This window comes from Haliotis rubra, unplaced genomic scaffold (assembly GCF_003918875.1).
Source record: "Haliotis rubra isolate DU_JTF1 unplaced genomic scaffold, ASM391887v1 Scf395, whole genome shotgun sequence".
Taxonomy (NCBI): Eukaryota; Metazoa; Mollusca; class Gastropoda; order Lepetellida; family Haliotidae; genus Haliotis; species Haliotis rubra.
In genome coordinates, this window is record NW_025767074.1 from 325,954 (window position 1) to 465,881 (window position 139,928).

Sequence of the window (139,928 nt, forward strand, 5' to 3'; positions counted from 1 at the left end):
CCGGAAATTCGTTTATCCGGACAATTTCAAGAAAACCACAAATGTCCGGATAAACGGGGCACGACTGTATATTCTCCTGGGCGAACGAGAGGATGGATACTATCCGAAATATGTTTCCCAAGAAATGCATTTATATTCAGCTGTAACAATCCTGTATAAAAGTTTGATTGATTGATTGTTGTTTAATGCCGCACTCAGCAATATTCCAGCGGTCTGTAAACAATCGAGTCTGGACCAGACAATCCAGTGATCAACAGCATGGGCTTCGTTCTACCCTTTTGAGATACGATGGCATGTGCCAACCATGTCAACGAACCTGATCACCCGATCCCGCTAGTCGCCCTTTACAAGTATGGGTTGTTGAAGACCAATTCTAACCCAGATATTCACAGGTGCTGCATAAAAGTACATGCTTAATGTCAGAAATGGAAACCTGATCATTCTGACATTAAGCCTGTATAAAAGTATATGCTTAATGTCAGAATGGTCATGTTTCCATTTTTCTTTTAACGTGATGACTATTTTAATACACCAGGTACGTTAATACATTGGAGTAGAATAATCAAATCAACCGTACTGTCTGCAATGAATTTTTATTAGAGAAAAATAATCACAACTGAAATTAAAGAATTTTTTTTTGCCGCTCTATGCATTTGTTTCTGATTAAAGGTTTGATATGTCTGTCGTCAAACAAGGAACAGAACTTCCTTGAGTGGCATTTTAGAAGCTGGGAAGTACAAACTTAATGGATTACAACTTGTTTATTTCGTGACTGCGGCGTTTCGATACATATTCTCGTACCGCTGTAAAGCAGGAATGACATCTTGATCCATAAGCTTTGAGAGCAAAGTGATGAGAAGTTTACTTGTGTGTCTTTCTGATAGCAAGTCAGATTCACGTTCTGTTTATGATGTATATTGATACGTGGGTTTGACACCCTTTGAGTATTTTTGTAGTTCGGCTGGTCAGCTGTGACGGCATGTGGACGGAAAGACCAAAGTGATGAAGTTTTCAGACGTATGTCACTTTGCTGAAACCTACGATCTCGTATGCAGGCAAACCGACAGACATAACCAGGGCCTACTAGATTCGAACCCATAATGACAGATTTCTGGCACTGGAACACTGTTCGACAATGTTGTGTTCTTGGCATGTTACCATGACGGGATCTATTGCGAAGTGTTTTTATGTTCGTTACGAAGGACAAGTCCAGTGTAAAATGTTTTATTTAGGTTCTTTTTACATGCTTTATGTACCAAACATTTTTTCTGTGTTTGTCCTCTTTGGTGTATAGTAAAACGTGAATCCGTTCTAAAGTGAACTTAACCGTTAAGATCCGGGGTAGAATTGATCTTCAGTAACCCATCCTAGTCGTAAGAGGCGACTAACGGGATCATGTGGCCAGGCTCGCTGACTTGGTTGACACGTGTCCTAGTATCACAATTATGTCGATCGATGCTCATGATGTTGATCACTGGAATGTATGGTCCAGACTCGATAACTCACACATCGCCGCCATATAACTGGACTCTTGCTGGGCGTTAAGCAACAAACAAAACACAGTATGTATACCCTACAACAAGATCGGAAAAGAAATTGACCATCAATCACCAGGTTAAAGATTGTGTATGCATTACTGTGGCAGCCCGTTTATAACACAGACTCATTCTTACATCGGAGACAATATCGCTGATGTAAATCCCACAAGCAATACCAGTATTTTCAATTTTATTCATTACACTATTACCAGTTTTGAAAATTTCTGCGCTATTAGGTGACCCTACCTGACTATTTAATAGTGTTAAACACTGATGCGTATCAGGTAACGCGTAAAAACTCGTGTTATAATGCTCACTCAGTCCTCTGTACTGCAGCATTTGTGTTGATTTGAAATTGCCGTTGTTTTCTCAAGTATTAAAGAATTTATTGTAACCTACAAATAAGACAGCGTGCCTAAGATTCCATTATAAGCTCGTTCCGGCTATGATAATGGTGCTATAAGATACCCCTTGAGGTTCCCGACGCTCCGATAGATATTCTCTGATACAGGGATTGACAAAAGTTGTTGAGTCAAACTGCGAAAGATGCATGGAACTTTCATAACAGCTTGCATGTATTAAGTTAAATACTTCCCATGATTACACTCAGCATTTGAAACCAAAACACCGTTAGGGGCATATTTCTGCGGGCTTCAAAGTGGAGAGTTTTTTCGTTGTTATTGGAAATGGACAGTCTTGGCTAGCACTGTTAATAAGTATATCCTACTGAAAGCTTACAACAATAGCCATCTAGTCAGACACGATGTCAACTTAGGAGATCGTGTTCCCTCTTTCACAACCGTTAAGAGGGGTCAGGTAAGTTCAAGAGGGGAAGAGAGAGAGCCTCGCAGATTACCCGAGAACAGAAAGACCTTCAACTGCTAAGTCCAAGGAAATGTTCTTCGAAGGGCTTTTAATTGTTACTCTTCAGATGAAGGAGTAAGACATAACTCCGAAGCGTTGTGTTTAATGAATAAAGAAGTTGATGTGAAAAAGACCTTTTACTATGGATATGTTGATAAAATGTATGATATGATTATGGATGACTGACTGACTGAGTTTAGTTTTAAGCCGCTTTTAGCAATATTCCAGCAATATCACGGCGGGGGACACCAGGAATGGGCTTCACACATTATGCCCATATGGGGAATCGAACCCGGGTCTTCGGCGTGACGAGCCAACGCTTTAACCACTAGGCTACCCCACCGCCCCGATTATGGATGAACCTCTCAGTCTGATGAATGAAATGGGAATGACCAAGGTTATCGTTTCATCACCCTGGGTGCAAAGACAGGACCCCTGAGCCACACCAAGCTCAGAATCTCCTGTAAGAAAATTTAACGCACACGTAGTAAAGGATTTGGAAGCAAGGGTGAATCCTGGGTGCACCGGGGTGGTGGAGTGGTCTACTGGTTAAAGCGATCTTTCGTCACGCTGAAGACCCGGGTTCTATTCCCCACATGTGTACATTGTGTGGAGCCCATTTCTGGTATCCCCTGCCGTGATATTGCTGGAATATTGCAAAAAGCGCGGTAAAACCCAACTCACTTACTCACTTGGGTTCACCATTGTCAGCCAGAGAAAAACAACCGTCAAAAACTATAAACATAAAAAATTTACCCGAAATGGAGGTTTTCACAACAGCTGACAAGGTTACGGCTTCGGTTTTCTGGTATCCCAGGGCAATTCTACATGTGGACGGACTATACTGCAAGAGGTCAGACTATTAATGACCAATATGATGCAAATCATGAAAATATCACGGCTATTCATAGTGGAAAACTCACTATGGGCGTGGTGTCCCACTGGGATAAGCCTGTTGTATCAATGCAGGATCATGAGTCATAAAACATCAGTATCTACAGCACAGACGGTTTTCCACCTCTTCTCAAACTTGAAGGAAGAACTGGAAGTCAAACATTATTCATAGGATAATGACATCGCTGTCTCTGTTGAGACTCTGATACCACCAGGAGCACAACACTGTCCACTGGTAGGAGCCAGGCACACTAGCTTTCTCACAGTCACTGAACCATACTATTTTCCCTTTCGTCCAACCCTTTCTAGACTTTCCCCAGGTTCAGGATGTCCTTACTCACTGGGGTTCTTTTAAATCTAAAACTAGTTACATGTCTTTGTTATACATATTTACAGAAAATTGTCAAACTTTGCTAGCGCTGTCAACAAGTATATTCCAGCAATATCATGGCGGGGGACAACAGAAATGGGCTTCACACATTGTACCCATTTGAGGAATCGAACCCGGTTCTTCGGCGTGACGAGCGGACACTTTAACCACTAGGCTACCCCACCGCCCCCTCTTCATATAAAACACACATTTATAACCACAGCGAAATGTTTCAACTTACATAACATATTTCATCACAAAAGATATACAAGTATATGTATTTATGTCAATTCCAAAACAAACATTTTGTGAATGGACAGTTGGTTCTGTGGTTGACAGACCATAATAAGTGACAGGAACAGGCAGGCTGCTTTGAACATCATTCCAGTTATACGAGCATTGCCCAATGTCAGCTTAATATGGGATTGATTGAGTGTTGTTTTACGCCGCACTCAGCAATATTCCAGCTATATGACGGCGGTCTAAATAATCGGGTCTGGACCAGACAATCCAGTGATCAACAGCATGGTTTTGGATATGTTTGGTTGAGCCAAGATGTTGGTGATGTAAAGATGTTTATAAGCTTATTTAAACAAAGATTATCAGATAATTTAAAACAGTCCTGGAACTCTTCCCTGAGTAATTCCCCAAATGCAACTATTACCAGCACTTTAAATCTGCATTAAATGTTGAACGTTATTTATCGTTTAACCTTTCTACACATTTAAGAGCGGTTTTAGCACAATTTAGGTGTAGTAATTTTAAAATAGCTGTAGAAACTGGGCGTTATAACAACACTGATTATAATCAAAGATTTTGTACATCATGTAAATCTAAAGGTCTTACCTATATTGAAGATGAATTTCACGTACTGTTCATTTGTGAATCCTATTGACAACTAAGAGAGAGGTTTATTACAAAATGTGTTAAAAAGCCTTACACTGTATATTCTTTAGCAAATCTTTTCAAGAATACTAATGTAGACACTGTAAAATCTGTTGCCTTGTATCTATTTTATGTTAAAAGGATTATTACAAACACACTTGAATGATCATTGTGCCCCTGACTACACTGGAATTTCCTTTTGAATGTATTTTGGGCCTACGGCCTTTTACTGGAAATAAACTCTGTCTGTCTGTCTGTCTGTCAACAGCATGAGCATCCTTCTACACAAATCTGATACAATGACATGTCTCATCCCGTTAGTCACCTCTTACGACACGCATGGGTTGCTGAAGACCAATTTTAACCCGGATCTTCACCTGACAAGGAAAAGGCCAGAAACGTTGTGTATGGAATTAACAAGTTGACATCCATAATAGTTTGTCCTATACTTGAATACCAACTTCTATATGCTTCTCAAGAACCTCAACAAACAATCAATCAGAATATTGAACATCGAGTCTCTTACATGCCTAAAGGCATATATCAAACAATCCCTCATTTCAATTTTCAGTCCATCCTCGTTACAGTCTCTTGTATATTTTGAGGGCCTAAGTGGTTCATTAATAGAATTGGTTCCTAAATCCTAGCACCTGACGTTATTTTTAGGAGCCTGTTGAAGACGTACAGTGTATCTTAAGGCACTGCACCAATACTGGTGAACACCATGCTAATGCTTATATATCTATTTTTAAATCTCAATGGCGTAGAAGTGTCGGCCTGACATAATGTCATTGTGGTCAATAGTTCTGCAATGTGTATTATGTGCATTTGTATGTCCTTCTGTAAAGAGGGGCGGTGTGGTAGCCTCGCGGTTAAAGCGTTTGCTTGTCACGCCGAAGGCCCGGGTTTGATTCATCATATGGGTTTCAATGTGTGAAGCCCATTTCTGGTGACCCCCGCTATGATATTGCTCGAATATTGCTAAAGGTTTTGTGGAACTAAACTCGCTCACTTCTATAATCATCTCTCTGTTATTGTTCCTGTTCTATAACACATTTATATATATCGTTGAAAAATTGATAATATTGTTGTACAGTATATGTTTATCGTTTTAAACTGAATTTAAATTCATGCAAATGAAAACCATTACACATATAACGCTATTTGTACCTTTTCATATTCTTTCCGTAACTTAAGGGCTGGTCGCAAACAGTAAGAACATGTTATTAACACTACGTCAAGTGATATGTTACTGTACTCAACGTATACATGCAGATTATTTAATGTACGGGAACATATGTATCTCATATTATTGTCCCTTAACCATCTCAGTCATTACACGTGTAATGGACCCGTGAAGATCCCGGTAAGAATATATCTTCAGTAACCCATGATTATCGTTAAAGGCGACTAACGGGATCTGGTTGTCAGGCTCGTTGACTCCCAATTGTGTAGATGGATGCTCATGTTGCTGATCACTGGATTGACTGGTCTAGGCTCGATTATTTACAAACCGCCGCCATATAGCTGGAATATTGCTGAGTGCGGCGTTAGACAACCAACCAATCACCTAACTAAAACGTGAAATGAGTCAAGATGAAGGGAAGTAAACCTAACCAAGACACAGACAGCGGCAAAATGAACATGGCTGTCGAGCCTGCATACATTATTCAACCACACAACGATGCAATGTCCAAGCATGTACACGTTACCATGGCAAGCTGACCGTGGTACCGCTTTTATATTTCTCTGTGGTGAAATCGAGAAAATATCTCTGCAGTTTTTCTGGACATTCGGTCTTGTGTTGTATCGTCAGTCACAGCTTCATTGCCCCTGGGCAGGTTCATCGCTGTGCTTCACTGTGAAAGACATATCAGGTACCGCCACAATCTGGTCACGATGAGCCCTCAGAGACTACGCATGTGAACGTTCAGCCCTTCAGTCCTGATGCAAAGCTTCCCACGTTTGTGGACACAAGGGATTTAATTGTACAGATTTACGACAGATCCAGACATGTCCCGCACTAGTTGGTTTTCCAATTAGTTAATATTTATGAGACTCCTAGTTGAAATTAAGACGTGTTAACGATTTTCCTGTTACGTTAGGTATTTACCATAGGGAACGGCCGACTGAGACTTTCGTGGGTTGGCAGTTGCCTTTTTCATTGGAGAATATAATCCCTTCTTTGTATTTCTTTTGTTAAACGTGAGAGTAATTTGTTTGAAGGTATATAGAATAGTGGCAGGCACTGGAGTTAAGCATGCTGATTAGAAGTGGAAAATTAATTTAAAAATTCGCACTCAACAAATGTTTGTAAGAGGCGAGTAACGGGATCGGTTGGTCAGACTCGCTGACTTGGTTGACACATGTCAATTGCCAATTGCGTAGATCGATGGTCATGCTGTTGATCACTGGGTTGTCTGGTCCAGGCTCGTTTATTTACATATCGCCGCCATATATCTGAAGTAAGGCCAGAAATGCTTGGAAAATGCTTTTGGCAATTATTTGATAATGGTTGATATTTCAGATTTGAAAAAACTCATATATAATCATTCATACCACCTCGACCTAATATGGCATATGAGTAATCACGATGTACCATTCCCTAATCATAATGATTACTCGTAAAATATCGAAAAACTTAGAAAAAATTCCATGGTAGAAACACTTCTAAGAAACAAACTATACTGTGACCCACCTGGCAGGCAGACAGAGTGACAGCGTTATGTTACGCACGGGCAGTGCATGTCAGGGAACGTTTTAAAATATCAAGTGTCAGTATCACTGCTGGTCGAGGACTCTAGCGGAATTACAACAGGTGCAACTCGGCTGACGTTAACGCCGTCCCGCAGACGGTATTCGTCCTCGATTTTGAGAACACGGTCTTCAGCCTTTTGCCACACTTCTGGGGTAATTCTCGCAAAAGAAGCATACACAAGCTCTTTAACGTCTGAAAGCGTGAATGTGGTATTATAGCGAGCAATAAAATTCTTACAGTTACCCCAGATCAGCATGATTGGATTGAGCTCACAGTGCTGTACTGGTGTACGCAGAACTATGTGGTCTTGTTTTGCAGCTAGTTCGTCAGTGATGTACTGGATTGGCTTTTTGTGCTGCCGGATTTTTTCCATGAGCTGGGGCTTTGTTTCTGATTGCCTGTAAGGCACGTTACAGGAAGTGAGAAAATCCTGCAACTGAGCCTTGAGATTGCTCATGGTGGGTGTGATGGTACCAGGGACACGCAGGTTATGGTAACTGGCGTTATCCAAAATGATAACGCTTGGTTCATCCAGCTGCGGTAAAAGCTGATGTTCGAACCAATCCAAAAATACCTGCCCATTCATTTCGCTATGGTAATCACCATCAGATTTCTTGGCCTCAAAAAACAAAGTCACAACCCCCAATCAGTCCCTTGCTACGGGTACCAGCATGCAAGATGATCAGGCGTCTACCTTTGCCTGATGGTAACACTGGTGCCTTAGAACAATCTGAAGGAAGCCACATCCGATCGGTTGAGTGATTTTTATTACACCAGGTTTCATCAAGGTATATAATTTGAAACCCCAAATTGCGGTATTCTTCAACTGTTCTGAGATAAGCTGATCGCATGGACAGGATTGAGTACTTTTCTCTAAACACACCTCTGTCATCTCCCCTTTTGGTGTACCTGAACCCCATTTCTACCAGAGCTACAATAAGTGTTGTTTTCGAGACATTTATTGTATCTTTGATCTCATCTTGTATTTTAGCACACGTCGGTGGGATTTTGCGTTCATACAGTTTATAAACTGCACGGCGTATGACACCCTTATCAAAGCTATCCAGTTTGTGTTTCCTACCTGGTTTTGATTTTGACACGACCCCTGAGGTAACTGATTTGTTTACAACTTTGTAAACCTGACTATATGTCAAATTAAGGGCTTTACACATTCTATAGTAAACCCTGTCATAGCTGACGAGAGGTTTCCCCCTTTGTTTCTCCAGTATGAAATACTGGTATAAATTTGAAATTAATTGTTCTGCAGAGATATCAAGTCGCATGTTGCCAGTTCAATGCTCATACACGAAGTGAAACTTCTATGGGTGAACAAGATTATCTATGCGATTTGAATTAAGACTTTGTTACGTAATTATTTTGAATATAACTACTACAAGAGTTCCATCTTTTTCACATATAGATGTTAAAAAAAAACTTTTTACAATCATTTATGTAATTTAATTAGTTGAGGCTATATGAATAATTATAGTCTGTATTTCAAAACTACAGTTTGTACTTAGAATATTTACGAATGTTGTTAAAACGTCAAAATTTCCTCCTGTGAAGTCACCCCTCAAGTGCATTTTTTCATCTGAGCTTTAATATCCAACTAGGTTAGAGTCGTACATGTATCATATATGTGCTTTTATCTTGTGTCAAATTCATCATATTGATATTGCCGTACCGGGGCAGCAGACGCGTCACGGGTGAGTTTCTACTTTAACATACTATTTATCAAGCTGTCAGTGCTTCTTCCGCATCACCAAATATGGAGGCAACACTCGTTTCAAGTTACCAGATACAACTATCTATTCGACAGTCAGACCTACAGCTCAAATTCCAAAAACTATATTGTATTCTCTCAATGCGCCCGTAGTTATAATTTACATTTGTGTTGATTTCTCCAAGAACATTATGAGAGGACAGCAAATTACTTACTGCTAGACTAGCCTTAACAGCTGTAATAAATTTAAACGAGGTAAGCACAGCAAATTTAATTTAAATTATTCAAAAACCAATTTGTCTGTCTGCTTACTGATCTTTATTTATTATTAATGTCAGTCCACGGCTAACTTTTCCCCTAGATACGCAAATAAAGGGAAGTCATTCCAATACCTGGACAATAAATGAGAACAGATAATATGGACCATTGTCCTGTTTAAAGGTTGCCAACGAACTGTAAACAAAGACTGGAAGACCGAAAGTAACACGTGATTTAAATATCTCACTGCTGAATTTCCTTTCAGCACCATCAGCACCAACCACTAGCTTTGGACATTCGGGACACCCACTGAAACTACAAATTGCATGATAGTCCTCATTTAGTGAATACGATCTACTTGTAATGTGCGCTCGAAGACTTTAAGTGTTCAAATGTTTGTTCTTAAATTTTCCTAAATATCTTCTTAAAATAAGATGCTGTTATTTGGATGCTACATACATACATACATACATACATACATACATACATACATACATACATACATACATACATACATACATACATACATACATACATACATACATACATACATACATACATACATACATACATACATACATACATACATACAAATACTTGTATAGCGCCAATATCCGTAAACCGCTCAAAGGCGCTTTGGCTGTAAGATGGTATTGATATCACATAGAGTTCAAATGCTTCAGCAAAGAGACAAGTTTTTAGATTTAAATTAAAAACAGCTAAATCTGGTTGTGTTCTGAGGTGAGATGGAAGATTGTTCCAGAGATGAGGGCCAGTCGTCTCGAGTGACCTTCACCATATGTTTTTGTCCTAGTCACAGGAATTGTCAAAAGACACTGGTCATTTGATCGGAGGGAACGTACAGGAGTATAACGGTGGAACAGATCACGTACGTACTGAGGAGCTAGACCATGTATACTTTTGAAAACAAGGAGTAGAGTTTTATATTTTATGCGGTTGTGGACGGGAAGCCAATGAAGTGAGTGAAGAACGGGAGTAATGTGGTCTGATTTCTTTGATTGAGAGACCACTCTGGCTGCAGTATTCTGCACCTTCTGAAGCTTGTGTATAAGATAATCTGGGAGACCAACAAAAGGGCATTACAGTAGTCAAGACGAGATGTTACATATGCCTGAATAAGAGATGCTGTAGTCTTGACGTCCAGGTATCGTCGAATCATGCCGACGTTGCGAATGTGGTAGTACGCCTTCTACGGATGTTATTGATGTGTGGCTCCATGGACAGTGAGGAATCAAAAATAACTCCCAAGTTACGCACCTCATGCTTTGGCTGAATCTCACACTGACCGATGCTGAATTTAGGAAGAGAGATACTGGTTGGAGACGCTAAAGGGTGGAAAACTATGAGTTCAGTTTTATCATAATTCAGGATGAGGTAGTGTGACGACATCCAGTTTTTGATGCAGCTGACACACTCTTTTATGGTGAGAAATGAAGACACAGCTGATGAGGAAAGTAAGGGTTTGATTGATATGTAAATCTGAGTGTCGTCAGCATATAAATGCTGTCCAAGGTTGAAGGATCTGACGATATCATCTAGAGGTGAAGTATAAATGGTGAAAAGTAGAGGTGCAAGAACCGATCCCTGGGGCACGCTGTAAGCAAGATTCTTAGGACTGGAGATGTGACCATCAATGATCACCGATTGATGCCTACCTGATATGTTGGACTCAAACCACTGAAGAGCAGTTCCTCTTATACCCATCCTGGTCTCAAGTGTATGCATCAGAATAGTATGGTCGATAGTATCGAAGGCACTACTCAGATCAAGTAGAACCAATACTGCAGCACCATCTTTGTCTACAGCTCTCAGGGAGTCACTATGCACTTTAACGAGTGCGGTTTCCGTGGAGTGGAAATTCCGGTATGATGATTGCATAACTTGGAAACACCCATTTAAGATCATGTGTTCCTTGAGTCTTGTTGTGACCACAATCAATTTTGAGGTGAATGGTAAATTTGTGACGGGCCGATAATTTTTTAAGAGTTCTTGATTTAAATTTTTCTTCTTCAGGAGTGGAGTTACAACTCCATTTTTCAATGTATCCGGCATCATACCTTCCTGAAGAGATTTATTAACAACAGAGGTCAATGTAGGGGCAAAGGTATCCAGAGAGTTCTTAAGAAGCCATGTAGGAATAGGGTAAAGAATACATGACATGTCGGTGACTTAGAAACAAGTTTCACAATCTCTGCTTCTGTTGCTGTCGGGAATGGGATAGGCATGGGAATGCAGCTGCTGGTTGGGGACCACTGTGTGGGAGGTCATCGTGTGATAGTGATTCTCTGATTGTGGAAATCTTCTGAGAAAAGAAGTCTGAGAACTTGTCAACTAATTGATCAAGGATGTATGGGATAGAAGAGACAGGGAATTATCCTTAAACAGAAGCCTGTTAGCTATCCTGATCTTGTCCTTCTGTCCGTCCATCCACATCCTGCAGTGCAGCTTTGTAATAGCTTGACTTGGTTGTCTCCATAAGAGAGGGAACATGATGTCTCTGGTTGTATGTCATGCATCGGCTTATGAATTGCTAACTTGGTGTGTCTAAACTGTTTCTCGAGTTTACGCATCAGGCGTTTAGCCGATGGAATTTCGTCATTATACCAGGGTGATTCTGGATGAAGAGTTACAGTACAGGACTTCAGTGGAGCACGATGGTCAGTAAGTTTCCTGAGCTGAGTGTCATACAGATTAACATATTCACTGGCGGAGAGATCTGAAGAGCAAGAAATAGCTTTAGTCATATCTAGCTGAACTTCTAGAAGATCAATGTCCTTCCACTTGCGAAATGAGATGTTGTTTCTGGTTCGTCTTTCAACTGAGATGTTGACACTGAACAAGACACTGTAGTGATCAGATCTTACAGAATGATCAAATCTGACGTTACTGACCTTCAGTTCATTCTCAAGCACAATCACCAGGTCTAGAATATGTCCCTGAGCGTGAGTTGGCTCATGTATAACTTGAGTTAGACAAAGAGCTTCCAGAATATTGAGCAGCTTCTGCGCATCTCTGTCAGTTGTCTTGTCAATGTGGTAATTAAAGTCCCCACATATTAAGAGCTTACCGGGTGTTGTCGTCCGAGAATCAAGAAGTGCACTGAAGTCATCAAAGAAAGTACCAGGTTTTGGCGGTTTGTACAATACTATGATGTTGAAACATTGGTTGTCACATGTGAATTGTAGTGGTATAAGTTCAAATGAAATATAGAGATTGGCAACTTTCAGTTTGCGACCAACAAGTTTTTCATTGTAGACGATGCCAACACCGCCTCCACGCTTGTGTTTCCTTGATACTTGAACCAACTTGTATCCCGGAGAGGTGAGTTTACCAACTGCGAGATTACCAGAATCATCATCAGAACAAAATTTAGAAGCGATATTCTGTGTAGTGACGATATAATACTTATTTGTTATTGACATGTTGTTCGAAATTTAAGAGATGTAATATCATTTTCTGTGTGAGATTTGTCTATGTAACGAGAGTCCCTTCTCACACTTAGCGCGGAGGCGCCTGAATGAGTTCTTAGTCCAATGCTTATTTTTCTTGACGTTAGAAAGGTTGATGTGGTTTTCTAGTAGATTATTCTGTGGACCTCATCACAAAAACGTCGACTGGTTCAATTTGAAATAGCACATGCGAGATCAAATACTATAACCCTTCACACAACCACAAAAAATCATCTGCCACAATTTCAAAACAAACAAATACACATACCCTTTGACAAATAACAAATAAATCACATGTTAGCAACTTTGGAAAGTGGAAACAACAATAAAACCACATGCCAACTACCATGAAACCTATACTGACAACACGGGCTAACTACCATGAAACCTATACTGACATGCTAACAACCATGAAACCTATACTGACATGCTAACTACCATGAAACCTATACTGACAACACATGCTAACTACCATGAAACCTATACTGACAACACGGGCTAACTACCATGAACCTATACTGACATGCTAACTACCATGAAACCTATACTGACAACACATGCTAACTACCATGAAACCTATACTGACAACACGGGCTAACTACCATGAAACCTATACTGACAACACATGCTAACTACCATGAAACCTTTTCTGACAACACGGGCTAACTACCATGAAACCTATACTGACAACACATGCTAACTACCATGAAACCTATACTGACAACACATGCTAACTACCATGAAACCTATACTGACAACACGGGCTAACTACCATGAAACCTATACTGACAACACATGCTAACTACCATGAAACCTATACTGACAACACATGCTAACTACCATGAAACCTATACTGACAAAACGGGCTAACTACCATGAAACCTATACTGACAACACACGCTAACAGTCATGATATCACATGTTGACAAGCAGACGTAGAAGGAAGACGTATACTGACAGCCGTAAAAACGAATACTTAGAACCATGAAAACACTTGGATACAACCAAGAACACACATACATGAAAAAGCATGAAAGCATACACGGACAACCAATACCTACAACTACGAAAACACATACCACTAAACATGAACACACATGCATACAACCAAGAACAGGCATACACGAAAACGCATGCAAGCATGAAACCATACACGGACAACTCAGACCTACTCGTACAACTATGAGAAAACACACGCCAACAAACATGAAAACACAGGCAGACAAACATGAAAACACAATGTGCAACAACAAAAGGCACAAACTGACAACAATATATGCATATGTTGACAACTATCCCATGTTAACATAAGCCTTTACATTAGCACTAAGAATATTTCCATTATATAATGTCACAGAGTGCTTTAGCCAATTTGAAGACCCGTGAATATCCGGGTTAGAATTGATCTTCAATAATCCACGCTAGTCGTAAGAGGCGACTAACAGGATCGGGTGGTCAGGCTCGCTGACTTGGTTGACACATTTCATTGTATCCCACTTGAGTAGATCGATGCTCATGCTGTTGATCACTGAATTATCTGGTCCAGACTCGATTATTTACATATAGCTGCCATATAGCTGCGATACTGCTGAGTGCGGCGTAAAACAACAACTAGTAAATCATATTACCAATTTGAAGAAAACAAATCGAGCTGTAGTCTTTCAGACGGAGATACATAATGTTGAATTCCAGTAGCTAGATTTTTTAAATATTTTGATTTCAACAGTTTCCACACCATTCATATTGTGTATAGTCACGATATGGCTGAAATACTGCCGATGTGACTTAAAATTTTAACTCACTCACTATTCTGTAAGTTCAACAATTCTAGTTTCACCAGTATATGTTATGTTCATAGATATGAAAAATCAGAATAGCATAACAACATTTAAAACACATTTCCTTAACATGTCATGTTTAATGAAATGAATTTAATTTCAGAGGTAATCCAGAAATCCTCATTTGGAGAATTTAATTCAATATTCATAGGTCTAATTTGCGTGCTGCAAACAGAAAATGAGAATGTTTTCCTACAAAACGAGGTAATGAACTTTTCAAACATCAGATTCCTGTCGAGTCCTAATGTGTCTACGCTCCTTGGCTGAAACTGGTGAGATCTTACAATGAAATAACTCACGTGAAATGTAATACATTTTCCTTATATAAACCACTGTAAATATGAATAACAGTCGATTACCTCCGAACACATAACACCAATCTATTTATAACGCCATAGAGATATTAAAGCGCATGGAACTCTCATAAATCTTAAACAAGAACACGATTACAAAGAAAAGAAGATCAATAGTATGGGTTTCACATTCAACCAGAAAGAACACCTGAGATTACAGCGAAAACAGTCGTTTGTAAGAACGTTTTTACTTTATCTTCTACAGCATGCTTCACTTTCCACGAAACTACAATGGAAACTATACGTACAGCGATATCACAATCGTGTTGCAAATTGAAGCGTAAAGTGTGGATCTTACATCTGTTGAACAGACTTAAATCAATAAACGTGTCCTCTTTATAACTGTGGTAATGTTTAAACGTATTTTGAATTTAGCATTGAGATTGTGGAGACTATCAGTTTGGAAAGTACATAAGAGACATGGACAATTCATATTCTCCTGATATTTTTTATTATCTGTGGACGTAATGAATCTTATTGTGTCAAAAGACTTTGTGTTAACTCGTAAATTTCTGATTTACAGTGAGACCCCACATACCCGGACCCTAAATATCCGGAAACCTCGCCTTCCGGTCAATTTTCATAAAAAAACAATCTCTTACGTTATAAAAGTGACTGTCTATAACGGATATGCGGTTTCCGTTCCCGGACGGTAAATTTTACAAACCGGTTAAATGAACTCAAAATTGACTCACTTATCCGCACGAAGCTTTGATCTTCCGCTGACCGTGTGAAGTGAAGCTCACAGATATCACTCACTCACTCACAGATCTCACTCACTCACTCACAAATATCACTCAGAGATCTCATAGATATCACTTGCTCACAAATCTCACAGTTCTCACTCACTCACTCACAGATATCACTCATCCACCTACAGATCTAACTCACAGATCTCACAGATCTCACCCACTCACAGATCTCACTCACTCACATCACAGATCTCACTCATTCACAGATCTCACTCACAGATCTCACTCACTCACTCACAGATATCACTCACTCAGTCACATATATCACTCATCCACCTACAGATCTCACTCACAGATCTCACAGTTCTTACTCATTCACTCACAGATATCACTCATCCACCTACAGATCTCACTCACTGACAGATCTCACATACCTCACTCACTGACAGATCTCACATACCTCACTCACTCGCAGATCTCACTCGCTCACAGATCTCACTCACAAATCTAAATCACTAACCTACAGATTTCACTCACTCACAGATCTCACACAGATCTTACTCACTCACCTACAGATTTCACTCACTCACAGATCTCACTCACTCGCTCACAGATTTCATTCACAGATCTCACTCATTCACAGATCTCACACAGATCTCACTCACTCACAGATATCACTCACAGATCTCACAGATATCACTCACTCACAAATCTCACAGTTCTCACTCACAGATATCACTCATCCACCAACAGATCTCACTTACAGATCTCACAGATCTCACTCACTCACAGATCTCACTCACTCACCTCACAGATCTCACAGATCTCACTCTTTCACAGATATCACTCACTCACAGATCTCACTCACTCACATATATCACTCACTGATCTCATAAATATCACTCACTCACAAATCTCAGTTCTCACTCACTCACTCACTCACAGATATCACTCATCCACCTACAGATCTCACTCACAGTTCTCACAGATCTCACTCACTCACTCACTCATTTACAGATCTCGCACAGATCTCACTCACTCACCTACAGATTTCACTCACTCACAGATCTCACTCACTCGCTCACATATTTCACTCACAGATCTCACCTAAAATATATACAGATACTATAAAGGATCGATACTATAAAGGATCTTAGTAAGGATGTCACAGGCAGCGACCAACATTAAACGCACTGACTATGAATCCACACGCAGTGAAAGTTTTGGTTTTACTCGTTTACAAATGAATGTTTTGACATTCTTATGGGACTCTTTAAAGTTCTATCTAAGACAGACCAGCCACTCACGGACCTCAGTGTGTTACACTGTCTAGGGAGAAGACTGAAAAAACTAATGGTAAAATTTCAGTTGTCACTTAAACCTTGCGTTGCTGTGATATGTCCAGTACCGATGTGTATTTGTATGTCAAAACATGCCCATGGGGTTTCTTCAGTTGGTCGCGTCGGGTGTTATATCAATGCCAACGACATCTTCGCGCTCTGAAGGAGTCGCTTTGTCTTTTGGTTTTATATCCACTTACACATTTATGATTTCGTTCAATGAACCACAAAAATGGGCTTCAAAATCATTGTCGCCATGTGATGAAAAAGCAATGTAATGCAATATTAAGTTGCAATAATTAATAATTACTGACATTGTTTCGAAATCGTGGTTCATTTGTCGCTTTGTTTTTAGTGAGGGAGTTTAGTTTTACGCCGCACTCAACAATATTCCAGCTATATGGCGGCGGTCTGTAAATAATCGACTCTGGGCCAAACAATCCAGTATTCAACAGCATGAGCATCGATCTACTCAAATGGGATACGATGACATGTGTCAACCAAGCTTGACCACCCGATCCCGTTAGTCGCCTTTTCCGACAAGCATGGGCTACTGAAGATCAAATTCTAACCCGGATCTTCACGGATCCGCTTTGTGATAATGTCATTGTGTACCGTTCATACTTCAAACTATAATATGTGCAGAGTTGCATCTCTTAGCCTTGCCAGGATCAGCTGGTTATTGTTTAAACACCCATGACTATTCGTCGTTAAGATCCCACATTCTGCGGGATCGGGTGATCGGGCACGGGTTATTGGATGTCATCGAACGTAGACATACCAAAGATTCCAGTAACGCCTTCACGTCGACATTGATGTTTGAATTAACATTCTTATTCCGCCAAGACATATTCCTGCTCCAACGACTAAACATTCCTATTCCGCCAACAGAATATTCCTTTCCTTACGATGAAACATTTCTATTCTTCTCGTTTTTTCCCGACAAACATACTCTATTCCTCCGACAAAACATTGCTATTCTCTTGGAGGAAATGCACCGATTTTAAAGTTTCCATTTGCTTTTCTCAGTATGCTATACTTGGGATCTTCAAAACGTTATGATCTATTAAGTCATTCTAATTCAACCACAAACTAATGGAATCAATAACTGTCACCAGATTTGGAATCTCGGGAAACAACGTGTGTTGTAAAGAGGACAAAGATAGCTCTGGGTTAACACGTCACCAGAGGAACAATTCCAATTCCAAGAAGCCATTTTTACAGTCATTATACGTTACGGTCCAGCAAATGGTGTTTAGAATTCAAACAGATTAAGGCTTTTCAAAGCAGGTGCTTTTTCTGTCACTTCAACAAACCTTGATTTTGAAAACTATTTGCTTGAGGGAATACTATCACAGGATTCTGTGAAAGGTTCAACATACTTAATGGTTATATGCCAGTTTAGATATGTCTGTCACTGATTTCAGACTTGTGAAAATAGTTGTTATGGGAAATGTGATGTCTTTTCACACAAGTTACTGACATCAAACATATGAAAAATGACACTTGATTATAGATTTCCGCTAGACCAAGAGCGATTGCCTTCTGACTTGAATGCTTTCCAGACTATTTCTACTACATAGTGGTACTTATACAATGCTACCAATACCACTATTAATACTAGTGTCAATGCTACTGTATCCATCCATTGACAACGCCAGCAGCACCTACTACCACTGGCGACACATACAACATCTACTACTACTGACAAAACCTCCAACACCGACTACCACTGACAAAGCAAACAACTTCAACTACCACTAAAAACCCAAAACAACAGCACCTACTGCCACTGACAACGTCAGCAGCACCGACTACCTATGATGGCAGAGATAACACGTACTACCACTGACAAACCTACAACACCTAGTATCAATGACAACGCCAACAACACCAACTACCACTGACAACACCAACAATCACAGAAAACCTACAACACCTAGTATCAATGACAACGCCAACAACACCAAATGCCACTGGCAACACCTTATGACATAAACAACACCAACTACCACTTGCAAACTTACAACACCAACAACCACTGACAACACCAACAACACCAACAACCACTGACAACATCAACAACCACTGACAACTACAACCACTGACAACACCAACAACCACTGACAACACCAACAACCACTGACAACAACAACCACTGCCAACACCAACAACCACTGACAACTACAACCACTGACAACAACAACAACACCAACAACCACTGACAACATCAACAACACCAACAACCACTGACAACAACAACCACTGACAACACCAACAACCACTGACAACACCAACAACCACTGACAACACCAACAACCACTGACAACACCAACAACCACGGACAACTACTACCACTGACAACATCAACAACACCAACAACCACTGACAACATCAACAACCACTGACAACTACAACCACTGACAACACCAACAACCACTGACAACATCAACCACCACCGACAACTACTACCACTGACAACACCAACAACACCAACAACCACTGACAACTACTACCACTGACAACACCAACAACCACTGACAACACCAACAACCACTGACAACTACTACCACTGACAAGCACCAACAGCACCAACAACCACTGACAACTGACAACTACTACCACTGACAACACCAACAACCACTGACAACACCAACAACCACTGACAACACCAACAACCACTGACAACTACTACCACTGAAAACACCAACAACACCAACAACCACTGACAACACCAACAACCACTGACAACATCAACAACACCAACTACCACTGACAACTACTACCACTGACAACATCAACAACACCAACAACCACTGACAACTACAACCACTGACAACATCAACAACACCAACTACCACTGACAACTACTACCACTGACAACATCAACAACACCAACAACCACTTACAACATCAACAACACCAACTACCACTGACAACTTCTACCACTGACAACATCATCAACACCAACAACGCCAACTACCACTGACAACTACTACCACTAACAACATCAACAACACCAACAACCACTGACAACATCAACAACACCAACAACCACTGACAACATCAACAACCACTGACAACATCAACAACCACTGACAACATCAACAACCACTGACAACATCAACAACACCAACTACCACTGATAACATCAACAACACCAACAACCACTGACAACACGAACAACACCAACAACCACTGACAACATCAACAACCACTGACAACATCAACAACCACTGATAACATCAACAAGCACCAGCAACCACTGATCAACAGCATCAAGCAACCACACCAACAACCACTGACAACATCAACAACACCAACAACCACTGACAACATCAACAACACCAACAACCACTGACAACATCAACAACACCAACAACCACTGACAACATCAACAACACCAACAACCACTGACAACATCAACAACACCAACAACCACTGACAACATCAACAACACCAACAACCACTGACAACATCAACAACACCAACAACCACTGACAACCAACTGACAGCACCAACAACCACTGACAGCATCAACAACACCAACAACCACTGACAACATCAACAACACCAACAACCACTGACAACATCAACAACACCAACTACCACTGACAACATCAACAACACCAACTACCACTGACAACATCAACAACACCAACTACCACTGATAACATCAACAACACCAACTACCACTGACAACATCAACAACACCAACAACCACTGACAACACCAACGCCAGTTCCATGTTCCCACAAAGATGGCAACGACACCAGTGCTCAGTATAACACAGTGTCACCTCAACCCCAATGAATTCAATCCAGAATAAAGCCATCATGAAGGCTGTAAGATGCGTAAATTATTACATTTTGGAGCTTTTCAGAATTAAACCAACTCCTTTGAAAACCCCACTCACCTAAGGTTATCTGGGTCTGCCTCATATGACCGAAAACATTGATCAAACTATGAGGAGATTCGGTAATGATATTAGTTAAACCTTCAGAAGAATCGTTGATAGCATTTATCGAACCATTGAAGAACCCCTATCAATGAAACATGGGGTCAGTGTGCATGGGGAGATGTCCATGAACCTGACTCCTTGCGTTAGTTAAGTATGAGCGCTTTCACAGCGTCTTCACTAAATATAAGGTGATTTCATGTTGCTAAATAAAATCGAAGAAGAGTGTCCAAAAAGCAATGGAATCCCTCAGGACCGTACCTTTCTGTATTTCAATTACAACTATGATGTGTAGGGCATATCCTTAACTCTGGACCAGAGAAACTACCCCAAAACAAGCAAAATGTTATTGGAACGTCCGGAATATACAAATCCGAATGAAAGCACCCTACGTTTTTGAAATTCCGATTTTAACACTGTCCGGGCTTCCGAAGTTTCGGTGTTTATTGATTTTTAGCAAATAGATGTGTTACATATAGAGGATTTATGATACTGGCAGGTATTAGGAATTATATGCATTATCTATAAAACAAAGAGCACGGATAGAACTAATGTGGATAGAACAAACACTCGGATTCACAGAACAAAATCCTCCATCGATCTCTGTATATTATCAAATAATTTGGATGTATATAAAACACCCACCGCACGGAATCAGCACATGCACTGAACACATGTTAATTCCCGACAAATCCGGCGCTGGTATATCTAAACCGAATTATATGACGGTTGGTCGTTTTGGAGATACAATTTGGTTTACTTATTGTTTAACGCCGCACTCAGCAATATTCCAGCTATATGGCGACTGTCTGTAAATAATCGAGTCTGGACCAGACAATCCAGTGATCAACAACATGAGCATCGATCTACGCAATTGGGATGCGATGACATGTGTCAATCAAGTCAGCGAGCCTGACCACCCGATCCCGTTAGTCGCCTCTTACGACAAGCATGGGTTACTGAATACCAAAAGCTTATTGGACGCATGTTACATTAAAGTAAATATGAATGGTACATGTGGATGATCCCGAATTGCACATTTTTACTGGAAATGTTTTTGACAGACCTGATTCAACGTGGACTTGTGTTTGTTGTCTGCATGCACGTGCATCGTATTTCGGTAATTACTAGGTTAAAAGGTTGTCACGCATATAACAATAATAATAATAATAAAAAAAAAGACATTTCACTTGTGTTACTTTATATCCCAAACATACCCATATAGAACAAAGTGTTACTTGTGGTGCGCTTGGTGTACCCAGATTAGCCATCTGTATTGGAGCTTGTTCAGTACCTCGTACTGTCCTCGGCATGTGATTCCCATGTGGTCGTATTTACCTGGACTGGACGTCAGGTTAGAACTGGCCATTACGGTATTTGACCATATTTGACTATTTTACTTCGCGTTGTCATTATAATTCATTTCCCCAAGTGTGACGTTTCTTACTTTTTTCAGTATATATCCTGAACCGGAAACTTTTTAATTCGAGCGCTACATTGATTAATATCTTAAAATGAGCAACTACTTTCGTTGACGTGCAAAATTGTGAATTGTGTAATTTCGAACATGCGTACGTGCGTGTGCGTATGAATAAGTCCATTTTTATATGTCTGTATATGTGCATGGGTATGCGTGTATGTGTGCATGTATGTGTGTATATGTGTTTGTCTGTATATGGGTGTGTATGTGTGTGTGCATGTATGAGAATGTGTGTGTATGTGTATAACCTTTGTGTATACATGTGTGTACTTGAATGTGCATCGTATGTTAGTGTGTGTGTATGTGTGTGTGCATTGTGTATATGTGAAGTGTAGGTACATGTGTATGTCTGTGTATTTATGTGTAATCTGCACTCATTCATTTTATTACAGATAAATATTTACTGCCATACAATATTACTGCAACATAACATTAATATTAATCTAGCTGTCTGCACCCAGAGGCTCCCTTGCGTGTGTCTTTTCATGTTAGTTATTCTACAATAGCACACCTCCTCTCATTCTTATATGCTCTCAGAATAGTACATCTGACTGAACACTTAGTGTTTATCCAGAAGGTAGACGTAATTATTGTCTAGGGAATGTTGAAAAGGTCTTTGAGATAGGAAGCCCAACAACTATAATCTGTTAGAATAGGAGAATAATAAGTGTTAAATGAGAAGAATATTGTTTTACAAAATATATAAACTGCCGATCAAAATTTAGTGATCTCTTGAAAACTGGACTTACACCAAACCTTATGAAACGTTAGTGAGCTAGGTACTAACCGGTGCACGCTGAGGTGTATCCATATGAGTGAGTGAGTGAGTGAGTGGGTGAGTGAGTGAGTGAGTGAGTGAGTGAGTGTGTGAGTGAGTGAGTGTGAGTGAGTGAGTGGGTGGGTGGGTGGGGTGGGTGGGTGGTGCTTGGGTGAGTGAGTGAGTGAGTGAGTGAGTGAGTGATTTTAGCAATATTCCAGCAATATAACGGAGGACACCAGAAATGGGCTTCGCACATTGTGCCCCTGTGGGTAATCGAACCCGGGTCCTCGGCGTGACAAGCGAACGCTTTAACCACTAGGCTACCCCACCGTCCCGTACCCGTATGAAATACATCACCGTGCAATAATCAGTTCTCGTTTGTTTCACTTTTAGCGACATTCAAACATCGATGTTTACACATTTTTGTTCAGCAGTGTATTTTATTTTCGCTCTGAAAATAACATTGTTAATATCTCTTTATGTTACAACTTAACACCGACTAGATACATCGGTATCACATATACATTTGTATCTTGAAGCACTATCCCCAAGTTGGAGACACATCGGGTACAAACAGCTTCCAGACAATTCTGAGTCATTAATTGTATCAGTTGGTAAACTGTCATTATCAAGTCCTTTAATAGATTACCAGTCATATCTATTGTGTATTAGATTCTTACACGTCAAAGCCCAGAAGCTATCTCACGTAAGTGAATACGCGTCTGTATCTAATGTGCAACTACAAAGCAACGATATTGTATCAGGACTGATTGGTGCCTATAGTTTTAAACGTGAAACTGTGAATGTAAGAACATCAGGCCAACTCTGGAAAAAGTTTCATAACGTTTGTCTCCAAAAAAGAAAAAGTTACTTAACAAACTATCATCATTTTGTTTTGATTTTCCGCGTGAAGTGTTACGTTGGTAAAGTAACAATAAACTGTTGCAGGGTGATAGTTTGTTAAGTAACTTTTTCATTTTGGAGACAAACGTTGTGAAACTTTTCTAGAGTTGGTCTGATGTTTTCGTAACAATCTAAGGTGAAATGAATCGTGAACCGATTTGGAGTTAGATTTTGGTTCATCGTTAGTATTATTACCCAGACAGACTATAATACATTTATCTGGCATTCACCGGGAACAAGTCAGCCGTTTCATGGGTAGTGTTGGGGCGGTGGGGTAGCCTAATGGTGAAAGCGTTCGCTCGTCACGCCGAAGACCCGAGTTCGATTCCCCACATGGGTACAATGTGTGAAGCCCATTTCTGGTGTGTCCCGCCGTGATGTTGCTGATAGTGCTAAAAGCGGCGTAAAACTAAACTCACTCACTCACTCATGGATCGTATTGATGATGGGATGGATTTGAGGGTGAGTTCTGAAGCAGATTTGTGATTTGGATATTAGGAATAGTGTACGATGTACAACAACAACCCAATATGTGAAAATGAGTGTGAATGAGTTCATCCGTTGATATGAACATCGCCATGAGACCCCGTCTCACCAATATTACTGTGAACATAGTCGTGTCTCACTCATTACTGTAAGCATTGTCATGTCTCACAGCAGGTGCCCCATCTCATCCGTTAGTATCACTATAGCCATGTCTCACAGCAGGTGCCCCGTTTCACCCATTACTATGACCATAGCCATGTCTCACTTCAGGTGCCCCGTCTCACCCATGACTATAGACTTAGACATGTCTCACTTCAGGTGCCCCGTCTCACCCATGACTATAGACTTAGACATGTCTCACTTCAGGTGTCCCTTGTCACCCATGAGTATAGACATAGACATGTCTTACATCAGGTGCTCCGTGTCACCCATGAATATAGACTGAGGCATGTCTCACTTCAGGTGGCCCGTCTCACCCATGACTATAGACTTAGACATGTCTCACTTCGGGTGCCCCGTATCACCCATGACTATAGACTGAGCCATGTCTCACTTCAGGTGCCCTGTTACATCCGTTACTATGACCATAGCCATGTATCACTTCAGGTGCCCTGTTACATCCGTTACTATGGCTGTAATCATGTCTCACTTCAGGTGCCCCGTTACATCCGTTACTATGGCCATAGTCATGTCTCACTTCAGGTACCCCGTTACATCCGTTACTATGGCCATAGTCATGTCTCACTTCAGGTAGCCCGTTACATCCGTTACTATGGCCATAGTCATGTCTCACTTCTTCAGGTTACCCCGTTACATCCGTTACTATGGCTGTAATCATGTCTCACTTCAGGTGCCCCGTTACATCTGTTACTATGGCTGTAATCATGTCTCACTTCAGGTGCCCCGTTACATCTGTTACTATGGTCATAGTCATGTCTCACACAGGTAGTTACATCTGTTACTATGACCATGGTCATGTTACATCAGGTACCCCGTTACATCCGTTACTATGGCTGTAATCATGTCTCACTTCAGGTGCCCCGTTACATCTGTTACTATGACCATAGTCATGTCTCCACATCAGGTACCCCGTTACATCTGTTACTATGACCATAGTCATGTCTCACACCAGGTACCCCGTTACATCTGTTACTATGACCATAGTCATGTCTCACTTCAGGTGCCCCGTTACATCCGTTACTATGGCCATAATCATGTCTCACTTCAGGTACCCCGTTACATCTGTTACTATGACTGTAGTCATGTCTCACTTCAGGTGCCCCGTTACATCTGTTACTATGACCATAGTCATGTCTCACTTCAGGTGCCCCGTTACATCCGTTACTATGGCTGTAATCATGTCTCACTTCAGGTGCCCCGTTACATCCGTTACTGTGGCTGTAATCATGTCTCACTTCAGGTGCCCCGTTACATCCGTTACTATGGTCATAGTCATGTCTCACACATCAGGTACCCCGTTACATCCGTTACTGTGGCTGTAGTCATGTCTTACTTCAGGTGCCCCGTTACATCCGTTACTATGGCCATAGTCATGTCTCACTTCAGGTACCCCGTTACATCCGTTACTATGGTCATAGTCATGTCTCACACATCAGGTACCCCGTTACATCCGTTACTGTGGCTGTAGTCATGTCTTACTTCAGGTGCCCCGTTACATCCGTTACTATGGCTGTAGTCATGTCTCACTTCAGGTACCCCGTTACATCCGTTACTATGGTCATAGTCATGTCTCACACATCAGGTACCCCGTTACATCCGTTACTATGGCAGTAATCATGTCTCACTTCAGGTACCCCGTTACATCCGTTACTATGGCCATAGTCATGTCTCACTTCAGGTGCCCCGTTACATCCGTTACTATGGCCATAGTCATGTCTCACTTCAGGTACCCTATTACATCCGTTACTATGACCATAGTCATGTCTCACTTCAGGTACCCTATTACATCCGTTACTATGGTCATAGTCATGTCTCGCTTCAGGTACCCCGTTACATCCGTTACTATGGTCATAGTCATGTCTCACTTCAGGTGCCCTATTACATCCGTTACTATGGCCATAGGCATGTCTCACTTCAGGTACCCTATTACATCCGTTACTATGGTCATAGTCATGTCTCACTTCAGGTACCCTATTACATCCGTTACTATGGTCATAGTCATGTCTCGCTTCAGGTACCCCGTTACATCCGTTACTATGGTCATAGTCATGTCTCACTTCAGGTACCCTATTACATCCGTTACTATGACCATAGGCATGTCTCACTTCAGGTGCCCCGTTACATCCGTTACTATGGTCATAGTCATGTCTCGCTTCAGGTACCCCGTTACATCCGTTACTATGGTCATAGTCATGTCTCGCTTCAGGTACCCCGTTACATCCGTTACTATGGTCATAGTCATGTCTCACTTCGGGTACCCCGTTACATCCGTTACTATGGCTGTAATCATGTCTCACTTTAGGTGCCCCGTCTCACCCATGAATATAGACTTAGACATGTCTCACTTCAGGTGCCCCGTATCACCCATGACTATAAACGTAGACATGTCTAGCATCAGGTGCTCCGTGTCACCCATGAATATAAACTGAGGCATGTCTCACTTCAGGTGCCCCGTCTCACCCATGACTATAGACTTAGACATGTCTCATTTCAGGTGCCCCGTGTCACCCATGACTATAGACGTAGACATGTCTCACTTCAGGTGCCCCGTATCACCCATGACTATAAACGTAGACATGTCTAGCATCAGGTGCCCTGTCTCACCCGTTACTATAGACTCAGACATGTCTCACTTCAGGTGCTCCGTGTCACCCATGACTATAGACTTAGACATGTCTCATTTCAGGTGCCCCGTGTCACCCATGACTATAGACGTAGACATGTCTCACTTCAGGTGCTCAGTCTCACCCATGACTATAGACTTAGACATGTCTCACTTCAGGTGCCCCGTGTCACCCATGACTATAGACTTAGACATGTCTCACTTCAGGTGCCCCGTGTCACCCATGACTATAGACTTAGACATGTCTTACATCAGGTGCTCCGTGTCACCCATGAATATAGACTGAGGCATGTCTCACTTCAGGTGGCCCGTCTCACCCATGACTAAAGACTTAGACATGTCTCACTTCAGGTACCCGTCTCACCCATGACTATAGACTTAGACATGTCTCACTTCAGGTGCCCCGTGTCACCCATGACTATAGACTTAGACATGTCTAGCATCAGGTGCCCTGTCTCACCCGTGACTATAAACGTAGACATGTCTCACTTCAGGTGCCCCGTGTCACCCATGAATGTCTTAGACATGTCACTTCAGGTGCCCCTGTGTCACCCATGAATATAGACTTAGACATGTCTCACTTCAGGTGCCCCGTATCACCCATGACTATAGACTTAGACATGTCTCACAGCAGGTGCCCCGTATCATCCATGACTATAAACGTAGACATGTCTCACTTCAGGTGCCCCGTATCACCCATGACTATAGACTTAGACATGTCTCACTTTAGGTGTCCCGTCTCACCCATGACTATAGACTTAGACATGTCTCACTTCAGGTGCCCCGTGTCACCCATGACTATAGACTTAGACATGTCTCACTTCAGGTGCCCCGTGTCACCCATGAATATAGACTTAGACATGTCTCACTTCAGGTGCCCCGTATCACCCATGACTATAGACTTAGACATGTCTCACTTCAGGTGCCCCGTATCACCCATGACTATAGACTTAGACATGTCTCACTTCAGGTGCCCCGTGTCACCCATGACTATAGACTTAGACATGTCTCACTTCAGGTGCCCCGTATCACCCATGACTATAGACTTAGACATGTCTCACAGCAGGTGCCCCGTATCACCCATGACTATAAACGTAGACATGTCTCTCACTTCAGGTGCCCCGTATCACCCATGACTATAGACTTAGACATGTCTCACTTCAGGTGCCCTGTCTCACCCATGACTATAGACTTAGTCATGTCTCACTTCAGGTGCCCCGTCTCACCCATGACTATAGACTTAGACATGTCTCACTTCAGGTGCCCCGTATCACCCATGACTATTGACTTAGAAATGTCTCACTTTAGGTGCCCCGTATCACCCATGACTATAAACGTAGACATGTCTAGCATCAGGTGCCCTGTCTCACCCGTTACTATAGACTCAGACATGTCTCACTTCAGGTGCCCCGTGTCACCCATGACTATAGACTTAGACATGTCTCACTTCAGGTGCCCCGTGTCACCCATGACTATAGACTTAGACATGTCTCACTTCAGGTGCCCCGTATCACCCATGACTATAGACTTAGACATGTCTCACTTCAGGTGCCCCGTGTCACCCATGACTATAGACTTAGACATGTCTCACTTCAGGTGCCCCGTATCACCCATGACTATAGACTTAGACATGTCTCACTTCAGGTGCCCCGTATCACCCATGACTATAGACTTAGACATGTCTCACTTCAGGTGCCCCGTATCACCCATGACTATAGACTTAGACATGTCTCACTTCAGGTGCCCCGTATCACCCATGACTATAGACTTAGACATGTCTCACTTCAGGTGCCCCGTCTCACCCATGACTATAGACTTAGACATGTCTCACTTCAGGTGCCCCGTATCACCCATGACTATAGACTTAGACATGTCTCACTTCAGGTGCCCCGTGTCACCCATGAATATAGACTGAGGCATGTCTCACTTCAGGTGCCCCGTCTCACCCATGACTATAGACTTAGACATGTCTCACTTCAGGTGCCCCGTATCACCCATGACTATAGACTTAGACATGTCTCACAGCAGGTGCCCCGTATCACCCATGACTATAAACGTAGACATGTCTAGCATCAGGTGCCCTGTCTCACCCGTGACTTTAGACTTAGACATGTCTCACTTCAGGTGCCCCGTATCACCCATGACTATAGACTTAGTCATGTCTCACTTCAGGTGCCCCGTATCACCCATGACTATAGACTTAGACATGTCTCACTTCAGGTGCTCCGTGTCACCCATGACTATAGACTCAGACATGTCTCACTTCAGGTGCCCCGTATCACCCATGACTATAGACTTAGACATGTCTCACTTCAGGTGCCCCGTATCACCCATGACTATAAACGTAGACATGTCTAGCATCAGGTGCCCTGTCTCACCCGTGACTATAGACGTAGACATGTCTAGCATCAGGTGCCCTGTCTCACCCATGACTATAGACTTAGACATGTCTCACTTCGGGTGCCCCGTATCACCCATGACTATAGACTTAGTCATGTCTGTTATATTAAACCCGTTAATATGAACATAGGAATACGAGGCAAATGCTTTCGTTAAAAAAGTACAGAGAAACTACTTCATGTAAGTTTACTTCGGATCTTTGTTTTAATTGTAGTATTGTACATTTGAATTATTTGAAAATGCGTAAAAAGCAATTATAAGACGGAAAATGCCGTTGTTACCGTTTCTCATAATCATGTACTTTCTTTTCTCATTCTGTTAGAAGACTTCAACAGATTATGAAGAGTTGGTGAGACTGCATTCATATTTGTATGTACACTGAAGCAAGTTAAAAATAAATAGGCACTATTAATGCATTTGTGGCCGATTTGAAGACATTTTTACGCCGCTTTTAGCTGTATTCTAGCAATACCACTGCGGGGGGACACCATAAATGGGCTTCACACATTGTACCCATGTGGGGAATCGAACCCGGGTCTACAGCGTGACGAGCGGACACTTTAACCATTAATCTCCTCCCAAGGTAACAGTCCGGTTATAACTTTTAACGTTAAAACCATTTCAATAATATTCTCTTAAGCTCTCACAAAAATAGATACAAACAGAAATCCATTGGAATATTCTATAATTTACAATGTTTCAATCTGAGCTTTAAAATCATTTTACGAAAAAAGTTGGGAAATTAGATTATCAGTTTGTTCAATTTTTTATTTGTAAACAGAAGCAAGGGATTTCAAGATCGGCTTTGATGAAGACATTTACACAGAGTGAAGTCTGTTTGAAATTCCAACGCAATTCTGAGATCAGATTCACTTGAACGTGACAATATGGAGAAAATTAACGGTTATGATGTGAGAAGAGAATGGGACTGTCATAGAGATGGAATCAGTCATATTGATGGAACAGAGTCTGTGAAGGTTATCTGTGCAGTGCGTTAGATATCTAATTATCATCATGATTTGGTAACTTGAAAATATGATGGCATTCATGATGGTATACTTCATACATTAATCAGTGGAGAGAACCCCGAGACATTCTAAACAATCTAAACTTGATCTGTACAGCAAGAGAGTTTCACTAATATTACATATCAGTATTCATTTAAACACATTTTGAAACTGAATTTGGTGAAACGTGTTGATTTCAAATCTGACTAGAGGAATAAATCCAATTAGAAGGAATGGAAGGTAATACCTTTGTTTCAATGCCATGTTTTTATTGAAGTTCCTGATATTTCATTATTTGAAAAGGAACGTGAAGATGGGTGGGACCCGTTTCATCATGGTTGAGAACTACAAACGCTGGCGAACTATCAGGGATAGCTCCAAAGTGGAATTGAAAAACAGTTATTTTCAACAAGAAAGAGTAAATTGCCTTTCATGCCCATAGAATATATGCTGGATGCTGACTCATAAGATGTACTAGGTGACTTGTTGCCAGGTATGGGACATTGTGATTTAGGGACCGTAGGAATAACGGGAGTGTGTGTGTGATTGTGTGTGTGTGTGTGTGTGTGTGTGTGTGTGTGTGTGTGTGTGTGTGTGTGTGTGTGTGTGTGTGTTTGTGTGTGTGTGTGTGTGTGTAAAAGAAGATACAAATGTTTGAGATCCGAAGGATATATGTACAAATACGTTGACACCCTTGCAGAAGGGCCATGATCTCAGTTTTCATTCAGTCATCAACGTTCTTGATTTCGAGTGAAACTTTCATATCAATAAACCTGACCTCAACCTCTTAATCTCTACGTCAAAGAACCAGACTGTTACCAATGACCATTCTGGCTGACTTTATCTTAGATACTGGAAAATATCTCCTTGGGTGAATCATCCATAAGCTAGGCATATACTACTACTAATAATAATAACAATAATAATAATAATAATAATGTGTCCATTTATAAAGCGCCAAACTCCACATATACAAAGAAATGAATTGCAGAAATTGAAGTCAAAAGTTACAGACGATACAATTCCAACACATAAACAAAGCAAATAACCGCAAATGAATAGCCATTCGAAAATGTCAGGTGAATGTGAAAGTAGTCAAAAAGAATTATGCCGTAAGGAAGACAAGTAGAAGAAGTAGATGACAAAATTGGATTGCCATTCATCGTACAAAAATGCCAACCAAGCCCTCATCAAGCGTAGTAACCTCAACCTTGATGTAAATATGTCCTTGGAAATAAAACAACAATCGCAAAGTTTCTAAAGGGGTACCAGTATTTTTGGTAATTCAAATTGCATTGTCTCATGGCATTCTCACCAACGCTCACATTTGCGTATAGACTTCATGTCTATCCTGCTGTTGGAGCGTTATTTGACCATTCCAGAAACCAACAGCATGTTTAATGCTATAACTAGAGTACAGCCAAGTTAGAAAAGCAAAGAGTGATCAAATTGTGATCAAATGCTCAGCTGTAAAATATGACAAGGGGGTAATTACTTTTAAAGACTAAAGCTGGAACATACCTAGCAACAAACAGTTTCAAACTCTTTCGCAGAAATTAACCTTTGAAGGTTTTGACAGTAACTTTATCATGGAATGAGTTTCATGCTAAAGGACACCTGCTGCATGCCTATGTAAAGAGCAGCAGTACATCGTGAACGGTTTAACAAATCAGACATTTGAGGTGTTCAGCAAAGAACACGGGAGGCGGAGGTGGCTCATGTAGACTGGTTCCTATAATCACTACCTCACCCGAATGATGGAGACAGTGTTGCCAGCGAAGGAACATCAAACACCAATTTGCAATGTTACGGATACGACTATTTAATGAGTATGGTCATTTTATGTAATTTCAGTTTTCGTACTGCTTTAAAACCCCGAGAAACGCCTGGATGTGTTTAGTATAACCAGAGTTATTAAGGAACTAGAATCCCAATATCAGAATCGGAACCTTTCAGTGAAAGTGTATATAGTGGTTTGTATAGGTGAGAAGGATTTCCTGCAACTTACTGTTGTACAATACTTCACAAGACAAGTTCCCCAACTAAGAGAATCTTTTCAGCTCACTCTAAATGCAGAGACTGACTGACTGACTGACTGACTGAGTTGGGTTTTACGCCGCTTTTAGCAATATTCCAGCAACATCACGGCGGGGGTCACCAGAAATGGGCTTTTACACATTGTCCCTATGTGGGGATTCGAACCATGATCTTCGGCGTGACGAGCCAACGCTTTAACCACTAGGCTACCCCACCGCCCCTAAAATGCAGAGAAGTATCTTTAGTATTGAAGATCTGTGCATGAAAAATCAATGTTGAAATCTTCAAGATTATCATGAAATGTATGTACTGCCCACAAGCTTAATCAGGAACAGGGTCACTATTTCAGAGTGAGTTCGAGGTTATAAAACGGGTAAATCCAAATCTAAATCCAAACTCCATTTGCCGCACAGCACATAGACACAAAAAGTCGAATACCTGTTATGCTAGCGATTCCTGGTTTAGAATACCTGAACTCCCTGAATCTGATGCTCTTAGATGCCCGTTGTATTGCTGTCAAGGATATGTGCTTGGAAAACAGTATGTGGTTGTGAAAACAGTTACAGTTACATATCTATGTTCAAAAGAGATTCAGGGCGATTTGTCGAAAAATGCCACGAGTTGAGTGGGTGAGTGAGTATGGTTTGAATTTATGTGCCGTTTTATAACTATTTTGGTGGGGACACCAGAAATGGGCTTCTACATTGTACCGATCTTGGATTGAATCGAACCCGGGTCTTTGGCGCCGTCACTGATGGGTGCTGTGACTGCCATAAGAGTGCCGTGCCGTTACTGCCATGTAAGAGGGCCCTTGTGACTACCATGTGAGAGTGCCGTGACTGCCCTTGTGAGTACCGTGACTACCATGTGAGAGCGCCGTGACTGCCCTTGTGAGTAACGTGACTGCCGTGTGAGAGGACCTTGACTGCCATGTGAGAGTGCCGTGACTGCCATATAAGAGGGTCGTGACTTCAATGTGGGAGCGCCGTGAGTGTCATGTGAGGGTGCCGTGACTGTCGTGTAAGAGCGCCGTGACTGCCATGTTAGAGTGCCGTCACTGCCATGTAAGAGTGCCGTGACTGTCATGTGAGAGTGCCGTGACTGTCATGAAAGACGGCCGTGACTACCATGTAAGAGTGCCGTGACTGCCCTTGTGAGAGGACCTTGATCTTATAACTGCCATGTGAGAGTGCCGTGACAGTCACGTCAGAGGGCCGTGACTACCATGTAAGTGCCGTGAAGGCTATGTAAGAGTGCCGTGACTACCATTTGAGAGTGCCGTGACTACCGTGTGGGAGGACATTGACTGCCATGTATAGTGCCGTGACTGCCATGTGCACACTTCTAGTGTTACCATTGCTATGTCAGTGTTTGACGCTGTGTGGTAGTGTGTGACGCTGTGTGGCAGTATGTGTCGCTGTGTGGTAGTGTGTTGCTTTGTGACGCTGTGTGGTAGTGTGTGACGCTGTGCGGTTGTGTTTGACGCCGTGTGGTAGTGTGTGACGTCGTGTGACAATGTACGGTAGTGCGGGACGCTTTGTGGTAGTGTGTGACGTCGTGTGACGGTACCGTACAGTCTATTCTAACATTGTATAAGTTGATTGAAATTGATATATTGTGATATATTGCAGTGGGATACTATACAATTATAGACTGGTGATGAGGTCAATACCTGTTTTTATGGCCCCGCGAAAAGCAATATTGACCGAGGACGAAGTCCGAGGTGAATAATGTCTTTCACGGGTCCTTAGAAACAGGTATTGACCGAATTCACCAGTCCATAATTGTTTTATTATGTATTTACCGAAAAAAAGCTTCTTAAAACCTCAACATGTCCATTTAGTCAAGAAAAGTAATTTTATTTTCACTACAAACCAATAACGTTATGTCAACAATACTGTGACGTAAACAAGAGAATGACGTCAAAGCTTGACGTCAAAGTAACTCAAGTCAATATGACTTTTGGTCGGACCTAGGTTAGAGTCAATATGCTGTTCTGTCGACGATCACGTGACCGCATTGATACTGTCAGATACTACATTATGATATTGAAACTGCCAGGTACTGCATTATGATATTGATACTGTCAGATACTCTTTTGTGATATTGGCACTGTGATATACTGCACTGTGACTTTGGCATGGTGATATACTTCATTGTGATATTGGAATTGAGGTGTATTGGTATTATAATATACTGCAGTGTGATATTGGTATTGTAATATACTGCAGTGTGATATTGATACTGTAATATACTGCAGTGTGATATTGATACTGTAATATACTGCAGTGTGATATTGATATCGTAATTTACTGCAGTGTCATATTGGTGTTGTAATATACTGCAGTGTGAGATGGTATTGTGATATACTGCAGTGTGATGTTGGTATTGTGATATACTTCAGTGTGATGTTGGTATTGTGATATACTGCAGTGTGATGTTGGTATTGTGGTATACTGCAGTGTGAAATGGTATTGTGATATACTGCAGTGTGATATTGGTATTGTAATATACTGTAGTGTGATATTGGTATTGTGATATACTGCAGTGTGATGTTGGTATTGTAATATACTGCAGTGTGATGTTGGTATTGTGATATACTGCAGTGTGAGATGGTATTGTGATATACTGCAGTGTGATATTGGTATTGTAATATACTGCAGTGTGATATTGATACTGTAATATACTGCAGTGTGATATTGATACTGTAATATACTTCAGTGTGATATTGATATCGTAATTTACTGCAGTGTCATATTGGTGTTGTAATATACTGCAGTGTGAGATGGTATTGTGATATACTGCAGTGTGATGTTGGTATTGTGATATACTTCAGTGTGATGTTGGTATTGTGATATACTGCAGTGTGAAATGGTATTGTGATATACTGCAGTGTGATATTGATACTGTAATATACTGCAGTGTGATATTGGTATTGTAATATACTGCAGTGTGATATTGATACTGTAATATACTGCAGTGTGATATTGATATCGTAATTTACTGCAGTGTCATATTGGTGTTGTAATATACTGCAGTGTGAGATGGTATATTGATATACCGCAGCATGATGTTGGTATTGTGATATACTGCAGTGTGATGTTGGTATTGTGATAAACTGCAGTGTGATGTTGGCATCGTGATATACTGCAGTGTGATGTTGGTATTGTGATATACTGCAGTGTGATATTGATACTGTAATATACTGCAGTGTGATATTGGTATTGTAATATACTGCAGTGTGATATTGATACTGTAATATACTGCAGTGTGATATTGATATCGTAATTTACTGCAGTGTCATATTGGTGTTGTAATATACTGCAGTGTGAGATGGTATTGTGATATACTGCAGTGTGATGTTGGTATTGTGATATACTGCAGTGTGATGTTGGTATTGTGATATACTGCAGTGTGATGTTGGTATTGTGATATACTGCAGCGTGAAATGGTATTGTGATATACTGCAGTGTGATATTGATACTGTAATATACTGCAGTGTGATATTGGTATTGTAATATACTGCAGTGTGATATTGATACTGTAATATACTGCAGTGTGATATTGATATCGTAATTTACTGCAGTGTCATATTGGTATTGTAATATACTGCAGTGTGATATTGATACTGTAAAATACTGCAGTGTGATATTGATATCGTAATTTACTGCAGTGTCATATTGGTGTTGTAATAAACTGCAGTGTGAGATGGTGTTGTGATATACAGCAGTGTGATGTTGGTATTGTGATATACTGCAGTGTGATGTTGGTATTGTGATATACTGCAGTGTGATGTTGGTATTGTGATATACTGCAGTGTGATGTTGGTATTGTGATATACTGCAGTGTGATATTGATACTGTAATAAACTGCAGTGTGATATTGGTATTGTAATATACTGCAGTGTGATATTGGTATTGTAGTTTACTGCAGTGTGATATTGATATCGTAATTTACTGCAGTGTCATATTGGTGTTGTAATATACTGCAGTGTGAGATGGTATTGTGATATACTGCAGTGTGATGTTGGTATTGTGATATACTGCAGTGTGATGTTGGTATTGTGATATACTGCAGTGTGATGTTGGTATTGTGATATACTTCAGTGTGATGTTGGTATTGTGATATACTGCAGTGTGAAATGGTATTGTGATATACTGCAGTGTGATATTGATACTGTAATATACTGCAGTGTGATATTGGTATTGTTATATACTGCAGTGTGATACTGATACTGTAATATACTGCAGTGTGATATTGATATCGTAATTTACTGCAGTGACATATTAGTGTTGTAATATACTGCAGTGTGAGATGGTATTGTGATATACTGCAGTGTGATGTTGGTATTGTGATATACTGCAGTGTGATGTTGGTATTGTGATATACTGCAGTGTGATGTTGGTATTGTGATATTCTGCAGTGTGAAATGGTATTGTGATATACTTCAGTGTGATATTGATACTGTAATATACTGCAGTGTGATATTGGTATTGTAATATACTGCAGTGTGATATTGATACTGTAATATACTGCAGTGTGATATTGATATCGTAATTTACTGTAGTGTCATATTGGTGTTGTAATATACTGTAGTGTGAGATGGTATTGTGATATACTGCAGTGTGATGTTGGTATTGTGATATACTGCAGTGTGATGTTCGTATTGTGATATACTGCAGAGTGATGTTGGTATTGTGATATACTGCAGTGTGAAATGGTATTGTGATATACTGCAGTGTGATATTGGTATTGTAATATACTGCAGTGTGATGTTGGTATTGTAGTTTACTGCAGTGTGATACTGGTATTGTAATATACTGCAGTGTGATATTGGTATTGTAATATACTGCAGTGTGATGTTGGTATTGTAATATACTGCAGTGTGATGTTGGTATTGTGATATACTGCAGTGTGATGTTGGTATTGTAATATACTGCAGCGTGATATTGGTATTGTGATATACTGCAGTGTGATGTTGGTATTGTGATATACTGCAGTGTGATGTTGGTATTGTGATATACTGCAGTGTGATTTTGGTATTGTGATATACTGCAGTGTGAAATGGTATTGTGATATACTGCAGTGTGATATTGGTATTGTAATATACTGCAGTGTGATGTTGGTATTGTAGTTTACTGCAGTGTGATACTGGTATTGTAATATACTGGAGTGTGATGTTGGTATTGTAATATACTGCAGTGTGATGTTGGTATTATAATATACTGCAGTGTGATGTTGGTATTGTAATATACTGCAGTGTGATGTTGGTATTGTAATATACTTCAGTGTGATATTGGTATTATTATATACTGCAGTGTGATGTTGGTATTGTGGTATACTGCAGTGTGATATTGGTATTGTAATATACTGCAGTGTGATGTTGGTATCGTGATATACTGCAGTGTGATGTTGGTATTGTGATATACTGCAGTGTGATATTGATTCTGTAATATACTGCAGTGTGATATTGGTATTGTAATATACTGCAGTGTGATATTGATACTGTAATATACTGCAGTGTGATATTGATATCGTAATTTACTGCAGTGTCATATTGGTGTTGTAATATACTGCAGTGTGAGATGGTATTGTGATATACTGCAGTGTGATGTTGGTATTGTGATATACTGCAGTGTGATGTTGGTATTGTGATATACCGCAGTTTGATATTGCTACTGTAATATACTGCAGTGTGATATTGGTATTGTAATATACTGCAGTGTGATATTGATACTGTAATATACTGCAGTGTGATATTGATATCGTAATTTACTGCAGTGTCATATTGGTATTGTAATATACTGCAGTGTGATATTGATTCTGTAAAATACTGCAGTGTGATATTGATATCGTAATTTACTGCAGTGTCACATTGGTGTTGTAATATATTGCAGTGTGAGATGGTGTTGTGATATGCAGCAGTGTGATGTTGGTATTGTGATATACAGCAGTGTGATATTGATACTGTAATATACTGCAGTGTGATGTTGGTATTGTGATATACTGCAGTGTGATATTGATGCTGTAATATACTGCAGTGTGATGTTGGTATTATAATATACTGCAGTGTGATGTTGGTATTGTAATATACTACAGTGTGATGTTGGTATTGTAATATACTTCAGTGTGATATTGGTATTATAATATACTGCAGTGTGATGTTGGTATTGTGGTATACTGCAGTGTGATATTGGTATTGTAATATACTGCAGTGTGATGTTGGTATTGTGGTATAATGCAGTGTGATACTGGTATTGTGATATACTGTAGTGTGATGTTGGTATTGTAGTTTACTGCAGTGTGATGCCGGTATTGTAATATACTGCAGTGTGATATTGATATCGTAATTTACTGCAGTGTCATATTGGTGTTGTAATATACTGCAGTGTGAGATGGTGTTGTGATATACAGCAGTGTGATGTTGGTATTGTGATATACTGCAGTGTGATGTTGGTATTGTGATATACTGCAGTGTGATGTTGGTATTGTGATATACTGCAGTGTGATGTTGGTATTGTGATATACTGCAGTGTGATATTGATACTGTAATATACTGCAGTGTGATATTGGTATTGTAATATACTGCAGTGTGATATTGGTATTGTAGTTTACTGCAGTGTGATATTGATATCGTAATTTACTGCAGTGATGTTGGTGTCATATTGGGTGTTGTAATATACTGCAGTGTGAGATGGTATTGTGATATACCGCAGTGTGATGTTGGTATTGTGATATACTGCAGTGTGATGTTGGTATTGTGATATACTGCAGTGTGATGTTGGTATTGTGATACTATTGTGCATGCAGTGATGTTGGTATTGTGATATACTGCAGTGATGTTGGTATGGTATACCGCAGTGATATACCGCAGTGTGATATTGATACTGTAATATACCGCAGTGTGATATTGGTATTGTAATATACCGCAGTGTGATATTGATACTGTAATATACTGCAGTGTGATATTGATATCGTAATTTACCGCAGTGTCATATTGGTGTTGTAATATACCGCAGTGTGAGATGGTATTGTGTGATATACTGCAGTGTGATGTTGGTATTGGTATACCGCAGTGTGATGTTGGTATATACTATACTGCAGTGTGATGTTGGTATTGTGATATACCGCAGTGTGATGTTGGTATTGTGATATTGGTATTGTAACATACTGCAGTGTGATATTGGTATTGTAATATACTGCAGTGTGATGTTGGTATTGTAATATACTGCAGTGTGATATTGGTATTGTAGTATACTGCAGTGTGATACTGGTATTGTAATATACTGCAGTGTGATATTGGTATTGTAATATACTGCAGTGTGATATTGATACTGTAATATACTGCAGTGTGATATTGATATCGTAATTTACTGCAGTGTCATATTGGTGTTGTAATATACTGCAGTGTGAGATGGTATTGTGATATACTGCAGTGTGATGTTGGTATTGTGATATACTGCAGTGTGATGTTGGTATTGTGATATACTGCAGTGTGATGTTGGTATTGTGATATACTGCAGTGTGATATTGGTATTGTGATATACTGCAGTGTGATATTGGTATTGTAATATACTGCAGTGTGATATTGGTATTGTATTACCAGTAATATACTGCAGTGTGATGTTGGTATTGTAATATACTGCAGTGTGATATTGGTATTGTAATATACTGCAGTGTGATATTGGTATTGTAATATACTGCAGTGTGATGTTGGTATTGTAATATACTGCAGTGTGATGTTGGTATTGTAATATACTGCAGTGTGATATTGGTATTATAATATACTGCAGTGTGATGTTGGTATTGTAATATACTGCAGTGTGATATTGGTATTGTAATATACTGCAGTGTGATGTTATACTGGTATTGGTATTGTAATATACCGCAGTGTGATACTGGTATTGTGCAGTGTGATATACTGTAGTGTGATGTTGGTATTGTAGTTTACTGCAGTGTGATGCCGGTATTGTAATATACTGCAGTGTGATGTTGGTATTGTGGTATACTGCAGTGTGATATTGGTATTGTAATATACTGCAGTGTTATGTTGGTATTGTGGTATACTGCAGTGTGATATTGGTAGTGTAATATACTGCAGTGTGATGTTGGTATTGTGGTATACTGCAGTGTGATACTGGTATTGTAATATACTGCAGTGTGATGTTGGTATTATAATATACTGCAGTGTGATACTGGTAGTGTAATATACTGCAGTGTGATATTGGTATTGTAATATACTGTAGTGTGATGTTGGTATTGTGGTATACTGCAGTATGACATTGATATTGTAATATACTGCAGTGTGATGTTGGTATTGTGGTATACTGCAGTGTGATACTGGTATTATGATATACTACAGTGTGATGTTGGTATTGTAGTTTACTGCAGTATGATACTGGTATTGTAATATACTGCAGTGTGATGTTGGTATTGTAATATACTGCAGTGTGATATTGGTATTGTAATATACCGCAGTGTGATATTGGTATTATACTATACTGCACTGTGATATTGGTATTGTAATATACTGCAGTGTGATATTGGTATTGTAATATACTGCAGTGTGATGTTGGTATTGTGGTATACTGCAGTGTGATATTGGTATTGTAATATACTGCAGTGTGATATTGGTATTGTAATATACTGTATATTGGTATTGTAATATACTGCAGTGTGATATTGGTATTGTGATATACTGCAGTGTGATATTGGTATTGTTATATACTGCAGTGTGATGTTGGTATTGTGGTATACTGCAGTGTGATACTGGTATTGTAATATACTGCAGTGTGATATTGGTATTGTAATATACTGCAGTGTGATATTGGTATTGTAATATACTGCAGTGTGATGTTGGTATTGTAATATACTGCAGTGTGATATTGGTATTGTAATATACTGCAGTGTGATATTGGTATTGTAATATACTGCAGTGTGATGTTGGTATTGTGGTATACTGCAGTGTGATATTGGTATTGTGATATACTGCAGTGTGATGTTGGTATTGTGATATACTGCAGTGTGATATTGGTATTGTAATATACTGCAGTGTGATATTGGTATTGTGATATACTGCAGTGTGATATTGGTATTGTGATATACTGCAGTGTGATATTGGTATTGTATATACCTGCAGTGTGATGTTGGTATTGTAATATACTGCAGTGTGATATTGGTATTGTAATATACTGCAGTGTGATGTTGGTATTATAATATACTGCAGTGTGATATTGGTATTGTAATATACTGCAGTGTGATATTGGTATTGTAATATACTGCAGTGTGATATTGGTATTGTAATATACTGCAGTGTGATATTGGTATTGTAATATACTGCAGTGTGATATTGGTATTGTGGTATACTGCAGTGTCAAATTGGTATTGTGATATACTACAGTGTGATATTGGTATTGTAATATACTGCACTTTGATTTTGGTATCGTGATATACTTCAGTGTGATGTTGGTATTGTGATCTACTGCAGTGTGATATGGTATTGTAATATACTGCAGTGTGATATTGGCATTGTAATATACTGCAGTGTGCTATTGGTATTGTAATATACTGCAGTGTGATATTGGTATTGTAATATACTGCAGTGTGATATTGGTATTGTAATATACTGCAGTGTGATATTGGTATTGTAATATACTGCAGTGTGATATTGGTATTGTAATATACTGCAGTGTGATATTGGTATTGTAATATACTGCAGTGTGATATCGGTATTGTAATATACTACAGTGTGATATTGGTATTGTAATATACTACAGTGTGATATTGGTATTGTAATATACTGCAGTGTGATATTGGTATTGTAATTTCTGCTGTGTGAAATTGGTATTGTAATATACTGCAGTGTGATATTTGTATTGTAATATACTGCAGTGTGACATTGGTATTGTGGTATTTTGATATACTGCACAGTGATATTGGCATTGTGGTATATTGGTAATGTCATATACTGCTTTATGATATTGTTGTTACAGCATACTGGTATTGTGATATACTACATTGTGGTACATTGGCATTATGATATTGGTTTAGTGGGATAACGGTATTGTAATATACTGCAGTGTCATATTGGTATTGTAGTATATTGACATTGTGATACAGTCTGATATAAGGTGCCATGCTGTATTATGTGTTAATGGTACGTGTGTAGTGTAATTGAAGTAATGTTTCTATATACTTTTCATAAGTCTTGATTTGGTGCCAGTAATGGGCATGTACCTGCTGCATTTCATATAACGTACTTGTATTACATTGTACTGTGTTGTATCAATAGCTAGTGTTGATCTTAGAGCAATTGAACAAATCATGTCGCTTTCATGTGTAAAAGTGAAGTTGACATGTCAGCTCAAAATCCAGAAAACGTTTCCTTCTAGTGACATTCAGACACTGCCATCGCTGTAAAATACCCCCGCGATTCCTATACGTCTTTCTCTTCTCGCCATCAGTATCTATCTAACTATACCCTTCAGACCATTCACGTTATACGGATAATAAATATGCTCGGAACACTACCTATCGCCTTATCGACCCTCAAGTTGCAGCCAGGCTATAGTAGTCGATAATCTACGCGACAGTTCCTGTCCTGTGAGCTCTCTCAAACGGAGCGCGTTGCCCTGTTCATCACCAATTAAATCCCAGGCCACCGTGACGCGTGTTGGTACCAGCTAATCATGTCATGGCGGCCAACGCCAGCGCATGCGCAGTGACTTGTGGCTTGCATCCGCCTACGTTGCGGTGAAGTATTTAACTGGACCAGAAGAGGAGGGCGGTCTTTGGTTTGAGAAAGGAAAGCTTGGTCTGTGCGTTCACGGGGGATGGTCAGCTTGTAACACTCTACACGAATCTACTTTGGACCAACTTAAGGAAACTTTACTTTTGGATTTTCAAGTGAGTAGATTACTCAGACAACGTTCTTGACAACTTTGCTTAGGTTCTCAGCCTTCAGTGATGTAATATGCATGTTAACTCCTTTAAGATATGATTGTATGGCTATGTTGGCTGATTATCGGTATGTAGTATTGTTATCGGGCCATGTGTGAAGTTATTCTCATATGTAACAATGCCGTTTATTCGTGTTTATAGGTAAAGTTTGGAACTAACACTCACATTCATTATACTGAACTTTGATAATTATTTTTAAATTGCATAATTCAAATATACGATTTTTTTCTTACAGACATAATAATATTTTTCGTCTTTGCATTGTGGTTTCTTCACATTCAAGTGATGAAGGTTTTTTTGTGAGATTTGTTGAAGATTTAGGGTCAAAACATTTCTGATTTAGAATATTTTTGAACAAGGGGACACTAATATTTTTACAGTGTGTTTCCCATTTATTTGCAATTTTCCTATTGCTAACATGTCTGTAATCGCCTTTCCAATGTTGGTTGTCTTAGATAAAAAAACACACACTACGCAAAAACATATCTGAACCAATGCGAAAGAGAAAACACGAAGAACTAAAATAAAACAGACAAACTAAGAACAATACGAGAAATTGGCATGATCAATATAGCATTCATTGTAAAACCCATTAAGCAAAGGTTGTTAGTCACACATATGAGAGTTGGAGACTTGGATTGGTGTTCCGGTTCTTGTCCGTGATCAGATGGACAAGCGCTGCCACCTAGAGGCAGGTGGACGAGGTTTCTTGTCAGTCATCTGCGACAAGGGTTGTTTATCCTGTATCTTACATGCTGAGTGTCATGCGCATGTCATTTTAAGTGACCCGAAAGGCTGCTGGTCTCCTGTTGCCAGATCCTCTGACACCTCTTAGCACTTAGAGTTGTTAGCATCTGTTGAGGAATGGCATTTTGCTAACACATCGATAGGTTACAGAGGACTACTATATGTCGAACGTAGGAAATAATGACATGGTCATAGCTGAGTAGACAGCAGAAAACACGATGACGTCATGCAACTACCATTCCTGTGTTGTAGATTACGTTATTTACCAGTTGGGATACAATGGGTTTTTTATATTGAATACGTATACCCGCAATGAAGGTTGTATTTGAGCAACATCACCTCCGTAGCTACATTTAACTCGCTAAAATACAATGGAGCCTTTATAATTTGAATGTCTGAAGTACAACTTGTTTTTGTACAGAGTAACCGTTATAGCTGCAAAACGGTATTATGTGTATCGTGACTAGTATATCTTGATGGTAATATGTGTAAGTACAATGCATCTATTATAGCTACACGCTAACCTGTATAACTACGGGATAACTAGTATAGTTACATGCCAGAAAATATAACTATGGTTATTATCATAGCTACACGCCAATCTATCTTCGACGTAACTATTATAGCTCATCGCTAACCTATATATCTACGACGTAACTATTATAGCTCATCGCTAACCTATATATCTACGACGTAACTATTATAGCTACACGCTAACCTGTATATCTACGGCGTAACTATTATAGTTACACGCTAACCTGTATATCTACGACGTAACTATTATAGCTACACGCTAACCTGTATATCTACGACGTAACTATTATAGCTACACGCTAACCTGTATATCTACGACGTAACTATTATAGCTACACGCTAACCTGTATATCTACGACGTAACTATTATAGTTACACGTTAACCTATATATCTACGACGTAACTATTGTAGCTCATCGCTAACCTATATATCTACGACGTAACTATTATAGCTCATCGCTAACCTATATATCTACGACGTAACTATTATAGTTACACGCCAACTTATATGTCTACGACGTAACTATTATAGCTCATCGCTAACCTATATATCTACGACGTAACTATTATAGCTCATCGCTAACCTATATATCTACGACGTAAGTATTACAGCTACACGCTAACCTGTATATCTCCGACGTAACTATCATAGTTACACGGCAACTTATATATCTGCGATATAACTGCTATAGTTACACGCCAAAAATATATATTTACGATGTAACTATTGTAGCTGCGCGCTCACTTATATATATCTACGACGTAACTATTATAGCTACATGTACACGTGAATAACTTATTAACCTCTACTTAGGCTTCCCGATATATTTTCTCCGGTAGAGTGAGTTGGGTTTTACGCAGATATACCAGCAATACCACGACAGGGGACACCAGGAATGTACTAATGTGGGGAATCGAACCCGGATCTTCGGCGTGACGAGCGGACGCTTTAACCTCTAGGCGACCCCACGACCCTTATTCAAGTAGAGACATGTGACAGCATGACTCAGTTTCAACACCACATATCGGGTAATTCATATCAATTCAGTATATAATGATAACCGGAAGGTATCTCTGATCCTGTGATATTTATTCAGATATTTGTTGACAATGACGACACCAGGTGGCGTTAGTTAGTATCAAGGTTGGTTGCGTGATGACAAACTACCTTAATCCTTGAACAAATTTCGGCTACAAAAACATCCCAAACCTAACTGATGCCTTTATCTTAATCATTTGACAAAGTTCGGCTAAAGCACATCGCAAACGCTACTGACGCCTGTGATGCGATTCAGCTAGTGTAAATCTTTGGCAAAAGTGGTTAGTGTGTAACAGACAATAAGTTCAAATTATCCGACACCGTTGTCTGTGTTTTGCTATAAAACCGACATTCCACAGCGGGGATTATTCCAGCGTTCGTCTCGGCTGTCGTGATTACACACAAAGGTATATTGACGTGTCTACGTTACAAGGCGGATTGAATCAATGTTATTAAAACTACACCCCCAAGGAAACTTACATTTGATTAACACTTTATACAGCCTTTTTTGAGAAGTATTTTCTAAGTTGTTTGTACATAATATGCTTCTAAATTTGCGACGGCTTTCGTTGTTTTACTTTTCTTGTCACGTGCATAAATTGTTTTCAGAGATGAACGAAATATGCAGACGATGAAAGATGCTGGATAATATTCTGACTTCAGATGAATAATTAGTGTTTTTTTATGTATTTCCCATCATATGAAATATCAAACTTTCTCATTGATATTTAGCGATCGTTAACGATACATAAACTCAAAGGAAAACATTGATCTGTACTGAATCAATTGAAAAAGTATCATCCCGTTAACATGTAAAAACAAAAATACAGTACTGAATTTGGAAGCAAGTTAATATTTTTCACGAGAAGAAACGATATTCTGACGTGGATTATTGACGAGAAATATCCACTTCTGTATTCCACCAACGTACATTTCAACGGAGATAGCCAATATTTTCTTATTAGTTGATGTTGTAGATTTAGAATTCAATACATTGCCATAAAATGTCTGCACAAACAAGACTGCTCTATGACTTTTAGTGCGTAAAATTTTAACTTAATTGAAACCGGATATTATTTGAAAATTCAAATATCTTACCTGAAATGTTTTAATACGCCTGAACTTTCTAGTAATAGGATGAACACTACTTTAGGGTCCGTATGTGATATATCTATATGAAATTGTAGAAAAATAAAACTAATTCCCAACATAATCTAGGTTTAAACTTGAGAATTAAAAATATTGTTTCAGGTTTGAAGCATGTGTCGGGGGCATTTCTTTTTTCTGGTGATGCCATGGTATCATATCCTTACGTCTACGTCACAACGTTTGACGTATTTAAAATGTTATATTAGTTCTATACAGTGGGGTAGCCTTATGGCTCAAGCGTTCGCTCGACACCAGAGACCCTGGATCGATTCTCCGCGTGGGAACAAAGCGTGAAGCCATTTTCTGGTGTCCCCGCCGTGATATTGCTGCAATATTGCTAACATCGATTTAAGGCGACATTCACTATGCGTCTGAAACACGATATTAATATGTAGTTTTGACATATGGTAGTATTTGTTTAGGTCTAAAGCGTTTGATGCATAGTTATTTCAAATACGTTTGGTACGTCATTATTTCTATATGTTTGATACGTCGTTTATTTCAATAGGTTTGATACGTGGGTTTCATACGTCGTTACTTCAATATGTATGATACGTCGTTATTTCAGTATGTATGATACGTCGTTATTTCAATAGGTTTGATAGTCTATTCCAATGGCTTTGATGTGTCGCTATTTCAACAGGCCTGATCCGTCTATTTTCCAATAGGTTTGACGCGTAGGTTTGATACGTCGTTATTTCAATAGGTTTGATATGTCGTTATTTCAATAGGTTTGATACGTAGGTTTGATACGTCGGTATTTCAATAGGTTTGTTCCGTCGTTATTTCAATATGTGTGATACATCGCTATTTCAGTAACTTGGATGCATCACTATTCCAACAGACTTGATGCGTCGTTATGTCAATAAGTTTAATAAGTCATTATTTCAATGGGTTTGATCCGTCCATTTTTAAATAGGTTTCATACGTAGGTTTGATACATCGGCATTTCAATAGATTTGTTCCGTCGTTATGCCAACAGCTTTGATATGTCGCTATTTCTATAGGTATGATATGCCATTATTTCAATTGGTTTGATATCATGTCATTTTTGAAGCGTCATTAGTTCCGTACATTAGAGATATGTGTCCCGTCCCACAAAGCTACTATCGTATTATAACATCGTAAGTCGGGGAGATAACGTGACATGCGCTGCGATTGTGTCCTGAATGAATCCTTGATATTATTTTATACACGTGCGATATATCATTATCCGACCTTGAACTATGACATTCGTTTCACAGATCTAAGACATTATGTCATTCTTAAACGCTTGACACACAATCCCATCTCTGTATACATGAGACATGGCCAGATCTGTGCATGGGAGTTGTTCATTTTGCACATTGATAAATTATGTTTAGTTCATACAAAGCATACCGAATGATTAACGAGCGCGATTTCGTAGTATGAAACCAAATGCAAACTAATGCAAGAGTGTTTCCATGTATGAAACTAAATGCAAACTAATGCACGGATATTTCCCTGTATGAAACCAAATGCAAACTAATGCAAGAGTGTTTCCATGTATGAAACTAAATGCAAACTAATGCACGGATATTTCCCTGTATGAAACCAAATGCAAACTAATGCAAGAGTGTTTCCATGTATGAAACTAAATGCAAACTAATGCACGGATATTTCCCTGTATGAAACCAAATGCAAACTTATGCAAGAGTGTTTCCATGTATGAAACTAAATGCAAACTAATGCACGGATATTTCCCTGTATGAAACCAAATGCAAACTAATGCAAGAGTGTTTCCATGTATGAAACTAAATGCAAACTAATGCACGGATATTTCCCTGTATGAAACCAAATGCAAACTTATGCATGCGTGTTTCCATGTATGAAACTAAATGCAAACTAATGCACGGATATTTCCCTGTATGAAACCAAATGCAAACTTATGCATGCGTGTTTCCATGTATGAAACTAAATGCAAACTTGTGCATGGATGATGTAATAATCTGCCAACTCTAATGCATTCATTGCAACGCATATACGACCCTGCCTTGACGACACCTTCAAGTGAAATCATTCAGAAGAAAAAATCTCCGAATTAACGAAAAGCGGTTATCTAACAATGTTTTTTTTGTCTTGTATATTTTAATGGCATTTGCTTTGCGCAATAGCACAAATGGAGTTTAGCTATGTGTTTTACAGTTAGATTAAGTTAATACCCAATTAATCAGACTCACTGACGTAGATTCTTTCAGCCATTTCAGCTGAAACCCGCACATATATACACAGCCATTATTTGGGCATCGTTAGCGTGTATGCATACACCTTTAATTATCTCATAACAAAATAATCGTACTCAAATTCTCGGGCGTTAACACCGAAACCTTTAGGAACCAAGAGATGCAGAGTCTCGGGAGATGTTATAACATCAACTCGGAGATCACTGATAAGGTTTGAGCATAATTGACGACTTCATTTGCTAAAGGGTAACTCAATCCAAGAGTCACTCTGTGACTAGATATATTTGTATTCTATGACGAACAATCGTAAATTGTACTTACAGTTAGGATGTATTGGCTCAAGAATTGACAGCAACACGAAGGTTGAATTGCGTTTACTGTTTCAAATGCACTTATGTAACCTGTTATATATATTCACATTGTACAAAAACTACGCAGACAATATGCCAGAATACATATATATTCACTAGCCCGAAATTTGAATGTAGAAACTAAGCAAAAGATTACAAAAGGGTACATGTCGTTTCGAAAAAGATATTGTCGGCATGACACGGGTTTCATCATTAAGTTGCTAATATGATGACAATTTTTGTCAGACCATAATCTTGCATGATTTAAAAGTGTATCATAACTTAACAAGTCGGAGAGAGTGATATATTTACAGAATAACACCATGGAAACTCACGAGCCAGTCGGGCCACTGGCTAGCAGGCCAGTGGCTATTTCGCTCACGGCATCAAGTGTGCAGTGTGAAAGGACTTCATCGCTGGTATATCTCAAATGTAATGAGAAGGAATGTGTTGGGTTTAATATGTAGAGATTCCGGAGACTCCCTCCGTTGTCACATCAGTTACATATTTCCTCTTATCAGTAACGACATATGTTGCTTAGTCCTAACTCTGTTATTCACAGGCCTCAGTGTTATTGGTAGTTCCTTCTGATATCACTTTATGTAGGTGACGAATACACAACACATCATATAGGAATCAATATAAAAGTATATTAGAAAGGTGGAACGCAACGGATGCATTTAACACATCTAACAGTAGTGGAGAGTTCTACAATGGTGACTGACTCTGTGGTGTAGTGGGCAGCGCATCTGCCTAGACAACAGGAAGACGGTGGTTCGATCCCTTGACCAAAAGACGCTATTAATGTACTGTTGTACCTGCATTGGGGCTGAGCCAAGGACTGGTCGGCTCGGAGTTAAGATACCAGGTCTGGGTGGGTATCAATGTTTAACTACGACCAGGTATGTCAGTGGTCTGGCTGAGACAAGGACTGGTCGGCTCGGAGTTAAGATACTAGGTCTGGGTGGGTAGCAATGTTTAACTACGACCAGATCTGGCCTTATGAAACCAGAATTAGCCCGGACAACTTCAAACAGACACAATCTCACGTGTATGTCATGCACTATGCAAATTTAATATTCATGTTAAACCTCATTTCGCCATCTCAGCGACCTCTTGCATCATGACTTGAACTAGTCCATCATCTTGGCGAGATGAGGGTTTGCTATGAACGCTCATTTCTACAGCAGTCATTGCGTGTGAGCCTCATGCAGGACGTTCGACCCTCATACTCACGGGCACTGGCATGTTGCTGATAAATCTAGAAACAATTGGGCGAATCGGGATTCGAGCCCACGAACAAAACTATCTGGCGTACCCTAGTCACGCCATCGTCACGCTGAAGACCCGGGTTCGATTCCCACATGGGTACAATGTGTGAAGCCCATTTCTGGTGTCCCCCGCAGTGATATTGCTGGAATATTGCTAAAAGTGGCGTAAAACTAAACTCACTCACTTAGTAGTCACGCCACTCTCTACAGTGATTTGTAGCTAACTTGACCACTTGTGGTCCACCTTGTCATGATGGCTATGGTTGCTTTAGATTGAAAGGTGCCAGAAAAGACTTATCTTCCAGATAGTCACAGTCTACTGTATCTGATGAAACAACATGTTACAGTCATGTTATATCATTCATGTAATTCTCGTCTACTGTGGGGCGGTGGGGTAGCCTAATGGTTAAAGCGTTGGCTCGTCACGCCGAAGACCCGGGTTCGAATCCCCACATGGGCACAATGTGTGAAGCCCATTTCTGGTGTCCCCCGCCGTGATGTTGCTGGAGTATTGCTAAAAGCGGCGTAAAACCAAACTCAGTCAGTCAGCCAGTCTCGTCTACTGTACCATCCAGTGATCAACAGCATGAACATCGATCTAAACAATGGGGATACCATGACATGTATCAACCAAGCCAGCGAGCCTGACCACCCGATCCCGTTAGTCGCCTCTTACGACAAGCATGCTGAAGACCAATTTTAACCCGGATCTTCACGGGTCAGGTATACAAGGGATTCAAGACTTTTCATTATTTGAAGTAAATAGTAGTACACGGGAAACTTAATAACCTGAAAACGCAATATACAGTTAGAGAGGATGTAACTTCAAGAGCTGGACTGAATCCTCATTGAGCCAAATATAAGCAGCGGTCTCCCCCTTGTCGTGGATAACTCGATCTATTATCGATGGTTCCCAGATTCGAGTTAACGAGGTTTTATTCTACGCATTTCATTATCAATCAATACATTCGTTCCAGCTCACGGGGTATCTTTTACGTTAGTGTTGTCTCTAAGAGGAGTCTGCCTTGTCAGATGAACATTCATGATGTTTATTGATGCCATGCTCACAAAGACAGAAACAAGAATACTTATGCAATATTGACAAGTTTTACAGAAGAAAATGTATGGTTTAACACCAAATAACGATCTGAAACAGCGGTTGATGCTATTATACCTGTCTCTCCGGCCGCTTGAAGCCTTCAAATCCGACATCATTCTGCGCGGCCTTACAAAGATTGCCCCTATAATCCCTTGTTAATTGGCGTCGCCTCTCTGTGGACACTGTGTATGGTTCAGAACCGTTATGTCCAAGTGTCCAGTTTGCATTGTCCGATCGCATTCCACTTCTATATATGGCCAGTACCTCTCTTCAAGACCAACTAATTGACTCCTTTCACGTGCCAGTGCTACACACTCGCCGAACCCTAATGGTGAAGGTTTATTAAATGGCTAATGGGGAATGCAACCGGCCTTAGTTCCGGGGAAGGGGTTGAGGAACATACGCATCCCTCCATATCTCTATCTGATGTCTGGTGATGATCGTGATCAGTTGGGCTTGTTGTGGACAAATCTCAATAAAAGCACATATCCCACTGGTAATGGACACTGCGAATGAAGATGGATAATTGTGCTCATAGACAATCCACCTTTTTACATTAGGCATGGAATACCTTCAAGTGCTTCCAGGGGGTATCGGATGACATCAACACCATCACATAGAAATGCGCTGTATTAACTGTGATCCGGCATCCAGCTGCTGTTCCTGTTCCTGTTCTTGAATTTTGCAGTGATTATGTTACATATGGTTTCTTTGAAAAGAGTAATGGCTTTAATATTCGTCTGGAAATATTAGATAGGTCTGTGTGTCTGGGGATAAAACGTGTAAAACAATAAATGTCAGCAAAGAAAAGACACAGACCAACAACTTGATGTTCTGAGTAGACATGCCGGTGTTTTGTTAGCAAAATAATCTTTCCCCGAAAATTCTGAAAAAATACATATTTCTTATTAGTTTTAAAGGCAAAACTTTTTATCATCAGATATGCCTGGTGTTATAAAAGATAGTGTTCTGGCTGAAAAAACCCCGGTCTGCCTCAAACCACTTCAAATCCAATTTGTCTCTATTTCTCTCTGTCATTCTCTCTCCGCCTGTCTGTCAGTCTTTCTCTCGCCTTTGTTAATCTAACAATCTAACATCATTATTCAATATATTTATATTCAATGAATATATTAATTACATTCGTCGGAGTCTGCTTGTATTGCATTTCATTCGCCATAAACGCGATTTGATATTGAAAAAAACTTCTTTAACATGTTCTACGGTGAAATATCAGACTGTCTGTGATACTCCATTGTTGAAGGCTTCTGTGACAGATTGAGACAAGACGTCACTTGGGAAGTTTAGGACGACAAGCATAAACGACAATGGAATATTTCATTGTGATTACAGTCTTGCTTCTTTGGTATTATGTTGCGGTCGATTTTATGTCAGATTGATAGCAGAGAGAGAAAAAGGTCCACGCCAGTCACACGGGGTCACGAGGTCACTCTGACGAATCTTATGTGACGCAAAGCATATAAAACATAGATGCTGTATGGCGTATAATACCTTCGAGTTTGTTCACTGCGTACGGGAATTTATAGGGATGTTTACTTACAATCCCCCAATGGTATGTCCAGAATGTATCATGTTTTGCTATGTGTGATTACAACAAGGGGATAAAGACAAACGAGCGAATTGTTAAAGTTATTGATATATAATAATACTGATAACGTTGAAGGAAAACCAAGTTCTATGGATAGTCAACTTCTTTATTGCAATGAGTGCATTGCAATAAAGAAGTTGACTATCCATAGAATGAGTGCATTGCAATAAAGAAGTTGACTATCCATAGAATGAGTGCATTGCAATAAAGAAGTTGACTATCCATAGAATGAGTGCATTGCAATAAAGAAGTTGACTATCCATAGAATGCAGTGCAATGAAGTTGAAAGAATGAGTGCATTAAAAAAGAAGTTGACTATCCATAGAATGAGTGCATTGCAATAAAGAAGTTGACTATCCATAGAATGAGTGCATTGCAATAAAGAAGTTGACTATCCATAGAATGAGTGCATTGCAATAAAGAAGTTGACTATCCATAGAATGAGAGCATTGCAATAAAGAAGTTGACTATCCATAGAACTTGGTTTTCATTCATCTATACAACTTTTAAAATACCTCTCAAAGAAAATGATAAAGTTAATATTTATATAGCGCCTGTTCCAACAAATTGCTCAGAAGTGCTCAGGCAAAGGCAGCGTTGAAAAGCTGTGTTTTTAGCATTCACTTAAACTGGTCCAGCTCTCATATGTCCTGGATGTTGTTTGGGAGATTGTTCCACAATATGGGTCCTGCTTTGGAAAAAAAGATTTGTCATCATAGTTCTTTCCTTTTGTGGATGGTATCTCCAACCATCTTCATGTTCTATTTCTCTGAGTCCACCGGGGATATAATGGGAGATAATCTCCCTAATGTTGGGTGGAACTAGATCATGCAAGGATTTGAACACGAAGACCACGATCTTGAACATGGTTCTTTATCGAATCTGTAACCAGTGATTGAGGGATTATATCAAGCAACTGACAGGATTCAGTTGTCTTACTCTCTCTGGAACGCCATTCGTGTAGTAGATGGAGCGTCTGCCAGGAGAGGGTGAAGGCATGGGTTTGATCCTCTGGCCTCGTCATGCGAAGTCACGTTAAAGAGCGGTCGGCTTGGAATGATATGTCATACTAAACTGCGCCGTGTTGTCCCGGTCATGGCTAGTACAGACCCGTGGCGAATTGATTAGAATTGGCGACTAACCGGATCAGGTGGTCAGACACGCTGACTTTGTTGACACATGTCATCGTATTCCAATTGCGTAGATCGATGCTCATGATATCGATCACTGGATTGTCTTGTCCAGACTCGAATATTTACAGAACGCCGCCATATAGCTGGAATATTGCTAAGTGTGGCTTTAAACAACAACAAACATAACTAGTACAAGCTGCCACGACTATGAATGTACGTCGATATATGAGTAAAATTCTCATTAACACCAAATTAAACTTAATTTCACCCACTTAAAGACGTTGGAGGGTTGATGAGGATGAAAACCTGTGGGGTGTGATGAGGAAAGGGAGTGGAGTTAAAGTTGCTGTTGTTCAGACATTATTCCGAATCCCAATTCTAATTCGATACTGAACTACAAAACGGCCAGCACCTGATCCGCTTGTGTCACTTAAGGTGACAAATTGTTATATGACAGCTAAAAAACCGCATCAAATCCGAGCTCATCCACAAAGGAGTAGCATTTCAAAGAAATGCTAAAACGGAACCAGGTGAACCCTATGATGTTTGAAATAGGTAACATTAAACAAGGACCTCTACTGAACCATTATGTGACACCTATCGCAAAATATCGCGAGATCTTGTCACGTTAATCCGGCAGCTGGTATTCACCGGAAGTAAGATCGTCCTTAAAAACGAGTTTTCGGGAAGAGATGAAGATCAATAAAAATTGCTGTAAGGACATTAGAGAGAGCAGGTCTCGCCCCAGGAGCCTATCTCCAAGGAGCATGGCTATCATCTTGGAATCTCAACAGCTATTCAAGGGCGCCTTCTCCTATAATGAGTGAAATAGAAAAAACACCAATGTACATTGAAAGTAGTTCAGGCGACGCGTATACCGCTAATTTACACGCCCAACCTTTCATTTGCCGTGACATACGACGAGGCAGTGCTTTAATATTTTAAAAACTCTGCCCCGAGGGGAAATATGCTGAATTATTTCTGTCCACGTTGTTCATTTTTGTTGTAAAATTAACAACAGACACAACCAACAGATTGCGCAAATTCGTGTTTCACGGCGTCAGTTTTTGATATGGATGTATAAGCATTCGGTACATGGTTCTCGCAAAGAAATCTTTCGGAAGGCGCTGATATTGACGTCGGCCTACATTGTGCAAGGATGTGGAAAGGTACGCTGTTTATTCAATGGCAAAGATATGAAAAACATGCGTCCTAAAACGAAGAATACAGAAAACCACGATGTGAAAGAAAACCAAGGTTGAAGACGTTTGGTGTGCAAGTTCAGTGATGTGACATATTGAATTTCTTTCACAAATGACACATTTCTTTACCGAAGTGCAGACTTTTTTTACAGGAAGGCATTTTTTAGAAGTAGGCACAGGAACTCCCGTATACCGGCCACGAATCAGAAATCTAGGCAACGTTTGATACGGATAATTTCTTTCGATTTGATCCGTACAAACAATGAATTACACTGTCAGGCTCCATGTGGCTATCTTGTTCGGTTGGGCAGATGTCTGTTAACTCAGTTGTAAATGGGTACCCGGTAGGATCGATTCTAAATCCTCAAAAGTCCGTTCAGATGGTAACTGAGGTCTAAGTTGTATCTTTGTGTAAACTTTTAAACTGGTATAGGTTTAGAATTACGAATCTTGCTGTTGATTCTATTTCTGTGTGAAACGCAGACAAAACAGTCCATAAGCATTGAAGTAATCTATCTGGTTCTATGCACTTCACGACCACAAGCGTTCATGATCATTTTGACACATAAAAATGACCGCGCTCTTTTATTAATCTTAAATAGAAGCAATAACCAGACATGAATAAGTCTTGTTTTGCCCTATTTTTCTTATTTACTGCGTATGTGAAAAAACCGATTAACAATAATTTGATATTTCTAACGTCGACTGAGTACTTGTTAACGCAACACGTAGGTGTCTTATTGGTGTCATCTCGCTAATATGGCCATTGTGAAAGGGTAAAATGGTGAATATTGCGTCGACATTTATTATTTTGCATAGTTCACGTCTATTTAGTTTATTATTCACTGACGCAGTCTCACTTGCAACTAATTATTTCTTCATACTACAGACAGAAAGGACACCAGGTATAACTCTTGTTGCGTTGTTGTTCTTGGAGCATCACAATGATAGACATGACGCACGTGGGTTTAGCTTCATCTTTTCTGAATCTCGGGTTCTCGGGTTGCTATACCTAATACTCATCGCCCCAGAAGGAAACGTAAAAATAGATCTGAATAATCGCACACAGCGACACACACATCTTTAAATGTGTTATAAAATACAATTAGATTCTTTCATGTGAAAGGTCAGCCTCTTCAGCATGCATAAACATGTATCTATAGTATAGGACCTGTCAGTGTTTCGTTAACCTGATTCTGATTCATGTAATGTATTCCTCAGGAACATATCTTTATCCTACCCAACCCAACAATTACTGTGTCGCATTGTTCTTTATTCATGTATTGTTGAGTTCATGCTGTCGAAAATCGCCATTGAGCTGATTTCACGTGTTAAACGTTCTCTCGTCAGGCCGACGGGAGCTTGGAAAGCCTACAGGCTAATTTTAACATGGAGGTAAATATCATAGACCCTACTTTGACTCTCAATATGTATGCAGTCACTGTGTATATTAAGACATTTCTTCCGTCTTGATTGGAATTGAATTTTTGCTACAAAACAGCTCAAAACCTACACCATGTAACGCCGGGTACTCAGATACCCTTCCGAATCTGAACTGTAACTAATATCCTATTTGATGATGAACTATGGTTATAACGAACACGAGGGACCACTAATTCTATTTCGTTATAACAGTCATTAGATATTTCGAGGCAAATATGTAGGAAGTGACCGGGGCCTAAAATAGTTCGATATATCCGTCAGTTCGTTCTAAGCGTGTTCGTCATAAAGGTAGTTTACTGTGATCACATGCACGTTAAGCAGCATAGGTGGCGGAGTGGAGTTGCATGGGTGCCCGACTCCAAAGTCGCTACCGGCTTAAGTTCTGGCCTCACTAACGATTTTGTTCCAAATATGCCTCTCCCATCAGTGAATGGGTACCTGGTAGAACGAAAATCTAATGTAACTGCATGCATCTTAGCTACAATTCAAGTACAAACTCAGGGAACTGAGCGGATAATGAAATTCTTTTAACGGGATAGTACTAATATATGTGTATCATCTTTATTTTTATCATCATCATCATCATCATCATCATCATCATCATCATCAAAACAGTATCAAACCAAACTCGTTCACTCAGGTGGACTTCTTGAATTGATCTGACACCCACCATAAAGACCACCACGGAAAAACCTTGAAACCAAGAACTTTTCCATTTCACAAAAAATACATAATTTAATACGAAGTGAAAACGATTACATTCGTGGATTTCAAAAGTGGTTAAATCGTGTTAAAATAGAAGTAACACAATGCCAAATTCAATGAACGTTTCTCATCCGCATGTTCATCGTTGCACTAACGTTTCCCTCTCCAATGTCATGTTTATATTGTATTACATATCAAGATATGGTGCTTGGTAATGGCCACGATAACAGATGGCGTTGGTGGAGCGAACTCTAAACAGATCAACAAGCCATTGCACACTGAAGCTTGAGGAAGGGCTAAGTTAATTTGCTCACAACAGGATAACGATAAGATTTTCGGTTGCTCGCATCAAGCGAATAAACCACCCAGTTAATGTTCCCGTTTTTCTCGCAAATCCATTTGTCTAACATGTGGAATTGCATTTGCTGCAAACAGGGCGAGTCTTTGGCGAGTTTACCCATTTTCGCTTGCCCAATCTTGTCGAGGTATTCCAGTGTTTTATGTAATTCGTTCCGTTTATTGGCCGAAATGTGATTTACTCTAATGACAACTGCCTAATGTATTGTGAGCAAACAGTTTGTGACACTTTAAAAGAAGAAGTGCATTTATTTAATGGGTGTACGCAAAACAGGCCTATATAGGAACATACATCACGACTACTATCTAACATTTAAACAGGCTTAAAACGATGTAGGTAGATAAGTGGTGCTGACATTAATGTATCTTACGCTCCAGGGGAAGTAAGTTTAACATAAAACGAAAACAACGAATAAAACGAAAATGATAATTTTAAAACGTCTAGAACATGTGTACCCAAGTACAAATTACTTGAATGTTTTGAAAAAGGGCGTTTTGAAATATATTTCGGAATGAATTATTTCATGATTGTGTTTTAAGATTATAACAGAGCTCGACATGCCTTGCAATAGCAACGGATCACTGCCGCATGGCAGGGGTATTGTTGTACGGCGTGAGGGAAAAACTAAACTGAAGTACAAAAGAAAGCACACACCTGATGATCTGGTTAAATGTTTGCCTGAAACAGCGTAATATTTAGAAAAGTGTTTTGATCGCGACTCACGAGTCACAAACATTGTGTGACAATAACACCATGGATATCGTACCCAATTGCTAGCAAAATGTTTACGTTGTTTTAATAGTCTCAAAACACCAGGTGTGTACTCGCTTTTGTACATCAGTATACTTCCTTTCTTAGATAAAATAAAATAAAATATAAAAATGGGGCTAAACAGTTTACTCGTCACGCCGAAGACCCGGGTTCGATTCCCCACATAGGTACAATGTGTGAAGCCCATTTCTGGTGTCCCCCGCCGCAATATTGCTGGGATATTGCTAAAAGCGGCGTAAAACTAAACTCACTCACTCACTCTTAGGCACATTCTGTAAATGGCGGGTTATACAGGTAGGGTAGTCCATGCGTACCTATTCGTGAACACCGGGTGTTCTCGCTGATTTTCAGTGACATATTCATTGTACTATTTCTTGTACACCAAACGGAATTTGTTTTTGAGACTTGGTACTCAGTTTCCCCGACGTTCGATAATTACAAAGGTACCATTCTAAAATACTTCTTTGATGGGCATTTTAGAAGTTGAGTTGATGAAGAATCATGAAATATTTATGGATATACAACTTCTTTTATTGTGAAAGGCGACGTTCCGACATAGATTCTAATGCCGTTGTCACTTGCTTGACAACGGCATTAGAATCTGTGTCGAAGCGTCGCCTTTCACAATAAAAGAAGTTGTATATCCATAAAAATTGTCATCAAACTTCATTCTAAAATAGTTCTCTATTGTTTTGTGTGATGTGTTAGAAATACAGTAGCAACTTTGATTACGTCTTCAAGGTTTCCTAATTCATGTGATGGTGAGATTAGCATCCCAAATCAACTGATCGTTGTAAGGATTTCGTATTTTCACCAGTCCTCATGGGTTGATGTCCAAATGCTAAACGCCAAATGCTAAACCCATCATTGGGATTTCATTCCACATTTAACTGACAGACCGTAACATGACAGGGCTCTAGCATCCAGCATATCTCACTGAGACTGTTTCAAGGATTATTGGTGTTGTGGCTAGCATGAAGGTCAGTGTTAGTTAATGCCACGTCTATCCGGATACGGTGACCTTGACCGCAGAAACATAGGGCAGGTAACCCAACAAGAGACAGCATCTGACATTGTTGTTTTGCTCTCTCCAATTTACGAAAACCATGAGCATCAATAACCTGTGACTTGTTTTTCTGCGAGTTTTCCTCAAATGGAGGGCAGGCTTGGCGGTAAGGTAGCCCAGTACTTAAAGTGTTCGCTCGTCACGCTGAATACTCAGGATCGATTCCCCACATGGGTACAACGTGTGAACCCACTTCTGGTGTCCCTCGCCTTTATGCTGAAAAGTTGCTGAAAGCGGCGTAAACCCACACTCACTTACTCATCCAATGCTGAACTGACAGAATTGTCCTTTTATATTACAAGAGAAAATCTATAATGGCACAGTATAGAAAAAAATCAAAGTAGCATGACTGATGTTGACCAAATAGTTGGCTCTGTTATAAGCTACAGAGATGTAAAAAATAACATTATATTTGCTGGGAACACCTTACTTCCACGCGCTTCTACCCCCACACCCTCCTCCACGCACAACCCCAACCAGAGTCCTGTCCGTCCCCTCCCCATGACCACGCCTACGTCAGATCCTATCGTGTCTCTCAACAAAGCACTAAGTTTGTTCAGGGAGGCACAGTGCCTCTATAACGGTGATACCCAGTCCGCAGCCTGTTGGTGATGCATTCACCGACGTTCCTGATCCCGACTGTCCCCGGAGAGTCATCATTGTTGCAGAAGCAGGCACTGCGGTTTGTCTTCATCACGAGATTGAAACTTGTCAACATTTAGTCCAGGGGATGCCCCCTAGGAAACTCAGACTCGCCGTGAATGTGCACTACAAATGGGGATATGACGTACAAACATCCCTACTGATGCAGCTGTCTACATCATCTCAAACATCAACTGTATCAAATGATTATTAGTATCTTGTTTCATTTCTCACTTACATTCAATCAAGGAATATTCTTTACAGTGAGGGGGTGGTGGGGTAGCCTAGTGGTTAAAGCGTTCGCTCGTCCGGGTTCGAGTCCCATATAGGTACAATGTGGGAAGCCCATTTCTGGTGTCCCTCGCCGTGATATTGCTCGAATATTGTTAAAAGCGGCGTAAAACCCAACTCGCTCACTAAGTCTTTGCCTGAGTGAGTATTTCATTGCATCAGTTAACGAAATCCATAAAGACCATGCCTTGTTGGTTGGTCGGATTTAAGGGTTTCGGAGGTGACACGTTTTCGGTCGGTAGTTGTCCTTACTCCGGACTTAACGGGTATGGCTTGTGTTTAGGATCAAGATGTCTTTTATAACTCAGTAACATACTTTACAAATGTCCATGTGATAATCGAGACAAAAATGTTCTTAAGGATCCTAAAACCCTTAACACGATGATATTAGGGAACACAGCGTCACAAGGCTATTTCGTCGGATAATCGAGACTAGTTCTTCTCACACCTTGACCTGCTGCTTAACTGTGCACCCGGCACTGGCGTTATAAATACTATTACACAATAGTATCTCGCAATGACGCCAAGGACGAAAAACTATAAACACTCTAAAAGTAGCATTATAATAAGTTTGTCATGGTAGCATGATGCTATTATTGAGCATGGCGTCATCAATTTGTTACTTTGAATAAAGATTGACTGAAACATGATGGAAGTCAACTAACATGTGAAGCTGACATATAAAACGTTATTTTCACATTTTTCCTTCCCGAAACAATATTTCAATTCGACATGAAATAATTGCCTAAACCTCTAGGCAAGTAGAATCCTCCTGAGTTCCTCGCCAAAGGCTATTAAAGTATAAGCATATACCTATATTAAACATCATTATTAACCTACTTGAAATATCTTCAAAACAATTACGGTACCATCGAAAAGATCTTTCACAAACTTGCAATAAGATCGAACGTTTATGTGTCTTTCTTTGTCTTGCAACCGGTTTTTAAGAAATTCATCAATGCTAGGCTCTGGAATTGAAAATGAAGAAGCCAAACATTTTACTTTAAACAACAATTTGAAAAATAATCTGAATATTTGTTAACAACCTGAAAAAGTTTTGAATGATCTCTTCCAATTTCGTGGTTTTAGAGGGTTGATGGTAATTGATGGTGGTGTCAGGTATACTTCGCTACAATTACATCTATTGTTTTGTGTAATGTGAAATGGTGAAACTAAAACATTCGAATTCAGTGTGGATTATTAATGTTCTTCAAAATATGCCGTCATGCCAATTAGTTGTTTTCTGCCCATTTGGAAAAGGACAGAAAAGACAGCTTTGTGAATATGTCATAAAAATATCATTTAAATGACACTTAGATTGAGGCATCTCGTCATTAATGGGATCAAATCCAAGACCCTGACCAATAGCAAGGTAATAATTTGGCGTATCTGGTAACGTCAAAATTGTAATGCTGAGACGATAAACGTGAAAACAAACTGGGTTTTTCCAACATCTGGCCCGCCTTGATGGACCTGAAATACTGCTTAAGTGTAGTTAACAGCTCCTTAAGTGATTTCTTCATAGGCATAATAGCTGTTGGCCATCATACAAAAATGCAACATGCATTAAAATATTATCAAACATAAAAGAACTATATTTGGAAACTGGAATCTATTTGTTAGGCACGCTCGACATTGTCTCACAGGTCACGCTGAGCTTTGATCTCTCGTTATGCTGACCCTGGCTACATAAGGGAAATGCTGTTCAAAGGGGTGTTATACCAAAGGCACTGATGGAAATACATGTCAGCGAAAGAAAGAGGGACAGGCTGTTTGAAGCTCCTTGTCGGCTAATTGATGAAAGTGAAGTGAAACTAAGAAGCGTTAAATGGGAATACCATCATGTGCCGATCTGCATCAGCCGAGTGCTTCTCTGTATCACGGGTATTAACCGATCCAGTGACTGTATAGCATTTAACAATAATAATAATAATTATTATATTGCGCTACACAGACGGCATGCTCATAGCGCAGACAGTTCGTTATTACCCAGGATAAGGCGCTAGAAGGTTATAGTCACATGATTTATTCCACCGGGTACCCATTTTCTGCTGGGTGAACAGAAGCCAGTTTGAACAAACTCGTTTGCCTAAGGTGAGATCACATGTGTCACACGATCTTTGTTGTGGGGCAGGACTGAAGTCCTAGAAACTCTCAGGAGTCAAGCTGCCAAACACGGTCACCCATCCAAGGACTCGAAACAACCCGACCCTTAAAGTCTCGTGCTGAATATCTTGACGTACAATGTACGTATGTTGGCTCTATTGAAATGTGTACGTGTTAATTCAATTGAAATTTGAATAGGGAACTTTTGACGTATATAAATGTGTTCTATTGACGTACGGGGGCGGTGGGGTAGCCTAGTGGTTTAAGCGTTCGCTCGCTACGCCGAAGACCCGGGTTCGATTCCCCACATGGGCACATTGTTTGAGGCCCATTTGTGGTGCCCCCCGCCGTGATATTGCTGGAATATTGCTAAAAGCGGCGTAAAACCATATTCACTCACTCTATTGACGTACACATCTTAGTTCTACTGACATGTCCATATGTGATTTTTTAAAAAATATTTCTAGGCATGTCCCAGTTCTATTGACATGCACATATGTCGGTTCTATTGACTTACATACGTTGGTTCTATGTACATACACATATCTTGGTTCTACTGATATACGTATCTTAGTTTATTTTCAGTTAGATATATTGGCTAGGTTTACGTACATATGCTTGTTCTAATGCACATGTTTTAGTTCTACTGACATACATATGTTGGTTCTATTGACGTACATACGTTGGTTCTACTGACATACGTTGGTTCTATGTACATAGACGTATCTTGGTTCTATAGACACATACGTATCTTAGTTTTATTTACAGCTAGATATATTGGCTAGGTTTACGTACATATGTTTGTTCTAATGCACATGTTTAAGTTCTACTGACATACGTATGCTGTTCTATTGACGTACATACGTTGGTTCTACTTGCATATCTTAGTTCTATTGGCATGGGCGTAAATGTGTCGGTTCCATTCACTCACGTTTTGGGTAGTTGAAAACATACATGTGCTGGATATGTTGACGTACATATTGATTCTATTCTATTGGTTCTATTGATATACAAATATTGATGTGCAAATATAGTGGCTCTATTAACATATACTCATAATTGCCACATTGACATGAACATATGTTTGTTATATTGAGACATGCCCTCAATTATGAACTCTGTCAGTTTCAAACAGTGAACGACGAGACCACACTACACTACGGTGTTTCCTTGCCAAACTCGCATTTCTGTATATTTTTATTTCATGTATATTTACATTGGTATGAATCATATTGTGTTATGACATTCAACGCCTTTCCGTTCAAACTTAACATAAGTCTCATTAACCTATTCAGACAATGACCTACTTTTCAGCCGATCCCAATTTTTTCCTGTGAAAGTGAAAAGAGACACCACAACAACTATGGTTACACTGAATTCCAATTCCTTGTTACATAAGAAAATGGTATTTACAAGTTAATTTTAATTTTAAACTTTAAAACATCGTATTTTTATATTTTATGGCGAGGTGTAGGCAGCATGACCTTAAGAAAGACGTCAGACTGCCCCTGTTTCATGAGGTCGTAACATGATTCACAATTCATCTGGCTCACTGGTTACACCTGTTATGTGTGTTTTGCGCTTATTCAGTGTAGTTTTGTAATGCACAATGTGATTGATATAATATCAAATCCGTACCAGACCGCCAAACCTTTCTAGCGGCAGAACCTCGTTTTGAGATGTCCACGATTTCCAGATTTCCGTCTGTCAGAGCACGCTGTACGGCAGAGCATGCTGCACGACGTGTTTGTAAGGATTAGAAGGAGCGTAGTGTTGCAAGATACAAGTGCTTAGATGTATCAAATAATACTGATAATATTTATGTATCCAGTTGAATGAATTGGTCTCAAAATTCTGGACTGGTTATTGTACTATGTTGCGCAGTAGGGCGAAACCCAGTCAGCAGACAGTTGTGTAATCAATGTTTTGACTTGTTTCGGTTTCTTTCAAAGATACCCGTGATGGCAGTTGATGTTACACAGCATTAACTGTGTACTGTAAAGGTTATGTTTTGAGAACGCTGTTGGATTATACCAGTGAAGTCTTGTGCCTTTTAACTGTTCTTGTTTTAACGCTTCTATTCTACTTTTACGTACATGTGGGTCCAGGGTTTAAGATTATAATGTGTGCAAACGGTCGTTTTAGAAATGTTGCATAGGCTAGAAATGAATTGAATACTGCATGTGATGTAAGTATCTATACCACGAGTATACTGCAAAAAATATTAAATGATTTTGAACTTTTTTTTAAGTGATCTGTATGTGCCATTCCAGTTCAATATGCTTTACCTTGAGGCATTGAGTTGCCCTATATATCTTAGTTCTAAAGAGAAAAAGAGACGTTTTAGTCGAGTGAACACGTTCGTTTTCCCCAACCTTCCCCAACCTGTGTATGTTTCAAAGGGCCACACACAAGAATGACAATCTGAAAGAAAGATTGTCAAACGTAACATCCTAGAAAGAAAATGATGTATTACATAAGGTCATGAAATTGCTCTATTCCACATAGTGTGTTTGCGCCATTTCCAGCATGTTATACAACATTTTAATGTTACATAACACTGACATCTTACATAACACCAATATATTATACAAATTTGAGTAATTGGGTAAATATGTTATTGACGCATTCGGGCGTCACGCCGGGTTCGATTGTCAATATGAGTAAAATGTGTGAATCCCATTTATGGACCTCGATATTTCTAAAAGCGGCATACATCCATACTGACCCTCTCACTCACGACATGTAACAAGCATTTTACACAAAACTGATATAGTGAAAAAGCTGATATACTGCCCATCAAAAGTTTAGACTCACTAGTTTAAATGTAGCCACTTACTTCAGTCAACTGTTCTGAACTAGATTTTGTAAAATAATCCATACAGTTTAAAGGTACTGTTTATGCATGAGCTAATGTTTTGTAAAACAAATTCGTGACGTTAAAAAGTTTATTGAAAAGTCATGTGTTCAATAAATGATGAAACTCGGTGAAAAATGGCGATTTTTTATCAAAACTTCACACCAAAACGCAGCTGTTCACGTGCACGATATTTGCAGATGCTTTTCAGCAATTTGATGCATGATCCTCGCGCAAATAAACTGCATGGTTTGCAGATATTTTCCCCAAGTTAGTGGAGAAATTCATCTTCGTTGTAACCATATGTACATACATAACTTATAGTGATTGATTTAGACATGTGAGAATTTAGAATCATATCATCATAGTCGATTGGGAACCATCATATAAGCAGCACAACTATTTTGTGCCATTTCCATAACATTTTGATGAATGAAAAAGTAGTCTAAAAATCAAAAATGAAGGTTTTTGACTTTGATATTTGTTTCGTTCGTTTTATGACAGATTACACATTTCGTTTAGTACTTCTGTCCACAGAGCCCACCCATAGTTGTGACAATAATGACACCTTTAGTAATGTGCGTAGAAACACCACAATACACGTGAAGCTAAATTTGGGAATTCCTTTTAAATCAATTCCAAGCTCTTCAGTCCGTGTCAAGGATAATACCAGTTTTCTCTGGTCAGATAACGATAATAGCAGGGAACTGCTTGAAAAGGACAAAAAGAAGGAAAAAAGTATTCATCTCATATGAGCTGCAATTTGCACCATTTCCACTCAAGTGGACGCATGTTGAAGTTTTTATTTATGTGTCAAATAGTATTTACATATCATATCGCTTGACTGCAATCGAACCATTTCGTCATTTCCGCTTACGTCATTTATTCATACAAGTAAGTGCCTATCATGTTTGTTAGGAAGACAACTTATGATTTCATTCGGTCATCGGATTTGTGAACGAAGTGTTAGAATGTATAGACTTGGTTATTATATATTTTTAAAAATAAATCCCAATGATTCCAACATGCGCCAACATATCATAGTATTACTGTAATAATGCAATGTATTGACATGCTAGGTGTAAATTTTGATACATTGAAATGACATTATATTTGTGATGTGGTAAAACGTTGGAGACACCAAGATCTTGCTGCTGTGGTTTCATTTATCAGGGGGCGGTGGGGTAGCCAGTGGTTAGAGCGTTCGCTCGTCACGCCGAAGACCCGAGTTCGATTCCCCACATGGGTACAATGTGTGAAGCCCATGTGTGGTGTCCCCCGCCGTGATATTGCTGGAATATTGCTAAAAGCGGCGTAAAACCTTACTCACCAGGGCCGGATACAGCTTTTTGAGAAAGGGGGAGTGCACAGTATTGAGAAAAGGAGGTGTGCACACTTCATTTTCACTCGAGTTTCAATGGTCATTTAATAAACTTTCAGGGCAAAAAGGGAGGGGGGAGGCACCCCTGCACCCTTCTGGATCCGCCTATGCTCACTCACTCACTCATTTATCAAAAATAATACTCATAATTACATTCATCGCTACAAACCAAACAGCAACGCACCATGGAGGATAGTGAGCTAGTGCATTCCTATACTCCCGCCCAATCGCAATGTATTTGTCTTAATTGGCGATTCCAAGTTGCAGCAATACATGCGAAGAAGCCATTTGCAAGCATTTCAGTTGAGGTATACTTCCGGTACAGTTTAATGGGAGGGTAATTATAAGCGATGAGGGATTCTGATAAATTAGTCGCTAGGTTGTGGCGAAGACCAAGCCATAATTCTCTATTAGAGATATATAACCCAATCAATTATAATCGGTATATTCCAGCAGTGTCTTGCTCAGGAAATTCACGACCAACTGGTGACACGACCGACAATGCAGTGAAACATGAGAGCCAGGAGTTTTTTTTCGGGTTCTTTTGTCTGATTTCGATTGAAACTTGTTTTCTGTATTTTCACTGGTGTTACAATTGAATATCCATCTGAAAAGTTTGTGTCAGTTTGTGTTGATTTTAAATAGACAGAATTATGACTTCTGTCATGTATTGTACTCAACATTATGCCAGCTGTTTTAAGGTGTTCTTTATTGAAATAATAGATGATGTACAATACAAACCAGTGACTGATATTATGAGCATCAATCTACAATCGGGGACATCCCGACTATGCAGACATTGTGACGTCATACAGTTTGACGTCATACTAGTTGTGTTTACTTTGTCACGTGTCATTTAACCCTCTTAGCAATTTACGTTACTTGACTGATTGCCCGTAAAGATCCGGGACAGAATTGATCTTCAGCAACCCATGATTGTCGTAAGAGGCGACACACGGGATCGGGTGGTCAGGCTCGCTGACTTGGTTGACACATGTCATCGGTTCCCAATTGCGCAGATCGATACTCTTGATGTTGATCACTGGATCGTCTGGTACAGACTCGATTATTAACAGACCGCCACCATATAGCTGGAATATGAGTGCAGCGTTAAGCAACCAACCAACCATCCAACCAACTTGATTGTTAATATTGTTCGGCACAGAATGTCAGACAGAAGGTTTTCTCCGAAAATATTCTTTGTAACACGCCATGTTAATTTCGAAGCACGTTTTCTTGTGCGTAATTGTATTAACTGCCTGTGGAACCATTCAGTGTTATGTCTCCTAGCGTACGACATCATTAAGCTCGAAGCACCACGTACAATCTACTAGGGTCACCTGTAATAAGTTAACTACGTTTATAACGAACTCGCTTATTACGAACAGGGAGTTTTGGGGTCCCGGACACTTGTTAGATATTTCAATCGACGTATAACGAAATAAACATGGTCCCCTTGAATTCGTTATAACCGTAGTTTATTGAACCAGGACCCTCTTGGTCTCCCGGGTTAGAAAAGGTCCTCAGCAGCCCTTGTTGGTCGTAAGAGGACATTCAATGGGTTGGGTTGTCATGCGCAGTGACCTGGTTGATGGTGTGTGATCGTACTAAGATGTTCTTTGCTGCCATATAAGTCACTAGATTGTCTGGTCCGGTCACTATTACTTGCAGCTCCCAGTAGTGAATGGACTATTTCTGCATGCGGCGTTAAGCAGCAAGCAAACATATCCCTGGTATTGTCTGGTAGCCATATCGATATCATATCCATATCGTATGGTCATATCGGTATCATTTCGTACAGTCATACCTAGATTCAGAGTTTCTAAATTATGACCGTCCTTGTTGCTGAACGTAGAATCCGTGAAGGTCCAGGTCTTCAGCAACACAAGTGTGTCATTAGAGGAGATGCTGTTGATCACTGGATTGTCTGCTACAGACTCGGTTATTTATTGCCAAGTGCGGCGTAAAACTAAACTCACTCATTAGAGGAGATTAACGGGATCAGGTGGTCAGACTCGCTGACCTGGTTGTTGCATGTCATCGTATCCCTGTACGATACATCCATGCTCATGATATCAATTTCTGGATCGTCAGTTCCAGACGTAATTATTTCCAGGCTGCCGCCATACAGCTGAAATACTGCGTTAAACAAAAAAACAAACAGGTACAAGTAGAATCTCACCCTTCCTCTTGACCTTGACTAGGATCATAACATGTTACGCAAAGACCAGACTCAATGTCGTACCTTTACACAAGGCACGGGCTCATCAAATGGAGAAGGAGACAACTCCAGCTAAACACTTGATACCGTTACAAATGCCCCGTGCCGGACCTCTCAACGCTAATGAGATCCTATAGAGGCACCAGGTGGCATGAGCACGACAGAGGAAGGGACAGAGACCCATTGTGCTGCAGTTATCCTCCAACAGCCATCACATCACTAATCTAAGGTGTGTAAAGCGCTCGGGTGTCTTCGTTCCTCGTATCAAAGGCTTCCTTGTATATGTCCGGATATTATGGTCCTTCTTAACATTTCAGATAGAAACATTATCAATGTGAGATGTATCTGACATCAGTAGGTTGTGTAGGAGAGCGGCCTACATGTAGACAAGGTTAGGTGGAGTTGGGTTAGGGAAGTGGAAGAAGGAACAACAGGGACAATGCTGGGGACATTTTGCAGTCCAAGCAGTTTTCTGCTGACCCAATTTGTAGTATGTTTAGCACTACATTATTTCCTAATTCATTGAAGCAATGTTTCAATTTCACACTGGGATTCATTGCACCATCCACACTAAAAGTGGAAATAAAATGACATTTGATCTTAAGGGGTTAGCACTTTTATTTTAAGGGGTGATAAAGGAAAGATAGTTCTCAGGTTTTAGTTTCTCAAATGCATTGTTCGCTGGGTGTAATGAAAAATATATTGTTAAACAATGTTGGCACCTCTGACAAAACAAATATCCTGTCCAGAAAAAGGTCATATTTCAAAATATACAGTTTCAAATACGTATCAAATTGAATTTCGCCGCGAATAGCTGCAACACTCCTGATGCGGCTTAAAGCAATATTCACTCACTCACTCAAATTGAATTAATCATGTTCATTGTGACAATCATATATTGTAACACTTCAAAATAAAGGCCAAAGAAAACCATTTCCACATGCAGAATCCTCGTCACGAGCAGTCCACTGTACGATTCTGACTCTCACAGAAGCATGTGTGTATGAGCCACTGAGAAATAGTGATGTACGGGCATGTACGGAAACATGCAGTGGTAACTCAACTGTGCCTCAGAAAAAATACGGGAACATATACATGTAGCACGAGTCATTTGGGAATTGTCTCTAATATAAATGTGGTCACTGATGCATAACATTTGGGCATGTCCTTCACATTATAAATGTCTGCTATTAAAAGCTATACTGACGACTTGGCCATTGTAACCTTTTTTCCAAAAATATTTTTATTTCCCATTGTAACCTTGCTTAAAACAACTGATCAAGAACCGTAGGAAATCTTGGAACCCTTGGTAGAAAGTAGATGCTCGATTGTATCTAAAAAGTACAATTGGTACAATTGGTAGGCTTATATGCTTCAGAAGCATGGACCCATATGTGATCCTTTTGATGTCGGGCAATCTAGAAGCCAGTTTGTAACCTTACGACAACAAAAACTTAAGAACATATTATATCATTATCAGTTAAGTCTCAAGAACACTTTACTGTAGAAATTGTGGACGAAGTGGATGAAACCTTTCACGATGAGCTGATGAAACGAAGCCAGTCAAATAGCAGTGCTTAAAACTTGTATCTGCTGCTGAAAGGAAGTCAAATCGTCAATACCAAAAGCTCAAATATTATCAAAGGTTCCAAAGTACAAGCTGATTCGCATTGATCCGGAACCTAATTTTACAGGTACACGTTGTTTGATCACAGAAGTATAGTGCACGTTTATATCATATGGTAATATGATGTAATCCAGTCAATGTCAAATATTCAGCCTGAAATTTCAGTCAATTTCTAAATTGTTCTGGTGAATCAGTCACTTTGAAAACGACTAAATATTTTCAACCATATTACTTATGGCACATTCTATACATTTTACATATTGACAGTTCTTAGTCTAATGCTCAGTGCAGAGCTGTGCCCATTAGATGTGCCTGAAAAACATGTTGATTCTAATATAGGATTCGATCTGGTAATGGTTCCTGGTTTGTCAGCACCATAGTTATTCTGGAAGAAAACCAGCATCACTTGTGTCTTTCACCCTTCCTCAGACGAGTGAAGATTGCGGTTAGAGTTGGTATTCGGCAACCCATGTTTGTCGTGAGCGGTGACTAAAGGGATCGGGTGGTCAGGCTGCCTGACTTCGTTGAAACCTGTCATCATATCCCAATTGCGTAGGTCGATGTGCATGCTGTTGATCGCTGGAATATCTGGTCCAGACTACAGACCGCCGCCATATGGCTGGAATATTGTCGAGTGCGGCGTTAAATAACCAACCAGCCAACCAACAAACCATCCAACCAGCCAACCAACCAACCAGCCAACCAACCAACCAGCCAGCCAGCCAGCCAGCCAGCCAGCCAACCAACCAACCAACCAACCAATCCTCCTTCAATATCAAACTGGCACGCTGTTATTCATTTCGAAGGGGCGTTAACATCACTCAAAAAACTTCCCCATCCATCATTAACCTAGGAATGTGTTAATCTGGATTATACTGCTCTGAATAACGTTCTAATTAACGAGGTTTCTGTTCTACATCCGAATGCTCCACCGATAAACATTGCCTGTTTACAATTTATGTCTGACAATTCATAACATTTCCCTGAAGCTACACAACAAGGCGCTGAAACTAACGTCACGATTAAACAAACAACTCTCCACCAACACATAAACAACTCCATCACGTTTGCACATCAAAGATCAGCAATTTCTTTCTTAACAATAAGATTAGGCTAATCGTCAAGATTTTCTTTAAATAACCCCCGAAAGGCATTGTGTTGGATCCGCCGTCTTTTTGAAGGAATGTTCAGCAGGAGGTGAAAGGGATGTTTCTGAAGGCATTGCCCGCGTCCTGCAGCATTAGCTTGGGGTTTATATCGGAGGTCTTTGAAGCTCTCAATACGATCTGATGGAACGGTATTGCCATGTTTCATTATGGAGTGTGTTGTAAGGCCAGAGCCGTCGGCATACCAGTAACTCTAATGTATTACCTTAATACAGACATATTGGGTATTCTAGCTTCAGCATTGGACAGATTGTATTTATCATGTTTAAATAAAACAACAATATCGTAAATATCCGTTAGCGTGAAGATTTCTTGATAAAATAATGTTCCTGGGGTAAATGGTGTAACATATCTCACAATAGTGACGCTGTCCATTTTTATCATAAGAAAGTGCCCTTAAAGGTCAAATTCAGAGATATGTTCTTACAGAGCTGTATCAGGTTAATTAGGACTTAAATGTTGTTAAGTACATATTTATTGTAGGAAACGGAATTTGGCCCAATACTCCGATGCGAGGCCACTCATTGGCAAAATGTGACGTCATATTGCGGATGACATAGATTTTAGGATGTCTGTTCGCAACATTTGTGGATCATGCATTTACGTAGAGACTTTATGTTTAAATATTATAGAGGGACGGTGGGGTAGCCTAGTGGTTAATGCGTTCGCTTGTCACGCCGAAGACCCGGGTTCGATTCCCGACATGGGTACAATGTGTGAAGCCCATGTGTGGTGTCCACTGCAGTGATATTGCTGGAATATTGCTAAAAGCGGCGTAAAACCCACCTCATTCACTCCCTTAAATATTATAGATAAAATGTTACTGGGTCCCATTGTTCAGATTTTCTCTATGTTTTCATCCTCTGTATTCAGAACAAACTCTCAAGACATGACGCAAGACCGGATCTTCGATCAGGACACTTTCTTCAATTTCCAAAGATAGGCATTTTTCTTTCTGTAAATATATGTTTCACCGGTACCAATACGTATACTCCCATGAGAATGATTCATTCAACACTTCAAGTTCCAATGAATATTTGAATTGTTTACCATTTTTAAAAACGTTCACAAATATTAAATTATCTTACTTCACTATGATCCTTCATGTACAAAGGATTCTACCACATTTTTTTTTAAGCAATGTAATTTGGATTTGTAGAATAAAAAAATTACACAGTAGCAATATCTGGACAAAATGAAATATTTAGGAATGCGAATTGTACAAAAGATAAATCAGTTGCTTTAGTAAGGAGTAAATAGTAGATGTTTCGTGGGATTATGAATGAAGGTGTCATCGTCTTAAGATGTCCAAACCAATGGCGAAAAAGATATATATTTCGTTCCTTAGATCAACCTGTGGCACATGTATAATCCAATATCGTCAAAGTGAAACATATTGTGATACTTGCTTCGTTTGAAGTGCATTTCAAGTTTTAATCGATTCCTGACTCTTAAACGTTCACTTGATGCATGATGAAAGGTGCATCAAGTTTCAGTTCGGCTTCCTTAATAGTGAAGTTGGGTTATTTGATTTCAATATATAAGGAAATGGCTTTGTTTTCCTAAACAAGATATAGTATTTGAGAACTCAAATGTTGGGGGTTAATAAGAGGTTGGCTTATGATACAGCCTTGCCTCGCCACAGCTGGGTTATTTGATTTCAATATATAAGGAAATGGCTTTGTTATCCTAAACAAGATATAGTATTTGAGAACTCAAATGTTGAGGGTTAATAAGAGGTGGGCTTATTATACAGCCTTGCCTCGCCCCTGCTGGAATGTTTTAATAATAATAATGATAATAGTCCATTTATATTGGACATTGCGCTGACATAACACCCCTGGTCAACGAGTACAGAACACTCCTTGTGGAGAATACAACCGGTCGCCTGTCAGGTGCTCAAGGTTCAAATTCCGACTACCATGGTATCATACCAGGTACCCAGGTTTACTGCTGGGTGGACAGAGGCAATATTTAACTAACTCAGTTGACTAAGGTGAGACCACATGCGTCACATGTGCTTCGTTGTGGTGCAGGACTGAAGTCCTAGAAACTCTCAGGTGTCAAGCTGCCAAACACGGTCACCCATCCGAGGACTGTCCGCGACCAACGTTGCTTAACTTCAACTGATTGTGACCTGAGCTCTACGCACATGACCACACACCACCACCGGTGATTTAGTTTAAATAATATACTTATGACAAAGATTAATGTGACATAGAATTTTATATTTAGTTACAAACCATGAATCGAGTCATGGATCAGAAATATCGAACATAATATTGACAAATTGTATTCGATGCAGATTCTTGTACCATTGTTAAGGAAGAATGATTTCCTGACTACGGTACAAAAATCTGGATCAGAACGTCGCACTCACGAAATGGAAGAAGTTCCTTCAGGTTTGTCAACATTGTATGTTCCAACTTCTCAAAGACGTTAATATCGAGTATCAGGGAGGGACAAATAGTTTCAACAAAAGGCTCATTTCAGGATTGCTCTTCGTGTGGATTGCTGTACATTACTATGCCTTTATTCTTTCAGAGTGACATGGGTATGGTCAGGAAGATGCTCTTTGTTTTGTGTATGTCATAATAACGTTTGCCTTCGACTATAGACCAATATCAGTCACGTTTCCCCAAGCCGCTCGTGTAGGCACAGAAGTAGAAGATTTACGGTCTCCAGAGAAGTGTTTACAGTCTGAACATGTCAGTAGAACATCCAGAATGTGTCTAGCCACTTCAGTGCTGTGAAATGCTTGCTGCTGAAGTCTACCGTTTCTGTGGGCTTTCACAATGATTATCAGGGGCCATGTTGACAGAAAACATCCTTTTAAAATGACAGACCCATCCCGTGGTAATCTGTAATGTATTGTCTTGTCCTAGTGTGATATAGTATAGGGAAATCCTGCAAAACGGTTGACTGCGAAGAAGTTAAGATTTCAATTTAATTATAAGCGAGGAAAAAAGTTCTAGACATTTAACACAGGACATATAACACAAATGAAACAGCCATTTTTAAAAAAATCATATCCTGTAATATTTGTTTCTGTCTAAAAAATCCGATTGATTTTGGTTTTCAAGGAGTCATACTAATATAGGAACCAAAATCGATTATCGAATTTGTATCATATGTGGTAGGAGTATTTGTGCGTGCTGTTTAATTCAGCAATTCAGTCTTATGATAGTCTGTGAATAATAAATTAAAAGTAATGTAAGTGATTCCAAGTCTTTTAATTGACATTTGCTTATATTTATGCCACACCAACATGGTGAATCAAATGACACATTATACAAGTAACTTTTTTCTCTTCAGATTTGTATAGTTATAAATCTCACCTTAAAAGGTTTGTACGAAAAGTTTGGAATATGTTTTTTCACCTTCGCCAAGGTCGCCTGGTTTTTTTTCAGGTCCTCCAGACAATATAACTTTCAGTCTTCAGTCTGCCTTGTCAGTTTGAAAATAGAACATAACGACTCATCAGCCACTAGCACTGTCATCGATTTGGGCGGGGATACGAGATAAATGTGTCTGTTCATTTTCCGCTTAATTGGTATCATGCTCAGTGACAAACTCATTGGCCGTGTGATGAAACAATGGATACCGACATACAGGTCTTTCGAAATGAGCAGGTATACATCCGTACAACGAAGCCTATCAGGTGCAGAGTATTGGGCATAGTTGTTGCAGGTTGATGTGGAGAGTTATTGCCTTTTCTTGTGTCAGGATTCGCTGGCCTGACTTCTAATCCTAAATTAGACGGTGATTATTTAATTATTCCGGCATCGGACACATGTTCACGGGTTGGGTGTAATATTACATGCCTAGGACCAGCATCACGTCGACTTTTCCAGCCAGTAAACAATTATATATACTTCCCATTAAAAGTTTAGACTCACTTAAAGCACTCACTATATGTTATGTTTATGTATATGGTTACATCGAAGATGAATTTCTACACTAACTTGGGGGAACCAACTGCAAACGTTATGCAGATGAATTGACGAGGATCATGCATCAAATTGCTGAAAAGCATGTGCAAATATCGTGCATGTGAACAGTTGCGTTTTGGTGTAAAGTTTTGTTAAGAATTCGACAATTTTCACTGATTTTTATCATTTATTGAACTCATGACAATCTTTCCAACGTTACGAATTTGTTTTACAATACATCAGTTCATGTGTAAAGAGTACCCTTAAACAGTGTGGAATATTTGGCAAAATCTAGTTTGGAACAGTTGACTGAAGTAAGTGGCTACATTTACACTAGTGTGTCCATACCTTTGATGGGTAGTATATATGACACGTCACAATTTAATTCTGGAAAGCCAAAAGTCCAAAAACTCTCAGCACTGTGTCCAGTTTCTTATATAGGATTTGAAAACATTCAACATGCAGTAATCATGAATATATGCTAAGGATGAAAAATATGAATTATTTTTTTCGAAAACTCAAAATTTAAACTACCTCGTCCATAGGCTGTTTATGAATGAAAATACCTTTATAAGTATCATAACGCAAAATTTAACTCATTTTCACTTAATTCGGCTAATTTAAAGCGTATTTAAAATATCTCGCTCATGGGCGAAACAATTTGGACGTGGGCAATAATATTTACTTTTGATCAAGATGAATGTTTTTTTCATGGTTTTTGTAAATGAATGAAAGTGTCTTTATATGTAGCATGGCACAAAATTTAACTCATTTTGACTTAACCTTAAATCAGCTAATTTAAAGCGTTATTAAAATATCCCGCCCGTATTGTTATATATTACTGGCAGTCTGTTCAAAGAGTCGCAACTCGGGATCCTCTAGATTCCTTCTGTAATAAAAAAAAAGGAATCTTTGGTTATTGTAGGAAAATTGTCTTTGAAACTTGTGATTGTATATTTTAATGGTCAACACTATATCTACCTTGTGAATAATATGTTAAATTTAATTTAATGTTCTATATAAATCCAGTTTTGAACGTTACAATCTTTCGAGTATTTTAAGGTCAATTCATCGAACAAATGCATCAGTACAACCAAACATCAATTTTCTGAAACCTTGAGAAATGATTTGAAAACAGCAAAGTTTGTTTCTTTTTCTTTAGAGCAACAGGAAAAATTTCGGTTTAGTTGTGAACACTGTTCAGTGATATTCCTTCCTTCTTCTTATTAATGATAGTTCTATTGATTAAAAACACATCCGGTTGCCAATTAATGACAAACATTCCAATTCAGTATAAGTTTGACTTGCTTCATTTTTATGGCCGAATGGTCCATGAAAATGCTTTTGTTGGTATTAAAATAATATTATCCATACAAATGCTAATATTATCCATACAAATAAGATCCACGTTAAGCTGGGCTTATCAATGATTAAAGGCACACATTTTATTTTCATAATTACTTTCAATTATTGGCGTTTGTCAGAAGTCAATTTTAACCTTGAAAATGTTTATTCAACTGCATGATGAAACCTTGCTGAAACCCACGGTGATGAACTCCGTGCATCTATTGATTTGCCCCATGACAGCTCTTTCCGTCGCATGTGAAATATTAATAGTTTAAAGACACAAAATGAAACATAGATGGCACTACATACGAAATAATAGGGGATACATATATAACAGGCATACATTGTAGGATACTAGCCAATACGATCTTTGGTGAACTTGAGTGACCTTGTATACGTAGTATTTGTCGTAAACCCTCACAGGGATTCTAATTGAACCAATAAGTCGTGAAAGTTTTCATTAGTGTCCCTACTACAACGTCAAAGGGGAGAGGTGGGGATCCGACAGCATCGCCATTGTGAAACTAGTTCATACGAAAATAGCTTCACGCATTGACATTCTTCTTGCTTACTAAATGAAATGTAGGTGAAACCTTTTGCCAAAGATAGATTTGAAGGATGTTGTAAACGTATTTAAAATCTGACAAATATGTGCGTACGTTGTGTGAACAGATAGACAAATTTACATACACATTATCAGTTCTTGTTGGTTATACCTAAGTGGTCGGTTGAGTGTTATTAACACAGATAGGTAGAAAGCTAGCGTCACCAATTTCTGGTTCTCAGAGGGATTAAACTTCCCCACATAGTGCACTAGCTTATGAATCAATAATCCTCAAGATCCTTCAGTATTCATTACGCATGCAGTTCACAAGCCCTATGTACTTGAAGATCATTACCATTGTATGTAGGGTGTAGATTGTATATGGCGTTCACGTAGGTGGTAGAGATTGTTTGATTGATTAGTGTCCGTTTGATTGATTGCAGCTACCCCAGAATGCCCCGCGACTGGGGGACCGCCCCTTCCGTCCAGCGAGTGCTGGTGTGCCTGTGTCTGTGTGCACTTCCTCTCACGTGTTTAGCACTTCCGCTTCCGGAAAGTCAGGGCAACCCACAACTTGATAAACAGATGCAGCTAATGCGGATATTGTTTCGCCTTGGGGAGAGGGGACATTCATCACCATATATATATAGTCACGGTGAGTATTTACATTTTTGGAAACGGATGGATCATTTTGAGAATTTGCTCCAGAAAATACTGGATATTTATCCTTTTGTTTACTGTCAGGTTTGGAAAAGTTGATGTCTTAAAAATGAGCGTTGCACGAGTTCATTTCCTAATGCTATTTACAACTGATATGCGCACTCTTTTTAAACATACTTACATAACAAATATCACTCATATGAAAATGCTCCATTGATTTAGGATGAAGGATAGACCAGTTGTCTAAGGCCCGGGGTGGTGTGTGTGTGTGTGTGTGTGTGTGTGTGGTGGCGGACGGAGGAGTTGGATTGATATGATATGGTCTTGGGATCCCGTCACAGCTCCTCTGGAATAAGACACACAAAGACACACATGCACTTTCGTTTTGTCTTGACTTTACTCGCGGAATTTATCGATAATCTACCTTTAAAGTAACGATCATATTAGCTGTCACAGACACGAAGTCTACAGTACGTGATTGTGTGAAACTCTCTTCCGAACCTCAACAACTCACGTTGTATATGGTTCTAAGATCTTTTATGAATACGTTAGCATCTTTTCGATAAGGTTTCTAGACAAACAGGGACGGTGGTAGAAAACTGGTGAGAGTGGTTATTCATATCAATGCCGTTGCCAATAGACTGCCCACTAATGGCCAATACGTCTAGGGGCGGTGACCTAGTGGTTAGAGCGTTCGCCGGAGACCCGGGTTCGATTCCCCACATGAATAAAATGTGTGAAGCCTATTTCTGGTTTCCCGCCGTGATATTGCTGGAATATTGCTGAGATGCGATCAACTGTTTTGTATTGTTGTGACAATTACGATTCCTGAGCTCGCATTAATTTCGTGACGCATTTTAGACTAGACCCTCGCACTCGTATTAAATTCATGACGCTATAATTTCATGATTTAAAGTACTGTTGTTCTTTGCAGCCTTATTATCGCCGAGCTCAGCGCAAAGAAGTAAGCGGTTTGGTGAGTATCTGACATATATAATCACATCCGTTTATTGGACTGACGTGGTTACTTTCAAAGACGAATATAGGATACATTTAACAGGATCCTGACTCTATCGCACAGTTCTAATGACGTACGTTCTTCGTACGGTCAGTTTTGGATTTGGGTAGTGGGGTAGCCCAGTGGTTAAAGCGTTCCATCGTCACTCAGAAGAAATGGGTTTGATTTCACACATCGGTACAATGTGTGGAGTCCATTATTGATGTCCCATACTGTGATATTGCTGGAATATTGAAAAAAAGGCCTAAAGGACACTCACTCATTCATAATAGGTAAGGTGAGGTGAAATTGGGTTTAACGTCGTGCTTGAGAGTATTTCACTCATATGACGACGTGCATGCGTGTGTATGTGTATGTGCGGCTGCTTGTACTAGCCCAGACTGAAGCTGGTTTTATAGTGCTAGCTCACTGAGATACCATGCCACAGTGAAACATGAATACCCCACTCAGACACATTATACTGACTCCGAGCCGACCAGTCCTTGTTGTACCCATTAATGCCGAGCGTCAGGCAGGGACCAACAAGTACCATATTTTAACGTCTTTTGGTATGACGCGGTCGGGGATCGAACCCGCGACCTTCCGCTCTCCGGCACTCATAATAGGATTAACATGTTTCCGGAGTGACAACTGGAAGGACGGTGGTATTTTTTGTTCAGTATGTAAGCAGTAATTATCCGAAAGACGGGATTTCCAGGAGAATTCCGTCTCATTCAAATGACATTTACTGTAAACTTTCAAAACTCATGACCGTTAATGCAGAAGAAAATAGCAGTATCTCGACACATTACTTCTCGGAGAAACTCTCTGAACTGAAGCATGGATATCAAATCACATTATCTTCGTATAATGCATTTACAATTTCTTTGCATAGTGTTAAGTGCGTTTTGGTTTTGAATACACAATGCCATTTAGAAAGCGAGCAAGGTTTAACATGTGACATTTTTGTGGTTTTGTTCGGATATTACATGAATAACTATCTACAGCTTCCGGGTTTTAGGGAAGAGTTATCTTTTCTTGAAATAAGTATACAGTTATATTTGTTGACAAGTTTCCTGTCATACGGGAAAAAAAGGAAGAGCTGCCTCACAACATGTTACACATGGGTCTGTGTCTTGTCATTTAGAAGATTACGTTTAAAATCGATAGTTCGCATTTTTTTTAACACAAGACGTCTTGCAATATTGGAAAGCCAATTTGTGGAAGGTGGCTGTGCTGTATAAGACACAGTCGGATAATGTTATTTTGATCGAAAAAAGGATCCAACTCCATTTATGTTACTCTGATAAATTGCTAGCATAAAAATTATCTTTGGTTGTTAAATGTGTCAGCTTTGGTTGAGTGAATGAGTTACAATTTGAGTTACGTCGTCAATATTCAGCCATATATACAGCTGTATAAAAGTTTATAACCTGTCATCGAGAGATAAAATAATTCCTGGTGTCCGACGCCATGATATGATTGGAATATTGCTAAAGCGGCGTAAAACTAAACTCACTCACTCTCTCATCATACCTCCAGGGGTGGTGGGGTAACCTAGTGGTTTAACTGTTCGCTCGAGGTTTAAGTGTTCGCTCGAGGTTTAAGTGTTCGCTCGAGGTTTAAGTGTTCGCTCGTCACGCCAAAGACGCGGCTCTATTCCCGTGATGTAGCTGGAATATTGTTAAAAGCGGCTTAAAACTAAACTTCCTCTCTCACTCACTCATCAAAACACCTGAGTTAATTGGAAATTGTACGGCTGTTGTACACTATACTGACATGGTCAGTAGGTCAATACTTCGGGCAGAAATTCTGCACCGACCCTCGAACCACTGGTCATGATTTAATGCCTTAATACATTTTTCAAGAAGTTTTATCGTAGAAACACGAAGGGCGTTCCGAATTTGAACGTTCCATTCGTGACCATGGAAGACCTTTTTGAACTTGTGTAGGTGTTGAAGACAACCCATCTGAGCGACCCCATCTCTCAATAGACAAACATACTTGACAGAGATGCTCCTAGCTGTCGTGGCTGTCTGCTACAGAAGAGTCACATGAGTACTCCAGGCAGTAGATACAATGAATAAGATATTCGACACTCAAATCTAAGTCTGATTTCTTTGAGGACCTAGTCTTCATTTTCTACAGCGGTCCCATGCGCACCTGCTCGTCAAACAAAGTTGGTGTAACCAGTTTTAGAAACATCCTCTGACGCCATCTTGTCGGTACTTGATGTACAATATACCCTGTAATGTCAACAGATTCCTCCACTCACGGGGATTTCCCCCAGAATATTCGAGGGCAACCTGTGGATTAGACCTGTTGCAAGGATTACCTGTACACTTGTCTAGGGTATTATCAGAAGTACTGTACTTGCTTCGATCTTTTACTACATGTTTTAAGGTTATAAAGTGAACTGCTTCTTGGGTTGTTCATCGTATATTGCTTTACATTGTATAGTTGGTTGGTTGGTCTGTTGATTACGCCGCACTCAGCTATATGACGGCTGTCTGTAAATAATGAAGTCGGGGGGTGGGGGTTTGTGTGCATCAATTTTGTACATGAAATGCGGGGGGTAGGGGTCACTTATGTTGTATATAAATTCTAGGAGGAGGGGGCATTCGCATTGTACATGCTTCTTCATAAAAATCATCATCGACCCCCAACCCCCTATATATCCCTTGTGGGTCGTGTGGGCAGACCGGTGGCTTGGTGCATTTAGGGTCAGATTGAGGGTCATCGTAATCCAGTAGTGTGGATCACTGGTTTGTTTGGTCCAAAGTTGAGTCTATTTCTGAGGCACTGTTTTCTATCCACTGTGTGGTTTCACAAAAAGCACAATGCGTTGAAACTTAAGGATATTCAAGGTTCTCTAGTCAACAACACATATAGCCTATCATTCTGAAGTAAAAGTACGAATTTGCTTCAAATAACGACATGCATATAATTTATTGTACTTTTGATGTTATTCTTCTTCATGTTGCTTTCAGGGGCGGCGGGGTAGCCCAGTAGTTTAAAGAGTTCGCTCGTCACGCCGAAGGCCCGGGTTCGATTCCCCACATGGGTACAATGTGTGAAGCCCATTTCTGGTGTCCCCCGACGTGATATTGCTGGAATATTGCTAAAAGCGGCGTAAAACAAAACCCACTCACTCACGTTGCATTCCATTCAAACCTAACGAAGTTATCATTGAAAAGCGAGTGAGTGTGGGTTTACGCAGCTTTCTTACGGGACACGAAAGATAAACATTGTACCTAAGTGAGGAATCGAACCAGAGCTTTCGGCGTGACGAGTGAACGTTTTAACCACCAGACTATTCAATCGCCTCAAAGTCATGAAAGAAAAAGTAGCTCACAACAACACAAAGCACGAATTGATCGTTCTCAAGATATTGATCAATGCATGGAATCAGCTTATTTTGTAAGGAACGATGTAAAGTGTAAAAACGATGCTTATGGAAAAACAAGAAACACAATTTTAAAACTTGTTTTGAAAATGTGTTCTGTCTTATTTCACTGGCACTGAAATCAGATGATACCTACTCTTTAGAAACAAGCTGTCTTCCCGTTCTATCAAATGTAACCTGGAAATGAAAGATGTAGAAGAAACCCAGGTTCTGGAACTTAGTCTTGTTTCGTTCGTTCTTTCGTTCGTTCTTCAGTGAGTGGACCCGTGAAGGTCCGGGTTAGAATGAACCTTCAGTAACCCATGCTTGTCCAATATATTTATTTCCGGTACTGAAAGGCCACAGGCCTGTAGTACAATGTATTTATAAATCAATATTTACACGCACGGATAATATACATGAAGAAGGGAAAATAATCAACTTTAGGTTACATTGTGTTCTGAGATATATTCTGTCCTAAACAACATGGCATAGTAAACAAACATGGACAAGTTTTGAAGTATAGTATGGGTTTTGTTATTCAACAATGCTGAGAATTTATAAAGGTTTGGATGGGCACAATAATATTTCTTAATATACAACTTTCTGATGGAATTATAAGCAGGGCAAATTAAAAGAAATTGATATTCATCTTCTATTTGGTTAAGAACACATAGTTTGCAAGTTCTATTTTCTTTTTTGACATTTTTAAATCTTCCACTTTCGATAGATAAATCATGTGAAGAACATCTCAATCTGCTTAACGCTATCCTATATTTTTACGTTTAGACATGAAAGATAAGTTTCGGAGTCAAAAGTACATTAAAACATCTTATAATACAGACATTTACTGGAAAGTGATATCTTTTCAAACCATTCTTGCAAATAGATATCTTTTAATCTTTGTGTTAGTTCTAAAAAAAACTTACCCTCAGAATCAACATACTGATCGTTCCATACAAAACCAAACCCTTTCGAGAATAGAAACTGTCGTAAGAGGCGACTAACGGGATCGGGTGGTCAAGCTCGCTGGCTTGGTTGACACACGTCATCGGTTCCCAACTGCGCAGATCGATGCTCATGCTGCTGATCACTGTATTGTCTGGTCCAGACTCGATTAATTACAGACCGCCGCCATATAGCTGGAATATTGCTGAGTGCGGCGTAAAACTAAACTCACTCACTCACTCACTCTTGAGTGAGTGAGAGTTAATACTATGCATCACATCACATATTTACCGATTACAAGGTACAAGGATTTATTCGGTATTAGTAGCTAAAGGGTACGAGAGTAATTTCTTTTTCAAAATATGATCCAGCTCATTCGGGGAATACCGATTTAACTTAATCTCCCTCGAAACCATACATTTGATATATCGGAAGAAGACCAGCTCTGATAGGTGATACATGCTTCAAGCTTCAGGGAATATATTATGAAATATATGTTTTGAAATTATCGGTCGGATCTATAAATGACGAGGAAACATAAAACCTGAAAAATTAACACACAATTTGTAATCATATATTCGGAATGATTATAACATTAAAAGAGTAAATATGTTTATGTACTTGATGACATCTAGTACTGGTAAAGTTGATGATTATACTTTCATCTGGGTTCTTTAAACATCGTAGAAACGTAAAAGAAATAGAAATTAATTTCTCTCAAGCTAATATTCCAGGTATGTACACTTGACTGGGCTCAGTGATCCGTCAGTTGTGCGGCTTGTACGAGAACAGGTCACGACCCATGAAGATCTGGGTTAGAATTGGTCTTCAGTAACCCATGCATGTCGTAAGAGGCGACTAACGCTGACTTGGCTGACACATGTCATCATATCCCAATTGCGTAGATCGATGCTCATGCTGGTGATAACTAGATAACAGACTGCCGCCATATAGCTGGAATATTGCTGAGTGCGGTGTAAAACTAATCTCACTCACACAGAACAAGTCACACACACTGTAGGTAATCACAGTCGAGTGAGTTATGTTTAGCGACATTTTGAACAGTATTCCAGTTGCATCATGGCCTATCAACTTATTGTGGGAGGAAAGCCCGAGCCAATGCATGTAATGAACCGTTAGGAAGCCGCGGTGGCTGAGCGGTCTAGAACCATCTGACTTTGTGTGCGGGCGATTAGGTGCCTGACTCTGAGGGTGTGGGTTCGAATCCCGGATGGGACTCAACCCCCTAAAACGTACTAGAATCTGTAATTTACTGAGAAAGTGTAATCCCAAATATAACATGTGCTACTTTTGACCACTTTCTAAAATGGCATTGTGTATTTCATAGCTTCCGGCCGTGGGAGCCGTGCCAATTAACACTTAACAGAGGGGTGCACAAAGTCCGCAATCTAGACTACCAGTTGTCCGACTTCCATTTTTGTGGAAGCCGCGGTGGCTGAGCGGTCTAGGCGTCTGACTTTGTGTGCTGGCGATTAGATGCCTGACTCTGAGGGTGTGGGTTCAAATCCCTGATGAGACTCAACACAAAAAAAATGTACTAGAATCTGTACTTTACTAAGGAAGTGTAATCCCAAATATAACATTATGCTACCGTTAGAAACCATTTGTAAATTCCTACAGCACAAATATCATGCAGAAAAACATAGAAGCACAATCATAGGGAACAGTGATGCGAACCCATATCAGGCATTCCCGAGGAGGCTGAGTATTTTAAGGCTGTAGCATCTTGTACGAGATATGGCGAGTGAGTTAAGATTTTAAGTCAGATCGGCAATATTTCAGCCATATCGTGACTAAATCATGTTATAGATTTATAATGATTAAAAGTATATTATAAACACCTGCTAACAAAGGACAGTAAAACAACTAGACTATCACAGATATAAATTTAAAACTGGCAATAAAAACTAAAACAGTTTAACTATAGAAGGCGATACAATATAAAAACAGGCTACAGATTGCCAACAACTGAAGGTAGATCACCATACTAGGGACCATTGGGACTTACAGTACATTTGCTACATGCATGGACCCTTGTTGGATTTACACCATACCTTCAGCCGCTGGCGATTGTAAGAAAATTTATCCAAAACTAAAATCGCAAAAATACTACGTTAAAAAAAATCTTGCTTTAAACTTTACTTTGAAAGTTTTGGGACTTACGTACCCTTCATCCTGTACGAGATATGGCGACCATGATGTCACTGAATTAGTGAGTGGACATTTTTCAATTGTGGTCAGTGTATCGACAATTACGCCAGTTAAAGTCTGTTGCCATAATTGTTATGTTCTTGTGGTACATAGTGGATCATTGACAAAGAGTCGTTAAACCCTGTCGGTATATCCCTACTTTATCAAATGTGTAACCAGAAAAGGAAAGATTTCAAAATCTTTAACACGCTGAACAAATATTTCCAAACATGAACGATTTTGTGCCTAATAAATATCATGTTCGAAATTTGCAAATGAAATCTATTCGCGCTGAAAATGTTTCGAATGTAAGAAGTTAAAATGGCTTAAATTACTGTTTGGCCACACTAAGAATGTATACACGTCGAGAGAATTAGCTTTCCAAAGCGTTCAAAACACAGCCAATTTAATGCAACCATCAGCTGATACTTTGAGCACAATTGGAGTTTACAGGTAATGAATATATGTTTTCAAACTATATTTATCACAGTTACGACAATAAGCTGTAAGCACATCTGGGTGATTGAACTCGTTGTGTCAGTAAATATGAAATGTCACTTGTACACAGCTGCTTTCGTATTGCAATGTTCTGTGAGAATTAGTTGACTTCAGAAGTCTCGTGAGGTACCGACAGTTTTCTCCATACAGTGATCTATTTTGGTAAGAGCTAAGAGCTGTCCTTTCCCGTCACGATACTAACACACAAGAGTGACTGCGTTTAGTTTTACGCCGCACGCTGCAATATTTCAGGTATATGGCGATGGTCTATAACTAATCGAGTCTGGACCAATCCAGTGATCAACAGCATGAGCATCGATCTACGCAACTGGGATACGATGACAAGTGTCAACCAAGTCAGCAAGTCTGACCACTCGATCCCGTTAGTCGCCTCTTACGACAAGCTTGGGTTACTGAAGACCGGAGTTTATAAGTTATATAGATAGGACATATTTGTACACGTGATTGTGTATGGCTTTACTCTTTTCCCGCCAAACATTTTATAATACATACTACATTCAAATCATATTATGTAAACAGTATACAGTCAGTTTAAAGAGTTTAATGGACGTTTCTTTCAATTGGCTGCTAAATTTTATGCTAACATCATATGTAGACAGTATAACAATAATATAATGACAGGAGCATTAAGATCATCGTAATAAACGATGATTAATAAAGAATACTTGTTTGTTGTTGAACTGCCTGTTTGTGCGACAACTTTAATCGTGTCTAACTTTGATCAATGATAAGTGTCATATATAGATTAGTGTCATATATAGATTAGTGTCATATATAGATTAGTGTCATATATAGATTAGTGTTATATATAGATTAGTGTCATATATAGATTAGTGTTATATATAGATTAGTGTCATATATAGATTAGTGTCATATATAGATTGGTGTTATATATATAACTTGTTTCCATAGCCTCAATTACTTAATATTATGTGTTGATCTGAAAACTGGGCAATTAGTCAAGATCAAAGTAAAAATCAACGCAAAATGTCTAAGCATGTATCGAACACATTTCAATCGATGCGCGTTTTGTTGGACGAAATAAAGGTGAGGTGAGGTGAGGTGAGGTGAGGTGAGGTGAGGTGAAATTGGGTTTAACGTCGTGCTTGAGAATATTTCGCTCATATGACGACGTGCATGCGCGTGTATGTGTATGTGCGGCTGCTTGTACTAGCCCAGACATAAGCTGATTTTATAGTACTAGCCCACTGAGATACCATGCCGCAGTGAAGCATGAATACCCCACTCAGACACAGTATACTGACTCCGAGCCGACCAGTCCTTGTTGTACCCATTAATGCCGAACGCCAGGCAGGGACCCACAAGTACCATATTTTAACGTCCTTTGGTATGACGCGGTCGGGGATCGAACCCGCAACCTTGCGCTCTCCGGGCGGACGCTCTAAGCACTACATCACGGAGGCGGTTTGGACGAAATAGAACATTATTTCAAACATGTTTTTAAGAAGCCTGTCGTTTTCACGCCTTATTGTTGAAAATATGATAGACTCCATGGGAATTGTTAATTACCTGAAGGGCTTTAGCTCATGCCGAAACTTTGTGTAATTTGAATATCAATATGGCCGCAAGGCAGCCATCTTTGATTGTAAAAATAATTTCAAACTTCTTCTGCTCCAAATCTCAAAGGGCTAAAAGCTTGATCCCGGGCAGGGGAAACTGGCGCTATAATTATTTATTTATATCTTTCGTTCAAAGGTAACTTGGTATGATATCAAATATGGTAGCTTGCAGCCATATTGGAAGAAATAACATAATTATCATGATATGGCATCTGTCGTCCTTTTTTTCTTCTGATAATCCACTTCTGAAACGTCCCAACATGCAGCTGGTGAAAGGTCCTGACGTACCCTGGAGGGTCGTTAACATCACTGAAAAGGTGTCATCCTTACAAAAATCAGAATCGCATGCTGATACCTATGTCACAGAGCCCTTCTCACAACGTGGCTCTCGGCTCAAATGCGTTCTGTGCGTTGGTGTAGTGAGTGAGACTATAGTTTTCCTGACTAAACCATTTCATCCCCTGTCTGGAAAGGGAGGAATTAATGAGAAATGTGTGAGCTGATAAGGTTAAACTAATATCCAAAACGCTGTAATATTGCAGTTAAAAAACGTAACGGTCTCAGACACATCGCCAAGATATGTCAGTGTAAAGTGTAAACATATATGATTTTCAAGCAAAAAAACTGGAATAAACGAAGTTAGAGAGAAACGTTATTGGTGGACGAAAGGGGAGTTGTCTTCAGGGACAATCTGGTGGAAATATGCGAGGAGACTACGTCAGAGACACACATATATTTCATATGAAGAAAATTGGATTAATTCAACTCACAAGCATTCAAAATCTTTGTATCTCAGTTGCTAATTAAATGCGACAGTTTTGCTGATGTTCATATGATTTCTGATTGAAATAACCATTGTCTATTTTACGACAATAGAAGAAGGTATTACGCAACAATACGTCAGCCGATGTTCATCTACAACATATTATGTGATTGCAACACTCACAATGAACGGGCCACATTGTATCCGTGTCACTGAGCCTCAGCAGCACAAAGGACGATAGGTCACTGTAGCCTTTTTACACAACAGACCACAGTCAGACTGAAATAATTACGGCTTCGGCAGCACGAAAATTATGTAGGCCACAGCTCAAAAACGCTGTAGGCCACTGCATCACTGTAACACAATAAATTAGAACCGCCTAAATCACCGCAGGCCATAGCAGCCAAAAACGCAATGGGCCACTGCTGCCTTAGTCACGACAGCATTGAAGTAGTCCAGGCCACAATAGTTTCAAAATAACGTAGGCCACTGATACACTCAAATAATGTCGGTCACTGAAGCCCCCAAATAACGTAGGCCACTGGTACACTCAAATAATGTCGGCCGCTGAAGACCCCAAATAACGTAGGCCACTGATACACTCAAATGATGTCGGCCGCTGAAGCCCCCAAATAACGTAGGCCACTGATACACTCAAATAATGTAGGCGACTGAATCCCACAAATAACGTAGACCACTGGTGCACTCAAATAATGTAGGCTATTAAAGCCTCAAAATAATGTAGCCCATTGATACACTCAAATAATGTAGGCGACTGAAGCCCCAAAATGACGTAGATCACTAAGACACTAACATAATGTAGGCCACTAAGCCCCAAAATGACGTAAGCAACTGAAAACCTCAAATAATGTAGGCCACTGACTTGGTTGATGCATGTCATCGTATCCCATTTGCGAAAATCGAGGTTCATGCTGTTGATCACTGGATTGTCTGGTCCAGACTCGATTATTTACAGACCGCCGCCATACAGCTGAAGTGCGAGTGAGTACAGTTTAACGCCGCTTTTAGTAATATTCCAGCAATATCACGGCGGGGAATCATATAGCTGGAATATTGCTGAGTGCGGCGTTAAACAACAACGTAGGCTATTGAGGCACTGATATAACGGAGGGCACTGAAGCAACAGAACACTGAATGTCAAGGATGCCGAACATTAAGAGACACTGTTACCAAGAAACCTGTTACAATAAGGCACGCTAAACAAATACAAGTCACTCAAGGTTATTCTCTGTTGCAGGTATTGCGGGTTTGGACAATGTTAACTTCATAACGAGCACCCTGGATCAACTACGGGCGAGGGAGAAACCTCCCATATTGCGGCCACGTGTGACCATGGAACAGTTACAGGAAATGATGAACGCAGGCCGCTAGGTGGCGCTGGAATTACCGGATGTTCCTGCGACTTGAAAAAAACAATGTGATGTCAACAAACAGTATTGAAGAACATGTCCTGAAGAGCAGCTCTACGCTAAATTGTGAACCGATTGGATGAGTGAGAGAACCAGCATGTCCATACTCGCACGATGTGAATGGGGTCTCCACTACGAGCGTGCAATACTGGATGAACAGCAGCGTCCTACTGGAGACTCCTCCCCTAACATTCTGCATATTAAACTTGGACCCCTTGCCTCAATTCTACTGTCAAGAAAACTGATTTTGAGTTGTACCTGAGATGGATAGAGATCAAAATTTGGTAACAGAATATTTCGACAAAATATGACATTTTTCGTTACGTTTGGGCCAAGGGAGTAGCGTAGGTCATTGGCTTGTGTTGTCGAGACACATCGTCAGTAAATGTTAATAGTAGTGTGTAGTTGCCTATTGTTTTGCTCTTGATTGTGAATATTCTGTTGTTTTGTAAATGTTTTCCGATAAGACATTATTTTCTTCGTTATAAACACAAAACAATAGGTTGTTATCTCCAATACTCCAATTCCAATTGGCAATTTGGTGAATGAATCAGGCGTGCTGTCTGGACAAAAACCTTGTTGGATACGAAACTAGAATAAAAACAATAAGCATTGTCCTTGACCCCTCGTGTGCTTATATGTCCAGACAGGGTTTGGCGGGAAACTATTGTATTTCACTATGACGTTGCCCTGATATGACGTTTGTCAGCATGACGTCAAAAGGATATATTGTAGTAGTACAGAGCTTAATTACTTTGTCGGAAAGGATTATAGGGCTATTTTTATCAAATCGGGTGCTATTATAATAAGACTGATTAGTTTTCGTTTAATAAGTTAAAAGTGATATCAGTCTCATAATAGTTTCCATATTTGGTGTAGATCAATTTACGTCATACCGCCTTTTGCCGGTATTTCCTGATTATAAATTGTTTAACGTTCCTTGTGTGTTGACATTAAAGCGTGGAGTGTGACTATCACGGTATTTGTTTCAATTGTTGACTTTCGCTGACAACTTCACAGAAACTACTCACGAATGACTATCTATACACTAATCATAAACCACTCACTATGGAAACACTACCCATGAGCCAATAATTATTCACGAACCAACTTTTCACGAACCACTATCCGTACACTATCATTCCCACTACGCACTACCAACAACCACTATCCATACACGTCCCATGAACCATTGTGCATACGAGGACTATTAAGTACAATAAATTCACTAACAAACAACCACTATCCATACACGTCCCATGTGCCACTATCCATACGCTAATCAATAACCACTATCCCTACACTAGCCAACGAACACTATCCATACCCGTCCCATGAGCCAGTATCCGTACGCTAATAAGCAACCACTGTCCTTACAGTAACAACCACTATCCTTACACTACCCACGTACTAGAAGCCATACACAATACAAAAACCGCTATCACGCGACAATGAGTTAACACAAGATATTTTGTCCAACGCCGTAGCTGAACTTCATTAATATTGTCACCTGATCAGAGAATGGTGCGGAAGAAAAACAGAGTTGACATTGGAAAATTGTAATGAATAGCCAGATCGATTAATTTTCAAGCTCATACTCACTTTCAAAACGCTTTCATTTCGGGTATTACCCAATATCTACTCTTCAACGTGTGAGGGATGATGGTGCAACGCCGTTAAGAACATTAATTCACTTATATCATGGCGCGTCGTCTCACGTGGGAGAAAAGATAAAAGTTTTCGCATTTTTTGCTGAGCCTGGTGTTATCAAATTTAAAGAAACAAACACAGACGAAATAACGCGGTGCGACAAATACTTGAATGAATGAAGTCAACTGTCTGGCAGAAGAAAACACACACTTTAAATTTAGGCAGGATAGAAAATTATAAACTGTTATCTTATCAAAACTTACCAAACTCAAAACAGTTGCCGAAACAGTGAAAATGTAGATGAAAAAAAACCTTCTGTAACACTGGTGAGGTGAGGTGAAATTGGGTTTAACGTCGTGCTTGAGAATATTTCGCTCATATGACGACGTGCATGCGTGTGTATGTGCCGCTGCTTGTACTAGCCCAGACTTAAGCTGGTTTTATAGTGCTAGCTCACTGAGATACCATGCCCCAGTGAAGCATGAATACCCCACTCAGACACATTATACTGACTCCGAGCCGACCAGTCCTTGTTGTACCCATTAATGCCGAGCGCCAGGCAGGGACCATCAAGTACCATATTTTAACGTCTTTTGGTATGACGCGGTCGGGGATCGAACCCGCGACCTTCCGCTCTCCGGGCGGACGCTCTAACCACTACACCACGGAGGCGGTCTCACGATATGAAGTACAAAATGTGCTGATGATAGTGAATGTAGTATATTCTCCAGGCGGCTGTGTTGGAACCAATCCCAGATATTCCGACTGAATGTAATACAGTGTAAAAGTGTTGTAGCTACCAATGAGGACATGTGTCATAAAAGTCCAGAAACTCTCCGCACTGTGGACACTTTCTGACAAGGGGTTTGACCAAATTAAACATGCAGTTGTTATGAATATATATGCTAAGGATGAAAAAATTCGAATTTTTTTTCGAAAAATTGAAACTTGCTCGCCCTAGCCCAGCGGATAAGTGAGGTGAGGTGAGGTGAAATTGGCTTTTACGTCGTGCTTGAGAATATTTCGCTCATATGACGACGTCCAGCGGATAAGTGGTCAAATAGTGCACTTTCTTTTACAAGCATGAAATTTGGCATGATAGATGGAGAGGCCTCGCAGATTTTTTATATTTTCCATAATTTTGGGGGAAAAGTGAAAAAAAATAGTTTTTTCTACTAATTTCGTCATAACTTCTTTTAAAATTCTCCAATTCTCATAAGGCACACATCAAATTGTAGGAAATCAATAGCTGATCATTTTCCATCTATACATGTCTTTTATCTTTAACGGTTAAGTCTACGGAAGTCAATTTATACCATGACTACCCGAAAATGGGAAAATGGCCGCCATATAGACTACATCAGTAAAATAAGTATGAGATCATCCCATGACATAAAATATTTTTATGATTTCTTTGCAAATTCAATACGAGAAGCCTCGCAGATTTTGGCCAGTTTTCCCATTTTCGGGTTGTCATGGTATAAATTGACTTCCGTAGACCTAACCGTTAAAGGTAAAAAGACATGTCAGAAAGTGTCCACAGTACGGAGAGTTTCTCGTACAACCAAACCATCTAATTGTTAATCATTGATTGTGTTAATCATATTTATAGCCTCATGGTAGACGAAAATACATGCAGCTTTTTTAACAATGACAATCATAGAACACGTCTCAAAATGGAGCCAGTTTATTACATAATTACATTTCCGACATCGGGCATGTAGACAGCTTCAAATATAATCTCTTTGATACGATATATAACGATACCATTTAAAATATATTCTCAGCAATATTGCATTCCACAGGCCCATGAAGGGATTTGATGAATTAATTCCAGAGTGGAATATATCGGTTTCCATTAATGGTGTATCTCAAAAGATTGTACCTTTGTTCTAGTTTATTTGTTGTCAGAAAGTATCGGGATGCATACACTGTTTTGTTTGTCACTTTATTTGAATACCCTTGAGCATTCTGATTATCTGAAACCTTGACCATCAACGAGGACGATGACCCATAACCAGCGTGACCAGAATATGACACTGAGGACATTTTAAACCCCCATTATAAACACAACTGCAGCGATTTGTCCAGATTTCGTCAATTATTCATAAGGAGGTCATCAATTATTTAGCGAGTGGTCTTACAGTGGCCATATGGTGATATGATCACGTGTGGCCTGGTCATCTAAGACACCTCCAGTTACTGACCAGAGCTGTGCGGCCCTGTGCGGCGAACCAAAGCTCCGTGTTTCTATGGAAACATATGGTCAAGTACAGCAGCAGCATCAGTGAGTGAGTGAGTGACTGGTTGGTTGTTTAACGTCGCACTCAGCAATATTCCAGCTGTATGGCGGCGGTCTGTAAATAATAAAGTCCGGGCCAGACAATCCGGTGATTAACAACATGAGCATTGATCTACGCGATTGGGAACCGATGACATGTGTCTACCAAGTCAGCGAGTCTGACCACCAGATCCCGTTAGTTGCCTCTTACGACAAGCATGGGTTACTGAAGATCAATTCTAAACCGGATCTTCACGGGTCAGTGAGTGAGTGCATGAATGCGTGGGTGGGTTTTGAACAGTATTCCAGTTATTCATAGAGTGTCTGCTTGGTTTTAGACCCTACCGTTCCTGTGGAACCCTCAATTAGTCGCCCTGGATATGTTTTTCGGTTGGTCAGCACCAAAAACGGATACGTGGCATTTAATAAACTTATTAACGTCAAATACCTACAAAACACTATAATCACGTCCGCCTTTCCTCCAACATCAACGTATGTTACAGAAAGCGGCGTTGCAACCAACCTAGCTCAAACACTCAGTCATCCAGTGGTATTCGACTCCTATTACCATTGAAACACGACTTGCCAAAATGCTTAGTAATGCCAGGTAATCGGTACTTTCCACTGACAGTAGTTTCCGTCTCTCCTGGTTCATGAAGAAAACACTTAAGCTGCTTGGCTATGCTAAATTCCAAAGTAAACTTTTGACAGATATGAATATCTCCAGAATTAGCTTGACAAAAGAAACTTAATTATATACTACTCAACCCTTTTTCACATACACATAGGTTTTACACAAAATCTGTTTATTGAATGATCAGATAGAGCTTGGTCTTTCCCTATCAAAAGTTGAGTAATACGCACATTTGATTGATGTGTCGTTAGGTATTGCAATCGCTATCACTCGCTGAGTGAAGTATGTTTCTCCTGAGGACATTAAGAGTGACTGATATAAACTTGTATTTTAAATAGACGCAAGGCTCGATTATTTAATGACAACTGTGTAGAAGAGGGATTTATGATAGGTATTCCGGGGGCGTGTGAAGACAAGAATGCACCGTTATAACACAAGGCCGCTGCTACCTTGTCATTGTGCTTTCAAACCGTCACTAGCTTAAGTATCTTCAGACAGCAAGACGTAAAACGCTTTAGCTTTCAATATGTCGTTTTTAACAAACTACCAAAAAGCCCCAATTATATACAAAAACACTCGACAAGAAACAGTTAAACGGCATCAAATATTCCTTATGTAGTCAAAATCACATTTGAAAAATCTGTAGCCAATTACAGTGTTTCAAAACGAAAGAAAAGAATAAATGTGAACATATGAATGATAGATGCATTGATAAATTCAAATGAATAATTGTAAATATTTTGAACTAAATGATTTTAATTATAGTTAACTTTCATCACAAGTAATATTTTGTCACATCTGTCGTTAGTAATTTGCAATACCATTCACGCATTAGTGCATACATGTATTTAATGGGTAGTAATAGATATCCAGACACCTCACAACAATTTATTTACAACTTTAAAAGTTGGAATTTAAAAATTAATACTTAGGATTTGGCTTACATGACCCACCTGTCGCCAACGTGTACATTTGAATCGGTAGTGAGTGAGTTTAGTTTTACGCCGCTTTTAGCAATATTCCAGCAATATCACGGCAAGAGACACCAGAAATGAGCTTCACACATTGTACCTTTGTGGGGAATCGAACCCGGGCCTTCGGCTCACTATTAAGATATGCTTAAATACTTTTGCTTTTAAATTCCTTTACAAGCTTTAAAGTAAAATGATATCAAAGCTGGACAGAAGAAAAGGCAAACTGGAAACGCCTATCATCTACTCTATCTTAGTATATCCACTCTTATTTAGATAACGTCGATTGGACATCTCGCTTTGTAAATCAATGTTTTAAAGAACGTAAATTGTTTTAATTGAAAGGAAGAGCTTCAACATTAAACAAATAACAACCCTCAACCCATGTTTTGTAAAATATTGTTCAATACATTCCAGGGGACAAATTTCAGTGGAGTGAAAACGAAATTTAAAACAATTTAAATCAAACAATGAGTTTTGTGTGACGAGGAAAAAATGGCTTCTGAGCAAAAATCTCACCACCGTTTGGAAAGGAGCATGAGATATACTTCCTCTCTGCGTGCATATCGATCACAAATAAAGGCGTAGAAATCAGTTACCTACTTGGCCGGTTTAAGATTTGTAACGCTTGAAAATTGACGTCAAACGCCACCCGAAGCCCCGGATCAGACACGGATTATCTACGCTATTCATTACCCATGTGACCAAAGCAAGCCAAGGTGGGCTTCGCCGCGTTATCAAGGCTCCCGTGGGTGCTATATGTTAAGCTTAGATCATTCAATTTTACAGCGAACGGCATCGCACGGTTTGTGATCATTTTGTCTCGATCTTTCCCAGCTGAAGTTCACCTGACGTGTCCGCTGAGTCAACTGCCGCAAGATGTTTTATTCTGGGTCATGTATCTTTAGTCAAATATCCTCTGAAAACATCTTAATATAGCTCCATGACCTGGGAGAATTATAAATAAGAAATTCAAACAATCACGGTGATAAATTGGACTAGCTTTTGAATTTGTGAATGACGGGTGCAGCAGGTGGAATGAATGAGTGAGTTTAGTTTTACGCCGCTTTTAGCAATATTCCATCAATATCACGGCGGGGGACACCAGGAATGGGCTTCACACATTGCACCCTTGTGGGGAATCGAACCAGGGTCTTTGGCGTGACGAGCGAACGCTTTAACCAATAGGCTACCACACCGGCCCGCAACACAGTGGAACAGGACACGCTCACGGTTTCCCGAACGTCTGGTATCATCACTATTTGTTTGTTTGTTGTTTAACGCCGCCCTCAACAGCCGCCATATTCCAGCTATATAGCGGCGATCTGTAAATAATCGAATCTGGGCCAGACAATCCAGTGATCAACGCCATAAGCACCGATCTACTCAATTGCGATACGATGATATGTATCAACCAAGTCAGTGAGTCTGAACACCCAATCCCGTTAGTCGCCTCCTACGACAAGCATGGGTTACTGAAGATCAATTCTAACCCGGACCTTCACAGGCACATAACTATTTGACAGTGATCCAAATCCGTATCCTATGATGCAGTCGTCTCTGCTTTTAGCACAGATTACATATGGATGTGGAAATGGTTTAGAACTTTTATTTACCCAAACAATTCCAGTTCCTACGAAGCGACCATCAACGTTTTTATCGATATGAATAATATAAACTTTGGATTTTGCAATCTGGCGTCTGGTTAGTCCTGTCCGGAATCGCCCACACATGGACTAGATACCAGACTGCACGTATGAAGTGACTTAATGGATGTGTAAGTCAGTCTGACTGATTGCGTGTCATCGTGGCTTGTCTGGTCCCGATTCGGTTAAATATAGGCCGAGGTGATAAAGCTGGAGTAATGTTTGGTGAGGCGATAAACAATTAACATACATATGAGTCACAAATTGCAAAGCGTATTGCAGATCGTAAAATACATATCGATTTCGATTTACACAAAGAGTGGAGCGGAGCGGAGTGGAGTGGAGTGGAGCGGGGTGGAGTGGAGTGTAGCGGAGTTGAGTGGAGAGGAGGAGAGGAGAGGAGCGGAGCGGAGTGGAGTGGAGTGGAGTGGAGTGGAGTGGAGTGGAGTGGAGTGGAGTGGAGTGGAGTGGAGTGGAGTGGAGTGGAGTGGAGTGGAGTGGAGTGAGTTTAGTTTTAAGCCGCACTCATCAATATTCCAGCTTTATGGTGGCGGTCTGTAAATAATCGAGTCTGGACCAGACAATCCAGTGATCAACATCATGAGCATCGATCTACGCATCTTGGATACAATGACATGTTAAGTCAGCAAGCCTGACCACCCGATCCCATTAGCAAGCATGGGTTACTGAAGATCAATTCTAATCCGGGTCTTGACCGGCTACACAAAGAGTATGAACATATTCTACGATATATATGTAACGCACAGTATATACATTAAACTAGTCCATTTAGCTGAGTCATTGTCAGGTTCAATAATACATGGAGTTAGGCGTGGGGATAGCTCGATAGTTAGAGTGTTGGTTCTTCACACCAAAGACTTGGGTTTGAAATGAGAATACGGACATTACAATAATCCACTATATATAAATCGTCGGCTTAAGCCGAGGTTGAGATGCAGATGTGAAGATTACAATAACACAAAGACATGGGTTCAATATAAAGAACATAGATTATCTTCAACGGATAGCACGTATACTTTATCAAGCTCAGTATAAAGAAACTCAGATTATCTACAACGGATAACACTAATCCGTTATCAAACTCAGTATAAAGAACATAGATTATCTTCAACGGATAGCACGTATACTTTATCAAGTTCAGTATAAAGAAACTCAGATTATCTACAACGGATAACACTCATCCGTTATCCAACTCAGTATAAAGAACACAGATTATCTACAACTAAACGTATAACACGCATACTTGATCAAACTCAGTATGGAAATATCAAGCTCAGTATAAAGAAACTCAGATTATCTACAACGGATAACACTCATCCGTTATCCAACTCAGTATAAAGAACACAGATTATCTACAACTAAACGTATAACACGCATACTTGATCAAACTCAGTATGGAAATATCAAGCTCAGTATAAAGAAACTCAGATTATCTACAACGGATAACACTCATCCGTTATCCATTCAACTCAGTATAAAGAACACAGATTATCTACAACTAAACGTATAACACGCATACTTGATCAAACTCAGTATGGAAATATCAAGCTCAGCATAAAGAAACTCAGATTATCTACAACGGATAACACTCATCCGTTATCAAACTCAGTATAAAGAACATAGATTATCTTCAACGGATAGCACGTATACTACTTATCAAGCTCAGTATAAAGAAACTCAGATTATCTACAACGGATAACACTCATCCGTTATCCAACTCAGTATAAAGAACACAGATTATCTACAACTAAACGTATAACAAGTATACTTGATCAAACTCAGTATGGAAATATCAAGCTCAGCATAAAAGAAACTCAGATTATCTACAACGGATAACACTAATCCGTTATCAAACTCAGTATAAAGAACATAGATTATCTTCAACGGATAGCACGTATACTTTATCAAGCTCAGTATAAAGAAACTCAGATTATCTACAACGGATAACACTCATCCGTTATCCATTCAACTCAGTATAAAGAACACAGATTATCTACAACTAAACGTTTAACACGCATACTTGATCAAACTCAGTATGGAAATATCAAGCTCAGTATAAAGAAACTCAGATTATCTACAACGGATAACACTCATCCGTTATCCATTCAAATCAGTATAAAGAACACAGATTATCTACAACTAAACGTATAACACGCATACTTTAATGACAAACGAATACGTCGACAAATGATATTATCCATCCCATCACACGGCGATTTAGGTTCTTAACAAGGTTAACGCTTTACGGGCTCACAATATATCACCATTAAACGTGGCTACCTATTCACAACAGTAGTCCGTAACGTTTGATATACTCTTAAAACAATAGGGGATCATGAAAGATAAATGTTGATGCTTATTATTTAACCAACACAAGTGTTGACCACAAACATCCAGTGCAAGAAAGTGCGTAGGGAGTCATTCCACAGGTTGTCACTTCACTGAAGGTCGATTAATCTCTGTGGACCATTGTTGCTGTCAGTCTAACTGGTTCTGCTAATCATGTAGTTGTGATGTACTCCATGGAGAGTCTACTGGGTATTGACATGCTGGAAACTGGCAGAACTCAGCGAGCAGTGGCCAATGCATTCACAGTGTTATAGTCTGTGCTTAGCAGACTATGCAACAGGTACCAAATGTGGGTTAGATGACTGACTTTGTGTGCTGGCGATAAGGTGCCTATCTGTAGCACATATAGAACACCCATGTACATTCTATGTAATTCATGCTCGATGTAAACATATTATACTATGTGTATATTGGCCAATGGCCTTCATACAAATAAACAACTTGACTTGACTTGCCTGTCTCTGAGAGCGTGGGTTCGAATCCCGGATGGGGCCAAACCTAACAAAAGTACTAGAATCTGAACTTTACTGAGAAAGTGTAATCCCAAATATAACGTATGTTGCATTTAGGTACCTACAAACTCCAATTATTTTCGCTTGACCACGTTCAGGTCGTCCCAGATCAATGGCAGGATCAATTGTTCCGAACTCACGTTCAACGAGTGAGTGAGTAACTTGGCCAGGTGCTGCAAGGGGAGTGGGACAGACTCCCGCAAATCGCCATTTAGAGTTCATGCGCTGTATGCTTCGTCCAGTGAATGAATAGTTAACACATTACGACCCACTGATTCAAATCTTCAATTTTATAATATCCAGACTTCATCAAATCGTTAATTATTCGAGATCGTTAGCGCTCATAACATTTGGGCGGTGGGGTAGCTCAGGGGTTAAAGTATTCGCTCATCTCGCCGAAGGCCCGGGTTCGATTCCCCATATGGGTATTGTATGTGAAACCCATTCTGGTGTCCCCTGCTATGATATTGCTGGAATATTGTTAAAAGCAGCGTAAAACTCAATTCACTCACTCACTCATAACATTTAATATCATACATCTATACAGGTTGTACTGTGTTCCCGAATCGTTCATTATTATCATAAAACTATCAATACAGACTCATATATCTCTTACAAGTTTGGAAGTTCTAAGTTATAAACTTTGACAGACGATAATTTTTTTCTCAGAAACAGCTTCTCTCACAAGAAAACATTTTCATATTGAAATTATTTGCGGCCGGACAGCATTTGACATTCATGTTGTGTCTCAGACATTCAATTAACACCATTCCTACAACATGCCAGACTGCGTGCACATTTTACAACACACAATCTAAAAAACCCACCAAAACTACAGTCAAAACAACGAAACAACTGTGTGTGTGTCTGTGTCTGTGTGTGTAATAATATATAATTGCTCCATAGCTGATTCTATATGTTGCAATACAGTTTTGTTGTTTGATATGTTGATGTTTGGCATCTTCAGAAGGTGGGTGATGGCAAAATATCAATTATATGGATTACAACTTTTTTAATATCGTGAATATCTGGGGGTTTGGGTAGCCTAGTGTTTAAAGCGTTCGCTCGTCACGCCGAAGACCCGGGTCCGATCTCACAGATGGGTACAATGTGTGATGCCCATTTCTGGATTCCCCCGCCGTGATGTTGCTGGAATATTGCTAAAAACGGCATAAAACCATACTCACATAGGTTTTAACAGGAGAGAAGGTTAATCTTTGTCACAACAGTCTAATGTTTAATGAGTTCACTGTATGCACTGGGTATGAAATGTCCTTCACCTCCGTTGATTCATGGTTTAGTGTCATTTGATCCAGACACCTTAAGTAAGTGCTGACCAGACCGAGAGAGCACCGCGCATCTACAAACAATGGAGCCAGCAAACACTGTCACTGACCACAATCAACAACTACTACAACTGAAGTGTTTAATATATTAGATCTATGCAAAATGATTCAGATTCATTGACAAAAACTCCTTGCCAGGCTGTATGACAAGAGTCAGTGAGTGAATTTAGTTTACGCCGCTTTTAGCAATATTCCAGCAATATCACGGAGAGGGACACCAGAAATGGGCTTCAAACATTGTACCTATGTGGGGAATTGAACCCAGGTCTTCGGCTTGACGAGCGAACGCTTTAACCACTAGACTACCCCATCGCTCCACATATTTTAATAAGTAGCCGTAAATGGATGTTAAGACTACGAGGGAAATATTTCTGTTTGCCATCGTTAGACTTCTAAGTGCCTGTCATTGTGGTATGTTGTGGAAATGCTTGTGTTCGTACGGTTTCTTCATATGAAACACACCACAGGATGAAAAGACGGGTCTTCAGCGTGACGAGCGTACGCTTTAACCACTAGGCTACCCCACCGTCCCGTATGACAAGAGACATGTAGGACATTTTTAGTTTGACACTGTGACAAAAATTATGTCCGAAGGAATCCCATATTTTGACTTTTACCATACGTTCCCGTGTTTTTCTTTTTTTCAGGGACCCGTGAAGATCCGGGTTAGAATTGATCTTCAGTAAGAGGCGACTAACGGGATCGGGATCAGAGTTGCTGACTTAGTTGACACATGTCATCGTATCCCAATTGCGTAGATCGATGTTCATGCTGTTGATCACTGGATGGTTTGGTCTGATTATTTTCTGACCGCCGCCATATAGCTGGAATATTGCTGAGTGCGGCGTAAAACTCAGCTCACTCACTCTTTTTTCAGGTAATTAATTGTCTGTGTGTTTTACGATTGCCGATCCTGGTGTGGCATATATTTTATAGTGATATAACAACACATGTTCATGAAGCAGTCGGAATAGTACAAACCGCTGCTTTAAGCAGACACTTCTTATGGGAGTATAAATTGTTTTGTCACTTAAAAAAAGGAAATCGTTCCAGTTTGATTTCGTTCATATTTCTTTTGGCAACAACACAACACGTCGGCTGAGCCAAACAGCGATCTGTGGTAACAGATGTAGGATATCGACATTGGAGCTAATCAAGACAAGGGAAAATGTCAGCCATTTTGTAATCGTTTTACACGGCCATCCTGGCAGCAAATGCGCCGTGTGCATATTCGATAAGATGGCCACGCCAATATGTTAACCAATTAACACTTCAGTTAACTCACCTCACCGCCAAATAAAGGCAATTGCTCGCCATACTTGTATTTCATCTCCAAGTTAACCCACAGGAGGCGCTGAGCAGATGGCTTTCAGACATGTCACTGGTCAACAAAGGAATAATATCAGCGTGGGTGGACAAATGTATATTATCTGTGAACAAATATATGTTATCTGTGAACAAATAAATAGTATATCTGTGAACAAATAAATATTATATCTGTGTGTTGACAAATGTATAATGTTTACATGATGATACTATCAAGTATGTATTCATATATCTCAACCCTGTATGAAAATGGCATTCTTTATATCCACATATTGTAATTATTTGTATCTCTTAAGCAATGCAACGTATAACTGTACGAATAATGAGGCGACAATACATATTTCACTGACTTTCGGACAATAAAGTATGTTTAATCAAAAGTGATACGGAATATTAAAAAGTAATAGGACATTTGTCATTAAATAAAAACAGTATTCGTTGATAATAGTTTATAAATATTCACATCAACTGAACGTTAATATCAGTATTTGTTTACAACTGTATGACAATATCAGTATGTGTTGACAACTGTATGTCAATATGAGCATGTGTTGACAACTGTATATTAATATCAGCATGTGTTGACAACTGTATATTAATATCAGTATATGTTGACAACTGTATGTCAATATCAGCATGTGTTGCCAAATGTATGTCAATATCAGTATGCGTTGCCAACTGTATGTTAATATCAGTATGTGTTGGCAACTGTATGTCAATATCAGTATGTGTTGATAACTGTATGTCGAAATCAGTATGTGTTGACACCTGTATGTCAATATCAGTATGTGTTGACAACTGTATGTCAATATCAGTATGTGTTGACAACTGTATGTCAATATCAGTATGTGTTGACAACTGTATGTCAATATCAGTATGTGTTGCCAACGGTATGTCAATATCAGTATGTGTTGACAACTGTATAATAATATCAGCATGTGTTGACAACTGTATGTCAATATCAGAATGTGTTGCCATCTGTATGTCAATATCAGTATGTGTTGGCAACTGTATGTCAATATCAGTATGTGTTGCCAACGGTATAATAATATCAGCATGTGTTGACAACTGTATGTCAACATCAGTATGTGTTGCAACATCAATATCAGTATGTGTTGACACCTGTAACGTGTATGTCAATATCAGTATGTGTTGACAACTGTATAATAATATCAGCATACAACTGTATATATCAATGTATCAACTGTATGTGTTTATGTGTTGACACTGTATAATAATATCAGCATGTGTTGCCAACTGTATGTCAATATCAGAATGTGTTGCCAGCAATGTGTTGCCAACTGTCTGTCAATATCAGTATGTGTTGCCAATATAATAATATCAGCATGTGTTGACAACTGTATGTCAACATCAGTATGTGTTGCCAACGGTATGTCAATATCAGTATGTGTTTACAACTGTATGTCAATATCAGCATGTGTTGCCAACTGTATGTCAATATCAGTATGTGTTGCCAACTGTATGTCAATATCAGCATGTGTTGACAACTGTATGTCAATATCAGTATGTGTTGCCAACTGTATGTCAATATCAGTATGTGTTGACAACTGTATGTCAATATCAGCATGTGTTGACAACTGTATGTCAATATCAGCATGTGTTGCCAACTGTATGTCAATATCAGCATGTGTTGACAACTGTATGTCAATATTAGCATGTGTTGACAACTGTATGTCAATATCAGTATGTGTTGCCAACTGTATAATAAAAAAATGAATCAGTATCGATGTCTGTGGACAATATATATTATCGCTGCTGACAAACGTATAAAACCAAGTCAGCAAGCCTGACCACCCGAGTTGTTAGCCGCCTCTTAGGACAAGCATGGGTTGCAGAAGATGAATTCTAACCCGGATCTTCACGGGTACTACTGATTGGTGAAGCATGTGGCTACATTGTCACTTGGTATAGGTTCATTTGCAGACACCTACAGCTTTACTATGATTTTTCATACGTTTAATATGACGAAATGTATCTGTCTATCCTGCTGGCTTGGTTCGACATCATGCCTGTTTGGATGTGCAAGTGATTAAATGTTCTTGATTGCCATTCAACAATATGAAATTTGTTGAGTTGTACGTTGAATATATTATTGACAATGTTCTTACACAGACAAACGAGGGCGGTGGGGTAGCCTAGTGGTTAAAGCGCTCGCTTGTCACGCCAAAGATCCTGGTTCGATTCCCCACATGGGTACAATGTGTTAAGCCCATTTCTGGTGTCACCCGCCGTGATATTGCTGGAATATTAATATATAAAACTAAACTCACTCACAGACGAACAAAAACATTTTGGTTCGGAAAGGGGTTAGAACAAGCATCGTGGTGGAGATATTGATTGCTAAACTGAAATCGAATCACCACATGCACGCTTCTGCTTCACCCAACACTTCCACAGTATGTACTTCTCCATGATATCCACATTTTCACGCCTTCCTTGACCAGTATGGGCACTCGGGGGTCGTCACACAATAATCCGATTATCTTGTACTCAATGTTATTCTTGTGAACTCACACAGAGACGACGACAGATGTGGGCTTACTGCATTGTCACATAGGTACTGGCGCTAGTTTCCGTTATACAATACTTCCGGTAAATTAGCGGTACCAGAACACGCCGCTAATATAATGAACACACAATCCTTTAACCGATAATTCTACAAGTGGACCTGCTAAGAATAGAACCTTTTGAATGTCTTAATTCTGTGTAATTTCATTTAGGTATCCGAGTGGGGAGAGATAAAATGGGATTTGTGACGACGTCTCGGATGGCGCTGTGATCACATTACGGCGTTAAATAAACGCTGGCTGGAAATTACATGGATGGCGTCGACGTTGTGTGTACGTTACGTTTTGCTGGTCTTCTAACGTAATATTAACGTATCCTCTCACACTTGGGTGCAGTCTGGTGCATTATTACGTCTCGTGGAATACAGATTGTACCACTCGTAGGTTGTTGATACAATGAATTTACGACAAGCTGGTGTTTATTGTATTAACACAATAAGACGCGGCGTCGAAATGTGTTGACGTTTGATAAAATTGTACTGGAAATTGATGGTAGTCAAACACCGCTAGTCAAATACTTGGCTAGACGTTCACGATCTATGTCAGAGAATGCCATAAAGGTGAATTTAATACCAGGTGATTTGAAACCGTAAGAAAATTCAGAGTATTTGAGGCAGACACAGTTGGCGTTCCGTGTTCAACGGAAGAATCCATTGTTGTTAAAAGGGGGGACCACGGTGGACGTGGAGTTTATGCTAGACGTGACGACGTATATGTGCCACGTCGGGGGTACATCACTGTGCCCCCTGCCTTTGTTTCAGGATGTGTCAACCGTGGTTTACTAATTGACAATGGGGGGATTAACAAGGGATTAAGTACAGCCTGTTCTGAAATTTATTGTACCACAGCATATAACATTCACACATGATACATGAAACATGATATTCGCATTTACATCACCATTTCTCTAAAAACAACAAATTGAACAATGCATGTATGCCAGAGAATGACAGGGAGTTGGTTTATATAGGAATTCAGTTGACACATGTCACACTAACGGAGAACCCACTCTTACTATGAGTTTCAATCATTTAATTACTTACATGATATCAACTCACTTATATATTCTACAAAATAATTTGATTTGTTGATTAAACACAGGTCACTGTCACTAATTAGCTGCTGGGGCTCAGAGCCAGTTAATACCTTGTCACAACACGCCCCCACTAAATCCCTTGTCATAACATTTAGCTGGGGGAGAACTAACTGTAGAGAGGATTAACTGCGCGTCTTAAACAATTCCCCTATGTATTCGAATCTACGTTTTAACCTTGAATGTTTGACTTGCTTTCATTTTCTATCTGACATACAGAAATGTGTTTTAACTTTGCCAAACTCCTATATTATAATCTATCTCAGGCTGTATTGTATATGCCCTGTGCATTATATTTGGTTGAACTGTGAGGTCGAAATTGTTGTGTAGCCGATCAGTGGCCATGGGTTGACTTTTGAGGTCGAAATTGTTGTGTAGCCGATCAGTGGGTTGAATTGTGAGGTCGAAATTGTTGTGTAGCCGATCAGTGGTTTGAGTTGTCAGGTCGAGATTGTTGTGTAGCCGATCAGTGGTTTGAGTTGTCAGGTCGAGATTGTTGTGTAGCCGATCAGTGGTTTGAGTTGTCAGGTCGAGATTGTTATGTAGCCGATCAGTTGGTTGAATTGTCAGGTCGAGATTGTTATGTAGCCGATCAGTGGGTTGAATTGTGAGATCGAAATTGTTGTGTAGCCGATCAGTGGGTTGAATTGTGAGGTCGAGATTGTTATGTAGCCGATCAGTTGGTTGAATTGTCAGGTCGAGATTGTTGTGTAGCCGATCAGTGGGTTGAATTGAGAGGTCGAGATTGTTATGTAGCAGAACGTAAGTGGTTAATTGTCAGTGAGTGACTGAGTGAGTGAGTTAGCGAACTATCATTTTATGTCAGCAAGAAACATATGGGCAACATGTGAACACTGAGCTGGGTTTGTTTGGTTTGCTTTGTTTGTGGTTTTACGCCGCACTCAGCAATATTCCAGCTATACGGCGGCGGTCAGAAAATAATCGAGTCGGGACCACAAAATCAACTGATCAACAGCAGGAGCATCGATCTACGCAATTTGGATACGATGACATGCGTCAACCAAGTCGGCGAGCCTGACCACCCGATCCCGTTAGTCGCCTCTTACGACAAGCATGGGTTGCTAAAAACGGGTCTAGGACAAAAGCCACCCGGACAAATGCCATCCGGACAAAAGCCACCTGGACAAATGCAACCCCCCAAAAATAGAAACCACCAACACAATATCATGTTTCCCAGATGTATTTGCATGATAATTCGTTTTCATTTACACACCAAAGAACAAATGACATTAGGCTAGGCATAACCAGCACCATAACGAACATTTTCATTACCCAATCATATATCTGTTATTTTGTCTCTGTTGTCTTATTCTTTTGTTGTCAAATTATATCAATTATGTATCCAGCTATTGGAACAATGTACAGGAGCGGCGTTTATATACATAAGCCAATAGGCTTGTTCGCCTATCCAGGTTTCTGCTTTGGCGAAATAAGAATATTCATGGTCAAACTATTTCTTAAATCAGATTTTACAGCCATTTAACAACATTTTTATAAAGTCAACCTTACGACGAAATCCACATTTTACATCAAAATCGACATTTTTATCAAAGTGAACATTTTTTTTAAAAGGAACCAAATTATTCATCAAAGTCTACATAATGGTACAACAAAATCGGAATTTTTATCAAAGTCAACCATTTTTCACAAAAACTTTCTTTTTGAATTAAAGACTTTGTAAAAATTTACATTAAAAAATTCATTAAAGTCAATAAGGGTGGGAAGTGTCCTCTCTGTAATAGTAAAATAACTGGGTGGCTTTGTCCTTGGTGGTATTTGTCCTAGGTGGCTTTTGTCCAGGTGGCTTTTGTCCGGGTGGCACTTGTCCTGGTTGTTTTTGTCTTGGTGGCTTTTGTCCTGCTCTCGCTAAAAACAATTCTAAATGTCCGGATGTCCACGGGACTAGTCAAGTTGGAAAGGCAATCCAGTGGTTGATATCATGACAACCCACCGCCATGACACATAAAGTAAGATGACACTTCATCTGCCAAATCATCCAGTGTTGACCACCCTGGCCTGATTCTTAATTTGTCATGGCGGCTCTAGCGACAGTCCACCCATTGTAATGATATATTTGTCCTGATTAAAATAATAGAGTACAGGAATTGTTTGCATGTGATAAACACTTAGAACTATACATATTCGACAATTAGTGCTGTGCCTTTTATACGTCCATAGGGGCGGTGGGGTAGCCTTGTGGTTAAAGCGTTTGCTCGTCGAGCCGAAGACCGGGTTCGATTCCCCACATGGGTACAATGTGTGCAGGCTATTTCTGATGTTCCCCGCCGTGATGTTGCTGGAATATTGCGGCGTAAAACCATACTCACTCACTCATTTATACGTTAATAAATTCATCGTGAAAAGTGTCCAACAGAACTTCATTTAAATCTTATCTCGTAATAAAAATACACGCTACTATTCTGTTCAAATCAGTACTTTCCCTGCGAGTCATGTGTAGTAGCATGCATGTTATTTTACAAAAGCGAAAATTCGCTCACTAAATACGTTATTTTTCTTCATTATCTTGACATTTCGTACACATTAAAATGTAGATATAGCAAACTCGCGAAAACGTGCCATTTGACAAGAGTTGAAAAATGAGCACGCGACAGTTGAATTTCTTATAAAAGCTCGCAATCTCTTGGCTTGTCAGATTAAGCTTTATAAGCCTATATACACTGTCGACTCTGGGAAATACAATCTGCACTAAGAAGCATTTGTCGGCAATAGAAGGTATGTTTACAGTTTACGCTGTGTCACGGGTTTGTGCTCGAGAGACAATGAATTTCAGGAATAAAATAATACTTGAAAACGCGGTAAAAGTTCACGTTTTTACTGCTACTGCTAATTGTGCGAATAAACGATAATTGACAATATCAAAGACCCAACTTACCCTGACAATTATGACTAATCAAATCAGAGTATATTCACTTTGACAATGAAGTGAACTGAACTTTATTCAACTGCAGCATAAGAGGAACATAAACACCGTTTACATTTTTACAACATACAATATAAACGTTATATACACACGCTGTGATAGAAGGAATGTACATCGACCAAGTTACATATTAAGGTAATGAGGTTATTTATTAAGTAGAGCCATAATTATTTTACAGAAAATTGAAAGTTTTCTTAAAGTTCCTAGCTTACTGGTGTTAAATAGGGTAATATTCATTTTATATATATTTGGTCTAACATATTAATACTTGTGAATATATTTTTCTCTTTCTAATTCTAAATTGGGACAGATAAATAGATAATGAAATTTGTCATCAATGTCATTTAAGTTACATAGAGCACACATCCAAGTGTTCATGTGGTCATTATAACGTTATACATGATCTTTTCACATGTCAGAACTATCACAATTTAAGAACAACTATATGTGATCATTCAAGGATTCGATGTTAAAACGACGCATTAAATAACTCAACTAACAGTAACATTCTCCACTCATCACACCAGTTCATTTCTAAAAGCAACCGCTTCCAGTGATTATCACCCCTACTTATATATTCAATTGCAATGCACCTCAAGTTTATATAATCAATCTTCTTTTGCAGCTCATGTCCTTTCTTGGCATAACCAGCACAATAACGAGCATATTCACTATTCAGTCATATATTAGATACAATGAATGATGTTCTCTCAATATTCTTTCCCAGTATTATTCTTTTGTAGTTAAATTATCAAATTTATGTATCCAGCTATTGGAATTATGTCCTGGAGCGGCGTCTATAAGCCAATGGGCTTGTCCGCCTATCCAGGTTTCAGTTCTTGTGAAATAGAAACCTGTTTAAACCAATTTCTATCATTTACTGGGATTCGTCGCCATCTACCCGTCTCGACTGGAAGAAAATGACTGAAAGTCAGAAATTTTAACAAGTTATTGTAATGCAGAAAATTACTATTGTTCAAATTGAGAGATGGAATTTTCAAAATGCTATAAGTGGTTGCTTTGGAAGTGGTTTCAATTGTTGACATCTATGTTTGCTGATAAATATCTTTTGATTTACTTCTGAAAAAAGTTTGAGGCCAAAATATACTTTTAAAATTTTGGGATTTCCAGATGAAACTCTCAAGGTAGATTACCCATTTATGTTCACATTTGCCACATATATAATCATTGAATAATTATCAGTTTATATGTTAAGAAGCACAATGTTTTGACGATTTTCCTTTGAAAACTTAAGCCCCCTAAAATACCTTTCTGCGTTTAATAATATTTACAAGTGGGAAGCTACCAAATGCGCCATATGCCAAGATATTGGCAAGATGCATAGATAGCCAATTAAGTCGTCAGCGACCGATTAACTCCCGAGAGTTAATTAACTAAACACATTAATGAATGAATAATCTTGACTGGGATAAATAGTGAGAAAATAAAACTAAGGACCTATCCCTAAAGTACGTCTCTTGGACAATAAATGGAGGAAACACGCCTGAATAGCCTCATAGACTAGAGACTCAGTCACTTTGTCTGGGCAAGGAAACTCTAAACTGCCAAACAATGCAAGGTACTTGGCCTACGGAATATCTATACTTACAATCATTAAGAAGGATTAGAGACCCAAATAACAGCTTGACTCCCAGTAGTAAATAGGTACCTGACAAGGGGAGGTTGGTTGGTTAACTACGGATTAGCTGAGAAACTAAACGGAGTATGAAAGCCCCATAATCACTTACTAACAAAACTTGACTTTCGAATGAACATCAAGTAGCGTAACGACCCGTAAAGGGGGTGGGACCAAGGGTGTGTCCTCCACAAACTCCTACGTGCCAAAACACTTGCAGCTTATGACAACAAAGGTCGCAGTTGAATGCACCCCTAATCCCCTGTCTGTTACCTTTGTCATGTTAACGGAATATCCCCAAGAATATGTTACACATTTTATTTTACTAATAAGTCAGATAATAATCACAATAAGTCACTAGAGAAGTTTCAAAAGATGATCAACACCATCAAAATATTAACTGGGTGTTTTAATCCCTGGGCGAAATGTTCTTTTAATCAGCACAAGCGATTCTCTATCTCTCGATAGACTCCTTTTCTACTCCTGGAGGCAGCACCAAAGTCGATCTGCGAAATCTTGGCCAGCATGTTCTACCTTCTTGATGACTTCAATGACTAACGGGATCGGATGGTCAGGCTCGCTGACATCGTTGACACATGTCATCGTATCCCAGTTGCGTAGATCGATGCTCATGCTGTTGATCACTGGATTGTATGGTCCAGCCGCGATTAATAACAGACGGCAGCCATATAGCTGGAATGTTGTTGTGTGAACAAACCAACCAACCATATTCACAGAACAGATGTGGGACAGATTCATGTGTGTGTACACAATATGGCATTAAAGCCACGTGACAATAAAAGCACACATTTTGGCTAGGTTAACCAATTCCTTTTCCGAGTGCAGGAAGTTGAACACAGCAACACCAGTTCCGCACCAAATGTCCCCTACTTGAAAATATTTCTGCACACATTCAGCACAAGTCATTGTGTTAAAAAAGCCAGCACTACATTTTGAAAAATATGGCCAGTTTCTATTACAGGATGGATGTGCATTTAAAAAACCCACAACAAAACGTTACACAAAATCACCCAATCACAGCTGTCAGATGATTCTGCCTGCACTGAAGGCTCCCTACGAAAAATGTTTGTTCAACTACGGAATCTGATTTGATGTAGTATAACCTCGACTACATTTGCATTCTTTAGGAAATTTGTCCTTTTATGGGGATTCTGGAGTTGGCCTCTGACCTGCATCCCTGTTCATTGATGTCCTCCCTCAAGTAAACTGACTATTTTGTCCCCAGTGAAGAGAAGTGTCAAAAGCAAAACCTTCACAGTGGAAGAACCGGCAATGGGAAAGTGTAATCGGATACCATCAGAACTTGTCACCGTATTAGATTTGGACTTTTGAATTACTTTTTGTTCAGACAGTCAGGTGTAATGAAACAAAACAATCTTGACTTTATTCTGTCACGTACATTATCACTGTGTCCCCAATCCCTAACACTTTTATCATTATATTAGCAGTGTCAGTAGTACTTGCAGCAGTAACCAAAATTACTTTTTGTTAAGGCAGTCAGTCAGGTGCAATGGAACAACACAATCCTGACTTTATTCTGCCATGTAAAGTATTGCTGTATCTCCCAAACCCTGTCATCTTTTATCATTATCATTAGCAGTGGTAGTAGTACATGAAATAGCAACCATCTGAATATTAAAAACCTGAACGCACGGTTTAGGATCCGTTGTCCACTTCAAGATCTCACTAAATTAACCGGAGACAATAATATGTAGGAGAATTATGTATTTGCTATTTAAATAAAGCAACTACATTGGAATGTGACAATGCACCAAAGCGTCTTTTGTAAGAAAAATCTGATGGATGGAATTTGAGCCAAATCCTCGATCGAGAACATCGCCAAATTTGTGTTTTGGTATTGTGTGGGGCAGTCAGTACTTAACTCTCAAAACAACAGACTGGAATCTGTGCTCTCTGCCAGGGTTCCAGTGTAATCTAATTCATGGGGCATCTGAGAGTAGGCCTCTCGCTCACCATCGAGCTATAGATGGCTTCTTATTAAATGTTAACTGCCAGAGGTAAAAGGCAATTAAGTTTTAGCAACCCAAAATGTTTTTCGGGCATTTAAATGCTATTCGTAGTCGCTGGGTTTTTTCTTTAGCTTTTCAACGGTATTGGAAGCAGTGTGCCATTGCAAAGAAACAGTTTAACTTTGGGGATCATTGATAATAGAGGACACTGGAGACTGACAATTCTCTCCCATTGAAGTGTTTGTATTTATTTTTTTCTATTTTTGATGCGTGTGTGTGTATGTGTGCATGCGTGCGGAACAATGACTCACAGACAGACAGGTTATTTTCACGAGTTAAGGCCCAGTGGCCCAAGGTACAAATGAAGATGCACAATTTCAACTATTGGTCACGTGACGTGAAATTGTGGTTTCACATGTGATTTACGGATGGACATCAAATGTTTTATGAAAATGGCAACAGATTTGATAATATCAGCATTATTAGAATAAGTACATTATATATCGTTTGTGGGGCATCATTAGAGCATTTTAAATACTTCTTCCGACAGACAGAGAAGGCATCACAGACTAATAATAAGTGAGGTTCGTCTTCAGTTTTACCAGAAGAACAATAAGAACATGATAACTCTTCCAATGCATTATTATCTTTTCTAAAACGTTGTATTTTTAAGGCACGTAGAGAGATTCTAAACTCACAAAAAGTTCTTAATTGTGCGGAATATTGGGATAAGTGTTCGCTTGCACGTAAACGTACCGATTGCATAATAGACTGTTGTATGAATTACTGTGGATATTCTGTATATTTAATATTATTACTGATGGACATACTCTCTGTGTTGTTAACCTATACATCCTTGCCCCCTTATTTGGGATATGATACAAATATGGACTTGACGACTAATTTGGTAAGTGTTACACTGAAATACTTTTTGAATATCTTGGAATGTGTTACAAAGATCCCCTTTTGAAGAATTAATAGGAATGTGCTACAAAGAGACCACTGCGACGCATTTGCAATGTGTTACTAAAAGCTCTTTGAAGACTCATTCGGAATGTGTTATAAAAAGATGATTGATAACCTATTTGGGATATATTAATAAGATATTTATGACTAAAATGGAATGTGCTGCAAACAAGACAATTGTGACGCTCTTGAAATGCATTGATTCATGACTACTTTGGCACGTGTTTCAACGAGATATTTGTTGAATATTTTGGAATGTGTTACAAAGCGATCATTGTGACGCATTTGCAATGCGTTACAAACAGATGATTGAATTGATGACCTATTTGGAATATGTTACTAAGATACTAATGGCTTATATGGAATGTGCAGCAACAAAAGACAATTCTGACGCTCTTGAAATGTGTTAATTCATGACTAATGTGGCATGTGTTAGAACGAAATAATTCTTGAACATTTTGGAATGTGTTACGGAAAAGACAACTGATGACATATTTTGAATATATTACAACAAGATAGCTGATGACCATACTGCATTAAAAGACAATTGTGACGCTCTTGAACTGTGTAAAATTGACGATGAAATTGGAATGAGTTACAACGAAATAATTGACGACTAATTTGGAATGTGCTAAAAAAGTAATTGTGACACATTAAAATGTGTTACGGAGTAATTGTTGATGAAGTATTTGTAATGTGTTACAAAAACTTAATTGAGGACACTTTTGGAATGAGTAATGGAAAGATAATTGTGACATACTTGGAATTTTTCAAATAGGTGGTAACTTCAATCTAAATTGTCTTTAACACAAAGCGTTGTACCATGGACATGTCGTGAACATCAGTTAGCCAGTTACATTGAAAATATAATGTCTAATACACAACTTGGTCATAGTGATTGTAAAGATATCTTAGCAATACCACTGATTATTTTCGAAAAATGATAAGATTGTCAAAACGAGCAATATTTAGCGAGGATAAATACACACTCTGCCTTAGACATGTCTATATACATGTATAATCTTTTATTGGCAATTAAGCGATAGTTTTGATAAACGTTATGATAGCCTTGCCACACCGCAACCTAAACACTGCAGACAATATATTCATTGGTTCACGGTGATCATTGTTACTGGATTCTACTGAATGCAGTATTCAGCATTACCTTCTTATAGTAATCACTGACCAGCACTGGCCTCGCAGACAGCATTGGCTACAAGTACCGGCACCGTCATGGATTTCACCGGAGGAGGCTTAAGGTCTCTGTTGATCACCCCCACACGCCTACACGTAAATATAGCACGAATATTCCGGCCTGTATAGCTCCCCTAAATACCGCTTCCCGTCATTGTGCTGCTAGACTAGAACGCTTTGAGTCAAAAAACTTACAGCTTGTCCAAATAAAGGATTTTGTTTTACCCGAACAATGATTTAACCCTAAACCTAATGGTTATGAACCAATACAACTTTATTCAGACATAATATATTTCCCCACACAATACCAAAATGCAAATTTTGATATATGTACGATTGATTTATTTAGCATCAATCCCATACATAGACTGACTGAATGAGTTTGGTTTTACGCCACTTTTAGCAATATTCCAGCAACATCACGGAGGGGGACACCAGAAATGGGCTTCACACATTGTACCCATGTGGGGATTCGAACCCGGGTCTTCGGCGTGACGAGCCAACGCTTTAACCATTAGGCTACCCCACCGCCCCTCCATACATAGAAGCTGAGGCACATTGTCAAGTAGATTCTTTATTCAATTAGCAATATAATTCCCCACACATTATTGTCTCCGGGTCATTTGATTTAATCTTGAAGAGAAGCTTGGTGCCTGAATCGTTCGTTCAGGTTTTGAAAATTCGGTAAGTTTAATTAATCGTGAATGCAAAAAATGTTGGTGTATCATGAAAAATTAGGCAAACAGATAACATACAAGGAAGAATTAGGCACAAATATAAATTTTTACAAAAGACAGACTAGGACCTATGTTATGCATATTGAAACTGATATTGAAACTGCATACACTTTGGATAGATTCAATTCCATAATAAAGTGCAAAAACACATCCTTTATGACATTTTGGTTTTCATGTAATTTACTTTTACATTTAAGACAAAACTTGGTAGAAGTGTTAACATGAAACATACAACTGATATCTTTGAATTGTATTCCAACCAATCTGTTAACATGCATTAGTGTGTGGTATGTAACACTTCAGTTGCATGGCGGTGTATATGCATCAGACTTGACGTACACACTTGTACTGTACTTGACGTACACACTTGTACTCAATATTGATTGAAATAAAAATATTTGAAAAAACCCAACAAGAAATAAACAAAGGTACACTTAATCTACAACATCACTACTGTTGTTGCTACTACTACTGTTGCTACTACTGCTGTTGCTACTACTACTGTTGCTACTACTACAACTACTATTACAACTACTATTCCTACTGCTGTTGTTACTTCTACTATTACCACTACTACTATTGCTACTCCTGTTGCTACTACTACTGTTGCTGCTACTACTACTATTGCTACTCCTGTTGCTACTATTACTACTGCTGCTGCTGCTACTGCTACTACTACTACTGCTACTGCTACTACTGCTACTGCTACTACTACTACCGCTAATCCTACTATTACTACTACTACTGCTGCTGCTACTACTACTACTACTACTACTGCTACTGCTACTACTACTACCGCTAATCCTACTATTACTACTGCTGTTGCTGCTACTACTATTACCACTACCACTACTACTATTGCTACTGCTGTTACTACTACTACTATTACTACTACTACTGCTGCTATCACTAGTGCTTCTGCTACTACTACTACGACTTCTACTACCGCTGATGCTGCTTCTACCGTTACTTCCACTACTGTCGCTACAACACTCCTACTACTACTTCTACTACTTCACATACTACATCTCTCCCACCATTTCTACAAAGCTATGAGCTATGGCATTGGTTTCATTCTACAGTTCCGTGTTTCGGGCTAGGGGGCGCGATATCCCCTCAGACATATGTGTTTAATGGAGGCCAGCGTGCGTCACCACTCCAACTGAAATGACTCTCACAGTAACTTCGATTTTTGAAACCTGTTTGAATGTAAGGGGAGCTCGTCAAGCAGCGGGTAGAGCAACATTGACCAATTTCTTCAAAAGGTTTCTTAATTTGCTTCCACACAAGGTGTGATCAATATCGAGGTATAGTATTAGTTGCCTCAGTCGTCCTCAGCACCTTGAAACCAATGCCTCTTGTATAAACTTAACCCTTCCTCTCTAAACCAGTGAAAACGTATCAAGACTCTTGTGAATGTCCGAGTATTTAATCATTTGTTAATATCAGTCGAAGTAAACTTCAAGCATGCATTTCAGGCAGAAAACTGACATTATTCGCAATTATGTCAAAGTAAGACGTACTCTTGATTAGTATTTGGATAATGGTGTTTAAATAGTTTTATACAGTTACTGCAAAGACCAGCGGCCCTTAACGTTCCTGTGCTAAAAATTGGGGAGTGAGTGAGTTAGTGAGTAAGTTGAGTTTTACGCCGCTTTTAGCAATATTCCAGCAATATCACGGCGGGGGACATCAGCAATGGGCTTCACACGGTGTACCCATGTGGGGAATCGAACCCGGGTCTTCGGCGTGACGTAACCACTAGGCCACCCCACAGACCCCAAAACATTGAGGATCAAGCGTTAACTACTTTGAAAGATTAAAAAAAACAATGTGCAGAAACTTAGTATCTAAAGTTAAGTAATTCGTTTGCGTTGTCATTCCGAAGGAATATTTCTCCTCTATTTTTACCCCCACTGAAAATACTTCCAAATCACACTGCATAAACAATTTTCATTTTTCCAAAGTAAGCAATGAGATTAAAGAACCATATTTTACCTGAAACGAATATTCATCGGCAGTCATTAGAACTCCAATAGATACTGTCCAACAATATCACTTAAATTGTATTTGATCATGTATAATATGGTAAATGGTATCTTTAGGATCCATGTACAAACAAAACAACAACTCACTGACCACATATGAGCTACATATTCAATCAAGCCACCTTATATATGTCCGTCTGTATGTGTACATAAACAAAGTTATAACTATTTTATTCACTTTTATATTTTATATGTAACATCATGTAATTAGTGTCTCGTAGGCCAACTGTCCGGGTGCTGTTTTTAATGTATCATAATAATTTTCTTCTTCCTTTTTCTTCTACATCGCAGCGGGGGTCACGCCAATGTTTTCATTGATCCCGATCTTTGGCCCAGCGAGCGAACGCTTAACAACTCTGCCTCTACTCACCTCTTAAACCCGTGAAGATCCGGGTTAGAATGTGCCTTCAGTAACCCATGCTTGTCGTAAAATCCCACTAACGGGATCGGGTGGTCAGGCTCGCTGACTTGGTTGACATATGTCATTAATTCCCAATTGCGCAGATCGATACTCATTCTGTTGATCACTGGACTGTCTGGTCCAGAGGGCTGAGTGCGGAGTAAAACTAATCTCTCACTCACTCACCACTCTTAAAGTCGTGAAAAACTGAGAGCCATATACGAAGCGGGCTGCTTCATACATAATGTGAAAAGAAATTTGAATAATTTCGTTTTAAGAAGGCAATATGTAGCGAGTCTGGATCAGATAAATACAATGGTTGATAACATGAGCAAAACTCAGTGTTAGCAGTGTTACCCGAGCCGGTAGGCGATGGATGACACTGCTACAAAAAAAGCGTACATCAGGTCGTATTACCCGAGGGAGAAGAATACAACGTATTTATCTTACCGCCATGTTAAATGTACAAAATATCATTTTATTTAATGTTGAAGATCGCTACCGACTATATGACATGTAAACAAAATGGCGTCTGTTTCTCAACTGGATTTTTAAAAACAGTGAAACATATTTTGACAAGCTTAAAACTACGATAAAATGGTTAATTACGTTTAATTTGTGTGTGGAAACAATTCAATGTATAAAATAGTTCCAATAAAGCAGTCAACGTCGGTAAAATAAATGTGTACATAGTGAACTAAAAAACAGCTAATCGAACGGTTTTCGAACTCCGTGCACTGTATGGTAATATTTTATTCAGTTGCCACCCTCCTGGGAGGGTGACACGGAAACCTGTTAAAGCGTCATTGATCAATGAAATTAATGCATTTTAATTATACATTTGATGAATTTAAGTAATCTTGTTAATGTACACCAACAGCGGGCAATTAAAACACGACGACAGAAAAAAATCTATTAACATATACTGGACAAAAATAGTTAGGGATATATGCAAATTTTGAAATTATGAATAATGATCTATTTATTCATTGACATACTCATAAAATATCAATGATAAAAATACCAATATCCCTAACTTATTTTGTCCAGTATATATTTTGCTCGTGTTCAAAAGTTGGGTCATCTGGGTTACGGCATTCAAGGCCTTGGCTTAACCAATTGGTCTGCCTTTGCATGTGTTTATAACGTGTGTCACCTTCGCGCCAGGATATGCTCATATTTTAGCAAACACCATAAAGCAGCACCATTTGATATTGATTAATATGGACATGCAAAGGTACAATCTGAATCGTACCATGAACTCGTTAATAGAAGTGCTTTCTTGATTACTGAAATGGTTTTATCGCTTTATCATATACACACAGGAAATGTAACTTCGTGCTTTATAAAATGTTCCATGCATATAGATTAATGACTAATTAAAAAAGACATCTTTAGTAATATATTCACGAAAACATCTCCTCGATGCACAATTTGCAAGTGCATGTTCAAGTACGGCGCACAATTTGGATCATGATATTTGCCTGTTTATTTGGTGGATGTACATTGGGTATGTGTGTGTTATTTTACGCCGCACTCAGCAATATTCCAGCTATTTGGCGGCGGTCTGTAAGTAATCGAGCCAGGACCAGACAATCCGGTGATCAACAGAATCAGCATCGGTCTGCGCAAGTGGGATACGATGACATGTGTCAACCAAGTCAGTGAGCCTGACCACCCGAATCCGTTAGTCCCCTCTTATGACAAGCAGGGTTGGGGGTGGGGGTGGGGGGTGAGAGGGTGAGATGGGGGTGGAGACGTCTAACCCGGACCTTCACGGGCAGCATGTAACATGTCACGGATGGTGAAAAAGAAATTTACGTGATGTGCGAAAGCTGCAAACAGGTGAGTGAGTGAGTGAGTTTGGTTTTACGCCGCTTTTAGCAATATTCCAGCAATACCACGGCGGGGGACACCAGAAATGGGCTTAATGGGCTTCACACATTGTACCCATGTGGGAAATCGAACCGGGTCTTCGGCGTGACGAGCGAACGCCTTAACCACTAGGCTGTCCCACCGCAAACAGGAACAAAGTTGCCAGACATTTATTGTTCATCGAAACAGCACAATATGATCTCTTTGGAGACATTTGGATAGAATCCTATTCACAGATGAGTCCAGGCCCCAATTTCTCGAAACAAACTTAAGTCTGAGTTTTGACTTAAGTTAGTGTTTTTACTCAAATTTGAGAAAACACAGAAAAATGCATTTCCCAGAATAAACTGAAGTCAATATTTTACTCAAACATAGTCGACAATTTGAGTTTGGTAGATAGATTACTTAAGTTGTTTGGGCTTTTCAATTTTAAAAATGCAGTTGAGTTAAAAATTCAGCCGTTTCAAATTGTCAAACTGAGTTTGAAATATGAGTAAAAACCTAAGTTTGTTTCGAGAAATCGGGGCCAGGCCTTTTTTGACAGCACGTGGACATGGACAAACGGGAGTTATACCATAGAATAGAACGGGAAGACAAGCATGGACGAAAGGGAGTTATACCATAGAATACTACGGGAAGACAAGCATGGACAAAAGGGAGTTATACCATAGAATACTACGGGAAGACAAGCATGGACAAAAGGGAGTTATACCATAGAATACTACTGGAAGACAAGCATGGACAAAAGGGAGTTATACCATAGAATACTACGGGAAGACAAGCATGGACAAAAGGGAGTTATACCATAGAATACTACGGGAAGACAAGCATGGACAAAAGGGAGTTATACCATAGAATACTACGGGAAGACAAGGACATGGACAAAAGGGGAGTTATACCATAGAATACTACGGGAAGACAAGCATGGACAAAAGGGAGTTATACCATAGAATACTACGGGAAGACAAGCATGGACAAAAGGGAGTTATACCATAGAATACTACGGGAAGACAAGCATGGACAAAAGGGAGTTATACCATAGAATACTACGGGAAGACAAGCATGGACAAAAGGGAGTTATACCATAGAATACTACGGGAAGACAAGCATGGACAAAAGGGAGTTATACCATAGAATACTACGGGAAGACAAGCATGGACAAAAGGGAGTTATACCATAGAATACTACGGGAAGACAAGCATGGACAAAAGGGAGTTATACCATAGAATACTACGGGAAGACAAGCATGGACAAAAGGGAGTTATACCATAGAATACTACGGGAAGACAAGCATGGACAAAAGGGAGTTATACCATAGAATACTACGGGAAGACAAGCATGGACAAAAGGGAGTTATACCATAGAATACTACGGGAAGACAAGCATGGACAAAAGGGAGTTATACCATAGAATACTACGGGAAGACAAACATGGACAAAAGGGAGTTATACCATAGAATACTACGGGAAGACAAGCATGGACGAAAGGGAGTTATACCATAGAATACTACTGGAAGACAAGCATGGACAAAAGGGAGTTATACCATAGAATACTACGGGAAGACAAGCATGGACAAAAGGGAGTTATACCATAGAATACTACGGGAAGACAAGCATGGACAAAGGGAGTTATACCATAGAATACTACGGGAAGACAAGCATGGACAAAAGGGAGTTATACCATAGAATACTACGGGAAGACAAGCATGGACAAAAGGGAGTTATACCATAGAATACTACGGGAAGACAAGCATGGACAAAAGGGAGTTATACCATAGAATACTACGGGAAGACAAGCATGGACAAAAGGGAGTTATACCATAGAATACTACGGGAAGACAAGCATGGACAAAGGGAGTTATACCATAGAATACTACGGGAAGACAAGCATGGACAAAAGGGAGTTATACCATAGAATACTACGGGAAGACAAGCATGGACAAAAGGGAGTTATACCATAGAATACTACGGGAAGACAAGCATGGACAAAGGGAGTTATACCATAGAATACTACGGGAAGACAAGCATGGACAAAAGGGAGTTATACCATAGAATACTACGGGAAGACAAGCATGGACAAAGGGGAGTTATACCATAGAATACTACGGGAAGACAAGCATGGACAAAAGGGAGTTATACCATAGAATACAAAGACAAGCATGGACAAAAGGGAGTTATACCATAGAATACCACGGGAAGACAAGCATGGACAAAAGGAGTTATACCATAGAATACTACGGGAAGACAAGCATGGACAAAAGGGAGTTATACCATAGAATACTACGGGAAGACAAGCATGGACAAAGGGGAGTTATACCATAGAATACTACGGGAAGACAAGCATGGACAAAAGGAGTTATACCATAGAATACTACGGGAAGACAAGCATGGACAAAAGGGAGTTATACCATAGAATACTACGGGAAGACAAGCATGGACAAAAGGGAGTTATACCATAGAATACTACGGGAAGACAAGCATGGACAAAGGGAGTTATACCATAGAATACTACGGGAAGACAAGCATGGACAAAAGGAGAGTTATACCATAGAATACTACTACGGAAGACAAAAGCATGGACAAAAGGAGTTATACCATAGAATACTACGGGAAGACAAGCATGGACAAAAGGGAGTTATACCATAGAATACTACGGGAAGACAAGCATGGACAAAAGGGAGTTATACCATAGAATACTACGGGAAGACAAACATGGACAAAAGGGAGTTATACCATAGAATACTACTGGAAGACAAGCATGGACAAAAGGGAGTTATACCATAGAATACTACGGGAAGACAAGCATGGACAAAAGGGAGTTATACCATAGAATACTACGGGAAGACAAGCATGGACAAAAGGGAGTTATACCATAGAATACTACGCGAAGAAAAGCATGGACAAAAGGGAATTATACCATAGAATACTACGGGAAGACAAACATGGACAAAAGGGAGTTATACCATAGAATACTACGGGAAGACAAGCATGGACAAAAGGGAGTTATACCATAGAATACTACGGGAAGACAAGCATGGACAAAAGGGAGTTATACCATAGAATACTACGGGAAGACAAGCATGGACAGAATACTACTGGAAGATGAGCATGGACAAAAGGGAGTTATACCATAGAATACCACGGGAAGACAAGCATGGACAAAAGGGAGTTATACCATAGAATACCACGGGAAGACAAACATGGACAAAAGGGAGTTATACCATAGAATACTACGGGAAGACAAGCATGGACAAAAGGGAGTTATACCATAGAATACCACGGGAAGACAAGCATGGACAAAAGGGAGTTATACCATAGAATACTACGGGAAGACAAGCATGGACAAAAGGGAGTTATACCATAGAATACTACGGGAAGACAAGCATGGACAAAAGGGAGTTATACCATAGAATACTTACGGGAAGACAAGCATGGACAAAAGGGAGTTATACCATAGAATACTACTGGAAGAAAAGCATGGACAAAAGGGAGTTATACCATAGAATAGTACTGGAAGACAAGCATGGACAAAAGGGAGTTATACCATAGAATACTACTGGAAGACAAGCATGGACAAAAGGGAGTTATACAATAGTCTTACGGGAAGACGAGCATGGACAAAAGGGAGTTGTATCATAGAATACTACAGGAAGACAAGCATGGACAAAAGGGAGTTATACCATAGAATACTACGGGAAGACAAGCATGGACAAAAGGGAGTTATACCATAGAATAGTACTGGAAGACAAGCATGGACAAAAGGGAGTTATACCATAGAATACTACGCGAAGACAAGCATGGACAAAAGGGAGTTATACCATGGAATACTACGCGAAGAAAAGCATGGACAAAAGGGAGTTATGCCATAGAATAGTACGGGAAGACAAACATGGACAGAATACTACTGGAAGATGAGCATGGACAAAAGGGAGTTATACCATAGAATACTACGGGAAGACAAGCATGGACAAAAGGGAGTTATACCATAGAATACTACGGGAAGACAAACATGGACAAAAGGGATGGGAGCACCTTTAGAATACAGCACCACAACTTCTCGTGAGGACGATCTCTGCCGTAGGTCACATGTCATTAAGACAAGCAACCAGTTTGTGAGAACCCGTCGGACGCGAACCCGCGACCTTCGGATTGTTAGCTCGACAGCTAACCGACTGAGCTACGTCCACACTGTTACACAATGTGCAAATTTATCGAGTCATTCCTGTGACGTCACGGAAATGAACGGAAAGAGTCGAATAGGTCACGGACAATTACGAATGCTACGGGTAGACTTGGTGTCTCGTGATTTTATTCTTCGGACAATTGCCGAATGGATCCGATGCCATTTGGCACACTCGTCCCATTCCGTAATCTACAAATTAACGTGTGGCGTGGAATGAGCCGATATGCCTCAAACTGAAAAGGGTTGTTGACGTCAGGCGTCAGACGTAGATTTCACGGTGCATGCATGAATGACGCGCTTTTATAGAAATCGGTGATTTTGTGACAGAAAAGTGATGTAGGGAACACTGTAAGGATAATGTGGATCGCACTAAGGAACGAGGGAGACATGAGCATGTGTAGTGACGGCACGAGGGTGAGTTAGCCTTCGAATCATTACTGAACAAAATTTATGTTGCGTGTGAAAGAGGCTTGAGTGCAAATTCCAGGCCAATTTCCATTAGCCCACAATTTCTACATTAACCCATTTCATAATGTACTTTCGACGTTCTTGGTTTCCCGTTTTTGTGTGAAAAAAAAGTATTAAAATGCAAAAAAGAAAAACAACAAATGGTACTCACGTATTACACCGGACATGTACCTGCTATATTGGATTAGGTCCATAACCCTAACCCCTAAACCCTAACCCCTCAGCCCTAACCCTAACCCTAACCCTAACCCCTTGAAATAATCCTAATAAATAGAATGCATTGACCGAACCACCGGACATGTACCTACTATATTGCATTAGGTCCCCAACCCCAACCCTAACCCTAACCCTAAGCCCTAACCCTAAGCCCTAAGCCCTAGCCCTAACCCTAACCCCAATACCTTGAATTAATCCTAATAAATAGAATGCATTGACCGAACCGGCACAAACACGACTGACGTGTCTAGTGTAATGCATTATTACCGCTTCGAAAAACAAAATACTAATAAAACACTTTTCTATGTAATGGTGCAAATTACTGAATGACAAAAATATATATGTAAATTAAAAAAATTACAAAATACAAAATACACAAAACATAACACATCAGCAGCCCGTAATACAAATAATTATGAGTGTATTAGTGAAAAAGGAAAAATATTTCAAACTGGTGCTTGCAAAACATTGCGCATCCGCCGGTATACAACTACTGGAAACTCTCAACATCGTTGGGCTTATGCAATGAAATAGCTCGTAGAGATGAAACACCAGTGAGCGGAGCTTATACGCACTCGCTGAGCCAGACAACCGTGTTGCCATGCAGGCGTCATAGGGCATTGTATCGAGAACGTGCTTTCGAACAAAATCACATTACATTACGTAAAAGGGTATTATGACGTATTTTTAAAGTTTGTGGTGCTGTATTCTAAAGGTAGGCCAAGGGATGTTATGCCATAGAATAGTACGGGAAGACAAACATGGACAAAAGGGAGTTATACCATAGAATACTACGGGAAGACAAGCATGGACAGAATACTACTGGAAGATGAGCATGGACAAAAGGGAGTTATACCATAGAATAGTACGGGAAGACAAGCATGGACAAAAGGGAGTTATACCATAGAATACTACGGGAAGACAAGCATGGACAAAAGGGAGTTATACCATAGAATACCACGGGAAGACAAGCATGGACAAAAGGAGTTATACCATAGAATACCACGGGAAGACAAACATGGACAAAAGGGAGTTATACCATAGAATACCACGGGAAGACAAACATGAACAAAAGGGAGTTATACCATAGAATACTACGGGAAGACAAACATGGACAAAAGGGAACAATATCATAGAATACCACGCTTCTTGAGACCCGTACACCGGAATTCCACGGGGACAGGGTTAACCGAGATCCCAGTGAGGTTTCCCCCATCAGGACATAGACACATTGACCACTAACACGGTGATCCACTATACCAAACAATAATATTTACTCTTCTATCATGCTGGCACAACTCTGGCGCGGGCTGTTTACACAATTTGCTCAATGAGGCCCACCAATTGCGTTGTAAATTATGTCTGAAGGGCTGATAGGCATCGCTGAGACACAGCCATGTTAGGAATACACGCGTTCTCTTCTTCTTCCAGGTGCTGAAGCTCCCGACACGTCCCCTTATCTCCTTCAAGGAGTGTTTAGATTTGAAAGAGCAGACATTGGTTAACACGTCGTGTTTTTAACGCTTTCAGTGGTTGTATCGACGTTACCTAGCCATTGAAACAGGAAGTTTCTGGTCAATATATACAGTTTGACTGACAGGGCTGGTTATACTTTGAACAGTACGAAATGCCGTGTACATCATACACTACAGTGGAAGCTGTCTTAACCGGCACTCGTCGGGGGACTAAAGAAATAATCCGGTTTAGACAGCGTGCCGGATTGTACAGATGACACGGTTACCTCCGACTAGAAGTGAACAAGTTTTGTCACACTCATATACATTGTTCTATCACAATAAAACATGTCAACCAGTTACATGTACAAGTATACCCACGCTGAACTAAGATTATAATGTCTTTGCCGGCAACCATGTAGTTTCAACGCAGTTGGCGAATTCTTAACAAAATTTACACCAAAACGCATTAGTTCCCATGTACGATATTTGCACATGATTTTCAGCAATTTGATGCATGGTCCTCGTGCAATTCATCTTCAGAAGGTTTGCAGTTGGTTCCCCCAAGTTAGTGGAGAAATTCATCTTCGATGTAACCATATGTATATACATAACATATAGTGAGTGCTTTAAGTGAGTCTAAACTTTTGATGGGTAGTATATGTTAACAAACCTGCTTTTAAATGTGAATTTGACAGTTTCACAGAGATTTTGTAATTCTGATACGCAAACTGAATCTTTAGTTTAGGTCTTTTTCTGTCTGATTTACCGTGTAATTTATAATAGTAACAGTTACTATTAAAATGCTTCTAATGCTTCTAGCGTTCAAAATAACCATTTCTGTGCATGAAGTGTACACCGTTGCAACAGCGGAGTTGCATTAGAATGAAATGGCGATTAAGTTACCTGCAATCGAAGAATGTTGTTTTAAATGTTTTTGCTGCCATCCAAACACTTTTAAACGAAACTTTGTCTTTGAAGATAGCTAGTTTAAAGTGCTTTAATGCCATGGTAAATGTACACTTGTCAGTATTTTATGGTGCAGCACTTTGATGTTATTTGTTTCTGGTCCTTTGAGTGCATATGGTGCTAATGATTCCTGAATTGATATGGACGTTTGGGGAATGTCATCAGACCATACAATCAAGCTGTCAGTGTAATAGCTACTGAATCACCGTATGAACAAATCGTATCACTTTGCGTCAATTCCATTTGGAAAAAAACTGACAATTGCTAACTGTTTTTGCATCAGCCAAGAAAATCAGGCTCAATTGTCTCAGCTTGATTGGAATAAATGGTACATGCCAATCACCATTAGAATATGTAAGGAACGTAGTTATTTCCATCTTAGTGCTAAGATTGCTTTGAGGAACCGGGTCCAGCGCTTTTACTATTAGTCAAGCAATGTGTGTAATGTTATGACTGTTTTGAGACTCTGTTACAGAAAGGCAGTTATGACCTTCTTAGTGCTAAGATTGCTTTGAGGAACCGGGTCCAGCGCTTTTACCATTAGTCAAGCAATGTGTGTAATGTTATGACTGTTTTGAGACTGTTACAGAAAGGCAGTTATGACCTTCTTAGTGCTAAGATTGCTTTGAGGAACCGGGTCCAGCGCTTTTACCATTAGTCAAGCAATGTGTGTAATGTTATGACTGTTTTGAGACTCTGTTACAGAAAGGCAGTTATGACCTTCTTAGTGCTAAGATTGCTTTGAGGAACCGGGTCCAGCGCTTTTACTATTAGTCAAGCAATGTGTGTAATGTTATGACTGTTTTAAGACTCTGTTACAGAAAGGCAGTTATGACCTTCTTAGTGCTAAGATTGCTTTGAGGAACCGGGTCCAGCGCTTTTACCATTAGTCAAGCAATGTGTGTAATGTTATGACTGTTTTGAGACTCTCTGTTACAGAAAGGCAGTTATGACCTTCTTAGTGCTAAGATTGCTTTGAGGAACCGGGTCCAGCGCTTTTACCATTAGTCAAGCAATGTGTGTAATGTTATGACTGTTTTAAGACTCTGTTACAGAAAGGCAGTTATGACCTTCTTAGTGCTAAGATTGCTTTGAGGAACCGGTCCAGCGCTTTTACCATTAGTCAAGCAATGTGTGTAATGTTATGACTGTTTTGAGACTCTGTTACAGAAAGGCAGTTATGACCTTCTTAGTGCTAAGATTGCTTTGAGGAACCGGGTCCAGCGCTTTTACTATTAGTCAAGCAATGTGTGTAATGTTATGACTGTTTTGAGACTGTTACAGAAAGGCAGTTATGACCTTCTTAGTGCTAAGATTGCTTTGAGGAACCGGGTCCAGCGCTTTTACCATTAGTCAAGCAATGTGTGTAATGTTATGACTGTTTTGAGACTCTGTTACAGAAAGGCAGTTATGACCTTCTTAGTGCTAAGATTGCTTTGAGGAACCGGGTCCAGCGCTTTTACTATTAGTCAAGCAATGTGTGTAATGTTATGACTGTTTTAAGACTCTGTTACAGAAAGGCAGTTATGACCTTCTTAGTGCTAAGATTGCTTTGAGGAACCGGGTCCAGCGCTTTTACCATTAGTCAAGCAATGTGTGTAATGTTATGACTGTTTTGAGACTCTGTTACAGAAAGGCAGTTATGACCTTCTTAGTGCTAAGATTGCTTTGAGGAACCGGGCCTAGCTCTTTCATCACTGGCAAGATGTGTATACTACCCATCAAAAGTTTAGACTCACTAGTGTAAATGGAGCCACTTACTTCAGTTAACTAGACTTTGCAAAATATTCCATACTGTTTAAAGGTACTGTTTACACATGAACTGATGTATTGTAAAACAACTTCGTAACGTTGGAAAGATTATTGTCATGAGTTCAATAAATGGTGAAACTCAATGAAAATTGCGAATTATTAACAAGACTTTACACCGAAACGCATCTGTTCACATGCACGATATTTGCACATGATTTTCAGCAATTTGATGCATGAATCTCGTGCAATTCATCTGCATAAGGCTTGCAGTTGCAAAATTGGTACCCCCAAGTTAGTGGAGAAATTCATCTTCGATGTAACCATATATATATAGTGAGTGCTTTAAGTGAGTCTAAACTTTTGGTGTAGCGCTACGACTGTCGTAGAACTATGTAGGAGTTACGACCATGTTAGTGCTGACATCGCTTCGTGGAACCGGACCAAAAACTTTCACCATTAACCAAGCGACTAACAGGATCGGGTGGTCAGGCTCGCTGACTGGGTTGACACATGTAATTGCATTCCAATTGCGTGGATCGATGCTCATGCTGTTGATCACTGGATTGTCTGGTCCAGACTCGATTATTTACAGACCGCCGTCATGTAGCTGGAATATTGCTGGGTGCGGCATAAAACTAAAGTCACTCACTCAAGTGTATATCACTAACGGTCAAGCCAATTAATTATATATAAATATATTATCTCTTAGCTTAATCATATATCTAGTAAATCAGTCTTGAACACCGAAATCAGCAATGTATTATCAGAATGTATTGGCCAATGCATAAAGCTTACTACCCTTCGTGAATCTACCAATTACATTAATAGCTCAAATATGTACAAGTAGAAGTTACGCCCATTGATCAAGAAAGAAATCTCCTTTTGAAGAAACACAAACCCCAGACAACACAACAAGAAGTCATCACTTTTGCGGAGCAGAAGTTTGATGTGAAGATTGGACGATTAACCGTATCTGACCTCCTGAAGCAGTCTGCTTAGTGGTTGAGCGTCTCTACGACTGATTCCAATGCTTCAAGCTATCTGAGGCCAAAACATCGTTGAACACTTTGCAAACATTTCTGACACACCACTTAGACGTGTTTGATGTTAATGACCATCAAAGACTTTTTCAAGTTATAAATTATATATGTTATGATACACGCCTGATTGTACATTAGACGTCCACATGCTATTATGGAATTAGTTGTATGGAAACTGTAACATATTCAACATCCGGGTCATAATGGCAGCTGATATGCGGTAAAAACAAACGTGAGTTTTGTGCCAATGTGGTCATGAAATAGATATGAAACGGTTCGCTTATGTGATTATATATGTATGTTATGCCATCTACGAATGTTAATAAATGATAACATGTGTGTATTGTTAGTATTTTTTATTTCTGTGAATATTTTTACGTACGATGAAAATAACTAGATCTACCATTTCTGATATGCATGCAACAGTATGACGATCATGACATTTAGTAAACATTGATATTTTCACACAGATACATTAATCCGACATTTTCATTAATCCGACATTTCCGTTAATCCGACATATTTCTCTGCAACCACAAGTGTCGGATTAACGAGAGCTGACTGTACATAGGTTCATTAATGTGTTGCGGCAGACATGAAGCCCTTAGGCATGGATGTACCTGAGCTTCTGCTATCATTAAGGATAAGTTTGTTCACACCATGTTTTATTACACAAACAACGATCTGACCTCGATCCTGTTAGGAATGCACATGATGGACACACGGCCACTGTTCTCCAGCACCGTAATATATCTAGCGCGACCCTTGTCTTGTGTCAACAAAGCATTGCCTCACATGGCAGACAGTGCAAAGAACAACGTGATGAGTTTATCAAGTTTATCAGACACAATTTTGTTCTGCTGATCAGGCACTGAATTATCCAAGCTGCGCGTATTTGAGACAGCCTCAATAACGTATCTAACCATTCTTGACACTGTGGAATGCATTTGAATCAAACGTGTATACAATACTGCTGCAGTGGCAATTATAGATCTTTCTGACCTTGGAACATTTTCTAGACTGCATTCCCCTATTGAACTGAGACCTGTGAAGATCCGGGTTAGAATTGGTCTTCCATCCCATTCTATTCGTAAGAGGCGACAAACGGGATCGGGTGGCCAGGCTCGCTAACATAGTTGACACGTGATTTATCATAATAGCGTAGATCGTGAAAGTGATCATTGGACTGTCTAATCGATTAATTACAAGCCGCCGCCATATAGATGGAATATTGCTGAGTGCGGCATTAAACACCAAACCAACCATCCAGTCAACCACCGAGCATGTCAAGACGGAATCATACCACGCCACACTGCAGCACTCCAAGCTTTAAGCAAACAACGGTGTCCACCAGAAGACAATTGTCTTTAAAGCAGGGCCTAGATTTTCAAAGCTCTCTTAGCGCTAAGATAGTCGTATGCTAATGTTAATGTATGGCACTTACGACTATCTTAGCGCTAAGAGAGCTTAAAAATCTAGGCCCAGGCCTTTAAATGCCTCCATTTATCCAGCTAACCCAAAACCATTTATCGAGGGTAATTCCAACAACGTCCACAATAATTAACGTCCCCTCATTACCATCTCGGCCAATACTGGGAGGAATATTCACCCTAATACTGAATTTATTATAGTGGCAATTACAGTGCTTGATGTGACTAGAACCAGGTTCTTCGTTCCCCGACCGCGTCATCCAAAAGACGTTAAAATATGGTACTTGTTAGTCCCTGCCTGGCGCTCGGCATTAATGGGTACAACAAGGACTGGTCGGCTCGGAGTCAGTATAATGTGTCTGAGTGGGGTATTCATGCTTCACTGCGGCATGGTATCTCAGTGGGCTAGCACTATAAAACCAGCTTCAGTTTGGGCTAGTACAAGCACCCGCACATACACATGCACACGCATGCACGTCGTCATATGAGCGAAATATTCTTAAGCACGACGTTAACTCAATTTCACCTCACCTCACCTAGAACCAGGTTCAACGGACACTACTAACAATCAGGGCAGTTGAAACTTCTGACGTCTCTTCCCAACAAGAAGGCAAAGTCTAATCGGTTGACATGGACAGATGTGCATGGATTCTTGAGGAATCCTACGGGCCGACTACCACCGAAACATCACACCAGTAATGGTTAATAGTATGCTAATGTCCAAATAAACTAAGTGAGAATGTAAAGGTTAATTAGAAAACATCATCCATATAGACATGGTGTCACTTCAGGAGATGACGCTCCTTCATCTCCAATTATCAAGAGATGGGCAGCTGAGTTCAAGAGGAGAAGAGTGTCTAGAAGATGTTCCAAGGGCAGAAAAGGCCTAAACAGCCACCGCCATGGAACAAATTAAACAAACAACACACACACAGCTAGGATAAGTTGATCCACCACGACAGTGCATTTGTGGACCAAACCCGTGAAAGTCCTGGTTAGAATTGATCTTCAGTAACCCAGGCTTGTCGTGAGAGGCGACTAACGGGATCGGGTGCTCAGGCTCGCTGATTTGGTTGACACATGTCATCGTATCCCAAATATGTAGATTGATGCTCGTGCTGTTGACCACTGGATTGTCTGGTGCAGACTCGATTATTTACAGACCGCCGCCATATAGTTGAAACATTGCTGAGTGCGCCGTTAAACAAAAATCACTCAATCAATTTGTTCACAAGCCTGTTGTCACTACGACTGCACTACAGGGCCTAGATTTTCGAAGCTCTTTAGCGCTAAGATAGTCGTAAGTGCCATTCATTAACATTAACTTACGACTATCTTAGCGCTAAGAGCTTCGAAAATCTAGACCCAGGGCCCCGTTTCACAAAGCTTTCGTAGCGCTACGACTATCGTAAGTCAATGTTACAGTATAGGAAATACGAATGCTACGAGAAAGTTACGAGATCTTAGGATAACGAGAGCTTTGTGAAACGGGACCCAGGACTGTAGAGTTAAACGCATTTAACATATTCCGTATTCATCAAATTTCCTTCCCAAACTTAAGGATAGAACTTGTGCTGACAGCGTTTCTGTTGTGGAAGACTTTTGAACTTTTGAGACATCTCGCATAGGCTCGCAAACACGGGTAAGCAAGTGCAATTACCGACTTGCTTGTACAACATATAGATGTGTTATTGTGACTTTCAGATATTATGTGATTGACTGTAAGTGACCAAAATATATTACTGGAATAAAATAACTGTGCATCATTTGATGTTATGCCATTTTTAATGCAAAAAGACAATAACATGATTTGTGGTGTTTTCCTTAACTGTTTAGCAGGATAATCTCAAATCTGTATGATTTGACACCAGATATGGTGACACGCCGTTGAAGAGATGTGGTGTCAAAAGTGAGTTCACAAATTCAGTGAAGTTACGTCTCTGTCCTTGAATGAACGGCTGCACATGAGGCCCAATGCTCTCATCCCTGTATCGCAGACCTGTCAGATCGCCATTGACAATGACACGTTGTGTCCTACCATAAGTCGCAATGCATTACACCAAAGTTTCACAACTATTGCAATTACAGACACTTCAATACTAGTGACTTTTACGCCGCACTCAGCAATATTCCAGCTATATGGCGGCGGTCTGTAAATAATCGAGTCTGGACCAGACAATCCAGTGATCAACAGCATGAGCATCGATTTGCGCAATTGGGAACCGATGACATGTGTCAACCAAGTCAGCGAGCCTGACCACCCGATCCCGTTAGTCGCCTCTTACAAGCCTGTGTTACTGAAGGTTCATTCTAACCCTGGATCTTCAATGGTCACCTCAATACTAACCTTCAATCAAATACCGCCGCGTCGAAGATGAAAGACCCTACGTAAATGCTTCGAGTTATCAGAGGTTCGACACAACCAATGATGAATAGACAAGAACAACATTCAAGTGGCAACTTGAAACGCATTTGTTTAGTGCCGCCTACCATACTTGAACAATGTATTTCCAGACTCACCTCCAGCGCTTTTGAGTGGCACATTCCAGAAAGAAGCGCTATATAAATATTTCCATGTATGTACCAAAGACAAGCCTTTGCTTCGACACAACCATACGTTCGACACAGCGACGTAACAACGTGACAATCTTATACCAAACAGTCTTTAATAATGCGAGCTCAATCAAGCGATCGGTTATTGCCAGCTTCACAATCTCTTGATTTAAAGGTGCACGGCGGTTGTGGCTCAGCGTCTCCCTTGAGCAGCGGCATATAACAGATGACTATTTAGGAGTAACATCAAAGCCTGGCATTCCTGGGTTATCAACATACACCTTTCCATTAAGAAAAACCTTAATCCTGTTAATTTCCCACGTACATTGATGTGTTTATCTCTGGCCAGATTTATGTGTATGAAATGGAGCAAAAGCACACCACGAACTGATAATCATCGAACCTTTATCTAACAATCTGCCTTCCAAGCAACTTGACTGGCCAACGGGTGGATACAAAAGAGGTGATCACCACCGAGGGGGGAGAGCTAACATTCACTGCTCATCTTCTTACAAATGTTAATCGTTTTCTATGATGGTCATAATCGTTTAGGAACTAGTAATTGGTTGTTTGATAATTCAGTATGGAATACTTTCGAATGTATCAAAGAAACACAAATGAGTGAATGTGGTTTTACGCCTCTTTTAGCAATATCCCAGTAACATCACAAGAAATGGTCTTCACACATTGAACTCATGTGGGGAATCGAACCCGGGCTTAGGTGTGACAAGCGAACGCTTTAACCACTTGGCTACCCCACCGCCCCGAAACACCAATAAACTGATACTAGGGTTTACAAAAAGAAGTTCTTAAGATGTCAGTTTTGAAACTGAGTCGTGTAAGCGATCAAAATCATATCACACAATGAATCGTCACAATCATGATATTACGTCAGTAACTCATTAAAAGTGTCTCATTCAGAAATAAGTCAATGAGAATATGTAACGACACACGTTGGCGTTATATGTATAGGCCTATGGTGTCGCTTGACGTTGTTCATGCCGTCAGCAGTCAATAAGATCAATGTTTCTTGTATTGTACTACGTACGTCAACATGATCGTTAATATTTTAATATCTAACTGTATGAGAGTATACAAGTTTAGAATTTCTATACCTCGATTAAGCTGTATGTCTTACTGACTTGGGCGTTTTATAAAGAGCTAAAAGAACAACGGATTTGGTTATTTTGTGTTGAATATAGACATCTGTCACTTTATGTAAATGCTATAGTGAAATAAGTGAGTGAGTTTGGTTTTACGCCGCTTTTAGCAATAATCCAGCGATATCAAGGCGGGGGGATGCCAGCCATTTCACACATTGTACCCATGTGGGGAATCGAACCCGGGTATTTGGTCGTGACGAGCGAACGCTTTAACCATTAGGCTACCCAACCGCCTTTATTGAGAAATAAGAAAGAATTATATTAATGATAAGTACTATAACATACTGTCCTATACAAAACTTGATAACATTGTCTACAAATGTTGACGCTACACAGGACATGTCAAGCTGCATTCGTTATTCAAATCATATATGTCTTTCTACTCACGGATGATCATTATTGTAATCACGGGCCGACTGCCTACGTTACCATAATTACATTAGGGTTAAACGAATTAACTGACCAGACATGCATGTACTTGGACAGTGATTGTCGGCACATGATCCATACGATATCAATCATATTGATATTTATCACAGAAATATGTATCAAAAACGCCGTTTAATTATATTTTATCAGTCAAAGAACATTGACCACGTCTGAGTGAAAGAGAGTTTGGCTTAACGCCCCTTAAAGCAATATTCCTTCAATATCACGGCGGGGACACCAGAAATGGGATTCACTCATTGTACCCATGTGGGGAATCGAACCCGGGTCTTCGGCGTGACGAGCGAACACTTTAACCACTAGGCTACCCCGCCTCCCCTGACCACGTCTGAAATTCTATGGATGTCAACGTCTTAATTGTACAACTTTTTGTTCAATCTTACTCCTTCGTGTCATGGATGTTTTATACGATGTATGCGATGGAGTGAGTGAGTGATTTTAGTTTTACGCCGCTTTTAACAATATTCCAGCAATATCACGGGGTGGGGTTTGGGGTGGGGTTTGGGGGTTTGGGTTTGGGGGGCACCAGAAATGGGCTTCACACATTGTACCCATGTGGGGAATCCAAACCGGGTCTTCGGCGAGACGAGCAAACGCTTTAACCACTAGGCTACTCCACCCCATCACATAAACAACATTTTCGAATTTAGATATCTATTTTATTATCCGATATTGGATTCCACATGATTTATACACAGTTGGATTTGTGTTGCACACAACTGGGTAATTTTACGTTTGAGTGATGGTGGTGGAATTGGGTTTAAAGTCGTGCTTGAGAATATTTTGCTCATATGACGACGACGTGCATGCGTGTGTGTATGTATGTGCGGGTGCTTGTACTAGCCCAGACTGAAGCTGGTTTTATAGTGCTAGCCCACTGAGATACCATGCCGCAGTGAAGCATGACTACCCCACTCAGACACATTATACTGACTCTGAGCCGACCAGTCCTTGTTGTACCCATTAATGCCGAGCGCCAGGCAGGGACCAACAAGTACCATATTTTAACGTCTTTTGGTATGACGCGATCGGGGATCAAACCCGCGACCTTCCGCTCTCCGGGCGGATGCTCTAACCACTACACCACGGAGGAGGGTACTTTTGAGTGAGTTTAGTTTTACGCCGCATTCAGCAATATTCCAGCTATATGGCGGCGGTCTGTAAATGATCGTGTCTGGACCAGACAATCCAGTGATCAACAGCATGAGCATCGATCTGCGCAATTGGAAACCGGTAACATGTGTCAACCAAGTCAGCGAGCCTGACCACCCGATCCCGTTAGTCGCCTCTTACGACAAGCATAGTCGCCTTTTGTGGCAAGCATGGGTTGCTGGACACTTATTTTACCCCGGATCTTCCCGGGTCAATTTTACTTTTGAATTAGCAAAGCTAAATATACGACACTGATATGAACGGCCCCTCTACCCATTGGCAATACAAATGTTTTGACATCAACCTGATTCCGTTCATGTGAATATGTATGGTAAGATCGTGAAAGTTGATGTTTTGCTCCGTGATGACACCTATTGCCCCTTTTATTTAAAAACATTGTTTAAAATTAAAAACATTCAAATCAAACTCAAATATATTTATACTAGATAATTGTTTTTATAACTTGATTATGTGAGTTTAGTTTTACGCCGCACTCAGCAATATTCCAGCTATATGGCGGCGGTCTGCAAATAACCTAGTTCGGACCAGACAATCCAGTGATCAACAGCATGAGCATCGATTTGCGCAAATGGGAACCGATGACATGTGTCAACCAAGTCAGTGAGCCTGACCATCCGATCCCGTTAGTCGCCTGTTACAAGCATTGGTTACTGAAGGCCAATATCCTAACCAGGAACTTCACGGTCTTTTACAACTTGAACGTACTCAATAAGGGTTACCCGTAAATGAAAAATAGAAATGAACAGTTTTTGTGGTAGACATACCTGTCTTGAGGGACCCGTGGATATGATGCACGTAAAGAAATGCGTGTGGGCTGGGGCGTGGGGGTGGGTGGGGTGATGGTGTCAAACTTTATTTTCTATAAATAAAAATAAAAGCGACAAAACCTTTTCCACGTCCATAAGAAATCTCTGCGAAAAGCTAAAATAGTGATGATACCATGTGTTTGAAAATAGCCGAGCGTATCCTGCCCAAATAGTGACAGCGGTCATAAACACGTTCAAAGGCCTTTCGCTCGAAGGAGTAAGGCTTTACACATACAAGTTGTACAACGAAGAAAGCAACATCCATAGAATTTCAGACATGGCCAATATTCTTCGACTGATTAAATATAATTAAACGGCGTTTTAGGTACATATTTCTGTATGCAATAAACACTTCGACAGTGGTTTCATTTTGTATCCACACGAAGTTTGTTTAAACACAATCACTTGAAATATTACAGAGGCTATCTGTGTCAGCATATTCCTATATCGGATGGCCACACACACACGAAGCACAAGTAGACAAAAGAGAGTTTGGTTAAAAATAGAGAGAAATGATCTGTTCAAATCACGCTTTGCGTAGCCTGCTGATATCGAAATGAAAAGGAATGGCTAAAAACGGAGACAGCTCTGAACTGTTTTTCGATTATTTTCAATATTCGATGCTGCAAGACAGCGATGAAAACAAAACAATGCCAGGGTGACCAATATAGCCACGGAGAACTGTCTCCTCAGTGTCAAGAGGATGAGGGGCGAGGATGGTGGAAGCCACACGGGGGATGCTGGGAAGAGACAGCGTTAGCCTCCGTCCTCACGGTCAACTCTATTAGCTGAGTCAAGGCCGTTATGTGACGGTAGCTTCTTCCATATTAGGAGATGCAAACTATGGAGCGATATCTCCTCCTCAAGTGGTAGGCAGCATTAATTCAAATTGTCGGGTTTAAAGGGCTTTTGGGGAGTTGTTTGCAAGTAGAAGTATATTTGATCTGAACTATCATACAAACTGGTTCATGTATTATGTTTAGAACAAG

General features: G+C 39.8%; 1 protein-coding gene across 1 annotated transcript; it reads left to right on the forward strand.

Moving 5' to 3' along the window:
* The first annotated feature begins 43,596 nt into the window (after nt 1–43,596).
* Nucleotides 43,597–92,037, forward strand: LOC124286898. The gene is made up of 4 exons (XM_046723339.1): nt 43,597–43,722; nt 79,011–79,222; nt 80,162–80,203; nt 90,889–92,037. The coding sequence occupies exons 2-4, from the start codon at nt 79,021–79,023 to the stop codon at nt 91,020–91,022; spliced, it is 378 nt and encodes a 125-aa protein (XP_046579295.1). The 5' UTR covers nt 43,597–43,722; nt 79,011–79,020; the 3' UTR covers nt 91,023–92,037.
* Nucleotides 92,038–139,928: the final 47,891 nt, after the last annotated feature.

Excerpts from the sequence above, each read along its gene's own strand:
- LOC124286898 (XM_046723339.1), top strand. The coding sequence starts at position 79,021 with ATGCCCCGCGACTGGGGGACCGCCCCTTCCGTCCAGCGAGTGCTGGTG. Across the intron at positions 79,223-80,161 it reads ACCATATATATATAGTCACG|CCTTATTATCGCCGAGCTCA; the intron begins GTGAGTATTTAC and ends TGTTCTTTGCAG. Across the intron at positions 80,204-90,888 it reads GCAAAGAAGTAAGCGGTTTG|GTATTGCGGGTTTGGACAAT; the intron begins GTGAGTATCTGA and ends TCTCTGTTGCAG.